The sequence below is a fragment of the Leopardus geoffroyi genome, chromosome X (genome assembly GCF_018350155.1).
Source record: "Leopardus geoffroyi isolate Oge1 chromosome X, O.geoffroyi_Oge1_pat1.0, whole genome shotgun sequence".
NCBI lineage: Eukaryota > Metazoa > Chordata > Mammalia > Carnivora > Felidae > Leopardus > Leopardus geoffroyi.
In genome coordinates, this window is record NC_059343.1 from 38116113 (window position 1) to 38224188 (window position 108076).

General features: G+C 41.7%; 1 pseudogene; it reads left to right on the forward strand.

Moving 5' to 3' along the window:
- Window positions 1-18491: 18491 nt before the first annotated feature.
- Window positions 18492-75874, forward strand: LOC123594347 (annotated as a pseudogene).
- The last annotated feature ends 32202 nt before the right edge of the window (window positions 75875-108076 follow it).

A 108076-nucleotide genomic window follows, 5' to 3' on the forward strand; every position in this document is an offset into this window, starting at 1 on the left:
TGAAGATTTTAAAATTCATTTGTATTCTCCAGTGGGAAGCAGCACCAGAAATTTAGGAACTAGTCCACCAGAGTGGACACGATTTATGAGAACAGTCCTAAATTGCTTCGATGTTTGTCATGTCTGAGTTGAAAAATGCATATGAATGTGTTGCTAGTTCCAGAAACCCACTGCAGAAATATTTTATATTTGCACTGAGAAAAGCATCTTTTACTTTTTCTTTTTTTAAATAAGTCAGCACAGAGTAAAACCAGATTTCTGCTTCAGGAGAAAACAAATAACAACAACAATATTCTTATTGGTAATTAGATATTGAAAGTAAACAGACACAGGTGTGCCTGGGAGGCTCAGTCGGCTAAGTGTCTGACATCGGCTCAGGTCATGATCTCACTGTTGGTGGGTTCGAGCCCCGCATCAGGGTCTGCGCTCAAAGTATGGAGCCTGCTTGGGATTTTCTCTATCTCCCTCTCTCTCCGCCCCTCCCCTACTCGCTCTCTCTCTCTCAAACTAAATAAATAAACTGAAGGAAGGAGAGAAGAGAAGAGAAGAGAAGAGAAGAGAAGAGAGAGAAGAGATACGACTGTCCATTTTTAGAAAGATCAAAGAAATAACTATTCTTTTTGTGTAAATAAGCACCTTTAGGTGAAATCTATGAAGTCATGGGGTGCCTGGGTGGCTCAGTGGGATAAGTGTCCGACTTTGGCTCAGGTCACGATCTCACAGTACGTGGGTTCGAGCCCCACATCAGGCTCTGTGCTGACAGCTCAGAGCCTGGATCCTACTTCCGATTCTGTGTATCCCTCTCTCTCTCTCTGCCCCTCTCCTGCTCATACTCTATCTCAAAATTAAAGAAACATTAAAAAAAAGAAAGAAAGAAATCTATGAAGTCATCATATATCATTACCAGTCCTTCGGTATTTACTGCACAGTTACTATTCCACGAACACAATGGTAGGCAAATCTTACGCATATGCCAGAGGAAACAGGAAGTGGTATTTTTGAATCGTTACTTCCAGGAATGTGTTAGTCAAAATATACAAAAATCAATGTGCTGTCTTCTATACCAGGAGGAAAAACAAAATCTAAATTCAATACTGGTTAAGGAATGATGTTCACACTGGTTTGGGGGTAATGAACCCATGGCAAATCATTTTCATCGGCACTACAGCATGCACTGATCCAAACCTAAAAACGACTCATTCTTTCTTGAGTGGCAAAGGTGGGTCCAACCCCTTCTCTGTCATTAAATCTATCTGCATATCCACCTTTCTTCAGGATGCTTCTGTGTGTAACTACCAAACGGACTGGATCGTTGGTTACAGGCTCTGTGAACATCCCTGCTGATATGTTTGCCATTTTCTCATAAAACAGGATGTCAGAGCAATGTATTTTAACTGTGCCATTATGTCTGCTAAGAAAAGATAATAACGTTTTGTTTTTTCACCGTTCTTTAGTTTACCAGGCGTATTCCCTTGTATTAAGAAGGAAGCATGGGGGCGCCTGGGTGGCTCAGTCGGTTGAGCGTCTGACTTCGGCTCAGGTCATGATCTCACGGTCCGTGAGTTCGAGCCCCGCGTCGGGCTCTGTGCTGACACTTCAGGGCCTGGAGCCTGCTTCAGATTCTGTGTCTCCCTCTCTCTGCTCCTCCCCTACTCACACTCTGTCTCTGTCTCAAAAATAAAGATAAAAAAAAGAAAAGAAGGAAGCATGGCAAGTAGGGTCTCTTAAAGGATGAACATAACTGGCATCAGTCATGGGGAGAAGGGGCTGGTCTGGGTAGAGGGGGTGGGGCTTGAGAAAGAGAGAAGTGCTTCTCGGTGGGCACTTCATTCAGACTCTTTGGGGCCTTAGTAGACACTGCAAAGCAGAAGGAGAAAGATGGCACATGGAGAAACTTGCCAGAGTAAGGGGGAAACAGATTATACTTGTCCATTGTACATTTCTCCCAGAACTGGCTTCCCCTTGCTTCCTATGGATCTGAATAAAGTCTTGGGGGAGTATAGAGAACTACCGATAAAGGCAGACCAGGGGTGCCTGGGTGGCTCAGTCCGTTAAGCCGCTGACTCTTGATTTTGGCTCAGGTCATGACCTCACGCTTCATGGATTCAAGCCTCCCATCTGACTCTGCGCTGACCTTGAGGAGCATGCTTAGGAAGCTCTGTCTCTGCTCTCTGCCCCTCCCCTGCTCGCTCCTGTGTGCACGCTTTCTCTCAAAATAAATAAATGAACTTAAATACTTAAACACATACACACACGCGCACGCGCGCCTGCGCCCGCGCGCGCACACAAAGACAGACCCTGGAGTCACACTCCCTGGGCTGGAATCCTGGCTTGACACTTCCTAGCTGGCTAAGCTGATGCAAGTCACTTCGCCATTCTGTGCCTCGATCTCTTGATAATGATAGTACCCATGCCACAGGTTGATGTGAGCATTCAGTGAGTTAATATGCATGAAGGGTTTATATAATGCTTACCATGTGCCAGGCATTATTCTAAGTGCTAGCTATTAAATATTTCATTGTAACCTCGAGCGTGATTTGCAGCAGTTGGAGACCAACCATGAGCTCACTTTTGCCATGAGCTCACTTTGGGGAGAGGAACAGCTTTGTATGTCAGCACACTGGCACAAAGGATTAGCGGAACCCCAACAGGAAGGTGAATATTACAGGTAAATGTGGGCGCTGCAAACACAGCTATCTGTCCCTTTTCAGGTGGAGATGGTCTCTCCGTTGCTAAACTTAAAAGAACAGGGATTCAATTGCAAGCTCTTAATTTAGTAAGCATGTACCAATCATCCCTTATACACCGGACAGTATGCCAGGTGCTAGAGACACATACAATATGTTAATTGTGCACACTTAATAATACTGCAAACTTCTGCAAGGCAGGAGCTATGTCTTATTCACTCTTGTATTTTGCACAGTCCTTTCCTCATAAAAGAAGAAGAATTAATATTTTGAAAGCTTACCACGTCATGAAAGTAGAAATTGGCAAATGTATGAACATTGCGTATGGACATTCATTATTTATACTGACATTCTAGAAATACATGTGCCTGTGACTCAATCGGAGAAATATGATGCCTGAAAAACCTCAGTCCTTCAAAGACATCAAGAATCTGCTTGGCTGACAAATATGAGACTCTGCTAGAAGGCGGTGTTTGGCATCCCCCCACGCCTGACCCCCAGGTACTACCAACCGACACCCACCTGCGGGCTTAGATCAGTATCGACATGGGTTCGGAACTGATTGAGTTGCTCTAGCCCTACATCCAATGGAGTTCACCATGAGGCAAAATTCAATAATCACAGATTCCCACCCACGGTGTTCCCTTGGTTCATGAACTCCAATTGAGAATAGGGATGCTTCACTGGTTTTGTTCCAACAGTCTCGTTAGAATTCGAATATTCTCTTAAGTTTGAGACCCTGCTTTATACTTGTAATTCTCCCTTTTGAGGCAGGGCAATCTCCAACCTTAACACAGACATCTCGGGCTCCCAATTTCTTTCTTTCTTTTTTTCTTCCCCCAAAGTTTACTTATTTTGAGAAACAGAGCATGCGAGCAAAGGAGGGGCAGAGACAGAGAGGGAGAGAATCCCAAGCAGATTCTATGTCCATCTCGAAAGCCCAAAGTGGGGCTCCATCTCATGACTGTGAGATCATGACCTGGGCCGGTATCAAGAGTCGGACATTCAACCACTTGAGCCACCCAGGTGCCCCTGGCTCCCGATTTCTAATGGTCAACTTGCTTCGCTCTGCCTGACTTTACAGGCCCCACCAAGATTCCCTGCCATGCCGTTCTCCTTGCTTATTGAACCACTCATTCTCACCATAGTCTTCCACTCAGGCTCTAACAGCTTATACCCATCGTGACCAACCATTGCCACTGTCAATGGAAAACGGTGGACACACACATTAGGTTGCCCATGCCGTGGGAGATCAAATCTGAAGCATGTTTCACAAGTGTCTTAGGAAGCACCCTGATGAGATTAAAGCTCTAGTTGCCCACAAATTCAATTCCCTCAATGATAAACTCTTTGTACATCCAGAGATCAACTCCCAAATAAACTGCCTATACTCACGTCCTTGTCTCAGGGTCTCTCTCTCTTTTATTTTTTTTAAATTTTTTAAATGTCTATTCATTTTTGAGACAGAGAGAGTGTGAGCAGGAGAGGGGCAGAGAGAGAGGGAGACACAGAATCCGAAGCAGGCTGTCAACACAGAGCCCGAAGTGGGGCTCGAACTCACAGACGAGAGATCATGACCTGAGCTGAAGTCGGACGCTTAACTGACTGAGCCACCCAGGTCCCCCAAAGATTTTCATGGTGTTTGCATCATGGTACCCGCCTACCACAGTGGTCCAGGTGCCTGTGGCTCTGTATGTTTTCACCAACCCTTGATATTGTTGTGATTCCTCTTATTTATTTATTTAAAAATTTTTTTAAATGTTTACTTTTGAGAGAGAGTGAGAGAGAGAGAAAGAGAGAGGCAGAGCATGAGCAGGGGAGAGGCAGAGAGAGAGAGAGAGAGACAGACAGGCAGAATCTGAAGCAGGCTCCAGGCTCTGAGCTGTCAACACAGAGCCCGAAGTGGGGCTCGAACTCACAGACGAGAGATCATGACCTGAGCCGAAGTCAGACACTTTAACTGACAGAGCCACCTAGGTGCCACTCCGAGTCTCTTTAAAGGAGCCCAAACTAAGACACCTCTCAAATTGTGTCCAACCAAAATCACCTTGTTTCCTTTCTTAAGATAGTATGTCTGAAGAGACCTTTGTGAGGACAAAAATTTCTGGCATAGCACAAACAAATCCTCATTCGGGATGATGGAAAATATTCAAATTTCAATACACACTGCACCAGCCAGGTTCAGTAATAAAAATGGACTTTTTTTTTCATCATTAGCTGACACATAAATTTACTAAAAGAATACTGGGCTCATCCAATACACAGGAAATCAAGACCCTGTCACAGGAATGTTCTACTTAGATTTTCAGCACTGGTGCCGGGGGAACTAGACACACATGACCATCCCAGTGGGATGTCACAGATCGGGTTCACCAGAGACCTTCACGGAGATGGAGTTTAAGGTGAAAGATGTTTATTAGAAATTTGAAACCGTGAAGAGAAAGAAAGAGCAGAACTGGGCACAGTAAACGCTGTGATACAAAGCGGCAAAGCTTCTGCTGACCTGGAGGGAAGCTCAGGGTAAAATAATGCCCAGAAGGTGGTCCTGCATGGGACCAAAATGGCGTCTTTATACAATCATTCTGCTTAGTCGCCAGATGCAGACTGCCCAGGAAGGAGTGCGACCTTCACTGAGGTGGCTCTCTGCAGCTGCAACAGACCTAAAGTTGCTGACAGCTAGAGGTTGTCTGCTGACCATGCTCCCTAGAGCTGGGTGGCAAATCTTTCCTTCTGCCACACGCTCCAATATAACTTATAAACGACTTACACCAGTGCATCACCCTTCAAGATTCCAAGTCTTAGGAGGAAATGGTTGACGGGCTGTTTCTCTAATGGACCCAGACTATATCTTCCAGGAGAGAGGGAAGGAACTCCTTTCCCTTTCTAGGTTTTGATAGCGGGAGCTGGGGTCCTATCACCTATCCCTTTTGGATTCATCCTAAACAAGAAGGGAGTGCAGAATCTGGGCCATCAAAATGACAATGGCCCACTATAGTCCCCACTTGTGGTCATCTAATATTTCCATCCCCGGACACCCTTTCCTTCCTTGCTTCCTTTCTTCTCCATATTTTTACCACCAAGGGGAAAAAAAAAAATCCTCACCTAACCACAGTACATACTAAGGGGCGCCCAGCTGGCTTAGTCAGTAGGGCATGCAACTCTTGATCTCAGTGTCATGAGTTTGAGCCCCACGTTGGGCACAGAGTATACTTTAAAAGAATAGTAATAACACAGTATGTGCTTCTCTTCCAGCTAAAAATGTATTCACTCCAGTTTCTGCTTCCAAGTCCTCATCCAGATCTCTAGTGACATGCAGGTTTTGGTATTCTTGAACCATAAACTAAATTCCAAAATTAATCAGCAACAAACACTCCAGAACAGAGAAGGTAAGTAAATAAAAGGGAATTGGGTTAAAACATTCAAGTTCATACAACAAGAAAAGAAAGATGAGTAGATGCGATAATCCTTACTTCTCCAAGTCGACGCGAGGTCATGAACGGTATTTGTGACTTACTTTCTCTTCCAACCATTTCATGTTGTCTTATCTTCAGCCACTCTCGCTATGCTTTTCCAATGGGAGATCTTATTCAAGCCCATGATATCAACTAGCACTAAGTTTCAATACTCCTAAAGCTCAATCTCCAACCCAAGCCTTTCTCTTTTTCCACTGGCCCACCTTTCTATTTCTCCACCAGAGAATTCGCCTGAAGGTTCAACATCCACCAGACACCTAAAATGCAGCTTGTCCCAAATAATAAAGTGCAGCTTAGATTTGTATTCCTCTATCTATTCTTTGACCAAGCCATTTGACTTAGAAGTTTCTGGCATTCCCTTTCTATCCATTCTCCATGTCAATATCATTCTCATGACAGATGTGTAAATTCTACTTCTTAGATATTTCTCCATCATCCCTCTTTAACCTTTCCTCCCAACACTGTCTTAGATCAGCTGTCTACCTTTCACAGTATATACCAGTTGTGATAACGTTGCAAAATGGAAAGTATCAGGCAGGCCTTTAGTGGTTCCCCACTGCCCTCAGGATTAAGTCCAAGCTCTCTTTCTCTTCTGATTCTTGGGACATGCTTAGGAGTCCTAAGACAGAATTGGAAACCCTTACTCTCCACTCCTGTAGGCCTTGGGCACTTCTTGGTGTCACACAGACCATAATGTGAATGGCACCCCCTGGAGGACAGCATTGTACTCTGTGGGAATGGTACCCTTGAGCTCACAGAAAAGCAAGAGAATGGGTTTTACCTTCCTGACTCCCATTGCCTTTAAGTACTTAAACTACGAAGGTAGTATCTTCCCGTTTTAGGTCAAGTACCTTCTCTTCAAGCCTGTCTTTTCTCTGCTTCCCCTAGTCTAATTAGACAGGTTCAAGACACTATTTTTCTACCTCAAAGAATTCACCTCTTCATTTCTCATAATTTATAACACCATTTCACAAATATCTTTAAACTTTTAAAATCACCATCTCTCTGGTAACTTTTCAATTTGTTGGAATCCGAGTAATTCTGGGTGGTGTGCTCTAAAATTGGCATGCCTTTATTTTATTGACATCCTGCTAGACTGGAATTTCCATCAGCAAATGATATGTTTATAACACAAAAGAGAGCATGTAATGTATCCGATGAATTATTTATAGAATATACAACATGCATTCAGGAATAGCTTATATTATCCACCGTTTCAGTAAATACAGTAACCAGAAGACAAAGTATATAAAAAGGAGGGTTAAATCCAGACTATCAGAGATTGGCTTTTATATGTGATGAGCTAGAGGTCAAGGTGGGGCAGGACTAAACAAGTTCTGGGCTCCTCAGGCACCTTAGAAGTGTATTCATCAATTTTGCTCTAGGCATAATGATACAACAGGAGACTCAAGGAATACACGCAAATACACACACACACACACACACACATACACACACACACACACACACACACACACACAAATGCACTACGAGTGTGCATGTAACTTTTTTAAAGGAAGGCTTCAGTCTTCTTCCTAGGTAACTGGGCAAGGATCAGATATACAACTGCTACTCCCATACACAACTCTGTTTTCATGTGATTTCTACATGACATTTTCTAGTTCTACAGGGTTTTTTTGTTTTGTTTTGTTTTTGTCTTTACGAAACTACCGTTAACCTTGAAGGAGGCTTCACAGTGGTTTAGAGGAAAACAAAACCTAAGAACCATCACTGCTGTTCTCTGCAGTCCTTTTAGGTACTGGTACCTAATTCTTTATGCTTTTGCTCTCCTCAGTGTCTCTCAAGATACTGGCCTTTCAGGCTTCTCTTTCTCACAGGATATTTGTGTTTCAGATTACTTTTCTTGGGCATAGAAGCTTCTATTTTCCCCCAGTTGAATTTAATTTTATTTCCTGCCCTGAATTTAACCTTCCCAAGTCCAACAGAATGATTTCTCAGTCCTTGCTGGTCAAGGCAACACCTCCCAATTTAGTATCTTCTGTGCATTTAATTATCTCTCTGTTTACATGGCAAGATATCTCTTCAATTCAATAAGCTGCTGTTTGTCATTCCCTTTTTGTTAGCTTTTTCTCCCTGCCCTTTACATTCATTTTAGTCTCTATAACAGGACTTAATTAATTTTCAAGGACTATTTCTCGATGCAGTATCCATAACTGTGATTAGCAGGGAGCTAGACCGCGATGGCATTTGTCAAAGTTACAGATTCACAGCTAATTCTGCTTCACTTTGACAGTTTTGCACATCACTGATTGATACTAAGAGTGCTGATGAAAAACCTTGGCATTCTAGAACAATAAATGGAAAATCTTGACGAAAGAAAGAAAGACCACACAGTGCAAATTAAAGTACAATGTCCAATTGGCCTCGTAACTTCCAAATGAATGCAGTACAACACGCCATTGCCCCCTTCTACCAGAAATAAACGAAACAGTAAATGGAAAGAAAAATAATAGTAATAAGAATAAAAGGTAAGGTAAATTAAGTGGACATGTAAATCTCGGTATAGCCTACTGGTTTGCAAGATTATTTTAGTGCCTTCTTTTAAACTTTTTATTTAAGTACAATTTGCATATAGAAGAGCATGCTGGCTCCATGAATTTCCCTTACTTAATCAGCCCACGTAATTCGCACCAAGGTCAAGAAACAGAACTTAGGAGAACCCCAGAAGCTCCCCGTCATGATCTCTTCCAGTCACCCCACCACCCAAGGGAAACTACTATGTTTACTTCTAATAAGATTAGCTGGGTCTCCCTGGGGATTTTATACAAATGCAATCATATGGATGTATATTTTGCATCTGGTTTCATTCATATAACATTTTGTTTCTGCAATCCATGCATGTTGTTGCATTAGGTTGGAAATATTTGATTCATATTACTGTGTAGATTCAGTTCAATCATGTGAATATACCACAATTTATTTCTTCATTTCACTGGTGATGGACATATGAGTAGTTTCCATTGTTTGACTATACTTAATAGCAGTGCTATTGAGAATCTTAAAACAGGTCTTGGGTAATATATGTGTGCATTTCTGCTGGGTATAGAAATAGGAGTTGAATCGCTGGTTTATAGGGTATATGTATATCAAGATTTAATAAAAACAGAAAAATAATTTTCCAACATAGTTGCACCAATATACTCCCATTACCAACATAGGGTCTGATTTACATACCTTTTAAATATCCTCCTCACTTTACCAACTTTTTTTTTAAAAAGCCACCATGACATTTAATCCTGTTCTTTAACGAGTAGACCCAATGACAGTCATAAAATAGCAGATGGGAATTTTCTCTCCATATAATTCCCTTCGGCTATTTGAGGGAATAAGAGGCAATTCTTTAGATTGCAAAGTGGCGTGTGACAGGGCCTCTAATGCAATAGGTACTCAGAAATATTTGTTGAATCAATAAAGTCTGAAGAGAAGAATCAAGATTATTCATTTCATGACTCCACTGTTAACATTTGCTGAAATACACAGATCAATCTAGGGGCGCCTGGGTGGCTCAGTCAGTGAAGCGACCGGCTCTTGGTTTCAGCTCAGGTCATGATCTCACTTTCGTGAGCTCGAGCCCCAAGACAGGATCTGCACTGGCAGCTTGGAGCCTGCTTGGGATTCTTGCTCTCCCTCTCTCTCTGACCCTCCCCCACTCATGCCGTCTCTGTCTCTCTGGGCCACATTCAATTTTTTGGTCCCCTGCAGTGCTTAATGGAAGTAGTAGATACAACGTGATTATTTGCGAAATACATGAAAACTAAAACACGACAAAACAAGCAAACAAAACTCTCAACCATGTATTGCATCTAATTAGTCCCTTTATTTAAACCACCAAAAGTGACTGTCATGGGAACGAACAGCGTATTTAGAGAAAAACCAGGAGTCGGGGAGAAGAGGGATGATTATATCATGAGAAAATTAAAAACTGCTGTGGGGTGTGTTTAGGGTAAATATTTCGCTTTTAACCCTTCTCCCCATGCCATTCCCAAAATACTTCCCTGGGCACGTACAATTAAACTACATGGAATATTTTGATTTATAATCCTCTCTTCTGTGAGAAATTATGAACTTTTATACATCCAGGCACAGCGTCTTGTTTTTAAATGTTTTTTATAGCTCATTATTTTTTCTGATTATTGTTCTGAAGATCCAGATTAAGTTATGCTAAATTATGCTAAATTCAGCTACATTTTAAAATAGTTCAATAACTAAGACAGTTTGTAAAATTCTAATCTCAGAGGATAGATCTGTACTTTTTATTTTCTGAGGATAACCAATATCCAATTCCCTGTAAGGAACAGGCTCTTGTCCTAATGTCTTCAAATCGACGCCCAGGTAATCTAATTAGTTGCAGCAAGTTTAGACACTCTGCATAGGCAGTGACAATAAATAAGAACAAAGATGAAATACTAAAATTCCCTTTTTATCTTTAATGCCTTCATCGTAGAAATGGGCATTTTTGTTTCTGAGTCATGAGGACTTCCTCAGAATCTATGCTCTTTGCAGGGGTCTCGGGAGGGGGAGTTGTTTTTTACCCCTTCCTAAACACAGAATGCACCTAAAATTTTCTGGATGCCAGATATGCTGATGAGTCGTGAAATTAGCAAAATTCAGAGATGCAATTTAATGAGGGGATTCCAAATCGAAGGTCTGCTCCAAGAAATAGGTGATTACGTTTCCTCAAAGGGAAATTACCCAGCCAATTCCTAATTATGCAAGAACTCACAGACTAGTCAGCAGATTGACCAGACCACTTGATTTTTTTTTACCTTCCTGCCTTCTAACCTTGGGACATTTCCTTGTTCCCTATCAGCACCAAAGAGGATGAAGGAAAAGACAAGGAAGATGCAGTTCCAATACATTTTTTACTTAGGCAGAATTATTGAGCTAGGTTAGGAAGGTTTACAATATGTAGGAAAAGAAAAATATTGTCAACTTTAGTATAATTTTTCATATTATCTGTGGGTTTTAAATATTCCTTTTTTCACATTTATTTATTTTTCAGAGACATCGGGGAAGGGGCAGAGAGAGAGAGAGGGGGAGAGAGAGAGAGACAGAGACAGAGGATTCAAAAGATCTGTTAACACAGAGCCCAATGTGGGGCTCAAACTCACAAACCATGAGATCATGACCCGAGCCGAAGTCTGATGCTTAAGTGACTGAGCCACTCAGGCGCCCCAAGTTGTAAATATCCTTAGCATAGCAAGGTGATCAAGGGTATGAGAGAATAATTCAGATTTTTGGAACATTCGACGTTGAATTATTTTGTGATTGTGTTATCAGAGCCTCAAGACCAGAGAACAAATTGGTGGACAGAGGTTGGGGATTTACTTGGAGGAAGTGGAGCACTTCCATCCACCAACTGCTTTGGGAAAAAGGTAATTCTTCGGTGCTGGGAAAGAGCTATTTCATGGCTCAGTGATGGGAATGCTGTGATTGGGCCAATCAGGGATGAAGGTGCTAACCAGGGGTAGAATGCACTGGAAATGATACGGAGGACATCATACAAAGAAGTAGGTAAGGAGAAAATCTGTGGGGCTTAAGCAAAACTTAGGGTTCCCAGGCTTCTATTTCAGGAATCTTAGTCCCAGGCTCTGTATTTACTGTGACACCTTGTGAAAGGCACTGATATCTTTAAGCCACAATTTCCTTGTCTTTCAAGTAAGGATAATTCCTTCCATAAGTAATATATCTTTTGTTATAAAGAGGAGAGGAGATATGTATAAAAAACTTTTTAAAAAAATTACTTTTAGAACGTATGAACTGAACCAAAGTCTTTTTGGAGGATGAGAGAAAAAGGTGGTTCTAGAAGCTTATTGAATTGTTCCAACTTGAGATCGCTAGGAGACCAGAGCAGGTATCCAGGTGAATTCACATTTTGTAGAATTCTGAGGAATAAATGTGAATGGAAAGTAGGGAGAGAAGAGGAAAGGTCTAACATGTATTAAATATTTGCTACGCACTGGGCACATTACATTGATCATGTCATGTAATCCATCATCAACCCTGTGAGATGGTTAGTATCTCCCGAGTTTACAACACAGGCTCAGAAGAGTTAAGGAATTTGTTCAGATTCACAGAGCTATTATGAGCATGAGACAAGACATGAACCAGTGTGAACTTGGCCTTACACGCAGGCTTTACACACCCAGCAGAACATCTACGTTGTCCACTGAGAAGTCCTTCAACAATGTCATAGGAGAGGAAATGGAAAGCCCAAAGGATTCAGTTTGCGTAGCTTGAAGAAGCCAATTACAACTCCTAAGTGTCATGGAAGTCTTGTGTCTTTTTTTTTCATCTTTAAAATTTGAGGCAATGTTGCACATGACTCCATCACCTGTTTGTTTTAATGGAAAATAATGTCTTTAATTATGCTCCACTAAATAAAACTACGACTTCAAAACAATGAGTTGTATTTATTCGAAGGCTTTAGATGTCCCTTGCTGTGCTGCCAGGTACCCACTAAAGATGGTCCGCTCAAGGATTACTACTCCAAAAAAAGAACGGAGGACAAGGATATTTCCACTATTTACAGACTGCGAATTTTCAACCTCATGCCGAAATTTTGCCTGAGGATAGTGTTTAATTATTATTATTACTATTACTATTATTTAGTAAATATCCCATAGAAGACACTGAAATCTGAAACTGTATCCACTAAAAGTACATTTTCTTCATTCTCTCCTATGCAAAAGCCTGAAGAGCTCGGGATCGGTTTGTATTTTGGGGCCAAGTAGCAGTCTACATGAGAAAGGATTCTGGATTTTGTAGTCAAATTAATTGATTTCAAAGCTCCGCTCTGCCACTAACTTATCTGAATCTCAGTTTCTAAGTCTGAACTGACACGCAGGTTTATTGTGAAAATCAGTCACCAATTATGCAAAATGCCTGGTATTCAGTCAGCAATCAATACACTGAGAATATTTTTACTTTAATTTTATTCTGCTGCTTTCGAAAAAAATTATACCTAATATTAATATTCTTATAATTTTCATGCCTTTATGCAAGGGAATATTCCGTATTGTGGCCAATTGCAAGACACCTAACCAACTCTTGGAAGAAAAAACTAGCTGTAATCTCAAAGTTTGTCTGATCCAGCCTACTACGCATCTGATTTTTTAAAGTAATTTTCATTTGTAACTTCAGACCATTTTAAAGGTTAAATAGATCTACTAGGCTTATAACAAAAATAAATAAGTAAATAGCAATTCTGTACTCTCCTTTCTACTCCATTCCCCTGAGGTTTTTTACCTCTTTATTCTGATGCTAACGTTTATATTTTTTTCTTTGAAAAAAAAATTTTTAAATGTTTATTTTTTGAAAAAGAGATAGAGCACAAGCAGAGGCAGAGAGAGAGGGAATCCAAAGCAGGCTCCAGGCTCTGAGCTGTCAGCACAGAGTCTGACGCGGGGCTTGAACCCATGAACTGTGAGATCATGACCTGAGCCGAAGTTTGATGCTTAATCGACTGAGCCACCCGAGTCCTGCTTTTATATTTCTAAAAAGAATATCTTTTACATATACAGCTTTTGTTTTCTCTGTTTTAGATACGTTCCACTGTTTTCCAACCTCAGACATTGCACAGAAGTACAAAGTTATCCTTATTTCATATACTTCGTCAGTGATCTAATTGGTTTTTTTTTCTGTACTAATTTATGATCTTCTCTTTATTTCTGGACTTGTGAGGTTCCAAATAAAATAAACTGAGAGGGACTTTTTTTTTTTTTCTTTCATTGTGTAGGGCTCTCATGGGACTCATGCAGGTTGGAGATTCAAGTCCATTGATTCTGGGGAATGTTCTTGTATTACTTTTTATAAAACATGGAAAATTATTCTGGGAAGAAAATGATCACTTTCAGAAATCCTTATTTGCCTGTTCTACCTCTGTATTTTGTAAAAAAATCTTTTGTCTTTCTTAAATTGTTTTCTTTTTTTATTCCAATAACTAGAATATTTCCATGACTGAACGTTCCAATGTTTTAATCAAATTTCTTATTTTTAATCATATTTTTAATGTCCAAGGGCTCATCTTTCTTTTTTATTTTAGTTAACATACAGTGTACTATTGGTATCAGGAGTAGAATTCACATATAACACCCAGTGCTCATCACAAGTGCCCTCCTTAGTAACCATCACCCATCTAGCCGATCCCCCCCACCTCCTTCCATCAACTCTTAGTTTGTTCTCTATTTTTAAAAGACTCCTGTGGTTTGTTTCCCTCTTCTCTTATTTTTCTCTCCTTCCCATATGTTCACCTGTTTTGCTTCTTAAATTCCACATGAGTGAAATCATACAGTATTTGTCCAAAAGCTCATTCTTAATCCATGAAGATACAAGTTAAGTTCTTTTTTTCTTTTTAAATGTTTATTTATTTTTAAGAGAGAGAGCATGAGTTGAGGAGGGGCAGAGAAAGAGGGGAACAATGGATCCAAACTGGGCTCTGCGCAGACAGCAGCCAGCCAGAAGTGGGGCACGAACTCACGAACTGTGAGATCATGACCTGAGCCAAAGTCAAGAGCTTAACTGACTGAGACACCCAAGAACCCCTACGTTCTTTTCTTAAAAAAAAAAAAAAAAAGTTTATTTACTTATTTTTAGAGAGAGAGAGAGCAGGGACAGGGCAGACAGACAGAGAATCCCAAGCAGGCTATGCACTGTCACCGCAGAGCCTAACGCAGCGCTCAAATTCACAAACCATGAGATCATGACCTGAAGGAATGTCACAAGCTCAACCAACTGAACCATCCAGGCACCGGTTTGGTCTCTTTTTCGGTGTTGATCGCTTTCTCTAAACATTTGGTGATGCTTGATAGCCCATTCATATTTAAAGTTGAGATAACAAAAAGTTGATCAGAAAGCCTTGTCTGCCCAGGGACTTCATAAACAATCAGATGGCCAAACAACTTTTTCATTGAAAAGCCCCCAAATGTCAGTCAGTGTGGATCTTCTCTCTAGGAAATTCGGTCTTCGCAAATAATCTTTGAAACACTTGCCAAGGGAGTCTGAGGGCTACTGGTCTTTGTTCTGGTGATGGTGGAGGGTTCAAGTTTCATCTTTAGTATGCGGACTTTCTCCAAGTCCCCTTTTATGACCTCTCCAATGGGCAGTAATGTTTTCCAGTGTTCATTGATCTCATAGGCCTTACCTGGTGCTCCTTCTACCCAAAGCAGCTGGCTTTATGTGGAGAGCAGAAAGTTTCATTTACAGTACCAGCTGGAGGAAAACCACCTCGGCAACCGTCAATATTATATCCAGGGGCGCCTGGGTGGCTCAGTTGGTTAAGCGTCCAACTTCGGCTCAGGTTATGATCTCATTCTTCGTGGGTTCGAGCCCGCATCGGGCTCTGTGCTGACAGCTCAGAGCCTGGAGCCTCCTTCGGATTCTGTGTCTCCCTCTCTCTGCCCCTCCCCCACTCATATGTGGTCTCTTTCTCAAAAATAAACATTAAAAAATTGAATCTTATATCTAATAACTGGAATTATTTTTGTTTCAGTTATTACAAACTTGGGCCCCGTGGGTGTGGATATCCTAGTGGCCAAAGGAGAAATCCCTGCATCAGAGAACACAGATACGGTCCCAGGAACAGAAATGGAGACGAATCCATGGCCATTTGGGGTTTCTTGTGCCACTAAACCAACTGCAGAGGAGGGTCACTATACTGGTGATTTATTCAGTGATTTACTCTGATTACCCGGGGGAAATTTGGTTGCTGCTACACAATGAAGTCAAAAAGGACCATGTTGAAACCCAAGGGCATTCACCAGGGCATATTTTAGTTGACCATACTCAAGAGTCCTGATCCATGAATAACTGCAATAAAAACCAGACATCCAAGACTCAAATCCTTTAAGGCTGTAAGTTTTGACTACCCCACCCCCCTTCCCCCCGCCTAGTAAAGATTACCATCCAACTGACATGCCAGCCAAGGATAAGAGCACATGTAATATGTGGTACAAGAAGGTAGCTATGATAATCAGCTTAGCCAGCAAAACCATCTGCAGAAGTGAAACCTAACACAGCTATATTTTGTGTAACTAACCCCTTTACCACACTGTATTATGTGAACCCTGGGGTTTCCTAATGTTTTACAATTCAGGTGAGAAGACAAAGGAGTTTTTCTCATCCTGCCGTGATACAACAGTTAATGGGACTTCATATATTCCTCTGTTAGGACAATGAAGATTTTATTCCAATGGAATACAAGAGTGGATGTTGTGAATCAGTAGGAGTGGACTGTTTGGGATGACTTCTGCTTGGCACCCTCTCCAGATCCATTTTCCACTATTTTTAAGTATTTCGTGTTTCCTGTTGAGTTTGGCCAGCGGAGCCCTGGCAGTAGACTGCAGAGATGGGAGGGTTGTGAGACAAGGTATTTATTCCCTTGGTTCTCTCCCTGGAAGGTAACCTGTAGCTGGCTATTTTCTTCAACTGAAGGTCACAGACGACTCTTTTTTTTTAATGTGTATTTATTTTTAAGAGAGAGACAGAGACAGAGACAGAGCATGAGTGGGGGAGGCAGAGAGAGAGGGAGACACAGAATCTGAAGTAGGCCCCAGGCTCTGAGCTGTCAGCACAGTCTGTCGCGGGGCTCGAACTCACGTACTGTGAGATCATGACCTGAGCCGAAGACGGACGCTTAACCGACTGAGTCACCCAGGCACCCCATTAAGAGCAACCAACTCTACACAACATTCCTTCCCTTTTCTCTTATACTTATACTTTACTCTTATACTCTTATACTTATAAGATACGTAATAATATCTTGGCTACTACTAGCCTTAAGCTCTTGCTTGTAAATAAAGCCTTCTTGAATTATCCTATTTCAAGTGTATCATCTCTGTTTCCTGTGGAAGCTAGGTCTGATTCCATATATATACCACAATAGTTTTTACATAAACAAGTTTAAACAAATTTCTGTTGTGGGTTACTTAGTCTCCCTCCATATACACACACATACATGCTATAGACATTTTGCCGTCAGTAACACTGAAAATATTACACTTTGGCTATGTGCCAGTGGACATTTGTCTTAATTTTGCTAGGATACATTTTTAGAAGTGAAATGGATAGCTCATGCGCTACGAATATTTTTAAGAACCTTAATACAGATTCCCATATTGCCCTCCAGTAAACTTGTGTCAACTTATACTAATTTATATCAGGCCTCTATGAGGCGACTTAATTCATTCAACTTTAGTTAAAGCTGGGTATTAATATGTTATAATTTGCAAATTTATGGATGAAAGAATTTCATCGTTGGTTTCATTTGCATTTCTTTTATTATCTTTTAAGATAAAACATTTTCATATGCTCATTTTCCATTTATATACCTTTTTTGTTAAACTGACTATTCCATCCTTTACCTTTTAGTCTATTTGAGATTTCAACTCTTTTTTTCTCATGTCAAAATGTTTACCCCTTGTCAATATTTATCTTTGACGACAAAAAGAGCAAAAACAAGAAATAAGGGGCACAATTGAATTTTTTCAGTGTGGGATTTCTGAAGGACTGGATCAGAGATATTCTTCAGAGTTATTTTTAGGGTAAACTGTATTCTCTTCTTGAAAATACACAATGATTATCATTAACATCACCAAGAACTGCATGAATAAGTTATCAACAGAAAAAAGAATGCCTTCGAGTAGATATCAAAACTTTATTATTTAAAATGCTTGCCTAGAAAATAAAGAGTTTCCGCATGAAATGAGACTGGCGTGGCCCAGTTTCATGGAGGAACAGAATCATGCAATACGTCTTGAAAGACAAGAAGGAAGAAAAACACTGATATCAAAGTCAGAACACTTACCCCTCAATCCACATCAGACTTTCCACCACCCAGTTTCTATGACAGACAGTTGTGGTAAGGGACAAATGACACAGTGTACTGTTGCAGAAACTTGGGTGAGCCACGCATTACTTCACACTCATCCTCAACTCCCCCTTCCGAGCACACCTCCTAGGGAGGCTCCCCTCACTTCCCCGGTCTCTCTTCCACTAGGGGTGCCCGTATGATATAACTGGTTATAAACAAAGAGCTTAACAGGGGCCCTCCTTTCTCCTTCCTGTTTTTTTTTAAAAATTTTTTTTTCAATGTTTATTTATTTTTGGGACAGAGAGAGACAGAGCATGAACGGGGGAGGGGCAGAGAGAGAGGGAGACACAGAATCGGAAACAGGCTCCAGGCTCTGAGCCATCAGCCCAGAGCCTGACGCGGGGCTCGAAATCACGGACCGCGAGATCGTGACCTGGCTGAAGTCGGACGCTTAACCGACTGCGCCACCCAGGCGCCCCTCTCCTTCCTGTTAAGAGATAGATGCACTTTCCGACTCAGGCTGCCATAGGGAAGGGAGCTGTCACCACATCCACCCACCTGCAATGGACGGTCCCGAGGAACAGTTCCAGCTTCCTGATCGAGACGAACAAGCAGACGTTCAGCACCGACCCCAATAACCTGAAGGCTCCCAACTCCTTTAACGACAACAGGCTGATTCACCTCTACACTGTGGGCGAGAAGCCTGGGGCTGATGGCAGACGCACAGTGGTGGCCACGAAGCGGAGATCCCTCCAGGGAAAACCCACTAGCCCCGTGGACCACCACGAACAAGAACGCCTCGGCCACCCTCGGAAGCATCAGGCACAGGATCCACAAGAACAAGGACCACCCAGATCCGTACGTGGTTGCCATTCGCACAGTCAGCTCCATCCCTCGCAGCCAGAAGCCTGTGACGGTGAAGAGGAAGAGGCCCGCCCCACCAAGAGCTCCTGAGCACCTGCCCCCCCACCTCCAAAGCAATAGAGATGTCAACCACCCCAGAGAGAGAGGGAGACAAATGGGGTATCCATCTTGCAACCAAGAGGCAAAACCCCAAAACGCTAGGTTTGACAGAGTAGAAAGGCCTTTTTTATTTTTTTTTAAGCTGCATTCCTGAGATATCGTCCAACCCTAACCTGCCCAACTCTGGAATGTCTCCCACTATCCCTTTGGTTACATGAAAATCTATACAGTTCTCTGTCATCTGTCGTGATCTGCACAGGCCATCATACCCTGACTGTTGAGAAACATTGAAACGGGATGCTCACCTACCCCAAATTCTAAACCTTTACTTTTTATGCACTTCAGGACCCCAGGAGAAGGAATTTAAATTAGGTTCTCAATTGGGATTCATATAACTTGATAGACACTCTGGAGCACCTCCAAAGGAAAGCAGAAGGAAAAAAAAAAACCACAGTGGAATCTCTACAAGAAAGTATATAAGAATGTAAGGGGTGCCTGGGTGGCTCACTCCGTTAATCGTCCCTCCGACTCCAGCCTGGGTGATGAACTCACGGTTTGTCAGTTCGAGCCCCACGCTGAGCTCTGTGTGGGCAGCTCGGAGCCTGGACCCTGCTTCAAATTCTGTGTCTCCCTCTCTCTCTGCCCCTCCCCCACTCGCACTGTGTGTGTCTCTCTCTCAAAAATAAATAAACGTTCAAAAAAATTTTAAAAAAAAGAAAGTATGTAAGAATGTTCCACAAAGGCATGAGTGAAGCTGACATCATTGTTGGGAACCAGATGTGAGAATTAGTAGAATTTCTGGATAGAAAGTGAGGTTGTACAACCCTATGAGAATTTTAAAAGTCAGACAGCTGTGATATAAAGAAGAAAACGGTATTCTCAGAGATCAAACAGCTCTGCTGAGGCAACCCTCTGAAAGAGGATGCGAGAAAAAAAGGGAAGGATCTTTATACATGTTGGAGAGAAAGAACATGTTGATTTTTACAAAATACAAGCTCAGTCACCATTTATTTAATTAAACCATGAAACATCTAAAAGTAAGATTTATTTTTTTGTTGTTTCAAATTTTTATTTAAATTTTAGTTAACATATATAGCAATATTGGTTTCGGGAATAGAATTTAGTGATTCAAGATGTTGATTTTAAAATGTTTTTAATGTTTACTTATTTTTGAGAGAGAGAGAGACAGAGACGGAGTGTCAGCTGGAGAGGGGCGGAGAGAGAGGGGCAGAGAGAGAGAGGCACAGAATCATCCAGGCTCTGAGCTGTCGGCTCTGAGCTGTCTGAGCCCAGTGCGGGGCTCGAACTCACAAGCAGTGACCTCATGACCTGAGCCGAAGTCAGACCCTTAACCGACTAAGCCACCCAGGCGCCCCGAAGATGTTGATTTTTCAGTAAAACTTCTAGTTTCAGCTCTGACATAAAAAGCTCGGAAGTCATCACTTCAGTCCTTACAACAAGAAACAAACTGAGCACGCTGAAAAGCAATGACTTTTCCTGGAAGGGCAAAACCGCACAAGAAATCTACTTGAAACATTCAGACTGTGATACTTTGATGATAATGAAAGAAAAATGCACCATACTAACACTAATCAAAGAAAGCCAGAATATCTATGTTGTTCATCCAAGACAAAGTAGACTTCAGAGAGAGGAAATTTGTCAGGCATAAAAAGAGGAAGACATAATACCAAAGGAGTCAATGAGGCACCTGGGTGGCTCAGTCAGTTAGGCGTCTGATTTCAGCTCAGGTCACAATCTCACAGTTCATGGGTTCAAACCCCACATCGGGCTCGCTATTATCAGCACAGAGCCCACATAGGATCTTCTGCCCTCCCCTCATTCTGTCCCTCCCCAGCTCGTGCTCTCTCTCTCTCTCTCACTCTCTCAAAAATGAATCAACATGAATAAATAATAACAATTTTCTAAAAACGCATAAAATCCTAAATATGATTGAACAACAGAGCACCAAACTGTAGGAGACCAACACTGATTAAAGTAACAGGAGAAACAGACAAATCCAGTATTACAGTTGGAGACTTCAACACCTCTGTCACTACTTGATAGGTCAAGGAGGTAAGAAATCAACATGATACAGTTGACTTGAACAGCAATAGCTATCAACTTGATCTAATTGACGTTAATAGAATATTCTTTTCGGGGCGCCTGGGTGGCGCAGTCGGTTAAGCGTCCGACTTCAGCCAGGTCACGATCTCGCGGTCCGTGAGTTCGAGCCCCTCGTCGGGCTCTGGGCTGATGGCTCAGAGCCTGGAGCCTGTTTCCGATTCTGTGTCTCCCTCTCTCTCTGCCCCTCCCCCGTTCATACTCTGTCTCTCTCTGTCCCAAAAATAAATAAATGTTGAAAAAAAAAATTTAAAAAAAAAAAAAAAAAAAAGAATATTCTTTTCAACATCAGTGGAATATACGTTCTTATTAAGCTTGCAAGGAACATTCCCCAAGATAAATCACATTCTGGGCCATAAGCTATACCATAACAAACTTTTAAAAAATAGAAATCATACAAAATATGTTCACAGACCACAATGGAATTTAAAAGAGAAATCAACAAATGATACCTGGAAAACTCCCAAATATTTGGATATTATGCAACACTTTTGTAATAATGGATGGGTAATGGAAAAAGCTCAAGAACGTAATATAAAAATATGTTGAATTAAGCGAAAATAAAAGGGCAATTTCTTGGGTTGCTTGGGTGGCTCAGTCAGTAGAGCATCTGACTCTTGATTTTGGCTTAGGTCATGATACTACGGTCATCGGATTGAGCCCCACCTCGGGCTCCACAGTGAGCGGGGAGCCTGCTTAAGGTTGACTCTCTCTTCCTCTGTCCCTCTCCCCTAGTTGCAATCTCTCACTCTCTGAAAGAAAGAAAAAAAGACTGGTACTTGGGTGGGTCAGTCTGCTGAGCGTCAGACTTTGGCTGAGGTCATGATCTCACGGTTCCTGGGTTCGAGTCCTACGTTGGGCTCTGTGCTGACAGCTCAGAGCCTGAAGCCTGCTTCAGATTCTGTCTCTCCCTCTCTCAAAAATAAATCAACATTAAAATTTTTTTTTCTTAAAGAAAAGATAACTTCTCAAAATTTGTGAGATGCAGTGAAATCAGAGTTTAGAGAGAAATTTAGAACATTAAACACACATTAGAAAAGAAGAAAGATCTAAAAGCAGTAAATTTAGCTTAAATCTTAGGAAATGAGAGAAACAAGAACAATTTCAGCCTAAAGCAGGTGGTAGGGAAAAAATAAAATCAAGAGTAGGAAACTGTGAAAATGAAAATAGGAAACCAAGAGACAAAATCTGCAAAACCAAAAGATCAATAAAATTAATAAACCCATAGAGAGGTTAACCAATGCAAAAAGACTGAAGACCCAAATTACCAATATCAAAAATGAAAAATGGTTCCTCACTACTAATCACATGAACATTAAAATGATAATAAAAGAAAACTGAAAACATCTATGCCCACAACTTTGATAATTAGATGAAACAGACTAATTCCTTGAAAGACACAAACTGCCAAAACTCACAGAGGAGGAACAGTTAACTTGAACAGCCTTATATCTACTAATGAAATTGAAATAATAATTAATTTCCAAGGAAGAAAGCACCAGAGACCCAGATGATTTCAATTGGGCAAATTCACCAAATACTTACAGACAAAATGATAGCAAGTTTTTACAATTTCTTCCAGAAAATAGAAACAGGAAGAACACTTCCTTGCTCATTCTAAAAAAACATCGTGCTTCACCTATTTGACCCTCATATCCATTCGCCCAAGTCCACAGATAGCATTAACGTGTTTACTGTCTGTACACTTTTGCCTTTTCCAGAATTTATGACACCATAATGGTGAAAAAAATGCGTTTAACATTTGTCAAGGGGCGCCTGGGTGGCTCAGTCAGTTGAGCGTCTGACTTCGGCTGAGGTCATTATCTCACGGCTCGTGAGTTCGAGCCCCGCGTTGGGCTCTGTGCTGACAGCTCAGAGCCAGGAACCTGCTTCAGATTCTATGTCTCCCTCTCTCTCTACCCCTCCCCTGCTCATGCTCTGTCTCTCTCTGTCTCAAAAATAAATAAACATTTAAAAAAATTGTTCAAAACCCATAGGGCTAACCAGCACAAACTAATCCTCATGTGTGCAAATTAAAAAAATAAAATTTGGGAAGCCACGAGATCCTAGGACGGAATGCAGAATGTGACCAACAAATCTAAATGTATTACAAAGGATTGGAACAGCCTCAAGGAAAGTAATGGATGAAAAGGTGCTGATGTAAGTCAACTTGAAAATGAGTGGAGTTCATAAGACTAAAAGTAAAAGGTTCTATATTTCACCACTGTGCTCTAGTTGATAAAATTGCTTCCCATGGGGGTATGGGTTAACAATTCAGAAAACACCATACATTTATACTAGAATCGAACAGTTAATTAAGTGGATGGCAGACAATGGAAGCCAGATCTCACTGCTGGAGTGGAAGATTACAGGGAAGGAAGCCAGAATGATTCATGTCGTAATGGACTAGAATTGGAGACATCAGTGTGAACCAATTTTAGCACAATAAAGACACAGTTCTTTACACATAAAAGTATATATATTAATATTGTACTAATGCCAGATGTTAATAACAGGGGTAATGATGTGTATACAGGAATTCTCTACACTATCTACGTGAAAATTCTGCAAATCTAAAACTTGTCTACAATAAAATACAAAGTTTATTAAAAACGTGTTAGTTTGGGGCCCCTGAGTGGCTCAATCAGTTAAGTGTCTGACTCTTGATTTCGGGTCAGGTCATGCCCCATGTGTCAGGCTCTGCGCGGACAGTGGGGAGCCTGCTTGGGAATCCTCTCTCCTTCTCTTTCTGCTTCTCCTCTGCTCATGTGCGAGCTTGCACACTCGCTCAAAATAAATAAACTTGAAGAAACAAAAAGCCAACATTAGTTAGCCACATGGTGGATCACTCCACATGTTATAGGGATAGTGGTTAATGAATTAGATGGCAGAGAAAATTAACCTTTCAACCTGTTCATCCTACAGGTGAGAACCACCCTGTGCTGTATTTGAAAACACGGATGGAATGCTAACTGCGTTGCTTGCCAGCTGTGGAACCATATAGAATCCGTCCTTCCCTTTAAAATGAGGGCACTGGATCTGATGACTCTTAAACCCTGTCCAGCTCAGACATTGCATCACTCTGCCTCCTCGAATCTAGAAGGCAGATCTGGCTTCTCACACGTTCATAAGGCCGCTACCCCTCTCTTGGGGATGGCTGTGTATCAGCGAATAGGAGGTTGGAGCCCATCCCAGCAGCCACTTAAGTCAAAGCCTCTACAGGGTACAAGGGAGGCTTCAACCTGCCCATGGCGGGTAGAATGTTCCAGTAGCCTCCGCAGTCCACTCTCACTTCTGTGGTGGTTACTGCTGGGTCCCTGCCCAGACACCCTTCGGGGGGCTATTGTGTCCATTCTCCAGCTGCTAAGACGATTAGCTAATAGCTCCCAGCTCACCTGTCTCTCCAGAACTGGGCCAGGTAACCAGGGACTTCTTTATGCAAAAGAGGCCTAGGAGGTTACACACACCCCTTTGCTGGGCATTGGCACATTACAACGCACTAATATTGGGGTATTCAAGCCCAACCCTCTGGCCCCGAGGTGGGACAATCCCATGGCATTCTTCACATTACAGAGCTCCGTGTGAGATCAAGGCTGAGCCTACAGTTGCACCGAACCCCCTCTTGGCCTGGCTGTTTCGGCCCTTTCCTGACGCCTTAGAGGTTTCACTGCGGTGCTCTCCCTGGCTAAACTACTTGCACAAGCATCCCAGCTTCAGGCTCTGCTTTTGGGAACCTGCCACAGAGAGCGTAAGGGAAAGGTGTAGTGAGCTTCTAATGTCCTGAGGAAACCATGGGTGTGGCTACTCCCGTGCAAAATTCTCTAAAGCAGGACTCAGCAAGCTTCTCCCGCAAAGCACTAGAGAGTAGGAATTCTAGCTCTTGCAGGGCACATACGGTCTGTGATACATACGGTCTGTGTATAATGTAATACATTATATTTCTCCTTTTCTTAAAACCCTTTAAAAATGTAAACGGCAGGGGCATCTGGGTGGCTCAGTCACTTGAGCGTCCGACTTCAGCTCAGGTGATGATCTCACTGCACGTTGAGTTCGAGCCCCGCGTCAGGCTCTGTGCTGCCAGCTCAGAGCCTGGAGCCTGCTTCGGATTCTGTGTCTCCCTCTCTCTCTGCCCCTCCCCCACTCAAGCTCTCTCTCTCTCTCTCTCTCTCTCTCTCAAAATATGAATAAACTTTACAAAAAATTTATGAAAAAATGTAAACAGCAAAAACAAACCAAAAAAACCCCCCAAAATAAAACATAAAATAAAAAGGTAAACAGCATTCTTAGCTCTTAACTCATATAACAACAAGCAATAGGCACGATTTGGCCCAAGGGCTGTAGTTTGCCAACCTCTGCTCTATGTTGGCAAGGTCGCCCCACTGCAGAGTGGAGGTTTCAAGGGCCTCAGCTATACTTCTGGCTTTTCTGGGGAGAATTAAAGCAGAAATCCATCTGACAGAGATGCAGCAGAAATTAACTAATAAGCTTTAGACGCTCCCCAAACATAATGGATACTCTACGGAACAAAGAATTCAGGGACTTACCATTAACTAACCATCTCCTGTTTAATCGTTTGTCTTCTGGTTTGGTTATTATGAGCAAGTCTTTTTTTTTTTTTTAATGTTTTTTATTTACCTGAAGGAAGAGAGAGAAAGAGAGAGAGAGACAGAAAGCAAGCAGGGGAGGGGAAGAGAGAGAGGGAGACAGAATCCCAAGCAGGCTCTGAGCTGTCAACACAGAACCCGATGTGGGGCTCGAACTCACAAACCGGTAGCTCAGATCTTTTATCTCCAACGCCAGAGACACAATCCGGTTCTCGTGCTTCAAAGGAAACAAGGCCAAGACTGAGTTTGTCAAGATGAGAAAAGGACGAGTGTAAAGGAATCTTAATTTCTAGTCATTTCCTTTCAAAACTTCCCCCAGCCAGGAACTAGAGCTGCAATAGCATTTGAAGCAACAGAAAGTATTTTGTTAGTTTATAACGAAGTTCCCAAACTGTCATTTCCTGTTTCTGTGTTTCTCCCACCCATCTGTAGTGAACATTGAGATGATCCTCTAACCAGATCCCTCCTCGATGAAGGATGTGTCGCTCGAGCTGCTGGGACTGCTGTAGAGAGACAGCCTCCAGCTGTCAGCCTCTTCAGGGTCTGCCTCAGCTGCAGGGAGCAGGCTGGCCAAGGTCTCGCCCCTTCTCTACACCCAGTGTTTTAACCATGTCAGAGCATAACGGGCCGGGCCATGTTGGCCCGACCCGGGAAAAACTCTGTGGGGTCACCAGAGGCTGTCACAGGGCCTACATCACAGCTGGATGTCTCCTTCTGCCTAATCTTGCTCCCTTCCCTTCCCTTTCACAGGGATTGAAGCTAAGGCCACTCCTCAATAAACATCCTGCATCCTTCAGTTCTATGTCATGATCTCCCTCCCAGGGAATCACAATGCAACACTTTCTCACTCTCCTCTGCAGGAAACGGCAGGCCAGGAAAGAATGGATCCCTATCTCGGGTGGTTGGTGACAAGGTGCGAGAGGTCCCTGTCAGGACTCCTTGGACCCAGCGTACCCATCTGATATGCTGTAACCTACAAGAACAAAATTGGCAACTGCAAGGGGCTGGCATTGGTGTAGTAAGAAGTGAACTCATATCAGCAGAGACCTCATGTTATGCCAGGCGTTGTGCTAGATACTCTTACACCTTCTCATTCATTTACTCCTCATTAAGAAGCTGGTGTCTTAGGTAATGGTCTCCTAGCTTATGAATACGAGTTGAGGCTGAATGTGTAAGTGAACTGAGACTCAAGGTCAAGATCCTCTAACTCCAGCTTAGAGTCTAAACTCTAACTCACCTCTCATCTGAATCCAGAGCCTAAAAGTATTTTCCCACACCTTTATTAGACAGGGATAGAGTTTGACTGAATATAACAAAATCCAACAACAACAACTTTTTTTTTAATGTTTATTTATTTTTGAGAGAGCATGAGTGGGAAAGGAAGAGAAAAAGAGGGAGACACAGAATCGGAAGCAGGTTCCAGGCTGTGAGCTGTCAGCACAGAGCCCGACGCGGGGCTCGAACTCATGCACCTTAAGATCATGACCTGAGCTGAAGTCGGACGCTTAACCGACTGAGCCACCCAGGCGGCCCTGAACAACAAGCACTTAAACAAGATGTGGTTTCTTTTTCTCAGTTTATGAAAGTCGTAAGCGAAGTGGTTGCTGACATTGGTTCAGGAACTGACGGATGTTGGAGCTCAGGTTCCCAAATCTCAGGTCCCCTGCCAGCATTAAAACTACTTTTCAGAAAGAAAGAAGAGGAGCACCTGGGTGGCTCATTCTGTTGGGCATCCGACTCTTGATTTCAGCTCAGGTCATGATCCCAGGACTGTGGGATTGAGCCCCTGCGTCTGGCTCTGTGCTGAACATGGAACTTGCTTAAGATTCTCTATCTCCCTCTGCCTCCTTCCCCACTTGTATGTACTCTCTCACTCAAAGAAATAAATAAATAAATAATCAAATAAAAAGAAAGAAGAGAGAGGGTGAAGGGCAGAAGGATGGCTATCAGCTACTTAGCTTCTTTACAAAGCAGTGACTTTTGCTCACATCTCATTGGCCAAAACTGTATCATGGGACATCCCTGACTGCAATGAAGTCTGGGAAATATATTTTGTAACGTCAGCTGTGCCCACTGACAGCCTAAATTGAAGTTCACTTTCTAAGAAAGAAGGAGAGAATGGCTATTGACCAGACAGCTAGGTTCCATACCTGAAGAGTCATCTCAAGGATTTCTAAAGGTTTTGTAGGTAGTAAGGTTGGGTTCCCTGGGACAGTGACCCAAAGATGAAGATTTGTGCAACAGCATTCCAGGGGAGTGCTCTATGGGAACAGCACATGTAAAGGAGAATGGGAGAAACTGAACTGTAATATAACTGCAACAGAGACCAGTCGGCCTCATGGAAAGCTCTGAAGCTGGGGTGGCCCCAGATATGTCCCAAACTGAAGCAAGGGGATCAGCCTTGTAGCCTGCATCACTTGGTTAGTGAATGCTGGCTGCCCCTTGGAAAGAGGTATAACCTTGGAAGACGAAGCCATTTCGGCCAAGGGCAATTCCTGGGAACAGAATCAGCTTTGAACTGCCAGCAACCAACACTCCAGGGAAATAAGTGCTTCCGACCTGAAGAGGAAATTTGGACAGCACATCTCAGCATCCACAACACCAGGCTAATAATAAGTTGACCCTCACATGTTGAAGTACAGACTCTCCATGCTGATCTCACAGAATGTGTTAGACAGAGTGGCAAAGGAGGCACAAAATGAGAGCAAAACCTTCCCTAGGATACTAGTTTTTTGTCATTGTTGTCTTTTTGATTGATTTGAGAGAGAGACAGAGAGAGAGAGACAGAGAGAGCGCATACATGCACGCACGCGAGAGCGAAATGGGGTGGGGCAGAGAGAGAGAGAGAGAGACAGAGGATCTGAAGCAGACTCCATGCTGTGAGCACACAGCCCCATGTGGGACTCGAACTCATGAACTGAGAGATCATGACCTGAGTCAAAGTCAGACACTTAATCAACTGAGCCGCCCAGGCGCCCTAAGCTTTTTTGCTTCTGTGTCAAGGAACCCTCATGTAATAATCTGCAACATCCCAATAGATGTAATGACAACTTACAGTCTATTAAAGTAGTCTTTTTTTAATTTTTTGTTTAATGTTTATTTATTCTTGAGAGAGGGAGTATGAGCAGGGAAGGAGCAGAGAGAGAGAGGGACACAGAATCTGAAGACGGCTCAAGGCTCTGAGCAGTCAGCATAGAACCTGACGCAGGGCTCGAACTCAAGAACTATGCCATCATGACCTAAGCCGAAGCCAGATGCTTAACCAACTGAGCCACCCAAGTGCCCCTATCAAATTAGTTTTAACACGTGCATTATTTTTTTCTCAAATGGCAAAAGAAATGTGTTGACACTAAAAATGTTTGAAATACATAAAAGTTGAAGAAAGAAAATAAGCATTATCCAATGTGAACAAATATTCCTTTTAATACCACAGTATATATTATATCCTCATATATGTTTGTGTGTGCATATATATATACATACACATTTATATGTTTGTGCATTACAAAATATACATATATAACATGTGTATAATATACACATATAATTTATAATATGAATTGCAATGTATGATAAAGAAAACTGGGTTCATACATTGGTCATTCATGAGTATGCTTTAAAGAATTCCTCATGTTGTATATTTATTTATAGTACAATTACATTTAAAATTTTACGCAGTCATTGAAAGTCACATAAGAAACTGTTTAACCAAACATATATGGCTGGATATATATGTATATTATTTTCTCTGCTATGAATAATACTGTACGTAACCATTTTGTGGAATTCTGATTATTTCTTTCTGATCAGCTGCTCAAGAACCAGGCAGGTAAAAAGGCATCAACTTCTTAAAATAATTTATATTAAAATTCATAATCTGCCCTCTGGGAAAGTAAGATCAATTTCCACTTATTTAAGAATGTATGAGCAATTGAGTTGACTGCCAAAGTGTCAGAGTGAGGACCTTGGTGAAAGTGCACCCCCATAAAAGACTGCCACAGCAATCTAAAGCCACCATTTATTACGTCTGAAAATTAACCAAAGGCTCAGGACAAACTGAAAAGAGTTTACTCAAGAAAAAGGACTCTTTCCTGGTAAGAACCGAGGGGTCCGGTCTATCACACATTCATTTAAGTCTTCTCCCATGTCCCCTCCCCTCCCCGAGTCACGGGCAAGGTAGCCATGAAAAGCTGGGGGTCTTATAGCCAACACAGAGAAGTGACCTTCTCTGGAGCTGTGTTAAAAGCTTCCCCCCTACCCGGGGCACGGTCAGTATGTTGTCCAGACCCACAGCTCTCTGTAAAAGCTCCACTTCCAAAGAATTGTTACTACTCGGTCTCAGAGCTCAGCTATGTGAGACAGACCCTGTCCCCAGGGTGTGACTGAAAACAATGGCAACACAGCTGCCCAAGACTGTGATTTCATTTGGGGAAAACAAGAGCCTGGCCAAAAATATCAGAGGTATACCTGGGGATGTAGGCAACCTTAAGAGACTTTAGAAAGCTTGAAGATATTTCTGGGGGCCGGGTGCCTGGGTGGCTCAGTTAGGTAAGCCTCTGACCCTTGATCTCTGATAAGGTCATGATCTCATGGTTCCTGAGAATGAGCACAGCAGGAGCCATGCTGAGAGCTCTGAGCCAGCTTGGGATTCTCTCGCTCCTTCTCTCTCTGCCCCTCCCCCCGATCACAGGCAAGCACGTGTGCAAACCGCCCCCACCCCCGCTTCTCTCTTTCCCTCAAAATAAATAAATAAATAAATATGTAAAAAAAATAGCTATTTCTGGGGGCTTAGTAGTCTGTGTGCACGTGAAGGAGTATGCTTATGCTTGGGGAAAAAATGAGGAAGGAGAGGGCCCAAGTGACTCACTTTTGGTTGAACTCCAGGCCCTGGGCAATCAGAAAGTGAAAGCTTAGGCTGACTTTAAAAATGCCTGATATTTGAAGGAATGCCGACACCCAGAGACAGAACCACCTGACAAAGGGCAGAAGATCTATTTCTCTCAGTGTATTCAAGGAACTCTTATGACTGATCATCAGCTGACCACTAAACTATACTGATCCAGAGGTGACCCATAAGAAGCCAGGCTTAATTCTTTTTTTACTTTTAAGTAAGCTCAGTCACCACACATAGCAAGGAATATGAAATCTATACACATAGTCCAGGAAAAGCACTAAGCAAACAAGCAGAAAGCACAAAACTAACCATAGAGACAATGACTAATCCACAGGGTGATGGGGAGCTCTAATTCCAAAGCTGCCAGAGAATGTTATCAAAAATGTCCCGCTTAAAGAGAATTATGAAATTTGCAACATACCAGGAAATTATCGACCCCACACAGGAAACCAGCAAGCAATAGAAAATGTCTACTGGGGCCCAAGATTTTAAGTTGGACAAAGACTTTATTATTATTTTTCATTTGAGAGAGAGAGAATTCACGCAAGCAGCAGACAGGGGCAGAGGGAGAAAGAGAGAGAGAGAGAGAGAGAGAGAAAGAGAGAGAGAGAATTTTAAGCAGGCTCCACACTCAGCACAGATCCCCACGACCTGGGGATCATGACCTAAGCCTAAATCAAGAGTCAGGTGCTCAACCAACTGAGCCACCCAGGTGCCCGAAGTTAGACAAAAACTTTAAATAAGCCACAATAAATATGTTCAAAGAAATAAAGGACTAGAATCAAAGAATAAAAGTATGCCAACCAGGTCTTACCAAATAGAGAATATCAAAAGAGCAAAATTAAAAAAAAAAAAAAACCAAAAAAATGCTACAGATTTAAATTATAATAACTGAAATGTAAAATTCCCTACAGGGGCTCACCAACAGATTTGAGCAGTCAACAGAAAGAACAAACTTGAAAAGAGGTTAATTAAGATTATTCAGTCTGAGGAATAGAAGATAAACAGAATGAGGAAAAATGAACAGAATCTCAGAAACCCATGCGACACTACTAAACTTACCAACATATGCATGATGGTGGCCCCAGAGTAAGAAAAGAAAGAAGAAAAGGCAGAAAAAAACATTGGAAAAAATTAAGTTAAAGTAAAAAAAAACCGAAGACTTCCCAATTTTGATGAAGAACATTAATCTACATAACCACAAGTCCATCCAACTCCAAAGTAGGAAAAGTGAACAAATATCTACAATTACACACCTTGCAGTCAAATTGTCAAAAGTCAAAGATAATGAGGAAATATTAAAAACAGCAAGAGAGGGGAGCCTGGGTAGCTCAGTCATTTAAGCGTCCGACCTGCTCAAGTCATGATCTCGTGCCTGTGGGTTCGAGCCCCACGTCGGGCTCGGTGCTGACAGCTGGGAGCTTGGAGCCTGCTTCAGATTCTGTGTCTCAATCTCTCTCTCTCTCTCTCTCTCTCTCTCTCAAAAATAAACACTAAATAAATAAACAAATAAACATTAAAAAAATTTAAAAACAACAAGAGAAAAACTCTTCATACAAGGAATCCTCACTAAGAGTAACAGGTGATTTCTGTCAGAAAGCATGAAGGCCAGAGCATAGTTGGATGACAAATTCCAAGGGCTAAAATAAAAGGGACTATCAAATAAGACAGATATCCAGCAAAATTATCCCTCAAAAGTGAAGGATAAATAAAAATATCGCCAGAGAAACAAAGACAAAGAATTTGTCACCAGGATAACTGCCTTATAAGAAATATAAAAGAGAGCACTTCCATCTAAAGAAAACACAGACATCAGATAATAATTCGGATCCACACAAAGAAAACAGAAGACTGTTAAGATAATTAAAAGAGTAATTTTTTTAAACTGTAAAAACATATGTTAACTCCTTTCTTCTCCTAATTAGTTTGAAAGACAACCGCATAAAACAATCATAATGAAAGTCAATACAAAATGTAAAAATGTAATTTGTATGTCAATAATACAAAGGAAGAGAGGTGCCTGGCTGACTTAGTCAGTAGAGCACTTAGCTCTTGATCTCAGGATGGTGAGTCCAAACCCCATGTTGGGTGTAGAGGTTACTTAAAAATAAAATCTATAAAAAAAAAAGAACAGAAAGGAAGAAAAGAGTAGGGAGATGGATAGGAGCAAAGTTTTGCATCCAACTGAAATTACATTGGTATTAATTCAAACGGATTGCTTTCAAAGTTCAGATGTTATTTATAATATCCAGAACAACTATAAAAATAACAAAATATAGAGAAGAAAAGCCAATAAAAAATTTAAATGATATGCTAGAAAATATCCATTTAACATAAAAGAAAGAAATAATGAATGAATAGAAAGGAGCCAAAGGATGAGACTCATAGTAAACAAAGAGCAAAATGGCAAATGTAAATCCTACCATATAAATAATTACACTAAATATAAATGGGTTAAATGTCCCATACAAGGGCACCTGGGTGGCTCAGTCGGTTGAGCATCCGACTTCAGTTCAGGTCATGATCTCACAGTTTGTGGGTTCGAGCCCCGCATCAGGCTCTGTGCCGACCGCTTGCTCAGAGCCTGGAGCCTGCTTCAGATTCTGTGTCTCCTTCTCTCTCTGCCCCTCCCCCCCTCACGCTTTGTCTTACTCTGTTTCTCAAAAATAAATAAATGTAAAAAAATTTTTTTAAAAAAAGTCCCATACAAAAGTAAGGGGTTATCAGACTACATAAAAAGAAAGAGAACCCAACTATATACTGTCCATAAGAGACACAGTTACAGACACAAATACGTTGAAAAGAAGAAGATGGAGAAAGACAGAGAATGCAGATGTTAAAAGAGCGTTGGATGTTAAAATCAGACAAGGTAGACCTCAAGAAGACAAAATGTTACTAGAGACAAAAACAGATATTTTATTTTTATTTTAAAAAAAGGATTGATTCACCAGATGCCTGGGTGGCTCAGTCAGTTGAACGTCAGACTCTTGATTTTGGCTCAGGTTGTGATCTCTGGGTTGGGAAATCCAGCCCCCCCACACCCTGCATTGGAGTACATGCTGAACACGGAGCCTGCTTGGGACTCTCCCTCAGTCTCTCTCTCTCTCTTTCTGTCCTGCTCCCGCTTGTGCTCTCTCTGTCTCTCAAAAAATAAATAAACATTTTTTAAATATTTAAAACAAACCGGAGTGCCTGGGTGGCTCAGTCAATTAAGTGTCCGACTATGGCTCAGGTCATGATCTCACGGTTTGTGGGTTTGAGCCCCGCGTCGGGCTCTGTGCCTGTGGCCTTCTTCAGAGTCTCCCTCTCTCTCTCCCCTCCCCTGTTCACACTCTGTCTCTCTCAAAAAATAAACATTTTTTTAATTAAAAAAATAAAAAGGATCAACTCAACAGGAAGATAGAGTAATCACAAGTATATATGCACCTAACACTGCTCCAAAACACATGAAACAAAAACTTACAGAACTGAAGAAATACACAATTAAACAGTAATACTTGGAGATCGCAACACTGCACTCTCAATAAGTACATCTGATTGATGTAACGATTAGAAAGAAAAACAGCAAAAAATATAGAAGATTTGAGCAATACTGTCAATTGAGCCAACGAATGTCTATAGGACACTGCACTCAACAACAGCAATTATTTTCAAGTACCCATGGAACAACAGCAATGCAGACTATTTCCGAGGAAGTCTCCACAAGGACCACACAATAGGCCATAAAGCAAATATGAATAAATTTGGAAGGACTGAAATAATACCAACTATATCCTTTAATCACAACAGAATTAAATTGGGAATCAAAAATAAGGGAATTTGGAAGCTCCACAAATATGGGCCAATTAAATAATACATTTCTAGATGATCCATGGGTCAAAAAAGAAACTACAAAGGTGTTGGAATTTCTTTTGAACTGAAAGAAAATGAAAAGGACACATCATAATTTTTGTTAAGCAGTGATTAGACAGTAATTTACAGCTTTAAATGACTATATTAGAAAAGAAGAGTGAACTTAAACCAATCATCGAAGCTTACATCTTAATTTCAAAAAAGAAGAGCAAACTAAATACAAGGCAAAGAGAAGAAATGAAACAGAATAGAATAAAAATCAATGAAACAGAAAAAAAAGTGATAAATACAAGCAAAAACAAAGATTGGTTTTTTCAAAAGATCAACTAAATTGGCAAACCATTAGCCATTTATTAACCATGAAAATAAAAGATAAGACACAGAATGCCAAAATGAGCAATGAAATATGGGACATCACCACTGACACCTCTAAAATCAAAAGAATGATTAAGAAATAGTATGAACAAGTTTATGTCAACAAACTCAACAACTTAGATGAAAAGAACAAATTTTAAGGGTGCTTGGGTAGCTCAGTCAGTTAAGTGTCTGACTTTGGCTCAGTTCATGATCTCATGGTTCGTGAGTTCGAGCCCTGTGTCGGGCTCTGTGCTGACAGCTCAGAGCCTGGAGCTGCATCAGATTCTGTGTCTCCCTCTCTCTCTGTCCATCCCCCACTCATGCTCTGCCTCTCTCTCTCAAAAATAAATAATAAAACATTAAAAATTTTTAAAAAAAGAAAAGAACAAACTTTTAAAACATTAACCAACCTGAGCTGAGAACAAATAGAAAAACTGAATATACCTATAATACTTACAATAGGTAAAGAAACTGAACTTATAATTACATATCGTCCTACAAATCAAATCTCAGGTCCAGATAACTTTACCTGTAAATTGTATCAAACATTTAAAGAAAAAGTAATACAAATACAAAATCCTAAGGAATACACAAAAGAAACCATTAGAATTAATATGATATCACAGAATATAAGATTGATATACAAAAAAATCACTTGTATTTCTATATACAAATGATAAACAACCTGAAAATTGAAATTAACAATACAATTATTTTCAGGGGCACCTGGGCAGCTCAATGGGTTGGGTGTCTGCCTTCAGCTCAGGTAATGATCTTGTGGTTCATGAGTTTGAGCCCCGCGTCAGGCTGTCTGCTGTCAGCGCAGAGCCCTCTTCAGAACCTCTGTCTACCTCTCTCTCTGTCCCTCCCCCCCCCAACAATAAACATTTTTAAAAACATAATGCAATTATTTTAAAAATCACATCAAAAAATAAAATCTTTATGAGTGAATTTAACTAAAGAACTGTAAGATTATACAATGAAAATTACAAAATATTTCTGAGAGAAATTAAAAATATCTAAATGCATGGAGAGTCATTCCATGTTTACAAGGTGGAAGGCTCAATAGTTAAGATGGCAAGTTTATCTTTATTTATTTATGGATTCAATGCAATCTCTATACAAGTTCATCAGGTTCTTTTTTTGCAGAAATTTAAAAATTGAACTTAAAATTTATATGGAAAAGCAAAGACCCATAATGCCCAAGACAATTTTGAAAAAGAAGAAATAAGTTAGGTACTTTTACTTGCTAATTTCGAAACTTGCTACAAAGCTATTATTTGTCAAGACTGTGTGGTACTAGCATAAAAACGGGCACATACAGGGGCGCCGGGGTGGCTCAGTTGATTAAGCATCCGACTTTTTTTTTTTTTTCCAACGTTTATTTATTTTTGGGACAGAGAGAGACAGAGCATGAACGGGGGAGGGGCAGAGAGAGAGGGAGACACAGAATCGGAAACAGGCTCCAGGCTCTGAGCCATCAGCCCAGAGCCCGACGCGGGGCTCGAACTCACGGACCGCGAGATTGTGACCTGGCTGAAATCGGACGCTTAACCGACTGCGCCACCCAGGCGCCCCAAGCATCCGACTTTGACTCAGGTCATGAGCTCACAGTTCCTGAGTTCAAGCCCCGCAATTAAAAAAAATTTTTTTTAATTAAAAAAAAAAAAAGAATAGGCACAGAGATCAATGGAAGAGAACTGATAACCAGAAATAAATCCTTTTATATACAGTCAGTTGATTGTTTCATCAAAGCTTTTTAAAATTTTTTAAAAATATTTATTTATTATTTTTGAGAGAGAAAGAGACAGAGCATGAGTGAAGGAGGGGCAGAGATAGAGGAAGACAGAATTGGAAGCAGGCGACATGGGGCTCAAACTCCATGTACCGTTTTCCCTTTGCCGATTTTACTTTGTATGCTTTCAGTATAATAAATCAGTCATTCGTGGTGAGCACTGAAAAATGTGTAGAATTGTTGAATCATTATGTTGTACACCTGAAACGAATATACCACATTCTGTTAATTATATTATAATTAAAAAATAAAATTACTCAGCCTTCAGTAGGACTATATGTTGAGTCCCGTGAGTCCTCCTAGCAAATCAGGAAATCTCCTGGTGGTCTGGTGGGCCCAACACGATGCCTTCATAAACTTGTGAAAACTGTATGAGAATATTCATTTTCCGATACAGTCATCAACAATGGATATTAACAGTGTTGGAAATCTTAATGAATTCAAAGGCAATTAATGATATCGTCTTACATTTTCTTCCACTATTGAGTCTGAACTTTTGTTCCCATGCCTATTGGTCATTTGTATCAGATACTCTGTAAATTACCTATTCATGTCCTTCACCTGTTTTTCCTTTAGGATACACACACACACACACACACACACACACACACACACACACACACGTTAATGATTTGCCAGCTTTCTTTGCAAATTAAGGGTATTAGTCCTCTGATAAAAAGTGTGGGTGTTCTTCCCAATTAATCATTTGCACAAAGATCTTGCAAATGATCTTCCATCCTGGCTAGTGGCTCCACACCAAAGCTAAAAGGAGAAGAAATGCTTCTTTTAGGACCTACTTCCCAACAGTATAGTTCTCAGACCTTGCTCATCCAACGCGATAAAAAAAGAGATGCAAAAACCACAAAGGGAGTGTACTATTTTTGCATCTTTCAAGAATTCCTCCCCCAAACCTTACATAGTGAAAAAACACAGTTAAGAGAAAAAAATGTTTGGGAGAGGAGCAAATAAAACAAGTTTTACCCTCACTATCAGGGGCTCGACGTGCAGAAACGCCAATGGGTCGACTGCAGACCAAGGCAGACACACGAACTCGGAAAAGGATTTGCACTTTCTGCCTTCCAGCTTCACTGGATTTTTGGTTCCTACCACTCAGAGTACACCGTCCTGCCACTGGGTCACTTGGACCTGCTTGTCCCTCATCCTGAGAGGCACTTCCAACCCTTATTTAACCCTTACTTCTCATTCAGATCTCAGCTCAAGTGTCACTTCCTGGGAGAGCATTCTGTGATTTTCCTCGAGTGGTCCAATCTCCCTTTCTAGGTCTGCTAAAAGTCCTTCGACCACCTCACTAGTCACTGCGGGAGTTTTGTTTTCATTTGATTTGAGAGCATTTGATTCATTACTACGTCCCCCACTAGGCTGTAAATTCTCTGAGAGCAAAGACGAGGTTTCTTTTGCTCATTATTGTCATCCCAACAGTGCTAGCACAGTATCTAGCACCAAGTAGGCGCTCAGATAATATTTGCTCAATGGATCCGGGATTCCTCTTCTGTGAATGGACACATTTCCTAAGGCCAATGCACTGCACCTTAGAGAATGCCTTTTTTTTTTAACCTTCTTTCTTTCTTTCTTTCTTTCTTTCTTTCTTTATTTATGTATTTATGTATTTTGAGAAAGAGAGCATGAGCAGTGGAGGGACAGCGAGGGAATCCCAAGCAAGAACCGCACTGTCAGTGCAGAGCCCGAGGTGGGGCTCAAAACCAGGAACCTTGAGATCATGAGCTGAGCCGAAATCAAGAGTTTTTGAAAGAGGGAGAGAGAGAGAGAGAGAGAGAAAGAGAGAGAGACAGAGCTCAAGAAGGGAAGGGCCAGAGAGACAGGGAGACACAGAATCCGAAGCAGGTTCCAGGCTCTGAGCTGTCAGCACAGAGCCCGATGCGGGGCTTGAACTCAAGAACCACGAGATCATGACCTGAGACGAAGTCAGAGGCTTACCTGACTGAGCCACCCAGGTGCCTCGTATTTTTAAATGATATTTAAAAGTGGCAAATACTTTCACAACCAGTAGCACAGTTAATCATCACAAAATCTCTGTTGGTTGTTGTTTCCCTAATTTTACAAAAGAAGATACCAAGGTTCTTTCCGGGTCCATTTGCTTCCCACACAGGGGTCTCCATTCACAAGCCCAACTCTCCTCTCACCGCTATGTAGTTGCTGAGGGATCCATCTTGTCCAAATATATGAGTTGTTTCCTCACTTCCAACCATGAGGACTGCCTTTTGCTTTTTAGTTTTGCTGAAATCAAAATTTAGTATCTGAACCACATACTGGATACATAAGACATTTACTGGTTTTAAATTAAAGGATCAAATATGAAAACAGAGATGCTGCATGTTTCAGGCAGAAGTGTGGTCCCAGCCATGATGGATCATGCATCTGAAGCTTCTAAATTCTAACTGTGTAGTTACATCCTCTGGGGCATGAGCCCTGAGTGGTGCTCAGAGGCTATGCCTTGTTGAGGTGACATGAAATCACCTGTCATCATCCCCAGAAATTTCAAAGACCCACTTTGAGTCAACTCTGTGGTTTCTGGAGCAAACTCTCACTCAAACGTGTCATGAATTAGTTACCTATTGTTGCATAAGAAATTGCCCCCAAAATGTAGCAGCTGAAAACAATGAAGATTTATCGTCTCCTAATTTCAGTGGATCAAAATCCAAGAGTGGGTTAACTTAGTAATTGTAGCTCAGAGTCACTCATGAGGTTGCTGTCAGCCATAGCTGCATCAACCAAGGCTAGAGAATCTGCTTCCAAACTCACTTACATGGTTCTTGGTAGAGCTCAGTTCGTCACTGGCCATCTGCTAGAGACCTCAGTCCCCTGCCACATGGGCCTCTTCGTAGACTTAATGCCTGTCCTCACAACATGGCCACTGGCTTTTTTGAGAGTAAGCAACCCGAGAGTTAGAACAAGAACCCAAAATGGAAGCCAGAGTCTTTATAAACGAATCTCAGAAGTGATGTGCTATAATTTCTGCTGTATTCTATTGGTTACGCCCGATAAACTTCCTCTGGTATTGGGAGGAGACTACACAGGGGGTGTGAATGAACACTGACTGGGAGGCTGAGATTACTGGTGGCCAGTTGAGGCTGGTTACAACAAGCCCCTGCTCATCTAGAGCAGATGGCACGTCTGTTTCTCAGAACTCACATCGTGGAGATGAGAAGCCAGAGTGAAATCAGCTAAGGAGAAACTTCTGGCATCCAGGAAAGTCTAGAGCTAACTTCTGTATCGCTGAAAACTTTGTCAACCTCTCTGTGATCTGACAGTACATGTGACGCCCAACATGAGAAATGTTTAAGTGACTAGCTATGGTACTATATGCCAAGATAGAATGGGAAATTGCTTCATTAGTTTCTCTGGTTACAAAAGTAGGCTTCCGTTCTCAGAGAAATGGGTGGACACGCAAAGAGGAAAGGGCACGGTTGGTATTCGTATCTACCCGTCTCTACATGCACCCTTGTGTGTGAGTACTGCCACGCGAAACGGTTGAAACCTATCTTATGGGATACTGGGCTGAGAACTCACATCTGAAGTAATGTTTTCTTCTGCCAAAAGACGCGGGTAGAAAATAAAATTGCTGTGATGTTCTACAAGTACTTGTATTAACATCCAATTCGATGTAGCAAAGCTTGAAATGTCCATATAAGTTATAACCAGATACCAATTTAGACACTTTAGACACCTTCCAGACCTTTCTTCATGCTTTTTCCTCTACTTGAAATCCCATCCCCACTCCCAAGTCAAGGACGCTCTTTCTCTCTGTTGAAATGTTTTTCATGTCACCTTTTCTATGATTTTCCTAATCAACACCAATTATTAGTGCTTGTCAGTACTTACTGACACATCCATCCTAGGACTTATGCAACTAAATATAATTCAGATTCCAGTAAATGGAGCATTTATTTGGGAAAGCCGGACAGCATATTTTATTCCTATACATGGCACTGAGCATCAAGTGGACCTTTGGAATATAGCGAGTTCTCAGAGGATAAAAAAGGACGATTCTGAGAGTCTGTTGATTAACAAGGCTCCCTACAAGGAAGAGAATGAAAAGTGGTATAAATACCCAATCACATGTGATTTGTTGGAAAAAAAATATTCTATATATTTCTCCCGTACAGTAAGCAAATATGCAATGAATTCACAATAATCAGTCAAGCGACACAAATCATACCTGTTTCACACTGGTAAACAACAGAAAATTATTTTCTTAAAAAAAATACGTACAGTAATCTTCATACCGAAAAGGAAGAAGAAAACTCAGGATTTGCCCGCCATGTTTCATATATCCAAGAACTGTTAACTCACCAGAAAATTTTTTAAAATGTTTTTATTTATTTTTGAGAGAGAGAGAGAGACAGACAGACAGAGCGCAAGCAGGAGGAGAGGGGCAGGCTCTAGGCTCCGAGCTGTCAGCACAGAGCCTGATGTGGGGCTCCAACTCATGAACTGTGAGATCATGACCTAAGCCAAAGTCAGACGCTTAGCTGACTGAGCCACCCAGGCCCCCCTAGAAAACTTTTTTCAACGTTTATTTATTTTTTGGGGGACAGAGAGAGACAGAGCATGAACGGGGGAGGGGCAGAGAGAGAGGGAGACACAGAATCGGAAACAGGCTCCAGGCTCTGAGCCATCAGCCCAGAGCCTGACGCGGGGCTCGAACTCACGGACCGCGAGATCGTGACCTGGCTGAAGTCGGATGCTCAACCGACTGCGCCACCCAGGCGCCCCCCCCCCCAGAAAACTTTTAAATAATGTAAGAATCAGGACACCTGGGTGGCTGAGTCAGTTAAGTATCTGACTCTTGATTTCAGCTCAGGTCACGATCTCGTGGTTCATAAGATCAAGCCCCACGTCGGGCTGACAGCACGGAGTCTGTTTGGGTAGCAAACAGACTGTTGGGTAGTCTGTTTGGGTACCTCTACCTCTCTTTCTCTCTCTCTCTCTGCCCCCTTCCAAACAATCCCACATGCGCACACTCTCTCTCCCAAAATACATGAATAAACTTAAAAACTACATATAAACAAATAATGTAAGAATGGAAAGTGGTGGTCCTCTAGTGAATGCTAATAAAAGAGAGTCGCGTTTCAAATCTTTTGTCAGGATAAAATAACTATCTGAAATGAAATGTTTCTCCAGATTCGAAATAGGATAAAAAACCAACAGATTTACTCCATATTCCCTAGGTATAAACATAATATTTTTCTGCCCCATCTTATTTCTTCTCTGGCTGGGTACCACCAGGAGCAGCAGAAATCCTGAACCCATGGTGGAACAACAACACAACAGGAAGGTAGGAATTTTAGCACTTCAGATAACAAACCTTGGCAATGTTTACCTACTTGTGTTACCTAGAGGATTATTATTTACAGTTCCTGCTGTTTTGCAAAAGAAGGAGGAAAACTTAGCTCTCCCCCCTCCCAGGGCTTTAGAAACAATGGAGTTCTGTTTTCCTGGCAGTCAGGGAGCTGGCAGCAGTAACTGGGACTCTCTTAAGTTGCCATATGGCCCCCCAAGCAGCAGTAGGTTTCCAAATGTTTGTGGTATGGGTTTTAGCCTACATCAGAAGAGTCTCAGCAAGAGTGGTGTTTCCACTTTACAAAAGGAAACAAAAAAGCTGAGAAGCAAAACAGGGAATTGGGGATTAAACTAATAAATTGGGTCCAAGATCGAGCCAGTAAATATCAGGCACTGAACCATATGTTTAGCAAAAGAGCTAGTCCTTACATCTATTTGAAAAGGAATAGAACAGATGAGAACCACAGACATGAAAGAGACACTTTGGAAATTATCCCCTTAAAAAAACTCATAAAGGAGCTACACATCAGCCAGGTTGTAAGATGAACAAAACTGAAGTCCCAAGAGAGAAGACTGGACTCAAAACCGAGAAACATCAGTCTGGCGTGACTTTGAAAACATTTCTGGAAAACAATTCCTAATTCTTTACACCTTATAAAGAGCTAATCCTGAACTAGTATGGCCTCCACAGGAATGAAAATTGATGAAGAATTTAAATCCAGAAATTGTCACTCGATGCCAATTACAACCAACTTCGAAAATACACTAAAAGGTGTAACTGGAGAGTGTTGCTGAATTGTATGGAAGGGAACCAGAATATGCCACCCTAAAATGCCACTTTGGGATAAGGATTATTTTGTGCTGAGGGAAACCCAGAAACATCAGATGCCAGAAAAGCTCTAAAAACAGGGCATGGATTTCTCTTTTTTAAAAAATACACTTTTTTTTTTTATTTGAAAGAGAGAGAGAGAGAGAGAGAGAGAGAGAGAGAGAGCAAGCATGTGAGTGAGCAGGGGAGGGGCAGAGAGAAAGGGAGAGAGAGAAGCCTAAATCTAGAGTCTCTCAAGCCACTGAGAGACCCAGGTGCCCCTCAATTTCCCCTTTCCTAAAGGAAATTTCCATTTGTAAAGTTGGCCTCCTCTCCTTACCTCTCAGAAGATATTAAGACTTAGGATGTGAATCTCCATAACAAACCTCACTAAACAGCCTCTACTTACCATACATCTCCTATTTCAACTTCCCTTCCCCTCTCCCTCCCCCAAAGCCCAAAAGCTTTTCACCACACTCTTTTAAAATGTTACCTAACCCCTCGGTCTACCCTGTCCAAGAGCTTTCCTTCCTCTTCTATGAAGCTCCAGGCACAAATGTAATAACGCTTTCTTCTCCTGTTAATCTGTATTTTGTCAGTTACATTCATCAGGCCCCATTCACAGAATTGGAGAAAACAGAGAAAATCGTTTCTTCCCCGCCCCCCCCCCACTTTTGTAAGAAACATTGAAAGGATATAATTAACGTAGGTTAAAATTAAAGTTTACCAGCGTTATCTCGCTGAAATTCAGGTTTCCACTACCATAGCCAACCACCTCACGGTAAGTCCCCGAGAGCCCAACACCCTCAATTCAAAGAACCTGGAAAAACCACAAAAAGTTGGCGCCCTTGGATGGCTCAGTTGGTTAGGCATCTGACTTCAGCTCACATCATGATCTCACTGCTCAGGAGGCCCGCCTGGGGCTCTGTGCTGACAGCTCACAGAGCCTGGAGCCTGCTTCAGATTCAGTCTCCCTCTCTCTGCCCCTCCCCGCCGACCTCTTTCTCTCTCTTTCAAAATGTAAATGAACACAAAAAAAATTTTTTTTTCATCACAAAAAGTTTCCATTGGAAGGTTCCCGTGACCATGTGGATCCACTGAAAAATCCCAATTACAAACTTCCAGCCTCCGCGGTAGTGCCTGGTCCCTAACATGCGCGTCTGGGCTACTGCCCAGCATCCCACGTCCTCGTTTTCTTTTTTTAGTAGAGTTGACACACAGCTGTTACATTAGTTTCAGGTGCCCAATAAAGTGATTTGACAAGTCTATACCTTATGCTGTGCTCACCACAACTGCAATACCATGGACTATATTCCCTACGCTGTGCCTTTTATTCCGGTGACTAGTTCATTCCTTCACTGGAAGCCTGGATCTCCCGCTCTCTTACACCTATTTTGCCCATCCCTACTCGGGCAACCGCCAGTCGGTTTGTCCTGTGTATTTATGGGTTTGATTCTGCTTTTTGTTTGTTTACTCCTTTCTTTTGTTCAAATCCCGCAGGAGTGGAAGCACGTGGTATTTGTTCTTCTCAGTCCGGCTTAACTTCACTTAGCGTAATGCCCGCTAGGTCCATCCATGTCCCAATGGCATGATCCACATTTCCTCATCTTTGGACCACCAACGCGACTTCCTCCTCTCCTTTGGATGCCTTCCACTTCATCTGTTCACCTGCAGGCCCACTGACCTTTTGCAAGACACTCTGCCACTCCCTTTTCCTGTGCCACTTTGGATCAAATTCCAATGCATCCTTATATGTTTGTACAATACCCCGGAAATAAAAATCACAGCGCCCAAGCACATAACTCTCTGATAAGCCACCTCATCTCTCACAGCAAAGAGCTATCAACAAAAAACATTTCTTTCTATTTTCTCCCACTCTTGCTTGATGATCTTTTATCCTTTGAAACACATCTTGTTTCTTTTGTTTTTTAATGTTTATTTATTTTTGAGAGAGAGAGCGTGCACAAGTGGGGGAGGGGCAGAGAGGGGGGGGAGAGAGGATCAGAAGCGGGCTCTACACTGAGAGGAGGGAGCCCCACGTGGGGCTCCAACCTGCGAACGAACAGTGAGATCATGACCTGAGCCAAAGTCAGACGTTCAACCAACTGAGCCACCCAGCTGTCCCGAAACACATCTTCTTTCAAATTAACCTCCTCCCATCTGTGTCTGTAGTTTGTGGGTGTCCAGGTCTCTCTCGTTGATGAGCGTGTCACTAAAATCAGCTAAGAAGATTATCCAAGTGGATGTTTGGCACTTTCATTTCACTGTCCCTTGAGCCCTGTAATTCCAAGGGCCCTCAGAAGTTAGTCCCTCTGGAACTCCATTCTTCTGGGGCACCTGGGTGGCTCCGTCGGTTGAGATTCCGACTGCTGATTTCAGCTCAAGTCATGACCCCAGGGTCAAGGGATAGACCTCCCCATCAGGGTCAGTGCTGAGCGTGGAGCTTGTCTCTCTCTCTCTCTCTCTCTCTCTCTCTCTCTCTCTATCTCTCTCTTCCTCTGCCCCTCTTCCCCCTCTCGAAATCTGTCTACAAAAAAAATTAATTAATTTAATTTAATAAAAAAAATAGAACTTCATTCTTTTCAAATTTGACTCTCATCCCTACCCTCAGCCTGTAACCTCAACTCCTTCTGAACTGGAATTAATGGAATCGCTTTAGGGCACCTGGATGGCTCCATCAGTGAAGCATCTGACTCTGGCTCAGGTCATGATCTCCAGTTCGTGGGTTCAACCCCATGTCGGGCTCCTTGCTAACAGCACAGAGCCTGCTTGGGACTCTCTCTTCCTGGCCCTCCCCTACTCGCGCTTGCTCTCCCTCAAAATAAATAAACTTTAAAAAAATAAAATAAATGGAATCTCTTTTCCTTTCATTCTCTCTCAAAAGATGAAGTATTCCATGGCTTCCTTTTCTAGGTTTCCCATTTATATGTATTCACAACTCCACACCTTAGATATCCTTATCATAGATACCCTTGTCCTCACTTGCAAGGTTAATCTCTCCCCTACCTGGATCTTTAAAATCTCCTACCTTTATATTCACATATACTTAAAATTTCTCTAAAACATTTCCTGAGATTTGCTACACCACTAAGTTTTTGATCCTTCTCTGTTCTTTTATTGCTGAATTCCTTTTAAAAAATCGGATTCTTCCATTTCCTAATGCCTTCTTATTCTTTAATCTCTCACAATCTAAGCAGTACTCCTATCTTCTCTAAAACTACTCACTAAATTGTCAAAAGTGTCCTCCTAGACATGAAATTCAATGATCCTTTCTGACTCTTCCTTCTCTTTGAATTCTGTAAAATTCGATTTAGTTATGTTCTTCTTGAATCTTTCTCTGGGAAATTGTACATCTTCAGTTATCTTCCTATTTTAGTGACCTTTTCTTTTTCTCACTTACTGCTTTACATTCCTTTTTTTGTAGAGCCTTTCTAATGATCTCATTCCCTTGGTGTTCCAAGCTTTCAAAAATCTTACGCATGTTGAGAGAGTGAAATCTACAAGGCTAGCTACTACTTGTTTCTAAATCCTAAAATCCAATTTACAGACTACTGTCATATAAGGCCTCCTGAATATTCCTCCAGTTTCTAGCCAGAAAGGATTAGTTGTTCACAGACTAAATCTCCCAGTGAGAGAAAAGGATAAAAGCTATTGCAATACAAAAATAATTGAAGACCTTGAAGAGTCAGGAGTCAAAGGACCAGCATCCCAGAGAGAAGGAAACACATTGAGAGGCACCTGATATCAGGCATGCCATCCTCCCTTGAGGAAATCTGAAAACACATGAAGCATGATTCTGGAACCAAGAAGAAACCAAGAACCAAGAAGAAAACAACCGCTAAGAGGATGGAGACCAGCGGTCAGGGCCCACCATTGGAAAAGGTGCCCAGATACACACTCCAGAATGTTAGTTGATGCTACAGAATGCCTACACTCTAAAAGTAAGAGCAGTATGAAAACGGAGCATTTTCACCTAGGACAAGGTGGTTCCTCTAGCCCCACCTTATACTGGAAGCCAAGTACATCTTCTCTGGAGCTGAGCCTCTGCGAATCTTTATAAACCGCACTTCCCATTCAATCAAAAATTAAAAGCATGGCAGGAAACAGAACCAAAGGGTTAAAAATCAAGAGAAATAAATAAAGAAATGGAACCTATAAGACTATTCAGAAATTATCAGGCATGGACTTTAAAACTTTATAAACAGGATTAAGTCATTCAAGAAAAGAGATTAAAAAAAAAGAAATTTCTCCCTACAGAACTGGAATCTATTAAAAAAAAAAAAAACACTGAGCTAGAAATTCCAAAATGGAAAGCTTAATAACACAAAATTAAACACGAAATATAATCAATGGCATATCAGCACCAAAAAAAAGGATGCAGTAGTGAATAGTAAGGTGATGGAAAATACACACAATGAAACACAGAGAGAAAAAGTAAGAAATGAGAAAAGAGTATAAGAGATAGATACGTGGGATGTGGGAAAAAGCCTATCATATGAATAATTTGTATTTCTGGTAAGACTGGAAAGAGAGATTGGGTGGAAGTAATCTTTGAAAAATTGCAAGCCTGTAATTTTCTCAAACAACATTATCAAGATGCTCCATGAATCCCAACTGTGTAATTACAAAGAAAATCACATATAAGCATAAAGTCATTAAAATTATAACCGAAAAAGGAAAAAAAATTGAAGCGAACACAGACAATGATATATTACCTCCTAAAGAACAATAAGACTATATGACAAACATTCAAATTTTCTTTTTTCTTCTTTTTAATTTTTTAATACGATTTCCAAATTCTGCAATCATGAAAGCAGTTCACTTGGCAATCATGAGAAGGTAAAGAAGGATGCTGTAACCTCAACATTTATTTTTATTTTATTTTTTTTGAGAGGCAGAGAGAGACAGAGCACAAGTGGGGGAGGGGCAGAGAGAGACTGAGACACAGAATCAGAAGCTGGCTCCAGGTTCCAAGCTGCCAGCACAGATTCCCTTGCGGGGTTCAAACTCACAAACCTAGAGATCATGACCTGAGCCAAAGTTGGACACTTAACCGACTGAGCCGCCCAGGCGCCCCAAACATTCAAATTTTCAACACATATAATACACAAAAAAGAGTAGACTGACCTATTTGAAATGCAAAAATATAAGAATTGCCAACTTAGAATTGAGGGAAAATATCCTTCAAAAATAAAAAGAAAATCCGTAGATTTATTTTTCTTTCAGTAGGCTTCATATCTGGCACAGAGCCCAATGCAGGGCTTGAACTCACGACCCGAGATCAAGACTTGAGCTGAGATCAAGAGCCAGAGGCTTAACTGTCTGACCCAACCAGGCACTTTGAAAATCCATAGATTTTTTTCCCTCCTCCCCCCAAACGAAAATCCATAGATTTTTAGGCAAACAAACAGAACCTTATTGGATTCATTAAAGAAATACCATAGTTAGCAGGAAGAAGAAAAAAGGAAAATTATCTGAAATGGAATTATAGTAATGCAAGTATGCATAAAGAGCCACTACAAAGGATAAATATTTGGATAACTTCACTGTTTGAAACAATGATAGTATTAATCTATGAGTTTATAATAGAGAATTAAAATACATAAAAATGATAAGCCAAAAGAAGAATGAGAGTAAATGGAGTTACAAGTTGTAAGACATGGGTATCTGGGTTAAGGGTCTGACTCTTATTTCACGATGATCTCACGGTTGTGAGATCAAGCCCCACACTGGACACTGCACAGACAGCATGGTGCCTGTTTGGGATTCTCTCTCTCCCTCTCTCTCAGCCCCTCCTTCTCTTTCTCTCTATCAAAACACACACACACACACACACACACACACACACTTCAAATCTTAAAAAAAAAAACAATTCCAGGGGCACCTGGGTGGCTTAGTAGGTTAAGCGTCCGAAATCGGCTCAGGTCATGATCTCGTGGTTCGAGAGTTTGAGCCCCACGTCGGGCTCTGTGCTGACAGCTCGGAGCCCGGAGCCTGCTTCAGATACTGTGTCTCCCTGTCTCTCTGGCCCTTCCCCTCTCTCTCTCTGTCTCTCTCTCTCTCTCTGTCAAAAATAAATAAACATTAAAAAACAAAACAACAATTCCATTTGCAATAACATTAAAAGAAGTGCAATATTCGTGAATAATTTTAACAAAAGAAGTACAGGTGTTGTACACTGAACCCTATAAAATGTCATCTTAAAAAATTAGGAAGACTTTAAAAATGGAAAATAACCCCATGTTCATAAATTAAGAGACTTCATTGTTAAGGTGGTAACACTTAATTATTAATTGTTAGGATGACAATACTCCCCAAATTGGTCTATTTAGTCAGTGGATTATCAAAATCCCAGGGGCCTTTTTTGCAGTAAATGACAAGTTGATCCTAAAGGTGTATGGAAATACAATGGATTCTATATAGCACCCCCCGCCAAAAAAAAATCCTGAAGAAAGAAGAACAAAGTTGGAAGGCTCCAGCTTCCTGACTTTAAAACTTACTACAAAGTTATACTGTCAACACAGGATGGTACAGATCAATAGAACAGAACAAAGTGTCCAGAAATAAACTCTCACAATTATGGTCAATTGCTCTTTGACTATGGTGTCAAGACAATTCAAGGGGGGAAAAGATGGTCTTTTCTATTAATGCTGCTGGGACAACAGGATATCCACATGCAAAAAAATGAATGTGGACTCTAACTTTACACCATACAGAAAAATAATCTCAAAATATGTGAAGGTTTCATTATAAGAACAAATACCGTAATATCCTTAGAAGAAACTAAAAGCGTAAATTTCCACGACTCCAGATCAGGCAACAGTTTCTTATACATGTCAACAAAAGCACAACCAACAAGAAAAAAGGTAAATTGAATTAAAAATAACTTTGGTGCTTTAAGTGATTGTAACAAGAAAGTGAAAATGAGAGAGAATGAGGGAAAATATTCTCCATATATCTGGTAAAGACTTACATCCAGAATATATAAAGAAGGTTTCCAACTAAAAAATAAAAAGGTAAATAATCCAATTTAAAAATTGGCAAAGGATTTGAATAGATGTTTTTCCAAAAAAGACATGCAGATGGCCAATAAGTACATGAAAACATGTTGGAAATTCTTATTTATTATAAAAATGCAAATCAAAATAATATGATAGCATTTCATATTAGGATCGCTCTAATCATACTCACATACTAGGATCACTCTAATCAAAATGATAGGCAGTATCATGTACTGAGGATGTGAAGAAATCGAAACCTCATACATTCCTACTCAGAATGTACCGTGGGATAGCTGCCCTGGGGATTAATGAAGTAAGTTCATACAGAAGCTTGGGCACGAGGGGAGCCTGGCTCGCTCAGTCAGTGGAGCATGTGAGTCTTAATCTTGGGGTCTGAGAGCTCAAGCCCCTTGTTGGGTGTAGAGATTACTTAAAAATAAAAAATCTTTGAAACATACACAGGGATGCCTGGGTGGCTCAGTCGGTTGAGCGGCTGACTTCGGCTCAGGTCATGATCTCACAGTTTGTGAGTTCGATCCCCAAGTCGGGCTCTGTGCTGACAGCTCAGAGCCTGGAACCTGCTTCGGATTCTGTGTCTCCCTCTCTCTCGGCCCCTCCCTTGCTCACGCTCAGTCTCTCTCTGTCTCTCAAAAATACGTATATGTAAAAAAAGAAAAGAAAAACACACAAAAACCTTATACATGAATATTCACAGCAGAGTTATTCATAACAGCCAAAGAGCGTCCATTAGTTGATGAATGGATAAACAAAATGTGGTATATCTATACCTTATTGTCCAGCCATAAAAAGAAATGAAGTACTGATACAGGCTGAAGCATAAATGAACCCAGAAAACAATATTCTAGGTGAAAAAGTCAGACAAAATCTACATGTTGTATAATTCGATTTATATAAAATGTACAGACTAGGTAAATCCACTGAGACAGAAAGTAAACTACAGTCTTCCAGGAGCTGGGGAGAAGGAGGAATAGGGGGTAACTACTAATGAGTTCAAGATGTCTTTTTGTGGTGATGAGAATATTCTGGAATTAGTAATGATAGGCGAACAACTTTGGGAATATACTAGAAACCACTGAGTTTTATTATTTAAAGGGGGGCTGATTTATGGTACATTAATTACATCTCAATCTAATGAAAAAGCATAGCCTTATTTCTTGCAAGGAATGTGAATTCAAAATGTGTAAAGCTTCCAAAAGCCCAGCTGGCTTGCCCAGTAAATTATCTCCAATATTTAAGAAAAAAATTATACTAATTTAAGAAAACAGAAAAATCCTCCAGAAACTTGAAAAAAAGGAGACTCTTCCAAGTAGTTTTGTGAGGTTAAGATAACCTTGATACAAAATATGTAGGTACATTATTTAAAAGGTTAATTATAGATAAAACTCTATTATGAATAGATTTTTTTTAAAACCCTAAAGGAACATTTTCAAATCATATCCATCAACCTATAAAAAGGATAAAATGGCACAAATAACTTATTTGCTTTAACATTCAAAAATCAGTCAATGCAATTCACTGCATTAACACGAAATAAAGTAAAAAACATCTACAGGACTATCTCAATGGATAATGAAAAATTATTTGATAAAATTGAATATCTATAGAAACAGATAACAACTTTCTCAATCTTTTATAAGGTTATCACACAAAACCAACTAAACAAAAAGCACTGCTTATCAAATGTCATAATTAATGATAAATTATTGAATACTTTCCCCCTGACATAGGAAATGAAGCACAGATAACCACCGAGACTAATTCCAACATGTACCAGAGATCCTCCCCAGTGAAATAAGGAAAATCAAAGAAAAAAAGAAACATGGTAAGGTTATAAAAAAAAAAAAAGAAACTAAAAACAACTGGAATTTAAATAAAAACTTGTGCGTGCACGCACACACACACGCACACACACACACACACACACACACACACACAAATACAACACACATACCATGCCTGCAATACGCACACATAACACACACACACACACCACACAATCACCATATACACACTACACAGACACACACACACACACACACACTACACAGATGCCCAAACACACACACCACTCACCCACACATACACACACACACAAAAGAAACAAATTTGTCATTATTGGACAGACAACAGGATTGTGCCAGAGTAGCGCACTGGGGAAGGAATGGTTCAAATCAATTGTATACTCATACAGTCAACAACTCCAGTCTCCTACCTCACAGCATAGACAAAACTTAATTTGGTATATACGTTACATTGAAGTGTGGAAAGGAAAAAAAAATTAGAAGAAAACCCATGAGAGTATCTTCAATGCCTGTAAAGTAGGAAAATATCCTTTAACAGGATACCAAACATTATAAACTATTATGGCCTAACAAATTGGATTTCATTAAAATTGGGAGATTTTAGAGATGGAAAAATCAAGCCGCAGATTTATCAACTCAGCAAAGAACTCTTATTCAGAAATCTGTAAGAAAATGCAGACAGCCCAATGAAAAACAAATGGGCCAAAAGCCAAAAAGGCACTTCACCAAAGATGATGTCCAAATGGCCAGTAACCAAATTCATAGCTCATGAGGAAAAGACAAACAAAAGCCACAATTAGGTACTACTACATAATCTCCAGAATGGCTAAATTAATAGACTGACAATACCATGTTTTGGCAAGGCTATAGAGGGACTGGACCTCTCAGATAATGCCACTGGGAGTGCAAACTGGCACACCACTTTGAAAGCTGTTTGGCAAGCTGGACACTTGCACACCAGTAAATGAACTCCTAAGTATATACCCAATAGAAAAGTCAAGTACAAGAGGCTTCCCAGCAGCATTATTTACAGTAGCTAAAAACGGAAACAACCCAATTGTCCACCTATAGTTTGGGTAAAGAAATCGGGATCTAGGAATAAACCAGTATGAACCACTACTGTACAGCACATGGATGAATCTTACAAACATACGTGTAGGCGATAGCTGCTAACACAAAAAGATATACATCATATTGTTCCACGCGTGTGATGGAGCCTGTTCATATCAGCCTGTGAGAACTCACAGAGTGTATTTCTTCTCAACTCCACCTTCGTCTATCTATTTTTGGTAGTTCACAATCACCTGCGATGGGAGTAGTTACACCACAGAAATCTTCAAAAGTTACAGATCAGGGCTCCGCCCTCATCTACCCCTGAGAGCTGGTTGTTAAATATTTGCCAGCCTATCAATGTATTACCCCAAAACAGGTACAACTGTTCTACACTGAGATAAGTTAGAATAATAACTAAGAACATCATGGAGGTGTCTGGGTAACATTTTATTTTATATGTTGATCCACTTGTGGGCTACACAGGTAACCATTTCAAGAAAGCCACTAAACACTTAAAATCAGTCCATTGCTTCATATGTATATTATTAAAATGTTTTTTCAAATAAACATGTTAACACTTCCCGATGCAAATCGTCTCTTATTTCGTATTTCTTCTAACGCCTTCACTAGCTTTTTAGTACTTTCAAGATTGAAACCTATGGGGTGCCTGGGTGGTTCAGTCGGTTGAGCGTCCGACTTCGGCTCAGGTCATGATCTCACAGCTCGTGAGTTTGAGCCCCGCGTCAGGCTCTGTACTGACAGCTCAGAGCCTGGAGCCTGCTTCTGCTTCTGTGTCTCCCTCTCTCTCTGCCCAAGATTGAAACCTCGAGAACTTTTTCCATCTCATCCTCCCTTTACTCCATAATCGCACTCCTAACAATCATTGGCTAAATGAATTTCTTTTCGTTATCTCTCTCCCATGATTCCCTTTTACCCTTCTAAGACATTGGTACAAGCCTGCTTAACTTTTTTGTGTAAGCCATTGCCAGTAGGTTTTAAAACCATCTCCTTTCCTACACTCATCCCTTTTGGCCTCTATCCTCCTCACCGTAACCAGATCAATCTGTCTTCTCCTCAGAAATTTTTCGGTCAATATAAAATGGCGAAAAGGTAAATGATCAGTTATCTTGCATGGTATTCAAGGTTTGTTTCTCAATATTCCCTGTCACCCAACCAATTTTCCAGCCAAACACCAGTAATACTGTTGGATTTTCTGAATATAATCCTTTGTTTATCCCTGTGTTGAAAAATATTTTTCACCCCATGCAGTACACCTTTCTCCCTTCTCTGTCCACAAAAATTTTCTCTAACCACTTTTTTCTTTTCCTTCTTTTTTTAATTTTTTAATGTTTATTTATTTTTGAGAGACAGAGACAGAGTGCAAAAGGTGGGGGGGGGGGGAGCCAGAGAGAGAGAAGGACACACAAAATCCAAAGCAGGCTCCTGGCTCTGAGCTGTCACCACAGAGCCCGATGTGGGACTCGAACCCACAAACCGGGAGATCATGACCTGAGCCAAAGTCAGTCGCTTAACTGACTGAGCCACGCAGGCGCCCCAACTTTTGCTAACCTTTAAAGCACAACGAATTTCTTTATCTTACCGAGGAAAAGGTCAGAACACCTAGTAAGTGCTCAATAAATACTGGGTTGACTAGCTCACAATAATAAGCTACATGACTCTACTCTCTCCCCTTGGAAAAAAGTCATGTGTAGATCTGGAAAGCTCCCTTGAGTTTAATGGCTCAAGTTATGTTTGACAGCTCTGGGAAAGGCAGGTAATGGACGACAAGTTGTATCATTAGAGTGAAGCAGTCACTGTGTTTCATAGTATATGGAGCAACTCAGAACCACAGCCATGTGGCATAAAGATTTTCCATCAGGATGAGGACGAGTATAAGAAGCTAGCAAACCTATGAAGTGAGAAAAAATCCAGGAGAGATTTAAATGATACTTATACTCTTCACCCCCAAATATGTCAATCTCACAGAAACATAGCTCTTAAAAAAAAATGAAGAAACCATTTCCAGAGAATGACATTTACCAGAGAGTACCTACAAAGTAAATATCAGACACAAGAGCTTGAACAAAGTTCTGACCCGTTCACATAACTCAATGGCACAAGATAACAGTATTTAACTTGGAATAATGTTCAAAGACACTTTTGATTTTGTTGAGCACAAATCATCCCTCATCTGTAAGGAGGGAAGCACAGATGTCCATCCATTAGCATAATAGAAGAATTGCTTCAAGATTCGCCTAACACTGGTGATTCTTTGAATTCTATTCAGCCTAACATATTTCAAGCTGGAGTAGGGCCAGAGGATTCTTTGCGAGCATTACATTTTTATTTGCTTATGTTTTCCTTTTTACAATAAATATTTTCAAACCCACCAAAGAGTCAAAAGATGAATACAGTGAATAGTTACATATACTTAACCCAGATTCACCAAATATTAACATTTTGCCAACTTCTGTCATTAGCACTCAACTTGGAGATAAGTGGAAAACAACGAAATACACATTTTAAAATTTGTAACTAATTTTAATTATGCAGCCAATAACATGACGATGTCAACAACTCTAAGATTTTCTGGAGAAGCATGATCATCAGTGATCCGTGCAAGGAAATGGCTTTGAGCTCATTCATTTTTTAAACTATTCTGTAAACTGTCAGGTTTAAAAATACAATTTAGGGCGTGCAGATTTCTTCCTCCAGCTCAGTACAGGCTCATACACAATTAATGATGCAGCACAGTGGGATACCAACAAAACGAAAAACAACAACAAAAAAACACCCACCAGTTATTTATTTATACCCCAGATTGTCCCACAAAGGATCTAAGGTTGCCTTCAAAAAGACATGTTGTACAAAAGAATACAAATGAACACTTGCGGGGATTGATATGATAGGAAAAAGTCAGAGATGATATTGGAGTTGCAAAGCAGAAAGTTCTATATAGCTACAACAATTTCGTTTCGCTTTGTAAAGTAAACATGATAATGAACACAACTCAAAGAGTCCATAAGATAGAAAAAAACGTTGCTTGGTGGTGATACATAAATATGAGTACAGTTCCTTCCGTGGGTCCTCTTGTAGAGAATATTATGGAAAGCAGTGGGTGAAATTACTGACTGTGCTCTGTAGTAACTTGTGACGCTGGGTTTCACTTGGTTTCCACCAGTTCCCTCAAAAGGAGCCAATGGTTTAGGGCCCAAGTATCATTCAGTAAAAGCAATTCCTTTACGGAATGGTTATTAGGCACTAAATAAAGCAACCCGAAACTCCGGTTCCGATCACCTTACAGCCTAACTCCGAGATAACATTGAGAAAATCCAGAGCAGACACACTGACCAGCATACGAGGATGGCTGGGACTGGAGACAGTAGGTAGGGGGAGATGACAAGTTCAAGAATGAGGTGCAAAGATTCTCCTGGCAAAAACACTGACCGTATGGCAAATTGTATGTGGAAATATTCTAACTCTCTCCAAAGAGAAAGAAGGCAATAAATGCTACCTTATCCAGTCAGGTAACATATAATCTCTGCTCTATTCATAATAACACATCGAGTACAATACTTGATAGGCATTTAGGAAAACATACCTCACAATTACAATTATTGCATCTATATTTGTATACAACCGGCCAAGAGAAAGATGAAAATTTTCTCAAGAAAAACATGTGACTAGCAATGTCTTGCAATCTTGCAATACGAGTAGTACTTGCCGCTGAATGCCACACGATCACAGCTGAGCCAATGGTTCTTAAATTCGCTTTGATATACGAGTGTTTTGCATTACAAGCAGGTTTTGGAAGAAATTATGCTCGCAAACCTAGATGTTTCTGTACTGCTAAAGTACACTGCTTCTCTCCTTCCGGGAAACTTCCCACACGGAGTTAGAAGGTCTAGTCTGAAATTATGTGACCTTTACTGAAAACTGGATATGCGGCAATGCAAAACCATTGTGTGAAAACGCACTATGATGTCAGTTACCATATACATTCATTCACTGCATAAATATTTGTGGCATGCCTAACTATGTACTAGGAGCGATTCTAGGCACTGGAGATCAGCTATAAACAAAACAGTCAGAACTCCTGCCTCATATTCAGGATGGGAAGAAAGACAAAAAAACAGAAATAGTTGTCTGGTGATAAATGCTCTAAAGAAAATTACAAGAGTTAAGAGAGATGGATAGAGATGAGAGATGGCAGTCAGGCTCCTTCGCAGGGAATGCTTGAGGGAAGGCTTGCCTAGGTAAAGGCACAGTCGAGCAGCATCTAATGTAAGCCATAGGGATATTTGGAAGAAAAGTGATCCAAGAGAGGGAACGGGAAGAGAAAGCCCTGAAGCAGGAGCATGCCTGGTCTGTTTAAGGGATAACAAGAAGGCAACAGTGGCTGCAACAGAAAGAATGAAGAGGAAAATGGGAGAAGCTGGGACCAGGGAGGTGCCCAAGGACAGAGCATGTAAGGGCCTTGGCGGCCATGGTCAAGACTTTGATTTCATGCTAAAGGAAATAAGAAGCCTTTAGAAGCAGTGTTTTTCTTCTGGATGAAATGTTATATTATGGAGTGGATGTCTGAACAGGGTGGACTCGCATGGTCCCGGGGAGGATCATCTGCTTACCAGCACACCTCCATGATCTAATGTCTGTCCACACCATCAGGGGACTCCGGTTTCTCGAGTTCCATCTGACTGATTGCCGGTGACAGATCAGCTGAAGGCACTTTCTCCAGACCAGATGCTACTCGAGGTTGAGAAGATTCATGATCGGGCAAGCCAGGTCATGCTGGCACATGGTACTGAGCAAGGCAATGGTAGAATATGACTTGTGTGTGTGTGTGTGTGTGTGTGTGTGTGTGTGTGTGTGTGTGTTTTAAGGATCACTCTGCTGTGAGGATAATACTAGATCGCACAGGGCGAGGATGGAAGCAGGAAAACCAGTTAGGAGAAACCTATAAAAATCTACGCAACAGGTGATACTGGCTTGCACCAAGGGGATAATAGTGCCAACAATCCTAGGTGGCCAGATCTTGGACATATTTTTAAGATAGACATAACAGGATTTGCTGATTATATGGAAGGTTTGAGAGGTAAAGGTCAAGCCAAACTATCTGGCCTGACCAATTGGAAGAATGGAGTTGCCATCTGACAATATGGGGAGGGGTGTCTGGGTGGCTCAGTTGGTTGAGCATCTGATTTTGGTTCAGGTCATGATCACACAGTTTGTGGGTTCGAGCCCCACGTCAGGCTCGCAGCTGTCAGCCTGTGAGCACAGAGCCCACTTCAGTTCCTCTGTCCCCCTCTCTCAGCCCCTCCCCTACTTGCACTCTCCCAATAAATAAATAAATATTCAAAAAAACAATATGGGGGAAACAGCTCTTAGAAGAGAGGGTTGTTGCATAGGTTGGGGCATGTTAAACTTGAGGTAGCAGACAGGGTTCTTAGAAGTCAACAGATGGGACAGTCTCATTAGGTTAATTTGAAGAAAAATATAAAGAAGACACAATTTATAAAGGTATACAGGTAGGAAAAGAACACAGGTTAGTAGAGGAACCCTAGGCTAAAATCAATCTACTGGACATTTGGGGCACGTGGGTGACTCAGTCGTTTAAGAGTCTGACATCGACTCAAGTCACCATCTCGCGGTTCGGGAGTTCGAGCCCCGCGTCGGGCTCTGTGCTGACAGCTCAGAGCCTGGAGCCTGCTTTGCATTCTGTGTGTCCCCCTCTCTCTGCCCCTCCTCCACTCACGCTCTGTCTCTCTCTCAAAAATAAACAATAAAAACAATTTTTTTAAAACTTGCTGGACGTTTTACAAGCCCTCCACCAAATAAGGTAAGGCAACGGGGCCTGTATAGGCTTGTGGAAGGTACTAAAACCTACCTGTAGGACACAACCAGCACTCAGGCACCCAACAGGAAGGGAATCTGAGGACCAAATGCCCTAACCTTTTCTTCCTCTTTATTTTCCAGCTGGTGCTCCCTATTGTCTAAACCTAACAGGGAGCCACAGAACAAAGGAACCCTTTAATTTAGCCTGTAGCCTTCAGCTTTCCAGGGCAGAGAGTAGGGTAAAGAACGGTACAGAACAGATGGGAAGGGGCAAACAGGAAGTACACATCGCATGCAAAAGAAGATCAAGTTGAGCTGATTAATGGTTGCATGTGTATCCTTCTTTTTTTTTGTTGTTTACTTATTTATTTTTGAGAAAGAGAGCATGAGCAGAGAAGGAACAGAGAGAGAGGGATATAGAGGACCCGAAGCAGGCTCTGCGATGTCAGCACAGAGCTCAATAGGGGTTCGAACTCACGAAGCACAAAATCATGACCTGAGCTGAAGTCACATGCTTAACCGACTGACCCACCCAGATGCCCCAAATATGTATGTTTTCAAGAGAAAGATGCCTTACCCAGTTCAGTATGATTCCGGTGAACTCCTGTGCCCTGGATTGGTCAAACTAATACATAACTCAGTAGAGGAAGAATTCAGAAATAGTGTCTCCCTCAAATACTATCATTGACTCCAGAACCACTGACATTTATTGTTATATTAAGAAGTAGGTCATGGAATAATTGGCAGTTATGCTACATCCCAATAGCATGCAGCTGGATTAAAACGAAAACCACTGGTGTTCTTCAGTGCGCACAGCTCACAATGAAACTTTCTTCTTTTCTAAGTTCTTGCAAAAATTCACTTTTTTTAGTATAATGACATACTTACAAAATTACTTGGCCAAGAACAACAAGAAACAGAGGCAAGAATAAGCAATGGGAAAAAGATGGTCCCTTCAACAGACCGTGTTGGGAAAAGTGGACAGCTCCATGCAAAAGAATGAAACTGGACCACTTTCTTACACCATGAACAAAAATAAATTCAAAATGGCTTAAAGACCTAAATGTGAGACCCGAAATGATAAAAATCCCAGACGAGAGGGCAGAAAGTAACCTGTCTGGCACCGGCCATAGCAACTTCTTTCTAGACATGCCTCCTGAGGCAAGGGAAACAAAAGCAAAAATAAACTATTGGGAATATATCAAAATGAAAAGCTTCCGCACAGCAGAGGAAACAATCAACAAAACTAAAAGGCAACCCGCAGAATGGGAGCAGACATTTCAAGTCACATACCTGATAAAAAGTTAGTATTCAACTATATAAAGAATTGATACAATGCAACACACAAAAAGCAAACAATCTAGTTAAAAAATGGGCAGACGACATGAACAAACATTTCTCCAAAGAAGACATATGGATGGCCAACAGACATACGAAAAGATGCTCAACATCACTCATCATCTGGGACATGCACATCAAAACCTCAATATTACCTCACTTCTGTCAGAATGGCTAAAATCAAAAATACAAGAAATGACAAGTTTTAGCAAGGATGTGGAAAAATAGGAACCCTTGTGTACTCTTGGGAATGCAAACTGGTGCAGCCACTGTGGAAGAGAATATGGAGATTGCTCAAAAAGTTAAAAATAGAACTACCCTGTGATCCAGGAATCAAACTACCGGGTATTTACCCACAAAATACAAAAACACTAATTCAAAGAGATACGTACACCCGTATGCTTATTGCAGCAATATTTACAACAGCCGAGTTATGGAAGCAACCCAAGTGTCCGTCAATAGATAAATGGATAAAGAACATGTGTGTATATTTATGTGTGTGTGTGTATAATGGAATATTATTCAGACATACAAAAGAATGAAATCATGTCATTTGAAACAACGTGGATGGATCTAGAGTATAATCCTAAGCAAAAGAAGCCAGTCAAAGAAAGACAAGTACCATAAGATTTCACTCATATGTGGAATTTAAGAAACAAACAAAAAAGAACAAAGGAAAAAAGAGGCAGGCAAATGAAAAAATGCAACTTTCTTTTATTTTAATGGTTATTTATTTTTGAGAGACAGAGCATGAGCAGGGGAGGGGCAGAGAGGGAGACACAGAATCCCAAGCAGGCTCCAGGATCTGAGGTGTCAGCACAGAGGCCGATGCGGGGCTCGAACTCACAAACCAGGAGATTGTGGCCTGAGCTGAAGTCGGACGCCCAACCGACTGAGCCACCCAGGTGCCCTGCGACGCTTAACTATAGAGAACTGATGGTTACCAGAGGGGAGGCGGGTGGGGGGATGGGTTAAATAGGTGATGGGGATTAAGGAGGCCACTTGTCTCGATGAGCACCAGATTATGTATGGAGTTGTTGAATCACTATATAGTACGCTTGAAATGAATAACAGTGTATGTTAATTAAACTAAAATTAAAAATTTTTTTAACCTTATAAAATAGAAATTAAAAACAAAACAAAAACGTTGATACTCTTATGAACTCATGAGTGCATTCAGTGTTTTCACAATCTGTCCATGGTTATACTTCTTTTATTACAAGGAACTATGTGCCAAACCCTGATTCGTTGCTTTCTGGTTTGTTATTTTTATTTTTTTTAATTAATTTATTTTGACAGAGAGTGAGCATGCGAGTGGGGGAGAAATGCAGAGGAAGAAAGAGAGAGAATCTTAAGCAGGCTCTACACTCAGTGCAAAGCCCAATGAGGGACTCGAACTCCAGAAACTCAAGATCACGACTGAGCCGAAATCAAGAGTTACACACTTAACCAACTGAGTCACCCAGGTGCCCCACTATTTTTTTGTTTGCTTGTTGTTCATTTTATTTGAATCCAAGCTATTTAACATATAGCATAGGAATGGTTTCAGGAGTAGAATTTTGCGATTCATCACTTATGTTTAACACCCAGTGCTCGACCCAACAAGTGCCCTCCTTAATGCCCATTTAGCCCATCCCCCCGCCCAACACCCCTGTTTTTTTAATACAGTTCATTTTTAGATTTAAAGGGAATAAATGTGAAGATAGTACACGGAGTTACCATTTGCTCTGCACCCAATTTCTCCTATGGTTTACATCTTACATTGCTCTGATAGAGTTGTAATAATTAAAAGAATAATATCAATACATTACTATTAACTGAAGTCCATACTTCATTCAGACTTCCTTAGTTTTAACCTAATTTCCTTTTGTTTCACTACACCCTCCAGGGACACCACATTTCAGTTAATTATCATGTCTCTTTGGGTACCTCTTGGCCATTCCTCTTTTTTTTTCAGATTTTCCCTATTTCTCATGACCCTTACAGTTTAGAGGAGTGTTTGGCCACATGTTTTACAGAATGTCTCAGAGTTGGGATTTGTCTGAAATTTATCATGATTACTCTGGGGTTGTAGTACTTTGAGAAAGGCCACAAATATAAAGTGCCATTCTCATCACATCATATCAAAGGTACATACTATCAACATGACTTCTCACTGTTAGTATGGATCTTGATCACGTGGCTCAGGTAGCATTTGTCAAATTTCTCCACCAGAGGGTTACCTACCTGGGGTGGCTCAGCTGGCGAAGGGTCCGACTTTTGATTTTGACTCAGATCATGATCTTGTGGTTCATGAGATCTAGCCCCACATCGGGCTCCTCACTGACAGCACAGGAGCCTGCTTGGGATTCTGTCTCTCGTTCTCTCTCTCTCTGTCCTTCCCCTCACCCCATAAGTCAACTTAAAAAAAATTCTCCACTGAAAAATTACTCTTTTATTCCCCACTTGCAGTACTGCCCTCTGCAAGATCAACTTGCACAGTTCACAATTGAGGAGTAAGAGTTAAGTTCCACCTCCTTTAGGATAGAGTATCACATAAATTCTGGAATTCTTCTGCACAAATTTATTTTCCTGTTTATTTATTCAATCATTTATTATATCTATCTATCTATCTATCTAATTTTTTGGTGCTATTATAATTGGCATTATTTTAATTTCTAATTCCAATTGTTCCTTGCTTGTATACAGAAAAGCAATTGACTTTAAGATATTAACTTTATGTCCTATGACCTTTCTATATTCTCTTATTGGTTCTGGTATTTGGAGGGGGGTAGATGTGTTGGGGGTGATTTTACATAGACAATCAGGTCGTTTGTAAATAGTTTTGTTTCTTCCTTCCAAATCTATGTGCCTTTTCTTTCTTTCCTTCTCTCCCTCTCTTACTCTGTTTCTCCTGTCTTATTGAACAAGCCAGAACTTCCATTATGATGTTTAAGAGGAGTAGTGACAAGACATTTCAACTTTGTTTCTGATATTAGAGGTAAAGCGTCCACTTTTCACTATTAAATACGGTGTCATCTGTAGGATGTTCTTTATCAATCTGCAAGAGGTCCCCTCGATTCCTAGTTTACTGAGTGATATTTATGAATGAGTGTTGCATTTAGTCAAAAACACTTTATCCGTGTCAATTAATATAATCACGTGATTTTTCTTTACCACATTGATGTAGTGAATTAGACTCACTGATTTTCTTAAAAAAATTATTTTTAACGTTTATTTTATTTTTGAGAGTAAGAGAGAGAGAAAAAGAAGAAAACAATGAGTGGGGGAGGGGCAGAGAGAGGGAGATACAGAATCAGACAAGGACGCCAAGCTCTGAACTGTCAGCACAGAGCCAGATACGGGGCTTGAACTCACGAACCAGGAGATCATGACCTGAGCCACTCAGACACCCTGTGAACCAGTCTTGTATACCTGTAAATCCCATTTGTTTGTGAAATATAATCCTTTCTATATATATATATATATATATATATATATATATATATATATATATATTTGATTTTCATTTGCTAACATTTTATGATTTTGAATCTATGTCCATAGGAGATATTGGTATGTAGTTTTCTTTTCTCATAATGCTTTTATCTGGTTTTGGTAATACAGTAATGCTGTGCTCAGAGAATGATTTTGGAAGCACATCTTTTGCTTTTATTTTCTGAAAGAGATTGTGGAGAATTGGTATCATTTCTTCCTTAAATGTTTGGAGGAACCTGTCAGTGAAACCATCTAGTCCCAGCACTTTGTTTCTGGGGGGGGGGGGGGGGGGGGGGGGGCTACTAATTATAAATTCAAGCTTTTCAGTAGATGTGGGGGTGTTGAAGTCATCGGTGTCTTCTTATAAGCATTTTGGTAGTTTTTGTCTTTCAAGGAATTTTCCATTTAATGGATATTATCAAACTTAGGGGCCTAGACTTGCTCATAGCATTCCTTTATTATCCTTTCAATATCCACAGGATCAGCTACTGTTCACTGATCTTCCGTTGATGATAACGGTAATTTATGTTTTCTCTTTCTTCACGGTTAGCCTGACTTGAGATTTATTAATTTTAGTGATTTTTCAGAGAAGCAGTTTTGGAGTTTGTTGATTTTCTCATTTGTTTCCACACTAATTTTTATTATTTCTTTTCTTCTGCTGGCATTAGGCTTAAATTGCTCCTCTTTCTCTGGTTTTGTAAGGTGAAATGTTACGCTGCTAACTTTAGACCATCTTTTATAATATGTATTTAAGGCTATCAATTCTCCTCAAACACTGTTCACTAGACCTCATACATTTTACTAAGTTCTATTGTCATTTTCATTTAGTTAAAAATATTTTTAAATGTTTCAAGACTTTTTGACTTGTGTGTTATTTAGGAGCATGCAGTTTAACTTTCAAATGTTTTGGGACTATCCAGCTATCACTCTCTTATTGATTTCTACTTTAATTTCATTGTGGCCTGAGACATACATAGGATTTTGGCCATATTAAATTTGATTAAGTGCATTTTGTGATTCGGGACATGGTCTACCCAGGTGAATATTCCGTGTGAGTTTGAAAAGAAAGTGTTTTCTGCTCTTCCTGGGTGGAGTGTCCTATAAATGCCAAATAGATCAAGTGGATTGATAATGCTATTTAGCATTAGTCTTAACTAATCCACAGCCTTAGAGATTTTCTGCCTCTCCAACCTATCATTTGTTGCAATGGAAGTGTTAATAGTAGCACTATTAGTGGGGACTTGGGGGGCAAATGTGTTCTACCAGTTTTTTAGTCCTACCAGTTTTTAACTAACGTATTTTGGTACCCTGTTGTAAAGTGCATGCACATTAAGGGTTCTTATATCTTCTTGGAGAATGGACTCCTTTATCATATCACTTCTCGCTTGATCCATGATAATTCTGCTTCTTCTCAATCTAGGGACTAATATAGCTACTCCGGCCGTCTTTTGATTAGTATTAGCATAATAAATTTTTATCCAATCCTTTACTTCTCATATACCCTATTCTTTATATTTAAAGTGGACGGGTTTTTTTGGAGGGGAGTGCCTGGGTTGCTCATTAGGTTAAGCATCCAACACTTGATTTCGGCTCAGGTCATGATCTCATGGTTTGAGAGATCGAGCCCCACGTAGGGGGTCCGGATTCTCTCCCTCTCGCTCTCTCTGCCCCTCCCCTGCTCACTCAAGTTTTCTCAAAAGAAATAAATCAATGTTTTAAAAAATCGAGTGGCGTATTTGTGGACAATATATCGTTGGATCTTATTTTTGGATCTTCTCTGACAATCTCTTTCCTTTGATTGGTGTATTTAGATCTTTCTCATTTCAATTATTGATACAGTCAGTTACCATGCTTATAACTGTTTTTTCTTTGTTGCTCTTATTCCTTTTTTTTTTCTCCCTTCTTTTTCTGCCTTCTCTGGCTTTAATTGAGCATTTTAAGTTTTTGTCTCTCGTGTTGTATTTGGGCTTCCCTAAATATGCCTCTTTACAAAACGTCTGTGTTTTGACAGTCTTTCAGCTAAAATCCTGTTATTATGCTGGAGCCCTGTTGGAGTGGTGGTAAACTATGGAGACTGAAGAGAATTTTACACTGCTATACTTAAATCTCCATATTTTATTGGGTCAATATCTCTGGGCTGTGAGTTTCACAAGTGTTCTTTAGCTTTTTTACCCTTCTTAGGTGAGACAGGACAGCTAGAGGGGGCCGAAGGAGCACTGCCCATTCCCCGGGTGGGATAAGATGTTGGTAGTCTTTTCTCCTGGAGAGAAGCCCAAGAATGGTCTAGGCTGGGGCTCCTGGGTGGCTCAATCTGTTGAATGTCCAACTCTTGATCTCTGCTCAGGTCACAATCTCACAGCTCATGAGTTCGAGCCCCACATCAAGCTCTGCACTGACAGTGAGGAGCCTGCTCGGGATTGTCTCTTTCTCTGCCTCTCCCCTGCTTGGTCTCTCTATCTCTAAAAATAACTAAATAAACTAAATAATAATAATAAAGAATGCTCTGGACAAATGTCTCAGTAGTTCATTTCCCCTCCTCTTGCCAGAGGCAAGATGGTATCTTTCTTGGCCCTTCATCATGAGGACTTAGTGGGGTTCCTAGAGATAAAACCCAGGAAAGTGTGGGAACCACCTAGGAAATGTTTTCCCCTCTCATGCTAGTATTCTCTGTTTCCAATGATTCATCAAAATTCCTATTTGTGTTCCTACTACTTTATCGTTCCAGTAGCTTCTACTGCAATTAAAGATTATATTGCCAGTTATGCTCTACAGTCACTTGTCTCCCCATATTTCTTGTTTGTCTTGTCACCTTAGTTCTTGGATAGGTCCAAAACAACTCACTGATTTTTCAGTTTCTTCAATTATTTTTTTTTTTAAAGATGAGTATGATTACTCAGAAGCTCTTTCTATGTCAGAGCTAACACGCTACATTCCTTTCAATGAAGATCTCACCACCAGGCAGGGTGGAAACCTAGTATATACCTGTCAAATTCCTTAACATCACACACACACTCGTCCCTCATAGGTTCCATAAACCAAATATTTAAAAAAATTTTTTTTAATGTTTATTCATTTTTTTTGAGAGACGGAGCACAAGTGGGGTGGGCAGAGAGAGAGGGAGACACAGAATCCGAAGCAGGCCCCAGGCTCCGAACTGTCAGCACAGAGTCCAACGCGGGGCTCGAACTCACGGACCATGAGATCGTGACCTGAGCTGAAGTTGGACGTTTAACTGACTGAACCACCCAGGTGCCCCAATAAACCAAACATTTTAAGAAACCATTGATCTGGACTAGAGGAGGAATGAACCCACTCTTATAACAAATATTATCTAGATATGATGTACCGAAGTAGTTTGTGTCATTGATCACAACCAAATAAATTTCGGTTTCTGGAATGGCATTCACAAAATAAACTCATCGAATGGCTTAAGGCTGAGATCCTGATTTTTCTATCTGTGGCCTTGGTCAACTTTATTTAATATTTCTATGCCTCAGTTTATAACAAGTGTAAATTGGGGATGGTAATAATTATGATGTATGGCTTTGTGAATATTGAATTAGATAATATATTTAACAGTACAAAGTACTCAAGAATTTGGTTCCCATTTTTCACTTGTTCAACATTGGAAAGATGAATCCAACAGATATTAATTATAAATTTAATTATAACTATTTCAAAATAATAGTAATTCAGTCAATATTAGTGCCAGAAAGCCTAGGATGTTTTTGAAATCTGAAATTCATTAAGAGAATACATTAACCAAGATCATGACCAAAACAAAAATAAAGGCTCTCCTATAATGCAGGACATATCAAACTACTCCTTCCTTGAAAACTTTTAAGAGACAGACAACCTAATCGGAATATGGGTAAACACTTTAAAAGGAGGTTAAAAAAATCCAAGTGGCCAATAATATGTAAATATTAAAAGAAATGTGCTCAATGTCATTAGTCATCATGGAAGTATAAATATAAAATACCAACAGATAATATCAAGGAACGGCAAGAATGTAGAGCAACTGACATTCTCATACCCTATTAAGGGGTCTAGAAGTTCTCAGACTCTGCTTGAGAAAGAGTTCCCATATACCCTTTACTCAGCTTCCTCCAATGCTGCCATCTTAAATAACCATAGTACAATTATGAAAACTAGAAAGTTGACAATGATACACTATTAACACAACTACCAAATTCATTTAAATTTTACCAATTTGGGGAGCCTGGGTGGCTCAGTCAGTTAAGCATCTGACTCTTGATTTGGGGTCAGGTCATGATGTCATGGTTTGTGAGTTCAAGGTTCACGTCGGGCTCCACACTAACACTGCGTAGTTGGCTTCGGATTCTCTCTCCTCCTCCACTAGCATCCTCCCTCCCTCTCAAATGAATTTTAAATAGATACATAAGTAAATAAATTTTACCAGTTTTTTCACTCAAATCCTATTCCTGTTCTAGGATCCCATATTGGATTCAGTTTCCATGACTTTTTCAATTCCTCCAATCTGAGGGAGCCCCTCAGGTCTTTCTTTCCTTGGCCTTCAGGACCTAGACACTTTTGAAGAACACTAAAGAATAGTGACAACACTACAAAAGAGTACATTTGATAGAATGTCCGTCAATATGGGTTCATGTGATGTTTCCTCATGATTTTCTTGAGGCTCTGTACTTGGGGGCATGAAACACAGAGCTGTTGTGCCTTTCTAGTGCATCTTCTGCAGGAATACGTGTTGTCAACATGTGTTTATTACTGGTGAGGGTCACTTCGATCAGTTACTCGTGCATCTGCGGCATTTTTCCCATAAGATTATTATTACCATTTGCAGTTAATAAAGATTTTAGAAAGGATACCTCAGGAGCACATGCCCAAATGTGGTGGTAGTTGTCTCCAAAATCTAAAGAGGTCAGTCTCCGATGTGATTTCAAGGCTGTCCATATTTACCTCTATCATAGACATATACCCCACTGCAGAGCAATCATCTTTTTCTCTATCCCACGTACCTGGGAGCTCCTTTATTTTTTTTTTAATGTTTATTTATTTTTGAGACAGGGAGAGACAGAGCATGAACGGGGGAGGGTCAGAGAGAGAGGGAGACACAGAATCTGAAACAGGCTCCAGGCTCTGAGCTGTCAGCCCAGAGCCCGATGCGGGGCTCGAACTCACGGAACGCGAGATCATGACCTGAGCCGAAGTCGGACGCTTAACCGACTGAGCCACCCAGGCGCCCTTCTGGGAGCTCCTTTAGACCAGGATGTGACTTTCTCTACTTCCACAGCTTAGCATGGTCCTTAGCTTATTGAAGCAATCTCCTAGCTGAATGGCCATGGACAGCTTGTTACTCAACCTTAGCAACCAACTACCACACTGGGGCATGCTGTTCAGACCCATTTGCCAGCTAACCCAGAAGACTGCCACTTTTGAGTTAAAGAAAAGGCTTTGCAGCAGGCCCAGGCTGTTGGTTTGTGGCTTCCCTCTTACTAAGGTTTTATGAACCAGCATACTCAAGGTTATTTGAAAATACCTGTGGCGACTAGGGATTGTACATGAGGCCTGTGAAAATCTCCCTAAGGATAACTGTGAGAGTTACAGTTAATATACTCAATGTGCTTAGAACAGGGACTGGAACAAAGCAACTAAATCAATAAATATTAGCTTTTATTTATTATTGAAGGCACTCTCTAACACCTTGTAGAATGAATGGATGGATGAATCAATGAATAAGAGAAGGAAACAAACCATGAAGGCAAAGAAAAATGGTCTAGCTCTCAGGTGAGGTCTAGTAACTACACCAACGAAGTTCACAGGGCTGCATGCACTTGAAAACATCGGTGTTTAATTATATAAATAGGTTGGTTACAAATCAGTGATTCTTAACTGGCAACACGATACGATGCATTGTAAGTAATCTTATACACTTGTGCAGCCATGATTAGATTACTATTACTATTTTTACAGATTTCTGAAAAAAGAAAAACTGTATTTAATAATAATGCTTTCTACTTTTAAAAAAGCTTTTTTAATGTTTGTTTCTGAAAGAGAGAGAGAAACAGAGTGCGACCAGGAGAGGGGCAGAGAGAAAGCGGGAGACACAGAATCCGAAGTGGACTCCAGGCTCCAAGTTGTCAGCACGGAGCCCAACATGGGACTCGAACTCATGAACCATAAGATCATGACCTGAGCCGAAGTCGGATGCTTAACTGACTGATTCACCCAAGAGCCCCAATAATGCTTTCTTTTTATCCAAAGGCTCTGTTCACTCCATGGAATGAACTAGTCTTACCCCACTAGTCCCAGGAACGTGCTAGACAGCAGAAGCTTGATGCAGACAACAGAAGAAGCTTGTTTAATGTGTATTTATTTTCAATAGAGGGACAGAGAGTGAGCAGGGGAGGGGCAGAGAGACAGAGAGGGAGACAGAGAATCCGAAGCAGGCTCCAGGCTCCTACCTGTCAGCACAGAGCCCAACACAGGGCTCGAACCCACAAACCGTGAGATCATGAGCTGAGCCAGTCAGACGCTTAACCAACTGAGCCACCCAGTCACCCACAGAAGAAGCTTGTTAAGAGTGCAAAGACCAGAGATGTCTTTCGGAGCAGCGGTCTCAAAAGTAGGGTGCTCACACTCAAGGGGAATGCAATATGATCCAATGTGGGATCTGGAATTGGACCCTGGAGTAGGAAGTAGGGGGGAGGGAAAAAATATTAGAAATTCTAGTTATATCTATGTATGAATTATAAAGGAAGGGAAGAAGCTGTACCACTTTTTACTATGAGGCACCTGTACCCATTACCTAAGTCTAAAGTCAGAGACTGCACACAGGGACGGTGCCTCCCACGATGGGTTACACAGCACAGTACGTTGCATTGGATTGCTGTTTGCACCCACACAGTTATTAAGACAAATGGGTCATATCAGCAAGTTTTAACTAAACGAACCCTCATATAGTGGTTAAAGGAGATAAAAGTACTTTCTGCCAGAAAGAGAGAGAGAGAGCATGCATGAGATCATGCATGACTGAACGTAGCACTAAGAATATGATCTCAAGCAAACAAAAAATTGAAGAGCAAGGCTAAAATTGCTACTCTAATGTGAACTCTTTATTAGACAAAAGACAAGATAAAAAAAAAAAATGATGAGTTAATGTGACCTGCCGAGAAGTTAACATCCAACTAGCAGAATTAACAACGAGACTCTCTGAAGTATGGATTTGTATCTAGTATTATTAATGATAAACCCCTTCAAAAGGGTCTATTTTATGTCACAGCCCTGATAATAGAGAATTTCAACTCTGACAGTCTTTAAAATCAAAGACATAAATGAGCTAAATCTTGAGCTAGGTTTGGATTCACTGTATTGTAAGGTCACCCTGAAATTTCGAAATTATACAAATTTGTCACGAATTTCCTTAACTCTAGGAGTGACTGAAAAGACTCACTATGAATATAAACATTCCATTTAGCAAACTCAGGAAAAGTCTAAATAGTAACCACTAAAAAAATGGACGGCAAATTATAGTATTACCATATAATGGAATATTACGGAGACATTTAAAAGCACAGTCCTAACGTCTATGTATGTATGTGGAAATATGTTTAAACATTCGTAAACAGGCACATTTTTCAGTGTATATATATTAAAATTGTAACTAAAAGGTTACTTATGGAATCATGAAAGCAAATAAAACTGGAAAACAGCTTATTGGTAAAATAAGAGACTATCGATAATTTCTATCATTATTATTATTATTATTATTATTATTATTACTACTACTACTACTTTCTCTCTTAAAATCATTGCCCTGTGGGGTTTTACCCTTGAACCATTTTTCTGGTCACTCTATTCCCATTCTAGGCAAATTCATCAATTTCTGTGGATTCATTCACCGCAAGACTATATACTGATGATTCTGAAATCTGTCACTGTAGACGCCTCCCTATATATATATATACATACATATATGTATATATATATATACGTATATATATATATATATATATATATATATATATATATATATAACTTGGCATTTGGCATTCGTTTTTTGTTTTTTTTTTTTACATTTATTTGTTTCTGAGAGACAGAGAGACAGAGCATGAACGGGGGAGGGGCAGAGAGAGAGGAGACACAGAATCCGAAGGAGACTCCAGGCTCTGAGCTGTCAGCACAGAGCCCGACGCGGGGCTCAAACTCACAGACCATGAGATCATGACCTGAGCCAAAGTCGAACACTTAACCGATGGAGCCACCCACGCGCCCCTATATATATTTTTTAATGTTTATTTCTTTTTTGAGAGAGAATGAGGCACTCAAGTGGGGAAGGGGCAGAGACAGGAAGACAGAGAATCTGAAATGGGGTCCGCGAGAACAGCAGGGAGCCTGATGCAGGGCTCGAACCCATGAACCACAAGATCATGACCTGAACCGAAGACGGAGGCCCAACCCACTGAGCCACCCAGGCGCCCCTCCCCATATTTTTCATCTCATTGCCTTATAAGGGGCTCAAGTGATAGGTCTAGACCTGCATTCATTTCTTACTATCCCTACCTCCTCTGTCTCCCTCCATCCCCTGTATTACCTGTTTCTCGGAAAAACACTATCACCCCTGTTCCCAGCCATCCTAGATTTCCCTTGATTTAAGTTCTCAAATCTAATCAGTCACAAACACCAGATAATTGCACCTCTAGAATAGACATGGAATCCATCCTCCTGTCTACACACTCACCACCATTACCCATATTACTGCAGTAATAGAATTATGCATAATCTCTGTTAGCACAAAGGACCTCATAACTAGTATCTCTACCTTCATACCTTTTCCACTCTAAGCCATTTGGCAAACTTTAGCCAGAGCAATCTCCGTGAAATGTAAATCCTGTGGCGCCTGGATTAGCGTTAAGCGTTAGCGTTAGCGTCAGCGTCAGCCCGTTAAGCATCCGACTTCAGTTCAGGCCATGATCTCACGGTTCACGGGGTCGAACCCCTGTTGGGCTCTGTGCTGACAGCTCAGAGCCTGGAGCCTGCTTCAGAGTCTGTGTCTCAGTCTGTCTCTGCTCCTCCCCTGTTCGCACTCTGTCTCTCAAAAATAAATAAACCTTAAAAAAATTCTCAAGAAAAAGGTAAATCCTTATGTATCATACTGAAGCATATAGCCTACAGGATAGAATTTAAACAGCTCAGCCCAAGTTCTATGATTCAACCCCTATTCCATTATCAGCCTCCAAGTCCTCTCCACCATTCCCGGTTGGACTGCAGGCTCAGCCACTCTGCAAGAAGAAAAAGCCCCCCGTAATTCGCTGTGACCTGGCAGCACACTTTCCTTTTTCCAGATGCCCTTCCCTACAACCCTTTACCAGAGACACTCCTACTCATCCCACAGGGCTCCCTCGTCTCATTCCTCATTTCCCAGTTTGGGTTGGCTCCCTCTGTTCCTTGGTCCCAGAGCGTTCCGGGCTTTTATCCTCACGTTTAATACACTGCGCGTGCCCATTTACTTGTCTGGATTTCCCCACTCGAGGAAAAGTTCCTGGACAGGAAGAAGTGTTTGTTTTCCCTCATTCTCAGTGCCTCCCAGAATCCAGCACAGAGTCTGGCATATAAATAGAGACACACGAGGGAGTGGCGGTTAAGGTGGCAAGGAGCCTCTCCTTACTCTGAGGTTTTCTGAGGAATGGATAGGTTTTCCACACTCTGGACTCTTCCCTATGATGCCAACGAGCAGGGCTACCGTATGCTAACTTGAGAAGTAATTTTTCACTCCCTACATATCTCCCATAACCCCTTCTTGTCCTAGGCGCCAGGTCCCGAATGTTCTATGCAACCTCCAGTCCATTGTGACCTGTTCTAGACTATCACATTGGAAAACATCACCTATGATATACTGATAAAGTATTGATTTCCAAGAGAATTTCTTCTCATTGTTACCTCAAAGGAATAAATCCTGAATAGCACTATTTCAAAATTGACAAGATGTATATTAGGGACAGGATGGGGGGAGGAGTGGTTTAAAAACAGTGCTCTAAATTCCTTATCAAATCTCCCACGGACTTGTGAGGTCCTTGCCTTGAATCTGGGCATACTTGTGAATGCTTCAACCATTAAAACATCACTGAAGCAATACAGTGTGGCTTCTAAGCCTGGGTCATAAAGAGCCATAAAGTTCTACCAGGCTCCCTTTAAACGCATAATTTCTGATCATCCCTCTTAGTACGCTGCTTTTTGGAGCTCGCCACTATGCTTTTAAGCTGAGCCATAGGGTGCCTGGGTGGTTCAGTTGGTTAAGCATCCGACTTCGGCTTAAGTCATGATCTCATGGTTCATGGGATCAAGCCCCGCATCGGGCTCTGTGATGATAGCTCAGAGTCTGGAGCCTGCTTCCGATTCCATCTCTCCCTCTCTCTCTGCCCCTCACCCGCTTGCAGTCTCCCTCTCTCACTCTCTCTTTCTCAAAAATAAAAAATCATTAACAAAAATTAAAAAAGAAAAAGAAGCTCAGCCACATGGAGAGGTCATGTGTCCTCCTCTGCTTGAGAGCTGCAGATAACCAAGGTCTTTGAGGAATTCTAGGCATGTGAGCAAAAAACCTTCCGGATGATTCCAGCCTCAGCCACTGAATTCACAGCTAGTCATGTAAATCTTCCCGACAGAGGCCCCAGACATGATGTGGCAGACAAACCATCCCCATATGCCCAGCATGAAACCCTGACACACAGAATCCCTAGGCACGACACATTTTTTTAACATCACTTCATTGGGGGTGCTTGTTGACATAGAAATAAATGCAACAATGGAGATGGAAATTTAGGAAGCAGGAGGCATATTTCTGTGCCCTCATATCACACTAAAAACATCAAATCTGACCCCATAAAACAGACTGCATAGAGTACCACACACACACACACACACACACACACACACACACACACACACACAAATTTATTTCAAAGGCTGTAGTGGTACGTTCTAGGTGACACTGAGAAATGGGCTCTCTAGCAAAGCCACGGGGAGGGAGGGAAAGACTAATGTGTAAGTTTGGCCAATTTTCAAGGTGTGAATACTCTACCCTAATCTATTCCAAGCCACCAATATTTGCAAAATTCCAGAAAATTTACAACTCAGCTCTCAAAAACCCAAAGAGAACAATCCAACACTGGGTTCACGACACCCTGGTGACTTGGTTGCCTCAGCTCATGCTCAACAATGCCATGAGATGTGACAAGAATCATGCTGGATCTTTGGAAGGCCTGGCAATCCATGGCTCTCTACAAGGAATAACAATACAATGGGTTGGGTTCGGGTTCATTTGCCTGTGAGCCAGGTCATCGTCGTAATTTAGCAAACTCTCTTCCTTGGAATTCTGGAAATCCCTCCATAAAATCTTTATTAAAAAGCACTCTATTGGCAAGGGCCCCTCATGGTGGCCATACATCAGGCTCTAGCTGTTTGAAGTACACAAATGATACATCATGAAGGTTTGAGCAGTTTGCAAAACCTCCAGAAAGATCAGGGAGTTGGTTTGGACGCTACAAATGAGAAATAATAACTAGGAGACAAACCCAATCACATCACATGATTCCCCCAGCAGAAACTTCGCTAGCCTCCTCGGGGCGCCTGGGTGGCTCAGTCGGTTAAGCATCCGACTTCAGCTTGGGTCATGGTCTCACGGTACGAGGGTTGGAGCCCCGCATCAGGCTCTGTGCTGACAGTTCAGAACCTGGAGCCTGCTTCGGATTCTGTGTCTCCCTCTTTCTGCCTCTCCCCTGCTTGCACTCTCTCTCTCTCTCTCTCTCTCTCAAAAATAAACATTAAAAAAACAATTTTTTTTTAAGAAAGAAAATTCGTGAGACTCCTTGCCTGCCACAGCATCATAAGACACCAGATCTGCACAAAGAACCAAATGCCTTCGAGTCAGCTAAAACTGAGTTCAGATCTTGACAATTATACTGACTAGCCTTCCACACTTAAATAACTGATAAAAACCTATCAAGTCTCCCTTCTATCCATCAAATGGGTGCAATCCCCTATCAGACTGTACTTCCTCAACGTTACTCCTGTTCCCTTGTCGGTGGATTTCATTCCCACCACCTTTGTGGCCAACTGTGGCAGCCAGGGACATTCACCGTTCTTACTTCGCTTCAAAGATCTTGCGGGCACCCGACTCTTGGTTTAGGCTCAGGTCATGATCTCAAGGTTCGTGGGATCGAACCCCGTGCCAGGCTCTGGACTGAGCACGGAGCCTGCTTGGGATCCGCTCTCTCGCTCTCTCGCTCTCTCTCACTCTTTCTCTGCTGCCCCTCCCCAACTCACGCTCTCTCCCTCTCTCTCTCTCAGAATAAGTAAATAAACTTAAAAAAGAAAAAGAGAGAGATCTTGCCCCTCAGCCACAAGGAGCACAGTTAGCTGGTGTCTCTGCCAACATGCATGCGAGGTTTGGGGCTGAGGCAGCTCCCAACCAATCACAGGGCACGGCAGGCTAGACCCTATCTGGGGGGGGGGGTGGTCTGTCAGGTCAGTAGCAGGTTTGAGGCTTCCCACTGCTTGATCGCGCTCCTTCCCCCCTCACTTTCCACAGGAGGGAACCCCTACACACCTACTTCCATGTCACCGTCTGCCTCCCGGAAGACCCCACTGATACACTGATCGATTAGCGTGGCTCTGCTGCTCGGAGGTGAGAAGCCACACGTTTCCAGTCTCTGACTCTTTCAGCCAATCCTGTAGTCCAGGGAAAGGCCACACCACAACACGCAGAACCTGGCTTCCAGAACAGCTGCCACAGGGGCTTGATTAAAACGACCTACAGGTAGGAGGCCGTTTATACCCGCCCCCTCCCAGAGCAAACGTGAACCAGTGAGAGGCAGCAGATGGAGTAAGTCAGGCAAAATCCCTCCGATGGAATGTTCCAAAACAGGAGCTGTCCACCCAGCCTGTTCCAAGATGCCCCGTGCCCGTGCCTACGTGGACCTCGTGGGCGATCTAGCTGTGGCTCTTCAAGGCTCGTGGTGAGACAGTGGCCAGTATAGCAATAAATCTCAAGGCTTTGCTTCCTAGCCTTTCCTACCAATTTCCCTTTTCCCTCACTCTTCCTGCTCTGAGAATGCCTCTCCTAGAGAAAGCAAGTGAACACTAAATCCCGGCCCAAGGCTCTGTTTCCTAGGGACACCCAGATAATAAAAACACGATTTGCCTTACAGAGTTGTGAAGAAGGTTAAACTAGATGAAGCATGCAAGAGTCACTCAGTAACTCCTAGCTTAATCCTCATTTGGCTATCTCTCAACCGCAGGATAGGAGCTTTGAGCGGGAGAGCGGGAGTTTCAGAGTCCACAGAGAATGCCCAAGTCCTGATTCCAGCTTCCCTCGTCCCTGTCTGCCCTGAAATCCTGTGGAACGCGTCACTGCATGGCAAACTAAAGTCCAGCTCCGTGTGAAAACAAGCCTTCTCCATGCAGGGAGCCTGTGACAGGGCACACACAGTCACCCGGAATTATTGGAGGGCAGGAGAGTTTTCCTTCTGAGCCAGGGAACAGGCTTCTCGATTGATGGCCTTGTGCAGTTGGAGGAGAATCCTTTTAGATGTGGAAATGCTCCGTGAATCCCCATGCTGAGTCTGTAAACCACACACAGCTGGTGAGGTAGCACATATACTTTTAGGAGAAATGATCTAAAATTAACATTTCCGCTAGTTCAAGCACTAGGAAGCCAAAGATTACTGTGCTTTCTAGAACAGACGGCTTGTACACTCAGGCATATGCTGTTTACATCTGTTCCTAATTGGCATTTGTGGCTCAGGTGCAGGAGGGCAGACAGTTAAGGAAAGAGCAGAGAAGTGTGTGCCAGCCCCTGGGTGCTGCAGACCTGCCCTGCCCCCCACCCCCTGGAGGAAAGGGTGATCCTGTCTCAGGACCAAGGAGCCCTCCATCAGAGGGGACTTCAGAAAGGGTAGGCGAAAACCCCAAGGGACCGGACCATTACATCATCTGTGCTTTTGCAGAGCAATTACCGAAGCAAGATAAGTAGGGGGCCACGTTTTTAATTAGTCTTTTCCCCTCCAGCAATCTAGATAGAAGGCAACTATCAAAAAAAAAAAAGAAAGAAAGAAAAGAATCAAGTAGTCCCCAATGCCAGTCTCACCCGAAGGACAGAAGCTCAGTGTTTTTCAGAACGAAACCCACGCACCCCCCTGCCTCGCTATCCCTGCGGTTGCCCACATGATTCCTTTCAAACAAGCACCTTGGGTGATCCCGATGAACGCTACATTTTGAAACCTCAGATTTAACCGAACGGAGTTACCATCCAGTTGAACTTTCTACACGTAGTTGCCAGGAGAATAACACTGAATAGGGTTGCTTCGGGATAGACCATATTCCCTCCTCCTTTCCTAGGGAGGTAAAATGGAGCAGACGTCCCTGCCATGACTCCCTCCAGAAGGACGTGGAAGTGGCCTTTTTCCAAATTTCAGACAGGCTGGGCTCCGGGTTCCAGGCATCCAGGGCTGCAGAAGTGTAAGGGAGTATCTCGGAGCTTCACATTCACAAGTGGAGAAGCCATGTGGTTCCATCCCGGTATTTCCTTTTCTGGATGGTTCACAAATCTCTTTCTGAGAGCCATGGGGCTAACAAAGACATCCCCTTGACTTGGAGCTTTCCCATTCTGCTTTGCCTCTCCAAAGTCAAAGCCCTGAGATTGGGGAGGGTTTTCAACTGCGGTTTCTTCTCTCTAGATTTCACACCCCTGACCCCTTAGCACTCTGGCCAAAATCTGACTCTTCCTTCAATGCTACAGCATTTATCATACACAGCAGTATTATCGGCTGCACCACAACAACCCTCTTTGTGAGCTGGGTTCATACATGATTAATAGTGGGATGACACCAGTACAACATGGAATGCAGAAGTAGATTTGCCGGGAAGCTAATGAAGCTAAGATTTAGGGACCCTCAATTACATGGGCCCCTTCCCAGACCCTAGGAAGAACCCTAACATTGTGTTCCCGTGGGAATATTTGCAGAACTGGCAAGGAGATATTATAACATGCCCATGAGTCCATGAGGCATTAAAATGAATGCAGGCATCCTGGTACCCAGCCAAGGGAAAAGCGAGTTGGAGATATATGTAGATTATGGAGAGTGGGCAACATGGGTGCAGTGGGCAATGTGACCAAGTTAATGCTGATAGTCCTAGTATAACATGCAATACAGCATAGGAGTGGCTTGCAGGCATAGTCCTACTGCCCACTGTATCAACTTATGCTAGGTAATAAAGGGATAGTAAAATAAAGGTCCATATAGTTCTGTATCATCTCATCACATGTGTAGATTCATACAACGATGACCACAATCAAGATACAGAACCATTCCAATATCTCAAAGACCTGCCTAGTGCGACCTATTTTTTTTAATGTTTATTTATTTTTGAAAGAGAGAGACACAGACAGTGTGAATGGGGGAGGGGCAGAGAGAGAGGGAGACACAGAATCTGAAACAGGCTCCAGGCTCTGAGCTGTCAGGACAGAGCCCAACGCGGGACTCGAACTCAGAAACCGTGAGATCATGACCTGAGCCAAAGCTGGACGCTCAACCTACTGAGCCACACAGGCATCCGTAGTGCCACCTCTTTAGATTCACTCCCAGCCCCCCCCTCCCCCCAACACTCCCAACCTTGCCAGATACTGCTTTTTTCTCCATCCCTACAATTTTGTCATTTTGAGAATTTTATTTAGCCACAATTACATTAAGTTGACACGTTTCCTTAGGCTTCTCTTGACTGTAACACTTCCTCAGACTCCGGTTTTATGTTGTTTGTCATGTTGTTTTTTTATTTCAAGTTTTTATTTAAATCCTAGTTAACATATATGGTAAAACTGACTAGAAATGAGCGATTCTTCACTTACATAGAACACCCAGTGCTCATCACCAGTGCCCTCCTTAATGGCCATCACTTGTCTAGCCCATCTCTCACCTCCTTCGGTCAACCCTCAGTTTTGTTCTCTGTAGTTAAGAGTCTCTTATGGTTTGGTTCCCTTTCTCATTTTTTTTATCCCTTCCCCTATGTTCATGTGCTTTTTTTTCCTCAAATTCCACAGATGAGCGAAATCATATGATATTTGTCAGACTCTGTTTTTGATGACCTCGACAGTTTTGGGGAGTACTGGTCAAATAGAATGTCTCTCAATTGAGATCTGTCTGATGTTTTTCTAATGAATAGACAGGGGTTATGATCGCTAATCAGCCTTTTGGCTAGGATCAAGGGTAGACAGGGGTTATGAGTTTTGGAGAGAAAGACCACAGAAATAAAGTGACATTCTCATCACATCGCATCAAGATTCAATACTATCGACATGACTTATCACTCACGATATTAACCTTCATCTCCTGGCTGAGGTAGAATTTGTCAGGTTTCTTGACTATAAAGTTACCTCCTTTTCCCTTTTTTCCTACTGTAATCTTTAGAAGAAAGTGACTACACGCAGTCCATGCAGAAGGAGTGGGGAGTTACAGCCACATCGCAGAGGGAAGGGTACCTACATACATTAATGAAACTTTCTGCATACGTTTATCAATTCTCCCCCATTTACTTATTTATACAGTCATGTATTTGTAGCATTATGGACTCAGGGATAGTTCTTTTATACTCTCAGCTCAATTCTATTTCACTTAATTGGTGGCTCAAAGTGTTCTGGCTTTGTCCACGGAGGAGAGTACTTTCACTTTCTTCTGTGTCCCTTTGACAGTAAAACCATTAGTGTGTGTGTGTGTGTGTGTGTGGGTGTGTGTCTGTTTTTGAGCACTTTTTTTCTCTCCGTCACTACAACATGCTGTAGGCTCATCTTGTATATTTCTTACTCACGTTCTAGAATAATTTCTCTGAAGAGTCTTAATTCCTTTTATTGAGGACGGTCTTAAAACCCAAGATCTTTGCTCCAAGTGTATGTGTTGATGTTAGGGTGTTTTATGTCTACAATCCTCGGACAGAATAAGAAAGTACATGTGGCTATAATTAATTTAATATTTCTATATGTAGCCACCTGTGTCTATATTAAGGTAAACACCAGTTCAAACCGATGTCTCCATAGATCATTCTAGCCTCCCTCCCCTTGATTATGTGTAACTTCCCATTCCAACAGACATCTGGCTCCTAACAGTGGTGATCCATTTACATAATTGTTCAATTCTAGCCTACAAGTATCATGATTTCAGAATGATTTCTGAAATAAGAAACAATGTCATCAAGTGGAGTAGTGTTTATGTATACTTCCTTCTGCCTTGTGTCTTAAAGATTCCACTCACTTCCAGAGTCACTGACATTTTTCCTATTAAACACCTTGTTATTTAATTTCATATAAAATATGACATTCTTGGGGCACCTGGGTGGCTCAGTCAATCAAGCGTTCGACTTCGGCTCAGGTCACGATCTTGCAGTCCATGAGTTCGAGCCCCACACAGGGCTCCTCACTGACAGTGCAGAGCCTGCTTGGGATTCTCTCTCCCCCTCTCTTTTTGCCCCTGCCTTGCTCTCACACCCTTTCTCTCAAAATAAATAAGATGAAATGAAATGAGATGAGATAAAATAATATAAGACAATAAGATAAAATAAAGTAAAATTTGATATTCTTGAAGGGAAGCCCTCCAAATTATATGAACTTCAGAACCCACAAAACATGTAGCTGTCCCTCATGGAAAAAAGCATACACAGACCACGACTTCTGCATGTAATGCTTTGAGCAACTGGAAATGAGTTTTTTCCACACGGAACAGGGAAGATGTAGCAATACATGAAGACCTTAAGAAAAAAACCTAAAAATCCTACAGAAGGCAATTCCTTTAGTACAAGTGGCTCAGTGACTTCAGGAATTGCTCTAATGCAGTAGTTCTGAAGGCAGGTACAGAAGCTGCAAAGGCATTCATTTCCCTTCAGGTTGATAGAAAGTGATGAAGAAGTCTACATGCTGGATGAAATGTTTAATTTTGATGCAATATAATGTTGGATGAAACAGTTCTCTAGGGCCAACGTTGGAGGAGGAAATAGAAACTCCAATGTTCCAGGGAGCAAAAGGTTGACAAGACTGTAACGCCGGGTACACGTGTCCGTGCAGATTTCTCTGTGCCAGTGTGTTATTAGTCTCGCACACTTATTTTTGATAGTTCTCTGGCTAATATTTGCCATAAGTTTTGGGTGGTATGCCTCGAGTCTATTTTGTCTCATAAACTGTTACTTTCAAAATGCAGTTTAAACATATGGTGTGATAGGGGCGCCTGGGTGGCTCTGTCCGTTAACCCTCGGACTTCAACTCAGGTCTTGATCTCAGGGTTCATGAGTTCAGGCCCCGCATCAGGATCTCTACTGTCAACCAGGAGCCCACTTCGGATTCTCGGTCCCCCTCCCTCTCTGCCCCTCCCCAACTCGCCCCTGCACACACGCATACTTGCTCTCTCTCTCAAAATGAAACATACGGCATTATATAAGAAACTTAAGGTATTAGGGTTTAGTGCTTACTTCCCTGATGCTAAATCACTTAATTCTGAACTTCTCCTTCCTGGACAACTATTTTACCTCAGTCATTTTTGTAAACTGGGCATGGAGCCAAGGGACTGCTGAATGGTTAAATATACATTATAATGTAGTTTAACACACCTCTGCCTGATTTCCTTTGGGTCTCACTGAGTTCTGTGCCCGTGGGCATGTACCTTTTTCTTTTTTTTTCCCTCAACCACTCACCTTCACATTCTGGAGAGGTAAGGTGGCCTTCTGCCTTGACTTCCTTGAGATCTACCATCAGTAATTCAAAACCAAACATTTCATACATACCTGTCAATTAATAATTGATTTGGCTCAATATTTTCATGGCGGGCCCTGCTTCTATATTCTGTTTGCTGTCAGGTTCAGTGATGGCTGTGGGAATGCCTAATTTGTGGTGTCGGCCTGCTTGAAATTGTTTTATTCTGAGATAAAATTCCTTTCAGCCTGAACAACCAGCTGTAATAATAACAGCTTGGATTTGTAGAGCGGGTAAGTTTCCAAAGCACTGTCTCTAATACTTCCCATGACACTGAGGGTCAGACAGGTCAACCACCATCCCTGTCTTTATACAAGGTCCACAGTAGTTAAGAGACTTAGAAAACCATGAGTTCTTTCCCCACATCTGCCCTTATTTCTAACTTTCTGACTCTCTTAGTTTTTACTACAGTGATTGCATACTGCACATAACGTGACCATGGCATGAATTTATATCTCATTTTAAAAAAAAAAACTCATTCTGGGGCGCCTGGGTGGCTCAGTTGGGTGAGCATCCCACTTCGGCTCAGGTCATGATCTCACAGTTCATGGGTTCAAGGCCCGCGTCGACCTCTGTGCTGACCGCTTGCTTGGAGCCTGGAGCCTGCTTTGAATTAGTTGTGTCTCCCTCTCTCTCTGCCCTTCTCCCGTTCACGCTCGGTCTCACTCTGTCTCTCAAAAATAAATAAATAATTTTAAGAATTTAAACTATAAAAAATAAATTTAAAAAATTTTAAAAACTCATTCTTGGGGCGCCTGGGTGGCTCAGTCGGTGAGGCATCCAACTTTGGCTCAGGACATGATCTCATGGTTCTTGAGTTTGAGCCCTTCGGCGGGCTATGTGCTGGTAGCACAGAGCCTGCTTCGGATCCTGTCTCCCTCTCTTTTCTCTGTCCCCCCCACTTGTGCTCTCTCATTTTCTGTCTCTCTCTCACTCCCCCCCACCCCAAGATAAACTTAAAAAAAAAACAACTCATTCTCAAAGAGAAGGAACAATGCTTTTTAAGTAAAAAGTAAAATTAATTTTCAAGTAAAAGAATGGGGTTTATTTAGAAGTTACTTGACAATTTTTAGACCTGCTCTATGAAGCATCTTGATTTCAGAAATTGTTTAAAGGGAGGGTCAAACTTTCTAGAAAGCAAACCTGTGGCTTATTGATCAAAGCTCACACTCTGCCAGATACGGCATCTAACCCAGAGTTAGAAATGTCCTCAAGGCAGCCTTGCAAACTCGGACTGAAAACCGAGGATAGCTCATACAGAGCGTGTAACCCTCGACTGAGTAGAATGTTACTCTGGAGCCTGTAGAGAGCAGGGTTATTCAGCCTCCTAGCATTCATCTCTATAGAATGAGAATAAACAATTCTGAGTAGAGTTCATATACCTATGAACTACCAGAAGGATGGGCAGAACACTGCCAGCAGATTCTTGCTGAAGACAGGGAAATTGCTAAAATATAAAAGTACCAATAAGCTGGGATAGATTCGTGCTGAGGCTTCACCTTAAACCACATCTCCTTCGGTGCCGGCCTTGATGGGACTGCCCAAGAAAACCTTCAATTTCAGTTATGTGAGGCACCAGTTACTGACACTCGGTCCGTCAGATACTGTTGATTATAAGATATATTAAACGTACAATGGTATGTCCGGAAAAAATAAGAAACACTCCCTTACATGTAACATACTAGCTGTTGTTGGTTGTTGTTGTTTTTAAGTTTATTTATTTATTTTGAGAGAGAGAGACAGAGAGAGAGAGAGAGAGAGATAGCAAGCAGACGAGGAGCAGAGAAAGAGAGAGAATCCAAAGCAAGGTCCGCTCTCTGTTGTCGGTGCAGAGCCTGACATGGGGCATGGAACCCACAAACTGTGACATCATAACCTGAGCTGAAATCAAGAGTCAGACACTCCACCAAATAAGCATCTAACTCTTGATTTTGGTTCAGGTCATGATCTCAGGATCCCGAGACGGAGCCCCCCATCGGGCTCCAAGCTGAACATGGATCCTGTCTAAGATTCTCTCTTTCTCCCGTTGGCCACCTCCCCTGCTTGCTCACTCTCTCTCATATAAAATAAATGAAATAAAGGGGTACCTGGGTGGTTCAGTTGGTAAAGCATCTGACATCGGCTCAGGTCATGATCTCGCGGTCCATGAGTTCAAGCCCTGCATCGGGATCTGTGCTGACAGCTCAGAGCCTGGAGCCTATTTCAGATTTTGTGTCTCCCTCTCTCTCTCTCTCTCCCTGCCCATCCCCCACTCACAATCTGTCTCTCTGTCTCTGAGAAATGAATAAACGTTAAAAAACTTTTAAAAAAAACACAGATTCACAAACTTGAAAGGGTAAAAAATGCCTACTGAGAATTGAAAATAAAAAAAACTCGGTAGTTGTTGAAAGAACAGCTGAATTAATATTACTTTTGAGGGCTAAAACCTCAAATAGCTCAGATTCTGGTCTCCTTTCTATTTGTTGATCAACAAGAATCTTTCTTTGAGCCATAGTTTCCCTCTACAGCCATCCTCGTTTTGACTGAAAGGGTGAAAGGAATTGGTAAAGTTTTAGAACTCAGGAAGCAAGGGAGCCAGGGGGCTCTGAGGATCTCAGCAGCAAAAGTTTAATCCCAGCTCCAGCTACACAATAAATCAGCTTTAAACACCCCCGACCCTGTGCCACCAGTCTCAAATTGCAAATCCCAGGACAGCCCTATTCACCCAGCGGGGCTCATGAGTGAACCCCTAGGGTGGGAGCATTTGGACCAGCACAACATAAAATCTGACCAGCCCCATGACACATGCTGGGGGATAGTTCCAAGGGAAAAGTAAGGTGGTGCTATTACCAAAAGGGGGGGGGGGGGGGCGGACCTGGGAGGCTCAATGGGTTAAGTGTCTACTTTGGCTCAGGTCATGACCTCACAGCTGGTGAGCTAGAGCCAGGAGTGGAGATCTGTGCTGACACCTGAGAGTCTGGAGCCTGCTTCGGATTCTGTGTCTCCCTCTCTCTCTGCCCCAACCCTGGCTCAAGATCTGTCTCTCTCTCTCTCAAAAATAAATAAACATTAAAAAAAAAAAGAAAGAAAGAAAGAAAGAAAGAGAGAGAGAAAGAAAGAGAGAAAGAGAGAAAGAAAGAAAGAAAGAAAGAAAGAAAGAAAGAAAGAAAGGAAGAAAGAAAGAAAACAGAAATTGGGCCATTGTGCAAATTAGAAAAAGATGCCCTTCTAGGTGGATACAGTAGGAAAAAAACCTGTTCTCCATCCTAGAGGCAGACAATTCAGCCCCAACTAAGGCCTTTAGGCGGCCACCATGGTGCAACACACAGATCGCACAGATGTAGACAATGGCCATTAGAAAAAAGGAAGTCAGATGCCTCCTACTTCTGGATGCTCTGTCAGCATAACTTTGGTCACGTCACATGGTGCATCCTAAGTACTGGTTGTCTCAGTCTACTCAATTTCCTAGTCATTTGCACTAAACACTTTTCTATGTATCTTGTTCTCCTTTGGTCAAACATACTTTCCCCTTTAATCTTTGAAAACCTCTGGGGATCCAAATCACCATGTCAGTCATAACTCCTGGACCATAGATCAGATTAAGGGTTTCTGATCCACAGACCCTTTCTTTTCTTATTTTCAAATCGATGCTTTTTGTGACTTTCTCCTGGAGCAAAGATCAGCAAAATGTACACTCTTGGATGACAAATCAGGGCTTCTCAATGCAGTTTTACCCTGGAGCCTAGTGCTCAGTGACAGTGTCCCATGTGACCATTTTGACCATGCAGCATGGGCATCAGTGACCAAAGTTGAACAACCAGGGTTAGGGGGAGTGACAGAAAGAGGACTGTAAAGTCATTCTTCACTATTAATATAGTGGCCTTTGCCTTGGTTCGTATTTGGACGGACACAGGTGCAAAACATGGGTGGATACTTTAATGCGCCTAAATCTTCATTTCCCATATCCATGTAATGCAGACAATAAATACTTCCCATCCAGAGAAGACTGTGATATCACTCAAAGAGCTCATGTAGGTGTGCCTGAGGGCTCTCTAATGAAAGTTACAGGCTTCCCCTGCTGGCTCTTGCCTATGTGCTGGAAATTAGATTCCCTTTCTAGAAGCATCTGTTTTTTAAGTTTATTTCTTTCTTTTGTGGGGGAGACGCAGAGCGAGAGGGAGAAAGAGCTTAATCTCACAAACTGTGGCATCATGACCTGAGCTTAAGGCAAGAGTCAGAAGCTCAACTGACTGAGCCACCCAGGAGCCCCAACATGTTCATGAAATGGGTTGACAATAAAAGGAAATAATATGCACATTGCATACACAGATATGTAAATTCAATACAGACTAGATGTACTAGAAGCGTAAGTTTAAGTAGTTATCTAATTTATTCTACAAATATTTGTGAAGCACTTGTTACATACCAATATAGTGCTAGGGAAACCAAAATGAAGAAAATTTGTCTCCCACAATTAAGAAATTTCAATTCTAGCAAAAGAAACTCATGTGTGAACAAAGACACAAAAATTCAGTGCTCTATGGGTCCAGAGGACAGGCTAATTACCTGTAAGAAATGTCCAGTAGGATTTTTCAGAAGATTTGAACTTTGAAATGGCCTTCGATTATTTCTTTTTTTTGTAATTTTTTCTTTCAATCTTTATTTATTAATTTTTGAGAGACAGAGCGTGAGCAGGGAGGGGCAGAGAGAGAGAGGGAGACACAGAATCTGAAGCAGGCTCCAGACTCTGAGCCATCAGCACAGATCACGACGCAGGGCTTGAACCCATGAACTGTGAGATCAAGACCTGAGCCGAAGTCGGACGCTTAACCGACTGAGCCACCCAGGCGCCAGGAAATGGCCTTCAATCTTGTTGTCACCATGCAAAGACGCGGTGGGGGGGGGGGGGGGGGGGGTGGATTCAAGGCTGAGACAGCACAATGTGTCACATTACTTCGGCATGAAGAGAACAAGAGTAATGACGCAACTAAGCCACCCAAGTGCCCCAAGGATGCAAGCTTTTAGACACAGAACACACACCAAAGGCAGAAGAGTGCCAAGAAGTAGTAAAAGGTCCCACTGACTGTCAGTATAAACCACTCCCCTTCAAAATGCTTCTCCTCACATGCCTGCCACACTAATTTTTTAAAATGACAAGTACCTCCTCAGGCTCTTTAAGTTGACATCTGAACTTTTACTGAATTAAGATGACATCTAAAAGAGGAAAGCATTGGGGTGCCTGGGTGGTTCAGTTGGTTAAGTGTCCAACTTTGGCTCAGGTCATGATCTCACGGTTCGTGAGTTTGAGCCCCGTGTTGGGCTCTGTGCTGACAGCTCAGAGCCTGGCCCTGCTTTGGATTCTGTGTCTCAGTCTCTCTCTGCCCCTCTCTTGCTCATGGTCTGTCTGTCTGTCTGTCTGTCTCTCTCTCTCTCTCTTAAAAATTAAAATAAACATTAACAAAAACTTTGAAAAGAGATAAGCAATTAATCTAATACCTAAGCTACACAAATACATTACAGAAAAGGGAAACTATAGACCAGTATCTCTCATGAATGACGAATGTAAAACTATTCTTCAAAATAATACCAAATTATTTTGGTGCATGGTTGGCTCGGTCGGTGAAGCATGCAACTCTTGATCTCAAGGTCATGAGTTCAAGTCCCACATTGGGTGTAGAGAATACTTAAAAAAATAAAAATCTTAAAAAATTAATAATACTACCAAATCAAACCCAGCAATATATAAAATGGATAATATAGCACAACCAACTGTGGTTCATACAGGAATACAAAGCTGGTTCAATATTTGAAACTCAATCATTGCATTCACCACATTAACTGGCTAAATAAGAAACGATATCTGATTATATAAATAAATATAGAAAAAGCATTCAAGACAATACAACATCAATTCATGACACTACAAAGCAAACCAGAAACACAAAGAAACGTCCTAAATCTAATAGTGAATCTACAAAAGAACTACCCCTAACATCATACTTCATGCAATCCCTTTAAAATCAGATACAAGGCAAGGATGTTCTCTCTCACCACTCCAATTCCACAGAGTACTAGAAGTCCTAGTAGATGCAAAAAAGACAAAAAAGGGAAATAAAAGGCATGCAGATGGGAAAGGAAGAGCTAAAATTTTCTTTATTTGAGACAATATAATTGATGATGTCAAAAGTCCTAAAGAATCTACAAATAAACCCTGCTGTAACTAAGCGAATTTAGCAAGGCTGCAGGATATAGGTTCCATATACAACAGAAAGTTGTATCTTTAATGTTTATTTATTTTTGAGAGACACAGAGACAGAATGCGAGTGGGTTAGGGGCAGAGAGAGAGAGGGAGACACAGAATCCTAAGCACGCTCCAGGCTCCGAGCTGTCAGCACAGAACCCGACGTGGGGCTCGAACTAACGAGCTGTGAGATCATGACCTGAGCTAAAGTCGGATGCTCAACCGAATCAACCACCCAGGCACCCCAGGAAGTTGTATCTTTAAATGCCACAAACAAAATACTGAAATTAAAATTACACACCATTTGTAATATTTAAAAATGAAATGCTTAAGTATTATAATAGATTTTCTGATGTGTCACCTTGCCTAACCTACAGTTCCCAGAGATTCCATCTAGTTGTTGCTATAAAAGTATTGTAAGGATTTAAATACTGGGCACCTGTGTGGCTCAGTCCAACTCTTGATTTCTGCTCAGGTCATGATCCCCCGGTTGTGAGTTCAAGCCCCTCATCAGGTTCCACTCTGAAGGTGTGGAACCTGCTTGGGATTCTTTCTTTCACTGTCTCTCTGCCTCTCTATCTCTCTCAAAATTAAATAAATACACTTTGAAGAAGAAAAGATTTAAAGTCCATAATCAGTTGATTTTAAGTAAGGGAGATTATTCTGGGTAATCTAGGAGACCCCAATTTAGTCCCAGGAAAAGCCTTAAGAGGTAGGCTAAGGCGGGGCACCTGGGTGGCTTAGTCAGTTAAGCATCCGATTTTGGCTGAGGTCACGATCTCAAGGTTTGTGGGTTAGAGCCCCAGATCGGCCTCTATGCTGATAGCTCTTAGCCTGGAGCCTGCTTCAGATTCTGTGTCTCCCTGTCTCTCTGCCCCTTCCCCACTCACGCTCTGTCTGTCTGTCTGTCTCTCTCTCTCTCTCAAAAATAAATAAACATTAAAAAAACAGAGCTAGGCTAAGGCTTGAGAAGGAGAGATAGAGAGGAAAGAAGGCTTACTTGTGAACATACTGCTGGTGACCTTCTCTTCCTGACCAGCTCTCACATCCACAAGAGCCAATTCATTGTAATAAATCTCAGTAGATAGACAGACAGATAGATAGATAGACAGACAGACAGACCCTCCTACTTATCTTGCTTCATGGTTAAACACCGACTAATGCAGGTATAAACCTAACAACACATATTCTATAGGATCTGTACATTGAAAACTAAAACAATTGAGAGGAATCAAAGAAACCCTAAATAAATGGAGAAATACATAGTTCATGAGTTGGAAAGGCCCAGTATTGTAAAGATACCAATTCTCCCTAATTTGATCTATAAATCCAGCACAATTTTTGTGGGGAATAAGTTTAGGAATTCCCTGAGTTTGCACCGATGGGTTGACAAGGCATAAAGAAATAGAAAGCCACAGGAAGAACGCATCCAAGATTAGGTAAAACAGATTAGGTCAACAGGGCAAAGGCCCCCAGTATAGGACGACATGGGTATAGGAATAGAAAGTCTCAGGATAAAAACATCCAAGATGAGGTAAAGGAAGATTAGGTATTCGGGGCGGAAGTGCCCCCCAACTTAGTACAACAGCAGAAAGCTGCTTTCACAGGAAGGAAGGACCAAAATACATAAGCACTTAAAGAGGGCTATAGTCCACAGCAGGGCAGAGTTGCCCAGAGGGGAGCTAATTAGCAAAAGAAAGGTGCCTTGTTGACCCTCAGGTAGCATGGTCTTTCTTTCTAGTCCCCTAGGCAAGTTTAGACAAACAGATGTGGTGCCTCAGGTCTGCTGTAAACAACCATCTGTCCAGCACTAGGATTTTGTTTTGTATTGACCCAAATCCCTAACACCGCATATCTTCAAAACCCCCTTTCTCTCACACCCATGAGTATTAATGTTCACGGATTCATTGTCCCTTTGTGCACATCCATCACACTTGCAAGCCCTCTGATCCTAATAAAAACGGAGCAAGAACCCCTACTCTGGGCTCTTGTCTCCTCCAGGACATCAGCCTCTCTCTCATTTCAACCCTGCGTCCACTCTTCCTGGATAAGAGAGAACTCCAGACCCAGAGTCCACGAAAAATCTTCATCAAAATACAGAAAGCATTTTTAGACTCCAAAAGGCTGATTCTAAGATTTCAACGAAAAGAAAAAGAAACTAGAATACTCACAGAAAATCTGAAAAAGAACAAAGCGGAAGGATACCCATTACCAGATTTCAATTCTTACTATAAAGCTACAATACTCACAGAAGTGTACTACTGACAAAAAAGGTAAACACAGAGATCAGTGGAACAGCCCAGAAATAAGCCCACCCAAATACAGTCAATGTAGATTTGACAAAAGTTCAAAGGCAATTCAATGGAGAAAGTATACATTTTTCAACAGATGTTGCTTAAACAATTGGCTGTCCATATGCAAAAACACGAACCACAACACATACCTCACACTATATGCCAAATATAACCCAAAATGGACCACTGAACTAAGTGTAAAATGTAAAACTATAAAACTTCTAGAAGAAAGCACAGGAGAAAATCTGTGTGACCGTGGTTATGGCAATAAAATTTTAGATACAACAGCACAAGCATTATCTATGAAAGGAAAAATTTAATAAATTGAACTTCGACTAATTAAAATTTTACTGTTTGAAAGACACTATTAAGAGAATTAAAAATGAAGCAAGACAGGGGTGCCTGGGTGGCTCAGTCGGCTAAGCCTCCAACTTCGGCTCAGGTCATGACCTCAACGGTCCGTGAGTTCGAGCCCCGCGTCGGGCTCTGCGCTGACAGCTCAGAGCCCGGAGCCTGTTTCAGATTCTGTCTCCCTCTTTCTCTCTCCTCCCCAACTCATGCTCTCTCTCTTCTCAAAAATAAACAAATGTTAAAAAAAAAAAAATGAAGCAAGACACAGATTGGGAGAAAATATTTGAAAATTAAATATCTGATAAAGGACATATCCAGAACATAAAAAGAGCTCTTAAAATTTAACAATAAGGAAACAAGCCACTTAAATAAAAACAAAGAGTTGAACAGATACTTCATCAAGGAAAATTTAAGTAAGATAAGTAAGCACATGAAAAGATGTTCAGGATCATTTGTCATTATGGAAATGACCATTAAAATAATGACATTACTGGGGCCCCTGGGTGGCTCGGGTGGTTAAGCAACTGACTGTTGGTTTTAACGCAGGCCATTATCCCTCAGGTCATGGGTTCGAGCCCCACGCCTGCTTGTGCTCTCTCTCTCTTCCAAAAATAAATAAATAAACTTAAAAAAAATGACTTACTATACATTAGAATGGCTAAAAAAAAAAAAAAAAAAAAAAAAAAACCCTGACAATAAAAGTGTTAGCAAGGATGGAAAGTAACATGACCTCTCGTTCATTGCCAGTGGGAAATCAAATAGTAACATCACTTTGGAAGACAGATCAGCACTTATATAGTCATACGTAGATCTGCACTATGATCCCGCAACTGCACTCCTAGATATTGCCAAGTGAATCGAAATTTATGTTCATGCACAAACCTACACGTAAGTGCTTTACCAGCTTTTCACGATCTCTAAAAACCGCAAGCGACCAAATGCCCTTCCATAGGACAATGGATAAGCAAACTTTAGTGCATCCATACGATGGAATACTCGTCACTGACGAGAAGGAATGAATTCTTGACTCACACAACAACATGCGTGAGTCATAAATAAATTTTGCTAAGTGAAAGAAGCCAGATGCAAAAGGATACATAGTATATAATTAACATTTATAGAACATTCTGGAAAAGGTAAAGCTATATAGCAATGAAAAACAGAACAAAGGACACCAATATTTAGAAAAGGGGGAATAGATAACTACAAAGGAAGTGCATAGGTGAATTTTTAGGGAGGCACAGCCATTCTGTATGGTGGATACATGGTATTGTGCATGTGTCAAAACCCTAAGTGTATCACAAAGACTGACTTGTAAAGTATGCAAACGTTAAAAAAAAAAATCAACCAGAATGCCAAGGGATGCCCAGATGGAATTCACATTATGAGAAATTATTCTAGCTTTTATCATTAATTTATAACGCAATGAGAAGTGTGGGGACAAGAAGACCTGAGTAATGTTGGAAAATAGCGTTGCGACCGGAAAATGTAAGGTTGAAGGCAAAAAGACCGTACACGCACAGGATGCTCTTGCAGGTAAGTGTGTTTCTCAAGGGGTATGGGTGAAGAAGAACGAAAATTTTATGGATATACTGTGATTGAATATGTAAGTCAATAAATGACCCTGGAGCCATGTCATACCTCACCAAACAGAGAAAAAGGTTCAAAAGAAGCTATGGAAAGACAAGAACGAATCCTGTGGCACCGCAGTAGAGTTACAGACATTAATCCAAATTCACGTTTAGCTTAATGTATATGCAAACAGAGAGAAATATCATTATACATGGGTGTACATATACACGGGTAGTATACGTACATATATTTGCCAGCTCATTCTCCTGGAAGGGCCTAGAAGTAGTGATACCCCAGTAGCTACGAGGCCAGCCCGTCAGTGCCCACATTTTTTTTTTCAAATACCATTCTTTAATAAAAAAAAAAAAAAAAAAAAAAAAAAAACCCAGGACTCCTTGGAAAAATACATGATTCTGGGACTCAGAAAGGAAATACACAGGCTGAGCCTGAAACATTCGGTATTGATAGAAAGAAAGGAAGTGCTCAAAGGAATAAACGGATCGGTCGTGTTTATGTGAAACAAGAGCCAAGCTGAAAGGGCTCCCGATGGCCAAAGCTGGAACGTATTGAGTGATAGAATAAAGTAATACTGGGTTATAACCCAAGTAAAAAATAAATATTCTGGAAACAAATGGAGATGAACCAAATGAGAACAGGTAAAGGCTATACGAAGGGAGGCGACCATCACTTGGATTTGTGTTTGGGTGCTACCGTCTTGGCATATATTCAAAGGCAGGTGGAGAGGTGGCAAAGCTTTATATGGAAAAAAGAGGGAGGCTTCAGGGGTGCTTTGGCTGGAGGTGGACTAACTAGAAGTGGGTCATCTTTTGTGATGGGTGAGGGATTCACAGTTGGCTTCCTCTGGTTAGTCCTAAATGAGGAGAAGGGACAAAAATTAGGGCAGCTAGCAGTTATTCCTCAAGTCCTGGACATTTAGGGCTGACTGTTGCAAGAATTGTTATTTGGCTTCCTGAATTATTGCTGGAAATAGCAAATCGACTTCCTGCAGGCCCGATGTATAGACAGCAGGCTGGCTTTCTAAGCTAATTAGTGTAGATAATGGGTTAGTTTGTGGGTCAGAGTTTGTTTTTATTCTGTTTTCTTTCGTTTTTGTTTTTCGTATATATCGTCTGTCCATTGTCGATTTGTACATCAAGCCCCTGAATATACATGAGTCCAGGGGTGCCTAGGTGTCTCAATCAGTTAAATGTCTGACTTTGGCTCAGGTCATGATCTCATCGTCATTGTTTTCAAGCCCTGCATCAGGCTCTGTGCTGACAGCTCAGAGCCTGGAACCTGCTTCACACTCTGTGTCTCCCTCTCTCTCTGACCCTCCCCTGCTCACACTCTGTCTCTCTCTCTCTCTCAAAACTAAACATTAAAATATATGTATATATGCATGAATTCATAATATGTAAATAAATTATTGAAGAAATATGAGGCACAAAGGTCAAATCTTCCCGCAGAACATATGGAGATGGTCTCACCTCCAGGATGTGGACATAATCCCTTCACCCTTGAGTGTAGATTGGATTTGGTGACTTCCTTCTAACAAATATGAGTTCAGAAATGGAACATAGTAGCATCATGGTGGACAAACTTGGCAAGCACTGCTTTGGCCAGATAACCAAGATTAACATTATTAAGTTATGTTATGCTGATTCCATGTACCCTCAATATGATGTTTACATAAGGGCACTTTACTTCTGTGGTCTTTGTCTCCAAAACCCATAACCCCAATCTAATCAAACACCAGAAAACTCCAAATTGATGGATATTCTAAAAAATACCTGACCAATACTCTTCAGAACTGTCAAGGTCATTAAAGCAAAGGACCTACCTGGGAGCTATCACAGATCAGAGGAGATTAAGTAAGTAGACAAGACAACTAAGTGTGATGTGGTAACATAGATGGGATCCTGGAATGGACAAAAAGACATTATATCTTTAAAAGGAGGAAGAAAGAGAGGCCTCTGGGTGGCTCAGTCAGTTGAGTGTCCGACTTCGGCTTAGATTATGATCTCGTGGTTCGTGAATTCGAGCCCCACGTCGAGCTCTGTGCTGACAGCTCAGAGCTGGGAGCCTGCTTCAGATTCTGGGTCTCCGCCCCACCCCACCCACCCCCCCGCCCTCTGCCCATCCCTCACTTGTGCTCTGTCTCTCTCTCTCAAAAATAAATAATAAACATTAAAAAAAATTTTTTAAATAAAATAAGGAAGAAAGAAAGAAAATGAAGACAAGAAAAAGACTGAGGTAATTTGAATCAAATATAGAATTTAGTTATTATTTCTGTTAACGTTAAATTTTCAGTTTTCACAAATGTATCACGGTTACGTAAATGTTCACATTTGCAAAAACTAGTCGAAGGGCAGACAGAAACTCTGCACTCTCTTTACATCTTTTAGGTAAATCTGAAAGTATTTGAGGATAAAAAGTTTATTTGCCAAAATAATATGTGGCTCTTCAGGTACTTTTGCAGTTAACGTTTAAACTTTTCCATCACAAGTTTAAATGTTTGCCAAAGATATAATTTCCAACATATTGTAAATATTGTTATTTTAAATTAAAACTGTCACATCACTCAAAAGAATATAAATACCAAAGCAATTTGAACCACTATCTTCAATTTAAAATATACATGAACAAGCTCTTCCCTTAACTGTCAGAAATATTAAATTATTCCTTATTCTCCTTGAACTCATATTTCCAAATTACTTCTCCTTCATAATTTAATCCTGTTGAGATACATTTTGATGCTTTAAAGTCCCACCGATTACCCTAACATACCTCTCTGCAATAACAATGTGTCTATAAATGAAAACTTTAATATTTAAAATTCCTCCTGACCTTCAGGCTTGAGTGTTGATTTTAATTAGACTTCGTTCCAGAAGAAATGTTTATTAGTAACACATGTTTGATCAAAATACACTCTATTACAGAAATTGGAAAATGATCAAACCTGAAAAGCAGTTATATATTGGGAAGATATAGCTGAATGGAAATGACAGAAGTTTAGTTTTGCCGTGGGAGAAGTTTTGACTCCAACATTTGGAAAGATCCCTGTATTTGTTACCCAGGAAGGTAACTCTCATGGAAAAGGCTCCTAACATGGTTCTGACTGAGTGAGGGGGAGGCCTTTCTTTTGTGACATAGAATATAGGTCATTGTGAAATAAAAGGGGAGTGTGGAAATTGAGCTTGATCCCAACTGCATTTTCTCACAAAAAAAATGTAGAAAAGAGGGGCTCCCAGGTGGCTCAGTCGGTTGAGCGTCCCACTTTGGCTCAGGTCACGTTCTCGCAGTTCATAGGTTCGGGCCCCGCATCAGGCTCTGTGCGAACAGCTCAGAGCCTGGAGCCTGCTTCGGATTCTCTGTCTCCCTCTCTCTCTCTGCCTCTCCCCGCTTGTACGCTGTCTCTCTCTCTCTCTCTCAAAAATGAATAAATATTTTTAAAATTTCTTAAAAAAAGAAAAGAAAATGTAGGAAAGAGTAAATATGGAAGTTTAGGATTTATAAAGAGATCCCCTTAAAACCATGCATGCCTGTGTCCCCCTTGGAAAGCCTGCACATAGCCCTGGGAGTACAAATCCCCCAGTCTGAAAGCCACCATCGTGAGAATCCTCAAAGGGATGGAGTTTATCCTACGGCCAAAGCAGAAAAATTAGAGCTATCAAGCCAAAAAGTTTCTGTGCAGTAGAAAAATCTTGCAACAGCCCCTATGTGTGAGCACAGCCCTCTTCCAAGGCAGGTTCTTATTTACCAGACAGTGAGACCCATTAAGTGGTAATCATCTCCCCAAAGAGCCTTGTCCCCAGGTATTCCAGCTCTCTGTGCATCAAGTAATGGGCTTCCCATCAAGCTGAACCTATTCAGACAGAACAGAGCATATTACAGACCCACAGTCCCTGTGACTACCAGGCAGCATGAGGCAGCTAAAGCACCCCCCCCCTTTTTTTGTCTCAATTTGGAGGGACACATTTTATCCTTAGCACTTTCCACAATCCAATGGAGTCCCCATGTTAAAAAAAAAAAAAAAAACCCTCTGCAGACAGACTCCTGCTTTCATGCATGGGAAGGACAAAAGCTGGGTGCTCGCAGAGGGCCCTTTGTAGCCCAGCACAGAGTCTGGAACAATAGCTTTAGTGCTGCCACGAGACAGCCCACATTTTCACAGAATCTCCCATCTGTGAAATTCTTCCGTTTAGCAGAAAGCGGGTTACCTAACTGGGTATTTTTTGGAAGGAGTATTTATGTAGGGTTCAAATTCAGATACCTACAAAATATTAAACATTTAAAATAAACCATTCCTTTCAGGGCATCTGGGTAGCTCAGTCTGTTGTGCCTCCGACTTCGGTTCAGGTCACCATCTCACCATTCATGGGTTCAAGCCCCGTCTGGGGCTCTGTGCAGACAGCTCAGAGCCTGGAGCCTGCTTCCGATTTTGTGTCTCCCTCTCTCTCTGCCACTCCCCCACTCGTGCTCTCTCGCTCTCTCTCTCTCTCTCTCTCTCTCTCTTATGCCAAGTGAAGTAAGTCAGTCAGAGAAGGACAGATATCATACGTTTTCACTCATATGTGGAACTTGAGAAACTTAACAGAAGACTATGGGGGAAGGGAAGGGGAAAAATTAGCTACAGAGAGGGAGGGAGGAAAACCATAAGAGACTCTCAAATACAGAAGATGGACGGGGGGGGTGGGTAGAGGAGAGGGGAAAATGGGTGCTGGGCATTGAGAAGGGCACTTGTTGAGATGAGCACTGAGTGTTGTATGTAAGTGATGAACCACGGGAGTCTAGCCCAAAAACCAAGAGCACGCTCTACACACTGTATGTTAGCCAATTTGACAATAAATTATATTAAATAAATAAATACATACATACATACACACATACATACATATTTTTTAAATGAAAAAATAAAATTAATTTTAAAAATTAAGTTTTTTGTTTTGATTTTTGAGAGGGAGAGAGCGTGCAGGGGAGGGGCAGAGACAGAGGGACAAAGGATCCAAAGCGGGCTCTGCCCTGACACCAGAGAACCTGACGAGGGGCTCAAAGATCATCAAGATCCTCAAGATCACCACCTGAGCTGAAGTCAGAGGCTCAACTGACTGGGCCACCCAGGCATTCCAAAAAAATTTATTTCAAGAAACATTTTACAAATAAGATAAAATAGACCATTCCTTTCAAAACATCGCTCTGATTACGGGTAGGTAAGAAGGCATTTCCTCTGGGTGATACCAAAAATGCGTTTCGACTCTTTGACCCCCTGGGGTTAAAGGAAAATTATGCTGCTGTGGCGAAATGATCTTTGACTGTTGTTACATAACCCAAACCTTGGAAGACCTCCTAAGTGCTGACAGGGACTCCCTCCTTGGCCAAACGTTAGTCAGGTTCCTGTGAGCACTCCTTCAACACTAGGTCTCATCTTTGACCTGCCATCAGTGTCCTGGAAGGGGACTGTGGTTTGCAACTGCCAAACAGGCCACTGCGGCATAAGGATTATTTTTAGGTGAAGGCAACTGAAAAACAGAAGATGCAGGAAAAGCTCTCTGCCCTCCCCTTTCTGCCAGAAGGCAAGGTACAAATTTCACCTTATGGAGATATCCCCCTAGCCTGCCTGCTCCCACACCAGGAAGAGGAGAACCATTCTTCATCACCAGGGACAAACTTATCACCAGGGAGACTGCTTGAAATTGAGTCTGCATAACAAACCTTACGAAAATAACCCTTATCTTCCATGGCTTTGCCAAATATATTTCCCGACATGCATTCAGCACCTCCTAGAAGCCCAAACACCTTTTTCTTCTTTGTATCACTTCTCCAAATGTTATAGCTCTTTGTGACAATGGTATATAAACCTCCAGGTCTAGTCTCTTCTTTGGGGTCTCACTTCTTTTCTATGAAGGCCTTCGTATTCATACCTAATAAACATGTTCTCTTGACAATTTGTCTTCTGGAAGGCCCCAGTACCAAAACTAACAGGGTAGAGAAAGAAATTTTTTTTCTCCTCCCCTAGGCCTAGGCTCTTTGATCTGCTAAACCCAGTTCAGAAAGAACCCCACCAAACCAGTTTATCAAAAATCCACCACCTTGGGGCGCCTGAGTGGCTCAGTCCGTTGAGCGTCCGACTTCAGCTCAGGTCACGATCTCACGGTTCATGAGTTCAAGCCCCGCGTCGGGCTCTGGGCTGATGGCTCAGAGCCTGGAGCCTGTTTCAGATTCTGTGTCTCCCTCTCTCTCTGCCCCTCCCCCATTCATGCTCTGTCTCTCTCTGTCTCAAAAATAAATAAACATTTAAAAAAAAAATTTTTTTTTTTTCAAAAAATCCACCACCCCTTCTGATACCTAACCAAGTTCCTCTTAGTAATTTTCCATTTCCTAACCACCACCCTCCCCCACCACACTCGTCCGGTTGGCTGTAAATCCACAGCTGCCTATACTGTAATCAGAGTGTTCAGTCTGTAGCTCCTATACCAATGGTCTTGAATACAAGTCTTCATTGCCTGGGGGCGTCTGGGTGGCTCAGTCAGTTGAGCATCCTCTGCTCAGGTCATGATCCCAGGGTCGTGGGATCGAGCCCCACGTTGGGCTCTGAGATGATCGAGGACCCTGGTTACGATTCTGTCTCTCTGCTTCTCTCCCCCACTAGTGCTCCCTCACGCACTCTCTCTCTTTAAAAAAAAAAAAAGTCTTCACTGCTTCTTTTACTTGTCCAGTGTAATCTTTCCTTGTCAGTCTTGGGGACTGAGTCCAGTAGAGTGGTACAAGAGTGTGTAAGGCCCAGACCCTGCCATTCAAGAGCATGCAATTCACTGTGCTGAGCCTTAATTCAAGGGGAGATCATTCAGGATGTTTACCATCTTTGACACTCCACTATGTTACTGAAAGTTCACAATACCCTTAAGGACTGAAGAACTAGGACTAGACTTCTGAGACTTTGTCTTCATGCCAATTCATATGGGAAGGAGATGCATGGAATCTTCTATGTGCTTCTCTAATGAGAAAACAGGGTGCTCAAAGAAACAGGTATGTTTACTTTGTGATATCCAAAAAAGTAACAAGACAGATTATCAAGACAAGCCAGGGCAACATTTTTAACGTATGTATTCCTTCTAATTAGTCTTTTTTTTTTTTTCCCCTCTTGACACGAGCTAATCAGTGTGGGTTTTGGTTTTTGTTTTTATTTTTATTTTATTTGAGACAGAGAGAGAAACCAAGACAGTATGAGCAGCAGAGAGGAGCAGAGGAGAAAGAGAGAGAATTTTAAGCAGGCTCCATGCTGAGCGTGAAGCCCAATACGGGGCTCGATCCCACGACCCTGGGATCACAACCCGAGTGGAAATCGAGTTGGGTGTTCAACTGTCTAGGCCACCCAGTCTCCTTTAATCAGTGTGTTTAATACCAACAGGGGCTGCGATCCAAAACACTGTTGGCCATGCTGTTCTCAGTGTGAGAGTATGACATTTGGGTCCTCCAGGAAGCAACTGTTGAGACCAATTGAGGAGTACAATAATTTGGGGAAGTAACTCCCTGAAAGGTAAAACGGGGGGGTGGGGGCGCCTGGGTGGCTCAGTCAGTTAAGCGTCCGACTTTGGCTCAGGTCATAATCTTGCAGTTCGTGGGTACGAGCCCCGCATCGGGCTCTGTGCTGACAGCTTAGAGCCTGGAGCCTGCTTCAGATTCTGTGTCTCCTTCTCTCTCTGTTCTTCCCCTGCTCATGCTCTGTCTCTCTCTCTCTCAAAAATAAATAAAGATTAAAAAACTTTTTTAAGATAAAACAGGGAAAGTAAATTCATGCAAGGATGGGGAGTCACAGACCTGACAAAGTGTTGGTCACCCCAACAGGGAGCACGGCAGCAAAGACTGCCCGTCAGTAAACCCTCCCATTGGATAAAATGACCAGGCCCTAGTAAGCCCAATCATGCTCCATCTTGGGCTAGGGGTTCTGCGGGAAGAGTACAACCTCTGCTCAAAAGCTGAGGTGCATTCTGAAGGTGCTATGGCTGAATGGCAAGTTCATTTTTGAAGCAAGACCTCAGTGGTGCAGCTCCATGACGGCCAAAAAGAGAGAAATGCAGAATAATCTGGAACTTTTCCTAAGTGGCAAATTGTCTTAAAGCATGGCCTTCCTTCCATCTGGGTACTGAATATAAGAATGGACAATATGGGGTCGCCTGGGAGGCTCAGTCGGTTGAGCATCCGACTTTGGCTTAGCTCATGATCTCGCAGTCCCTGAGTTCGAGCCCCGCGTCAGGCTCTGTGCCAAGTGCTCAGAGCCTGGAGCCCGCTTTGGATTCTGTGTCTCCCTCTCTTTCTGTCCCTCCTTTCCACCTCTCTCTCAAAAATAAACATTAAAAAAATAAAAGAATGGACAATATGACCACCACAGTTTTTTTCACACACACAGAAAATAGCACAAAACTAGTATGTACAACTCAAGAATTTATCACAAAATGGGGGCACCTGGGTAGCTCAGTTGGTTAAGCATCTGACTCTTGATTTCATCTCGAGTCATGATCTTATAGTTTGTGGGACTGAGCCCTGCGGCAGGCTCTGTGTTGACAGGGGGGGAGCCTGCTTGGTGTTCTATGTCTCTCCCTCTCTCTCTCTCAAACATAAATAAACTTAAAAAAATAATTTATCACAAAATGAATACCCTTAAAACCACGATCCAGTTAAAGAGAATATTACCAACATCCCAAGGGCCTTCCATGTGGCCCTCACCCCACATACTAGCCACCATTCCCCCAAAAAGGGAACCACTCTTCTGATTTAATCATTATGATTGCCTGGGCACCACCCTGATCGCTCAAGGAAATAAGTTAAACCCAGCCTGGGTCCAAACTCAAGAAAACGGATTTTGGGTGGTCATTGCTGTTGTTAACGATTCCTTCAAGTATAGGGCTCCCTTTCAACCTGAAGGTCTTAATAATGGATCAAAAGCTGAAGGATAGAGAGTAAAGGGAACGTATTGGAGACCTGAGTAATAATGGAAGCCACACACAGACAAACTAACACATGTAAAGGTAGACATTTTGTAAACAGAGAATAGGAGATTAGATGATGAACTAAATTCTGATTCACCACCAGGGTTTCAGAAACACTTTTGGTACTGATTAAGGTATACTTATTAATCAGAACACTGTCAAGGCCAGGGTGACCCCAAGAGAATACAAGCTTACTTTCCCAAAGTGGCAGGATTTTCCTCCCTCTATTAAGACTCTTCTGAAAGTAGCTGGTGCAGCATCCAGTGCTCTTTATTAATCTTCTCTTTGAATGGACTTTAATTTAATGTATTCTTGTAAAATTAAAATTATACAGATGTAAAAAGGTAACTTCCTCTCTTACGCTGGATTCCTCAAAAAGCAGACCCGGAGTTTGGACACAAGTTATAGTGTTTGGAAGGTCAAGGAACATAGATAGTGAGGGAGACAAGAAAGGACACAGAGGAGGGAAGGAGAGTCAATGAACAATGTGTCGATGAGCCGGGCCTCACTGGGTACATTTGGGGCCAATAGCCCTGAAATCTCTAGTAGAGGATGTAATCAGAAGTTGGCAAACTGCAGCACATTAGCAAAAACTGGCCCACTGGTTATTTTTATAAACAAGGTTTTAAAGTTTATTTATTTTGAGGAAGAGAGAGCACGCGCATGTGTGTGCACACAGGAGTGGGGCAGAGACAAAAGAAGAGAGAGAATCCTAAGCAAGCTCCACACGGTCAGCTCAGAGCCTGACTCAGGACTCAATCTCACGAACTGTGAGATCATGACCTGAGCCGAAATCAACAGAGGGATGCTTAACGGACTGAACCACCCAGGAGCCCACATAAACAAAGTTTTAATAGAATCAAACCACACCCTCTTTTGCTTACGTGTTTTCCTAGGAGTTTTGACGATCGGTATCACCCTCAAATCCTCCATTATTTCCTATCTAGCCCCACAGAAAAAGTTTGCCACTCCTTGGGACAGAACGTGCCTCAGAACTGTCCCACCTGAGGGTGCGGAAGCTAAAGTATTTATTCACCACCACTCATTCTTCGTTGGCCGAGGGCTGCCCGGGGGGTGCTAACTGCTCAGAACTTCCAGCTGACTCCGTGGGCACACCAAGAACACTCTTGTGTCTAAAGGAAACACTCTTGTGGAGAGTGGCATATGCCTGCAGTAAGAAACTAGAGGCACGTATGGGAACAACCGAGTGCCCAGGAGATAAGAACAGGACAACAATAGCATCTGTTAGGACTCTTAGCGCACATTCCCATCAATTCCAATCCCCATAGGTAACCATGCTAACAGTTTGGTGAGTGTCTTTCCAGATGTTCTTCTGTGTATACAAAATGTGTTATACACATTTGGGTGCTCTTGTTTATTTGGGCGTTGATGCCAGGACAGGCGACACAGAGTAGGGGGAGAATGAAGGAGAAAAGTCTACTACAGGTTTGTGTTACTGTGCTGGTCACTGCTGTGGGCAACTGGAGACCTTCTGAATGCCTTAGAATTGTCTCCTTGTAGGTGCCTGGGGCAGCCCAGTTGGTTAAGCATCCATCCGACTTCGGCTCAGGTCATGATCTCACGGCTCGTGAGTTCGAGCCCCGCGTCGGGCTCTGGGCTGACGGCTGGCTCAGAGCCTGGAGCCTGCTTCAGATTCTATGTCTCCCTCTCTCTCTGCCCCTCCCCTGCTCACCCTCTGTCTCACTCTGTCTCTCAAAAATAAATAAACATTTAAAACTATTAAAAAAAAAAAAAACAGTTGTCTCCTTGTTGCTGGCTGAATCTTAGGGTGTTAACTTCCACCTACAGAGCTGTCCTCCAAGAGGACTGAATAAACTTCTCTGGCATTACAGAAAGCTCTGAGGCAAGAGGGAGAACAATAAAGCCAGCATTTGAGGTAAGATGTTGGTAACACACATGGAAACTCTCTGACAGAGCGGCACACGAAATCATGGGAAGGTCATGGCACTATAACTAGGAAACCAATATTGCTTACCACAAGCCTAAATCACACTCACGTAATTACGTACGTGACTCCGATGTATCTAGTTGGATAGAAAATCATCAACTGTGGGAGCAATGAGTCGTACGATTAACTCTGAAATAGCAACTTATCCTTTTATCTGCCTGTAAATAAGAATACCCTTCAATTATCTTAGTTGACCAGAACAGATGTAGCACTATTGACTAGGTTTTAAACGCTATCATGCCTTCCTCACCTAGGACTCAAAACATCATGTACATTTATGGTCTTAAATGTGAAAGGAAGTGATTACCATATTATTCATCCTTCTGTCTGAAAAGAAAACGTGCGGGGGCACTTGGATGGCTCAGTCCGTTAAGTATCTGACTGTTAATTCTGGCTCAGGTCATGCTCTCACGGTTCGGGAGATCAAGCCCCACCTTGGGCTCTGTGCTGACAGTGTGGAACTTGCTTAGGATTCTCTCTCTGCACCTACCCCACTCGTGCAGACATTCTCCCTCCCTCCCTCTCTCTCTCAAAATAAACAAATAAACCTAAAAAAAAGAAGTTTAAAAAAAAATGTGCATCTTCATCATGAGTAATTTTTTTTTTTTAAACAGGAGAAAGGGTGCAAGTTAGCCAGAGGCAGAGAGAGACACAGACAGAGAATCACACAAAGGGCAGAGGGGCAGAGAGAAAAAGACAGACAGAGACACAGAGAGAGAAGCGGGGTTCACCCGAAGAGAGGTTGTGTCTTTTTACCCAAAGCAAAGATTGTGTTCAACCGATAATGGGACCCGAACTCACGAACCGTGAGATCATGACCTGAGCAGAAGTTGGATGCTTAACCAACTGAGCCGCTCAGGCACCCTGTCATTAGCGACTCTTAATGAAGTGTCTATGTGATCACCTTTTACAACTATACAGATAAAATGGCATCGTATTCAACTTGGGTGATTTTGCCTTCTCTGAAGATAAACTTCATGAGGACTTTGCATCTGAGTCTTGTCACCTTCTTGGGTCTTAAACCTTTAGAAAGGACTTGGACATCATAATCTTTGCCTGACACTGTCACTTAGGCTTAAGGGACATTCAACATCCATTGCTGCAACTAGGGATTAATTCTCTCACAATTACTTTATACTATCCAACTGTAAGTTGACCAAACGCCATCCTGTGCTTTGTGGGTTTTCTATTCCAGGCAACTGGGGAACACGAGGGGCTGAAAATGGAATCCTTCCATGCAAAGTGGTTGCTGTTACAGAAAGCAGCACTGCAAAAATGCTGAAAACTTAATTCACTTCGCTTGATTTGTGATGTGTGGAACTCAGAAGGCAGAACATGTTTATATTTATTTTGCCCATCTACCTGTCAGTACACATTAGAGTGAAGGATATGTACACAGAATGATGCAACAGACCTTCCGCCGCCTCCCGTCCAGTCCACACACCTGGGCAACAGCCCAGGACAAGAACAGAAGAGCAAAGAACTCAGTAGAGGCGAGATCTAAGAGTGTCTGAAACTAGCCAGGGATCAGACAAAAGCCCAGTGAGACCCGCAGCATGGAGATCTGATAGTGGGGAATCGTGGCACAGATAAGCAAAGCAAAACATCAAAGACTATTAGGCAGTTCGGCTGGTCTGCTAAGAGGAGCCCGTCCCTCCTGGAAATCTGGAAGTGCCAGCTGTTAACTACAGCCCTTTGCAGATAGAGGGTTGTGAAGTTAATTTGGAGGGGAGAAAGGGCTTGGAGAGGGGAGTGGTGCACGTCAAGGGAGTTCTTATAATTAGGGCAAGCTTAAACAAAGACTTTGCAATAAAAGATTTAAACAGGTAGAGTCCCTGAAGGTGGAAAACTTACTTTAAAGGGCTCATAGCATTGAAGTCTCGGGCTGTGACAAAAATGGAAACAGTAGAACACGTCAGGTAATGGGAAATTTGGATATGATTTTTGGCCCAGCCCGCCTTTGGTTTCCAGATTCACAGAGGCAAACCCAAGTGTTTGGTTTCCCAGGCAGAAATCCTAGAAACGTGCCCCCTTTTTGTGGCAAATAAGAGAAGGGGTTGTACTACTGCACCCAGTTGATCTCAACCACATGCCAAATAGAAGAGCCGTCTCTACGTGGGTTGATTACCAAGTTACAGGTGAGAGTGGTGTTAGGTGAATGCTTTGTGACAGCAAAACACTTCTGAAAGACCGTGGAAGCTGTGACTTGCACTGTGTGGGCAGCCTTGAGGGAATGAACTTTTCTTCACCACCTCCACTACGAAAGCGTGGGGTTGTTTTTAGCACAGACAAGACTTAAACTACAATTAAGAGGCATCTGTAACACTCATTTACACTGGAATCCTGGTGGAATTGACAAGTCGTCTCCCTGATGTCATCAAGGTTGTCGTGGGAACAAAGAAACCGGTAGCTTAGAGCCTCTGACTCTCTTCCAATAATCATCATAAAGAAAACAAAAGGTGTAAAAATCTGAGGTAAGAGAAATCCTTGGGGGGGGGGGGGTGGCGCAATTTCGGACACCTCAGGAAGAGGGAACGTCTGTGTAGGGGAGAGAGGGTAATAACACTTACAGACAAGGAATCAATAGTTGGCAAACAAAAGCATTAAAAGATCATATTACTACACCTGACCTCTTTAATGCAGACCAAAAGAATATCTGTTACCTCTCAACCCGATAATTAAAAACAAGAAAAGAAGTGATGTGGAATCACGGCACAAACAAAGAAACAATTAAGAGGGGAATTGTCTTGTGGTCTCAATTAGCAGCAAGGTGACCTAAGAAGGGTTCAGAGAAGAAATACATAATGACTCTTTTTAAAATAAGCCAAGCATATTATTTTAAATGAACCGTTGGAAAGAAGAAAAAAAAAATGGAGAGCATAAGCAAAAATTGAATTGCATGATGGGGTTCAAGTACAAATTACCATTTGTTTATTTGCCAGTCTCTTTCACAGAAAGGTCAGAGAACTGAATAGTGTATCAAAATGCAATTTTTCTGCTTGCGAGTCTAGTTTTGCTGCTTATGTAACAATCTTCTTGGAAGAGACAGATCAGCCTAGCTATGGGCTTCAAACAATCAATCAATCTTTGTCTCACAAGTCTCCAGCCTTCCTGAGGATTCTCTGACCACTCTCTGTGCCTCTGCCTACGTAACTCAGTACTAGTTAAGGAAAATACCAATTCCCTAGAGGAATAAGACCGACCACAAGCTGTTTTCTTTGCTATCAATTCTGGGGATCATACTGTAGAGCTTACAGCTTTGTCTGTGTTGGGGTGTACAGGAGAGAAGGAAAAAAAGGGGAGAAGGAAGTCAGATGCTATTTTCTTCCCATTTTAAGAATACGGTTAGTGGGTAGATTGACATATTAATAGCTAGTTTCAACTGGTTGCTTTTCTGGATTAAACAAGTGCCTTTAACTGCCACCTAAGTTTTAAACTAGAGAGGATGTGGGTTCTCGTTTATTTTATTTTAACCCTGCTTATTTATTTCTAGATAATAGAAAGGTGAATTGTAGCTGGTTGTTAAAATGTATAGGAAAATCAAATCAATACAACTCATTATCACAGTGAAAAAAGGGATAGTATACAAAAGAGGGAGGAACTTATAATGGAAATATTTTTAAATTCAAGGGTCTATGAAAGTGTCAGTCAAAGACTACTCCATGGAAACCATAGAAAGGATTCAGAAAACGTTTTTGTTGGTGGGGAGGGTCTCTGCCTTTATGAGTTTCACATTGTCAAAATAATTCCTTGTAATAAAGCCACCTCCAAACTCAGTGGATTAAAACTACAATCATGCGTATTTTCACTTACGCATCCATGACTGAGGCTGAGTTTGGCGGAGTAGCTCTGCTTTAATCTGAGACTCCAGCCTGGTTTGTTCCCTTGTTGCAGGGGCCCAAGTCTTATCTATGTGTGCTCACATTGTGGAGCCCAGCTAAAGAAACAGAAGCCAGCCAGGGCAACGACAAAGGTGCCAGAAGACCAGCTCGCTTATAGGCACACGGTTCACATTTCTACTTGCATCGGATTTCTATCGTATCATTGGCTAAGGCAAGTCACAAGGCCAAGCTAATCTATGAGGGGCCACAAACTACACTCTTTCCACTCTGAGGCCAAAGCAAATCCCACAGACCAAGTTTCAGGGAAATACATTTTCCTCCATACGTAAGAGAGGAAACAAGTAAACAGTTTTTAGACAATAAACTGCTACAGTTCTAACGAGCTGTATGATTTGTGGCATATCATTCAATCTTTCTTGTCTAAAATGTCTTGAATGGGGCGCCTGGGTGGCGCAGTCGGTTAAACGTCCGACTTCAGCCAGGTCACGATCTCGCGGTCCGTGAGTTCCAGCCCCGCGTCGGGCTCTGGGCTGATGGCTCAGAGCCTGGAGCCTGTTTCCGATTCTGTGTCTCCCTCTCTCTCTGCCCCTCCCCCGTTCATGCTCTGTCTCTCTCTGTCCCAAAAAAATAAATAAACGTTGAAAAAAAAAAATTTAAAATGTCTTGAATGGAAAGAGTAAAGAAGATAGAGATGCAATGGAATGTCATGGGAAAACATGAACTTTAGCGCTGATTGTGTAGATACAGGTTTGTCAAAGACTAGCTATGGCTCTTGAGCAAATCACTAAATCTGATTCTCAGATTCTTCCTTGTATTTCCCTCTAGAGGAAATGTTGTTATCTACT